This window comes from Eretmochelys imbricata, chromosome 5 (genome assembly GCF_965152235.1).
Source record: "Eretmochelys imbricata isolate rEreImb1 chromosome 5, rEreImb1.hap1, whole genome shotgun sequence".
Lineage (NCBI taxonomy): Eukaryota > Metazoa > Chordata > Testudines > Cheloniidae > Eretmochelys > Eretmochelys imbricata.
This window is the reverse complement of record NC_135576.1, coordinates 40,399,841-40,544,019: the sequence shown is the minus strand read 5'-3', so window position 1 is coordinate 40,544,019 and position 144,179 is coordinate 40,399,841.

Genomic DNA, 144,179 nt, shown 5'->3' with positions numbered 1-144,179 from the left:
TTTCATGGGGCACCTTGGGAGGAAGAAGATGCTAGCTGAAATTCTAGCCCAGTTTTTTGGCCTGAAGTCTATAAAGACTTTCTGAATTTTTGTGCTTCATGACCAGAATGTCAGCTGACAGCCCGTAGGCCAACAGAGAAAGCTCCCTTGGTTCCCCTCTCATGAGTAAGCACACTTTTTGAGCTCAGAAGGCATAGTCAGACCCTCAGACATAGTCAGCCCCTTGGAAAAGAGCACCACAGGATCCCGGTTTATTTTAATAGTGGTGGATTATGCAACCCAGAACCCTGAGGCTATACCACTCCACTCATAGATGTGCTGTTAAGTCACTATACGTTTGAATACTTTGGGTGCACGTGCTTCAGTTTTTTCCCCACGAGCAGCTTGGAATAACGTCTCCCTTGGCCATTTATGTCCTCCTGAACTGATAGAACATGCTTTTGCAGCAAGGCCACTGACCATGTCCACCCACATCCCCAAAAAGTTATGCAATTCTTATAAAACAGAAACAGCATAGAATTTTTAACTCACCATGATCTCTGCACTACTTTAACTGTGATTAATCAGGCTGTGTCCAGGGCAATTCTGTGGACTGAAGTATCCCTTTCACAATATATTGCTGTTCATTTTTTGAAATGTAACATTTTATGCCCTTGAAATTCCACGAGAATTATTTCTGTACTTCTCCACTGAGCTATTTGTTTCTTGTCCTGTTGCATGCCCCTCGACCTCTACCGGTTGCTTTACCTTCACAGCTCAACCTCAGTGCAGTACAAGCTTGTCCCAATGTACCTTCATGGACCATTCCAAGAGGAAGCATTTCCGTGATGAACTTATGATTCAAGTTTTTGAGAGGGCCAACAAGTAGGTCCAGTACCAGAAGCAGAGGGACTTAAGACTGGAGAAGAAGCATCCAAGAGGCAGGAGGAAAGGCTCAGGATCACCGCACAGCTGAGGAGAGGGTTTCAGTGCAGGAGCAGGCTCTTGCTATGCAGTTCCTGGAACAGGAACAGCGGCTGAGGGAGGAGGACAGAGCTCAGCAGAGAGAACTGTTTGAGTGTCTCATCTTAATCATGGCTGTGAGGGTACCAGCTCCTGCTGCCTCTCCCATATCATGGCCTGATGACCCTATGATGTACCCTTAGGTCAGAAACAGCTTAGAAAACTCCATGTCTGGGTGGCCCATGCAATTGGGTCCTATGGACAGCTAGGCAGGGTAACTAAACCCCATGCAGCCCTCCATCTTGACCCCCTCTCCTGTAGATACCTCCAGCCCCTGGCATCAAGTGTGTGGAAAATAGGGAAAGGAGAACATGGGCCATGTGAAAGACAGCAGTAGGGGGGTTCTGTCATGTTTTCACTTTTTGACACACTTTTTGTTTGTTTTGGAAATGTTCTTTTGTAACTGGTGTTTGGGTGTTCTAATGGCAGCTGGCCTGCCTAACAATGGGTGACTACAAATAAAACTTTTTATAAAAAGAAAAGGAGGACTTGTGGCACCTTAGAGACTAACCAATTTATTTGAGCATGAGCTTTCGTGAGCTACAGCTCACTTCATCGGATGCATACCGTGGAAACTGCAGTAGACATTATATACACACAGAGACCATGAAACAATACCCCCTCCCACCCCACTGTCCTGCTGGTAATAGCTTATCTAAAGTGATCATCAAGTTGGGCCATTTCCAGCACAAATCCAGGTTTTCTCACCCTCCGCCCCCACACATACAAACTCACTCTCCTGTTGGTAATAGCCCATCCAAAGTGACCACTCTCTTCACAATGTGTATGATAATCAAAGTGGGCCATTTCCTGCACAAATCCAGGTTCTCTCTCCCCCTCACCCCCCTCCAAAAACCACACACACAAACTCAATCTCCTGCTGGTAATAGCTTATCCAAAGTGACCACTCTCCCTACAATGTGCATGATAATCAAGGTGGGCCATTTCCAGCATAAATCCAGGTTTTCTCACCCCCCCACCCCCATACACACACAAACTCACTCTCCTGCTGGTAATTTCCTGCTGGAAATCCTGGGCGCCCCATCATCTCAGGCATTGGCACCCTGACAGCAGATTGTCTGGCTATGTAGACTCCCTCCTCAGGCCCTACACTAAAAGCACTCCCAGTTACCTTCGAGACACCACTGACTTCCTGAGGAAACTTCAATCCATCGGCGATCTTCCTGATAACACCATCCTGGCCACTATGGATGTAGAAGCCCTCTACACCAACATTCCACACAAAGATGGGCTACAAGCCGTCAAGAACACTATCCCCGATAATGTCACAGCTAACCTGGTAGCTGAACTTTGTGACTTTGTCCTTACCCATAACTATTTTACATTTGGGGACAATTTATACCTTCAGATCAGCAGGACTGCTATGGGTACCCGCATGGCCCCACAGTAGGCCAACATTTTTATGGCTGATTTAGAACAACGCTTTCTCAGCTCTCGTCCCCTAAAGCCCCTACTCTACTTGCGCTATATTGATGACATCTTCATCATCTGAACCCATGGAAAGAAGCCCTTGAGGAATTCCACCATGATTTCAACAATTTCCATCCCACCATCAACCTCAGCCTGGTCCAGTCCACACAAGAGATCCACTTCCTGGACACTACAGTGCTAATAAACAATGGTCACATAAACACCACCCTATGCCGGAAACCTACTGACCGCTATTCCTACCTACATGCCTCCAGCTTTCACCCTGACCACACCACACGATCCATCGTCTACAGCCAAGCTCTGCGATACAACTGCATCTGCTCCAACCCCTCAGACAGAGACAAACACCTACAAGATCTCTGTCAAGCTTTCTTACAACTACAATACCCACCTGCGGAAGTGAAGAAACAGATTGATAGAGCCAGAAGAGTTCCCAGAAGTCACCTACTACAGGGCAGGCCTAACAAAGAAAATAACAGAACACCACTAGCTGTCACCTTCAGCCCCCAACTAAAACCCCTCCAACGCATGATTAAGGATCTACAACCTATCCTGAAGGATGACCCAACACTCTCACAAATCTTGGGAGACAGGCCAGTCCTTGCCTACAGACAGCCCCGCAACCTGAAGCAAATACTCACCAACAACCACATACCACACAACAGAACCACTAACCCAGGAACCTATCCTTGCAACAAAGCCTGTTGCCAACTGTGCCCACATATCTATTCAGGGGACACCATCACAGGGCCTAATAACATCAGCCACACTATCAGAGGCTCGTTCACCTGCACATCCACCAATGTGATATATGCCATCATGTGCCAGCAATGCCCCTCTGCCATTTACATTGGTCAAACTGGACAGTCTCTACGTAAAAGAATAAATGGACACAAATCAGATGTCAAGAATTATAACATTCATAAACCAGACGGAGAACATTTCAATCTCTCTGGTCACGCAATCACCAACATGAAGGTCACTATCTTACAACAAAAAAACTTCAAATCCAGACTCCAGCGAGAAACTGCTGAATTGGAATTCATTTGCAAATTGGATACTATTAATTTAGGCTTAAATAGAGACTGGGAGTGGCTAAGTCATTATGCAAGGTAGCCTATTTCCCCTTGCTTTTTCCTACCCTCCCCCCCCCAAAGACGTTCTGGTTAAACTTGGATTTAAACTTGGAGAGTGGTCAGTTTGGATGAGCTATTGCCAGCAGGAGAGTGAGTTTATGTGTGTGTGTGTGTGTGTGTGTGTGTGTGTGTGTCGGGGGGGGGCGGTGAGAAAGCCTGGATCTGTGCTGGAAATGGCCCACCTTGATTATCATGCACATTGTAGGGAGAGTGGTCACTTTGGATAAGTTATTACCAGCAGGAGATTGAGTTTCTGTGTGTGGTTTTTGGAGGGGGGTGAGGGGGTGAAAGAACCTGGATTTGTGCAGGAAATGGCCCACTTTGATTATCATACACATTGTGAAGAGAGTGGTCACTTTGGATGGGCTATTACCAACAGGAGAGTGAGTTTGTATGTGGAGGGGGCGGAGGGTGAGAAAACCTGGATTTGTGCTGGAAATGGCCCAACTTGATGATCACTTTAGATAAGCTATTACCAGCAGGAGAGTGAGTTTGTGTGTGTGGTTTTTGGAGGGGGGTGAGAGAACCTGGATTTGTGCTGGAAATGACCCACCTTGATTATCATACACACTGTGAAGAGAGTGGTCACTTTGGATGGGCTATTACCAACAGGAGAGTGAGTTTGGGGGGGGGGGGCGGAGGGTGAGAAAACCTGGATTTGTGCTGGAAATGGCCCAACTTGATGATCACTTTAGATAAGCTATTACCAGCAGGACAGTGGGGTGGGAGGGGGTATTGTTTCATGATCTCTGTGTGTATATAATGTCTACTGCAGTTTCCACGATATGCATCCAATGAAGTGAGCTGTAGCTCACAAAAGCTCATGCTCAGATAAATTGGTTAGTCTCTAAGGTGCCACAAGTACTCCTTTTCTTTTTGCAAAGACAGACTAACACGGCTGTTACTCTGAAAACTTTTTATATCATCAAGAAAGCTTATTGCTATTACCGTATCTCATCATACAATCAGTATTTGAAATAATAAAGCTAAACAAATGAGCAGGAATAATTAGGAATTAGTAAGCAAACACTATTCCTCTAGATAGTTAAATATAGCAATCCACACTTCAATCACCTCCTTATATGAATCCACACTGTGAATCATCCCCCACCACGCCCCCATTACATAAGTCATCATGTCATAAGTACATTGCTATGCAATCAAGCACCTACCCCTCCCCAAGCACTGAACTGCCCCCCGCACATCAACTAGCATCATCCCCTCTCCCCCACAAGCATATAAATAGAGGTACTATTCCCCCACTTCTATTGGGCCATGCAAGTCCATTATGTGGGGCCACAAAGCATCCCTTACCAAATCAAAACATAAGAATTCATAGCCGACTTACGATATTTTTCAAAGTGCTTTACAAATATGGGTAAGTATATTATCTCCATTTGACACAGGAAAATGGGACACGAAAACAAGGTCACACAGTAAATCAGTACCTCAGATGGAAATAAAACTGATTCCCCTGTCTCTCACTCCTGTGTGCTGTCCATTAGACAATAGTGCTTCCCTATTATCCACTATTAGGGGGTAACTGAGCCTGATTTCAATTTATTTCAAATCAGTTATACTTAGAAGCAAACAAAAAAAGCAACATACATATTTTATGTGTTTTACATGAGACTCAGTCTATTTGGGCTTGACTCCTCACTCAGGCAAAGTATTTCAAAGACTTTTAAATTAAGGAAGCCAGTGGGAGTTTTGCCCAAGTGAGGAGCATGGGGTAGGCCCAAAGTCTGCAAGCATTTATAGCATGTTAGCATGAGCCGGCATTTCCACCTTTTAAAAAGGCATTAATTTGACAAAATCTTTTTTGATAAACAAAATAATCAAAACAGAAAAGGAAGTCTGCAAGTGCTCCCTTCCGTGCTCGCTCATTTGGGAGAACAAAAAACAACAAAAAACCCCATCCTGTCATCATGAAAAGTACACCAGGGATCCAAGAATGTTTTTTTAATGAATTAGTTACTGTGGCAGCATGGAGCCTGGGATTATGTCCCCAGTACTATCAAACTGTGATGTGTGTATGACCAGTCTGTCTTCTATGACTTTTATCTGTTTTTCATAAATGTTTAAGCTGGTAATGTAAATCATTCTCTCTGCCACCTGGTGTGCACTGAATAGCAAAAAAGGTGTCAACATTTTATACTGATTTGCAGTCTAGTTCAAATGCTTTATATTACATCATGCATTTTTGCCTGACAGTAGTTGACTCTGAGAAATACCTCCTCTAATAGGCTAAACCAGAGCACAATTGGCCTCCCTGACCACTGGCTGTAGTGAAAGAGAATAAGATGAAAGAGAAGGAAACATCAATGAGATTTCCCAGGACCCAAGTTAATTAAAAACATGTTCACCATTTTGTCATATACGACTTGGTGTTTCCACGGAGCAGGAGCTACGTTTGTTTTGTTTGCATCAAGCTCATCAGGGCATCCCTTAACCACAGCACCTGACCTTAGTAGCTGGGTAGGTTTAATCCCTATCCTAGCCACAGAGTGGCTGAACAACCTGTCCATGAAGGGGAATCTGCACAGTAGAAGATCCTCTGTCCCAGGCCCTGCCACTCCCTCCGCCTATCTTTGTCACAGCTCTGCCCAGCTCAGTGCACTACTCAGCAGGGTGTATCAGTGGATATCCCTTTGTTTATAAAGTCTTACAGATAATTTAATAGAAAAGTTACTTTTTCATAGCTCCTTTGAAGCACCCTGTAGAACTGAATAGAGAAATTCTACCAATTCTACCAATTCAATTATAAAATTAGATAGGATGGTTAAAATAATCCTATTGAAGGATATTACTCTATAGTAAGTTCTATAGGGGTTTTTAAAGAGTAATTACGAAAGAACCTTATTATGTTTCTATAGAACCCCATTGACTTCATCCATGTTAAATTCTATAAGACTTTTCCATAAGGGAGTTCTGTACCTGCATGATCTCCTGGAGTCCTGCTTCTGGTTTGAGGATAAAGCTACGTTGGAGTCTTAGTGAGTAATAACATAGTGTTCAAAACACAACCAATTTTTCATCCATAAGGATTAATAATCAGTTTTATGGCTTACTTTTGTGAATCTGTTTCAAATTTCCAACCACAGATTTTTCTCCAACCATTCTAAATTAATATGTAACTAATACTGATTCTTCATTTCCTCTACCTTCAGCCCTAAATCGCTAGAAATTTAGAATGTAAAAAAATACACATTTTTTCCTTAAAGCTTCTTAAGCAAGACTGATCCAGTGTTTTAGCTACTGGGCAATGCATTGGCTGCCATGTGAAATACTGGAGTTCAAGTGCTAACCTTGGTCTCTTGCGCTCAGGCCAGGAGTGCTTTGAATTACTCTTTGGTGACCCTCTCCAGCAAACTCAGGTTATGACATTAACAAAGAAGCAGAGTCCAGCCCTCTTTGGCCAGAGGGAGGAATAAAGCAACCTACTCACTCTTTGACCAAACTGAAAAATCCCTTAAATATATGTATTGATTCTTACATTTTGTTCTACAACTTTCCATAGTATGAGCAGCACACTGTCTTTCAAACAGGCCATGTCATGAGCTAAACAACAATACTTGGGAGCTTATTTTTCTGTATACAGTAAAAGCTGTTTTATCCGGCATGTTGGGGAAATAGGGGGTGCCGGTAAGTGAAAAATGAGAGGGAGGGAGTTTGAGTGTGGGAGGGGGTACGGGGCTGGGGGTTGGGGCATGGGAGGGGATGCGGGGCGTGGACTTTGGGAGGGAGTTTGATGCGGGAGGAGGTGCGGGGCGGGGGACAGGGTGCGGGGTGCTGGATCTGGGAGTCGCTCACCTCGGGTGGCTCCCCGCAATCGGCGTCCTGTCCTGGCTGCTCCGAGGCAGAGGTGCGGTAGAAGGCTTTGAGCGCTGACCCACCCTGCCCTGCCCCGAGCACGGGCGCGCAGACCTGACTGCCACACCCTAAGCCTCCTCCCACACTCCTCCCACCCTCACTCCCAGAGCCTGTGCTCCGCACCCCCTCCCACGCCCCAAACACCTGCCAGCCCCGTGCCAACTGGACTATAAACCAGACTTTCAGTGAAGATCAGAAATGCCGGTTTCTAGAGCTTTCCAGTTGGTGAAGTGCTGGATAACATAGCTTTTCCGTTATTAGCTTTCTATACATAACTCGCACAGAAGTACAAAACAACAGCAATCACCACTGCCAGGCCATTGTTCTCCCCTTCACAGTACTACATTAGTAATGTTCCTACTGTTTTTGAATCATATGCTTGTTCAATCAAATGCAAGATTACATTCCTCCCTCTGGGATTTTCTCCTCCCAGGCCAAGTGCCTGACAGACTCAGATCTAGACATTTTTGACATCACTATATTCTAACTCCTGCTTCTGGCTACAGAGGCTTACGATACCATCTCATTAGCATGCAGATGTATGTCACTAGCTCTGTTTAGATATCTTCTAAACACTGACTAATTACTTTCTAATTTAAAAACATACCTGACCAGAATGTGCATTTGAAGAAAGGTGAAGTGAAAGAATTCCTTGGTTGCAACTTTAAAAGAAAGTACAGAGATGTAGTTTTGCAGCTGCTCGTTTGCCTTCCATTTTGGCTGTAAATTTAAAGAATAATAACTTGCCTACACGGTGTGATTTGTAAAGCCCTCTAAAATGCTGTGCAGTAACTGCCCCATGTAGACCCTGCAGGTGTGTTGGCAACACAAATGAGGTACCTTTTAGAGCAAGTCAGCAGGGTCTACACAGGGCAGTTAGAGTTGTTTACAAATCACACGTTTCTAACGCGACTTGCCACACTTGTACACAAGTACTTGCCACACTTGTACACACTTGGACTTGTACGCAAGACCCATATCTCCAAGGGCCAATCTTCCTCCTCTCCAGGCCAGTGGAAAACTGCACCCTGACTCAGCCAGGCAGGACTGGATTTCAGGAACATATTTTTCTATATAGAGAGTAAAAAAGAAATATTTTGAGTCTTTTTCATTGTAATGCTTTGAATGGGCAGTGGAAGAAGTTGATAGAATGTAACTGTTATAACCTACTCAGAGGTTATATCATGTTTAAGCTGCAATTGTGTCAGACAATGTTAATTAGCATTGAAGAGATATCTCCAAAATGAAGTTTTCTAAGAGGCCCAGCTTAGAGTGTCTACCTGATTTTCTATACCACAGTCACTAATGAGATACTAATGTCAAGCAATTTGACATCCCTAGGACAAGGTGATTACATTGCAGCCAGCCCGTTCCACGGGATGCACTGGAAGTCATTCTGCCTCAAAAAAGCAGAATGCTTGCTTGAACTCCACGGTGAGCAAGGCTAGAGATGCCAATAGGTACCTAGAGGGATTTTCCAAAATGTGCCTAAATACCTTTAAAAATGTGGCCCCGAACTTCTCCCTGCCCATGCCAAGCTCTTGTACCATCCCCACTGCTGTGCAGCTGCAAAAGTTGGTGAATTTTTAGCAAATATTGCAGAATGTTCACAGAGAGTGAATTTTTAATCTCTAATGGTGTCAAAGGGGGTCCCTTCATGCATCCTGTGAGTTCCCTAGCCACAAACACACACAGGCTATTTCCTTTTCACTAGGTGTTTATTTAGTCTTCAGTTTCAGCCACAGGTGTGCAGGAGGAAGAGAAGACTTTCACAGGGTTTTCTCTCCTCTTCCCAGCTCACCCTATGACCTCTTTTTTACTACCCTGTTCCTCCCAAATATATCCTCTCCAATAGCCTCATTAGCCCAAGGGTCAATAATCCCCTACAGAAACTGATTAATTAACTTCAATAAAGTGGCCAGTCTTCCCAGTTCGGCAGCCACTTCAGTGACCAGTGTTACAGATAGCGCTCGTCAACGTGATTAATATACTCACTGGAAACTTACATCCAAGAGTTCAACCGAACAGAAAGAAGAAACATACCATGTAACTTAGGTGTCTTGTCAATCTGATTCTGAATGTCAAATACGGGCAACAAACTGCTCCTAAACTATCTGTGGGACAAGAATCTTTATTAGAGATTATTTATTCAGATATATTTTTCAGTGAATAAACACAATAAAATCACAGCTCTACCCAGATAATTTTGAACAGAACAAGAGAGTGTAAGTTGCTGTTATCACTGGCTATCACACTGGCAGGACTGTCTCAGTGTTTTTCTGCACTCCTCCTGTCTGCCTCCTGTCTGTATCCATTGGTTGCCTGTCTTATATTTATATTGCAGTCTCTTTGAGGTAGAGACTATCTTGTTGTTATGCGTTTGTAAAGGGCCTAGTGAAATAGAGAGCCAGTCCATAACTGGGGTTCCTAAGCACTGCTGCAGGATAAATAAAAGTAATTATGATTAATGATGTTTCTTTTGAATTATTCACTCAGCTACAGGGACTAATATGGAGTCTCTTTTTCCCCACTTTTGTGCAAGGGATTTACAATATCTGGGTGACTCCCATTCATTCATACATTCACTCATTCCTAGAGGAGATCTGCATACAAATCCTCCATGCATGGCTAGAAGAACAGACCGCATTGTAACTTGATGTGGGGGGTTTTATATGGCATAAATTTAATTTTTTTTGTGTGACAGCCCACACTGCTGGAGAGTAAGGGAGCTGTCACAACACTGAATGAGATTTATTCCAATCTTTACTTTTAAATACATTCAAAACCAACATTTCAAATGGGAAAAATATATTCCTTTTTTTTGTTAGAAGAATCTTCCCTGAACTTTCTCCCTCCTCTCCTGATTTCCTCCTCCACATCTCAATTATTTTCAGTTTAAAATTACAAATGGTGAAGCCACCCCAGAAGGTAGGAATTATCCCTCATGTAGAGTGTTTTTTTAAATGTCAAATGCTGACTGTATTACTAGTGTTCACCCAGCTCAACTGTCAATTGCAAGTGTCCAACTCTGGTCTCTTCAACAAGCCTAGTGATGGACAGACTCTGTTCCCTGCTATGGTTCAGCAATCTAAAACATGTGCACCCAATACTGGTCCACTTGATTTAACAGTCAGAAGGGGCAAGGATCCAGTTCATAAATCACTGAATGAAGCTCCTCCAGTAGCTTTCAAACATTTATGAACAAAGCTGGCTCAGACTCAACCAAGTGTATTTACTCCCCCACTCCACCCATGGTTGTGGTACCATAAATGAAGTCAACTCAGTCTAACTCCAATCTGAACGTAGACAGAAATCTCTTCACAGTAAGAAAGACCTGACTGAGCAGAGGCAGACAAAATTTGATAATTTTAATTAGGCACATTAATTTTGTTGACTTGTATATTGTTCATTGGCACCAAAGTTTGAGCTAAATCTTGCTCATGTGAACAGTCTGACTGAAGACAATGGGGCTCCTCACATGAGTAAAATGAGCAGGATTTGGCCCTTTGGGTGGATAAATATCTGGTCATGTGATTTGGTTCCTAAAATGCAAACGGTGCAGTGCAACCATGAACTTGTGAAAAAATCATACATTTTCTAGCAGCAGATTAGCAGCAGGGTTTATTGTAGGCATCACTATATGCAAATCTTGATAAGAGTACTATCCGCTGTATTTTACTGCACATTTTGCTGCCTAATAGTTCATGGCATGCAACACGTTAAGAACCTAACAGCAGCAATTGTTGAATTTAACATATCTTGACTTGAAGAAGTGATAACATGCTACCACACTGCAGTGTGCTGCCGTGCATTTATCAATGAAACAATGTAATAAGCACAATTAGCACACGCACACACAAATCTTGTCCAAATATAATAATGACACTGCAAGCCAGGTTTGCATTTTAAAATTTGAGTAAACACTATCACAAGAAATCTGTACCATCAAAACAAAGAAGAGAATGGCTGGTTCAGGGGTTGGTAATGGGATAAGGAGATTTTCACTTAATCACCTGGTCTGAATTGGGTTCAAGAGCTCTTACATCAGTTTCAGAAATTTTATTAATTTCTTCTGTGTGATAGATATTTAACATATATAATGCAGAGCAAGAGTTCTAGTTATCAGAATTTAAGGTATGTAAAACTATCACATACTGTCCAGTGACGTACACAGGCCTTCATCGTCATGATGAGATATTTACTCTTGGACCATTGAATGTTATACCAGGATGTATTCAATCACTGGTTGATACAAAAATGCTATCAGCAAAATGTTAGTATAAAGATAATGCCCTCATCCCCCTACACTGCAGAGCTAATACAGTACTTCCATGCTGTTGGACAAGTTATTCCTTCCTGTCATAGAAATATCCCCAATGAATGGGTCCATGTGTATAAATAGACTGCACAGCCATTTTAAGACGTCAGTTGCTTTAACCAGACAGAGGTTATAAACAAGGTGTTCCGAAAATGTGAGTCCACATGGAGGCACGCAAAGGGAATTTGGTGTCACAAAGTGCTAGGACATGGCAGGAGTGAGCCTGTGTCCTCACGGTATGGCAGATGTAATTCAGTGTCACAGAATGTATCCACAGAGCAGGGAATTCAAAACAAATTTCATTTTCCTGTAAAATCATAGTCAAGGCTATGTTATTACTCAACTAAGCAACATCTGGAAGTCATATTTTAAATTTCCTAAAACACCTTGGATTTTTCTGGGCAGCATTCACTTGTTTAATATAAGAACTAACAGTCAGTTTCTAAATGATCCCCAGAAAATGTGTTTTAGATAACCAAAGTGTGGCAAGAAGGCATTATATACCAAACCTCAGCTGAGCAACTGTAGATTCTCAATAGTGCTCTGTGCACTCTGAGGTCTTAATAGTCATCCATCTTTTGAAATTATGCTGACAGCTAAGAGAGATGGTGTGATGTCTAAAATTCACTGTACAAATGCTGATAAATTTACAATGTTCTTGAGAGTACTTTTAGAGGAAGGCTTCCAAGGTGAAACAATTCAGAGTTTTCAGAAGGCTTATTCAGTGCTTGTATCTTAAGCATATGCAGCAAAAGAAGAATTTTTACATGGAGAGTATGTAACTCTAGCAGGGCTAATCTAAACTACAGCCTTGCGGGTGTCACTCAGAGATAACCAGTTGCTCAAGTCACTTTCTTGAAGTGTCACCCTCCGATAACAGGCTTGTTCAAGGTGATATTTACAAAAAGGTACTCACTGAGCAAATAGTACAGTGCTGGGCATTACACAACTATTTTCATGCCCTATGGAGATGCCCTCACTATTTTCTTCTTAGTATACGTGCAACATGCCTCAGGTGGCACGTGACCAGGATTCATCACTGAATTTGGTCTGCTCATTGGATCATTAGCTTCCCCTCCTTGGACCAGGCACTATGAAAGAGAGTTTCAAACGTCAGGAGAAGCACATGCGTGAAAGCTCATGGCTGTGATTTTCATACCAGACATAAATCTTTGAGCTAATTTTTTCAAGGTGAGGGAGGGGAATCTCTAGCATCCCCTCTCTTTACTTTTAAACATTATATTCCTCATAGGCCAAGCATTAGGCTGACCCATGACTCAAAGCCCATATATCCCAGACCTGTATTTGCATCAGAAGTTTGAGAGCATCCCAAAGTATTTTCTCCCCTAGACTTCCTGGATTTGATAACAAGGATACAAGTTGCAAAAATAAAACTGGGATTTTATAAGAGGAATTGGAGTCCAAATTAAAATAGTAATAACATTTTTTAATTGAAGATGGAAACCACGTTTGTATGTGATCATACACTGTCTTCTTTCAGGTTTCAGAGTAACAGCCGTGTTAGTCTGTATTCGCAAAAAGAAAAGGAGTACTTGTGGCACCTTAGAGACTAACCAATTTATTTGAGCATGAGCTTTCGTGAGCTACAGCTCACTTCATCGGATGCAGTATGCATCCGATGAAGTGAGCTGTATGCAGTATGCATCCAATGAAGTGAGCTGTAGCTCACGAAAGCTCATGCTCAAATAAATTGGTTAGTCTCTAAGGTGCCACAAGTACTCCTTTTCTTTTTGTCTTCTTTCAGTGTTTTTCTTTTCTGCTAATTATATAAACTGCAAAGAATAGAATGTCCTGCAGTGACTTCTGAACATGGAAACCAATATGGATCCTTCTGCTCAATCATGTTCATGGCTGAAACGAAGGCAACTGCTTATTGCCGTGTTAGTTTGCAATCTTCAAAAGTTCTTTCAGAAGTCTTTACCAGGAAAACATTATTAAAAATTCAGTACACAACTAACTCATCTCATTTGTCCCCAAGTGTGTTGTGCATCTGCTGTTCTGGATAAACGAAAGTGTTTCAGTTCTTCAAAGAACAAACTTTGAAAGGCACAGGTCCATCCTTGAAATATTGCTTTGGTTTAAAGAGATAAGGGGAAAAAAACCCTTCTCCTGTTTTAAGTAGTTCATCTTCAAATGGTGGTTATACACTACAGGGTGTATGCAAATGTAAAAGGACAGTAAAACCTCCATCAGGAAAATGATGTTCCTTTTCATATGCAGATTCCCATCTTTTACTTGGCCTTTTAATTAGTTTGATTATAGCAGTGCCTGCCTCCTAGGGCATCAATGTTATAATTTAAGAGTCTATCAGTGTGTTCATTATAAACTCGTTTGCAAGAGTTTATAAATAAAATTGAACAAAAAGATAAATTTACATGGAAATATGAATGAGAGGAAAAATCCCTTTTTGTTTGGGAATGTTTCCAAACTCTCCAAATGAGATCTAATTTTAGCTTCGCAAAACTGGCAGTTGTGAATGTGAAAGAGGAAAAAGGGCAAATTCCTCCTACTGCAATGTGTAGAGTCTTTTGTAGTATCTGAATTGTCCAGCATATGAAATATCTAAGCAAAGCATAGCACAACAGATACATGGAAATAGTGTTACAGACATAACTGTGGCAGAAAATAAAATCAGTGGTTGTCCAAGATAAAAGTACCGGTAATTTGATATTAACTAGATTTAATTAGAATGCATAAATTAATACATGTTTTGAAATTAAGGCTGATGCTACATAGGAAAATTAAGAGTAGAGCTGATAGATTAATTCTTTCTGAATAATGTATTGGACAAATTTTACTTTTTGCTTGTTTGTTCATGAATTGTCCATGAACAGATCATGATTTTCTGGAATTCATTCTTTAATTAAAGTTATTTGTCATATAATTTCTATGAATAAATTCTTAGGCCATCATCCTGCAAACACCTGAATGCATGTGCAATTTTATTCACATATTTAGTCCAAAGAAAGTAGTCTCACTGAGACTGATGGGAGAATTCATATGAATAATGTTGCACCTGTGTAAGCATTTGGGATTGCAGTCTTGGATTTAACCGTTCTGTGATTAGTTTCCTTCATAGCTTGCTAGAGGCTATGACAAAAACTTTTTGAAAGTTTGAATATCAGCTGGTTCTCCTTTATCCACTAGTTTGTTGACATTCTTAAAGTATTCTAAAGTAGATTGGAAAGCCATGATTTCCCTTTATAGAAACTGAGATGGAGCTACATCTGTACAACTTGTAAATGCTGATTGATATTGTGTAGTTGTATAATGAGAAACTGCTGAACCCCGAATGCCTGTATATATGTGGATCCACCATTGCTGAGGGGATGTACACACTAGACACATATAAAGGGAACTAAGATTAACAGTACTTTAGCCACACAAAAGTTATGCTAAAAAAGAAGCTCAAGTCTTGGAATTCTAGTTTAGCTGATTCTTCTGAATGCAGGCAGGAAGGTAGGAGAAATGGAAACTTGCCAGGAGTGGAACAAAAAAAAAGACTAGGTGACCAGAAGGTTTTAGCTAAAGAAAAACACAGGAACTGGGGGAGCCAGACAGGAAGAGGAAGTGTGGGACAAGAGATGGCAAGAGCAGAAGCTGGGTAAAGGGCTACAGGAGAGACAGGTCATCCATCATGTAGCAGCCTCGTGAGGCGGGGGCCCTACCCACTTTCCTGAGTCCTAATTTTCCCCAAGGACACTGGACAATACAAGGAATTCAGACCTCAGCCTAAAGAATGCCCTGGAGTGGGGAGGAAACTCAGGCAGGGACACGCATGTTAACTGGTTTTTATGATCTGTACTCTCCTGTACTTCACATGAGTAAGTGTAAAAAAGGATAAAGGTGTTAAACTGTGCAAAGTGTGTCTGTGCATGCATGCTGAGTGCTTTACAACTAGTGTGTGCCCCGAGAGAATTAAACCAAAAACCAGAAGCTTCGCACCTTTAGGGTAGAGTTCTGAGAAAGGGCTGTGTTTAAGGAAGTGGGGTATCTCAGGGGCCAGTGCTGGTGGTCGGAGCCTAGGGTAAGTGGGTGGTGGAGCCCCATTTCCATTGGCAGACAGGAGTCTGTGCCCAGGAAGCATGACAGAGAGGCCAAGGCAAGAAACAATGCTGCAGTCTGCTGAGGTGCCAGAAGCTTAACACAACCCAGGGGATCCAGAGCGCAGAGGCTTGGATTCCCCTTATGGGGTGGTGGGGGCTAGAAAGGGGAGCTCACTGGGAGCTGTGACAGAAGTCAGGCTTCTTTGCCTCTGCTGTATTATTTTCATCTAAGGGTTTTATAATCCTTTGTTATTTCAACTAATGAAACTGAAACATACGATTGGGTATTGAGACAGCTGAATCAAACAAGCCTGTTTGCCCAAGAAACGGGAGATTACTCTGCTTCCCATGCTAAGAGCACTTGAGCAAACACTACAGCCCTAGGCAGACACAGTCAATGCTGAAATGAAAGGTAACATTTTTACTTTACTGATACTTCACGCCATACTGGAAGAATTGCTCTGAAAGTGCAGGGGGTCATTGAAGCTCACCTCAGGGTCGGACTGAACTCCAGCTGCTCAGCGAGGGAGTGATGATCAGACGTTTTGACAGACGACAAGCGACTAACACAGAATGCTGAAGCTGTGAAAAAAATTCTTTTTCTATCCTCCCTATGAACACTTACACCTGTACAGTTTTGCTTTACTGACTTAAATTTGAGTCGGCTTTCATTCCGTTTCATGTGCTATGTCTTCTCTGTCTATTTCTAATAAACAGAGCCTTAGTTAAGATCTTAGGGGAGATCTTTTGGGTGTTTCATACAGATCAACCCACGAGAGGGAATTACACAGTCAGCCTCTAAAGAGAGGTATCGCAGTGAATTCTGGAGACATCATGTACTCAAGACTCTCCGTTGAATAGCAAGGACCAGAAGGATCTGTCCCATATGGTTACAGTAACAGCAGGGCTGCATTCGGCATGATGAATGTGCAAGAGAAGTGGCTTTCATCCATAGTTCTTAGGAAAACTATAGTGGCCTGAAGAGAGAACATTGTCCCAGCAGCACATACTGGGCAGGAACCAGTTGGCACAGTACAAAGCCCATTTTGCTTTTGGAAATATTACAGGTTTCAGAGAGATTCCCTATGTTAAGCATTAGCTAGATGCGGCTAGAATCAGATTTTTAAGTACACACCTGCTGTAATCAGCTCCCTCCCAAGTCAAAAAAGGCAACAGATAAGTTGTTACTTAATAGTGATTACAGCTTGAAGGAAAGGGAAGAGGCTTAGTACTCCTTTTATTTTTCTGATGAGAAATCATCAGAAGGAGAGCTTTGTACAGTGTGAAATCCCCCAGTTTGCCCAATGACTTCTTTCCTATTTTCTCTCCTGATATTATCAGTTGCTTGACAAATAAACAAGCTGCTAATAACGTGCTATTCCACTCTCTCTTCCTCCTTCTCCCCTCCCTGTCCTTCAACTATTTTTGTCCGGAGTGTATAATTTCACAGTATCTGATACTTAATATACTCTGTATGCAAGAGGAGTCCCACCTTCTTCCAACCTACTGTAAGGGGTATTTATTTAGCCAGCACATGATGCAAAGCTAAGAAAAACAAACAAATTATATGCTAGAATGTGATTCAATTATCTTTTTACTGATAGGCATTTTAATACAGCTAAATTTAAATGTATACATCTAGGATGAAAAAGTGTAGGCCATACTTACTGGATGGGGGAGACTATCCTGGGAAGCAGTGCCTCTGGAAAAGATTTGGGCATTGTGGCAAATAATCAGTTGGATGTGAAGTCCCAGGGTTGTGGCTAAAAGGGCTAATGCAACCCTTGGATACATAAACAGGGACATTTCAGATAGGAGCAAAACATTCCCTTCCCCTCTGGAGAAGAGACTGTCTTTGGTCTCCAGGTAAGAGCAGGCCTCAACCACCCCAACCCTTGTCAGCAGAGAGTGTTCCAATGCTGCAGAGGAATTAAAGAGATACTCTCCCATTTCCCCAGGAGTTTCTGTGACTACTCTTTCCCTCTGGGGTTTCAGCACAAGATCCCTCCGTGTTGCTGACAGACCCTTGGATAGCCTGAGCCACATTAAAAAAAGTCGGTCCCCAATAAAATTAGTGTTGGGTTATGAGGGATAGCTGCAACTGTTAATTCAGCTTGCAACACCTCAATCTGGGACAGTTCCTCAGATTTGTCACCTAAAAAGAATGGCTCAGGTTTGGGAATCTCCCTCACATCCTCAGCTGTGAAGACCGATGCAAAGAATTCGTTTAGTTTCCCACCTCAATAGCCTTATCGTCCTTGATTACTCCTTTAGCATCTCATCATCCAGTAGCCCCACTGGTTGTTTAGCAGACTTCCTGCTTCTGATGTACTTACTTTGCTATTTTGTTTTGAGTCTTTGGCTAGTTGTTCTTCAAATTCTTTTTTGGCCTTCTTAATTATATTTTTACACTTAATTTGTCAGAGCTTATGCTCCTTTCTATTTTCCTCACTAGAATTTAACTCCCACTTTTTGTCTCTCACTGCTTCTTTTACTTTGCTGGCTAGCCATAGAGGCACTTTTTTGGTTCTCTTACTATGTTTTTTAATTTGGGGTATATGTTTAAGTTAAGCCTCTATTATGGTGTCTTTAAAAAGTTTCCATGCAGCTTGCAGGGATTTCACTTTTGGCACTGTACCTTTTAATTTGTGTATAACTATCTCTCTCATTTTTATGTAGTCCCCGTTTCTGAAACTAAATATTACAGTGTTGGGCTGCTGTGGTGTTTTCCCCGCCACAGGGATGGTAAATTTAATTATAATACAGTCACTATTACCAAATGGTCCAGCTATATTCACCTCTTGGACCAGATCCTGTGCTCCACTTAGGACTAAATCAAGAATTGCCTCTCCTCTTGTGGGTTCCAGGACTAGTTGATCCAAGAAGCAGTCGTTTACAGTGTCAAGAAACTTGATCTCTGCATCCCATCCTGACATGACATGTTCCCAGTCAATATGGGAATAGTTGAAATCCCTCATTGTTATTGAGTTTTTTATTTTTATAGCCTCTCTAATCTCCCTGAGCATTTCACAGTCACTATCACCATCCTGGTGCAGGTAGTCTGTAATAAATCCCTACAGCTATATTCTTTGTTATTAGAGCATGGCATTACTATCCATAGAAATTCTATGGTACAGTTTGGTTCATTTAAGATTTTTACTTCATTTGATTCTACGCTTTCTTTCACATATAGTGCCACTCCCCCACCAGCACGACCTGTTCTGTCCTTCCAATATATTTTGTACCCTGGTATTACTGGGTCCCATTGACTATCCTCTTTCCACCAAGTTTCTGTGATGCCTAGTATATCAATATCCTTATTTAATATGAGGCACTCTAGTTCACTCATTTTATTATTTAGACTTCTAGCATTGGTATATAAGCACTTTAAAAACTTGTCACTTTTTAGTTGTCTGCCATTACATGATGTAACTGAATGGGCCTCTTTCATTTGACTGTTTCGCATCAGATCCTACCCATATTTTACCATCTTCCATGCTCTCCTTCTGACTAGGACAGAGAATCTCCATTAATAGATCCTCCCCCAAGAGATGTCTCCAGCCAAACCACCTGCTCCTTTGCACCTGTTGGCTTTCTCCCACCCCTTAGTTTAAAAACTGCTCTACGACCTTTTTAATTTTAAGTGCCAGCAAACTGGTTCCATTTTGGTTTAGGTAGAACCAGTCCTTCCTGTATAGGCTCCCCTTTTCCCAAAAGTTTCCCCAGTTCCTAATAAATCTATACCCCTCCTCCCTACACCTGTCTCTTCCCAATAACTGGAGTTCCCTCCCCCAGAGAGGTATCCTATGAGAGGATACCATAACATTATCTGGAAGGAGGGTCCCAACTATGGGATTGTTTTCCTCTGCTCCAGTTGGATGTTCTCCTTCCCTGAGAATTTCATCCTCCTCAACAGCACAGAGGCTGTCAGACTGGGGGTGGGACCATTTTAATGTGTCCCGGAAAGTCTCATCTATGTACCTTTATGTCTTCCTTAGCTCCTCCAGTTCAGACACACTGGTCTCCAGAGCCCACACATGGTCTCTGAGGGCCAGGAGCTCCTTGCACCGAATACACACCATATACCGCCTACCCATAGCGTAGGTAATCATACATGCTGCATTGGGTGCAATGAACTGGATAGCCCCCACTCTGTTGCTGGACTTCTACCTGCATTCTTTTTACTCCTGCAGCTTTGTTGATGTTTTATTTTTATCAGGGGGTGTTTCTGGCTTTCCATTTAAAAAATGATGTATAGCTAATGCCCCTTCACACTCTGCCTCTAAACTCCCTCACAAAACTCCCGTTAGCCACTCCTGTTCGCTCAACTGGTGGTCTCCCACGTTCTGGGTAAAGTACCCTTGCCACAGGGCAAAAGGATTTAAAGGAGGTTCTGTCTCCTGCCCCGGCCCCCACCCCAACCATTTTGTTGGAAGTTAGGTAGGCTCTGAGCACGCCTCCAGGATCAAGCCCTGCAGGACAGTTAGGTGAGGTGCACCTACTTCCCAGAGTTAGTGGATCACAAATAGAGATAAGCAGGGAAGTCCAGGCTTCAGGGTGGTGCCTATCTTTGTGAGAGGGGAAGGAGTTCAGGACACTCCTCTCATCAACAAACCCTCATTGGCTAGTGTCTCTCCACCTAGCATGCTGGATTTTGTGGATTGTATTCTAAAGCACCTATCTCGCCCCATTCATCGTAGAGGGGGGCTTGCAACCAGCTCAGGCTTTGTGCATCACACTGTTGTTCCTGTGATTTTACAGGCACCTAAAAGTTGTGTTACAATACTGAGGCTATGTCTACACCCCGCACCTTACAGCAACACAGCTGTACCGCTACAGCAGTGTTGCCAAGAGAGAGCTCTCCTGTTGAGAAAATAAAACCGCCCTCGACCAGAGGCAGTCGCTTTGTCAGCGGTCACAACTCTGATCGACAAAAGTTTTACTGATGAAAGCGCAGTGTGGGCATAGCCGGAGTGTTGCAATGCACAAATCCCTTTGTAGATCCATGCAACAGAGCCTCAGATAGGCATGCTTCTGCAGTTAGCATAAATCAAAAACAAACAGTGTTCAGGAGAAAAGGCTATGAAAGGAAGACATCCTATGCAAGTTGTGTATCACATCATACACAAATAGTGATCTAGTCACTACTCTCCATAAGAATGAGCCAGTAAGAGTTGTTTTCACATAATACCATTCCAATGAAAACAGGATGTGGGGTATCTGTTTAATTGAAAGCAGAGTTTGACGTTAATGGCCTTGCAACAGTATTAAGAAGGAACATTTGTCCCCAAATATTTTCCTTCCTTAGTTGATACATTTCATTCAGAAGAATTACCAGTACTTTATTTAGCAAGCCTCTTGCTATATGCACTCTTGTATCAGAGTTGGATTAAGATCTTCTGGGGCCCTGGGCCAGAGCAAGTGGGGAGGCGTGGCACCAGAATCTTGGCCCCACCCCTCCCTTCTGCATACAGCCCCACCTCCATTCCGCCCCTTCCCCCACGGGCCTGCCCCATTCCAACCACAGCCATGCCTCATTCTGCCCCTCTTGCTCCTTTCTGCCTCCCCCTTGCTATGGCCCCCAAGACCAGAGAAGCTCTGTGGCCATGGGGCCACAGTGAGAAGCGAGAGCTCCTTCAGCCCTGGGGCCGTGGTGGGGAGCGATTTTTCTGGGGGCCCCATGCAGTAATCCACCACTGCTCGAAATTATGATGAGTACAATGGCATTCTGAATGCCTGTATGAAAGTTCCACTGATGAAGGCTTTTAGCTCTTGCTTCTGATATCTCTCCCCAGATTTCTAAACATACCACACTAAAACTGAAGTCTATGAAATGATTTTATATGAATCTACCACCGGCCAGTTCTTTTCTTTACTACATTTCTTATGGGGAGAACCACTTAGTAAGTTTGTTATCTCTACTTCAAAATACATTTTGCCCACTTTAAAAAAAATGAAAGAAAGCATTAATCACCCCAGATATTTTCCCACAGCAGAACAAAACAATCTTGCTTTTGCCTTAAAAAAAAAAAAAAAAGCAGAAGCTAACCCTGTGTAAAAATGCCTATTTTTGCTTTCAGAGTAGCAGCCGTGTTAGTCTGTATTTGCTAAAAGAAAAGGAGGACTTGTGGCACCTTAGAGACTAACAAATGTATTTGAGCATAAGCTTTAGCCTTTAAGGTGCCACAAGTACTCCTTTTCTATTTTGGCTTTGTGAAACATTGGAAGCAAGGTTGAAAATGTCCATGAGAAAATGCCATGATTCAAAGAACATATCAGCAACAAAATCCTTATTAAAAAGCTGTGAAATTGGGCAATCATTTCTGAAACCTAACGGATAAGCAGAGAGGGCTTAGGTAATGGCCTGGATATGATGGCAGTGATTAGACTATTTTTAAATGATCCACCATGTCAAACTCTCAATGTCACCTGTGTTACACTCACTGCCACTCATTTCAGAAGCGAAGTAAACATTACTAGTCCTGTCACAACCATATTCTTTTCCTGTAGGGGTTTCATTACAATGGCCTTATTGTTGGCGGACAAAATCAGAGGCATTTCACCTGCTGTTGGAAAGTGTAGTACAACTTCAACTCTAGTAGCTACTGAGAGCTAAGTGTATCACAGTGCATACACACAAGGGGCCAAATTACAGCATAGGAAAATGAGCGTACAAAAACCTATGGTAAAAGAACATTAAGGTTGCAAAGTCAAGCATTAAAAGTTAGGAATTGCCAGAATTAAGATTGCCCATTCAACCCTAGTTCAGCCCCCATCTGCATATACATTATGCCTCAGCTTTTAAATTACATGATAACATACTATTTTTTCCACAGGACTCCTGTGTCATTCAGTGCATGGAATGGATGGTGCTCACTTAAAGATCAGCTATTCAATAGCGTTTTCTCTCCTCATTGTTTAGTGTGTGGCCCTAGGCCTTACTTTACTGCACACTATACAAACTCTGCTACGAAGGCAGCGTTATTATTTGCCTCATGGGCTTTTCTATAAGTGCTCATCACTATAGTATCTGAGTGCTTCCCAAATATTAATTAATGTCTCTTCACACCACCTGTTAGGTGAGGGGGTGCTATTATCTTCATCTTATAGATGGGGAGCTGAGGCACAGAGAGACTAAGGTCAAAGGTATCCACTATCTTTGGGTGTCCAATACAAGATGCTTAGGGCCTGACTTTTCAGAGATCTTAGCATTATATAGCACTTTATTTGTGCATGTCACAGCTCCTATTGACTTCCGTTACAGTTGTGAATTGCTCAGCACTTCTGCAAATCAGACCCCAGGTCTTCCCTCATTTTTCTGGGTTCTGGATGGAACACACAATTAGTGACCACCTCTGAAAAGTCTGGTTTAAATGACTTGCCCAGCATCTCACAGGAACTCTGTGGCAAAGGCAGGTAGAGAATCCTGTTCTCCAGGGCAACTTTCAACTACCTTAACCACGAGACCATCCTTTCTCTTCCTGCAATCTCCTGCCTCTCTCAGTGCACATCTTCCTAGCTTGTGCAAGAAATGAAGCAAGGATCTAAGAGACAAAAACAGTTACTTTCTCATCCTAACTGTTGGTTCTTTGTGATGTGTTGCGTACATTCACTCCAGTGTAGGTGTGTGCATGTGTCATGCACTGGTGCTGGAGTCTCTCCCTCTCAACATCCATGGGGCAGCTACACATGCACACTGCCTCCCCTTGTCCTTGGTGCAGAGGGGTACAACGGGAGGAGTTGCAGCACCCTGCCTTCAGTTCCTTCTTACAGGAATCTCATAGGGATAAACTGAAGCATTGGGGAAAGAGGATAGGTTGTGGAATGGACCATATGCAACACATCTCAAAGAACAGTTACAAGGAGGTAAGTTGTACCCCTTTCAGGAGTCTGATTTCTCGTGTACCCCCAGGTTTCACCTCACTGAAAAACTACTTGCTTACAAAATCAGACATAAAAATACAAAAAAGGGTCACAGCACACGGTTACTGAAAAATTGCTGACTTTCTCATTTTTACCAAATAATTATAGAATAAATCAATTGGAATATAAACATTGTACTTACATTTCAGTGTATAGCATATAGAGCAGTATAAACAAGTTGTTGTCTGTGTGACATTTTAGTTTGTACTGACTTAGCTTGTGCTTTTTCTGCAGCCTGTTGTAAAACTAGGCAAATATCTAGATAAGTTGATGTACCCCCTGGAAGACCTCTGTGTACCCCAGGGCATGTGAACTCCTGGTTGAGAACCACTGCTCTAGTTGAATCCACTGGCAATTTTTCAGTCGACATCAGACCTTTAACAATGTAAACACATGGATACACAGCTAGTAATCCATTTAGAAAGTCTGTTTTGTCACAGGAGTACCTCTCATTCTCTCCACGTAGGAAGCAAAGAGTTGAGAAGAAACAAAAAAAGGGCTTTGTTCTGTCCAGGGAAAAAGTCAGAGCTCGATGCATATCTAGCATATGCAGCTTTTGTTCAGCTTCATGAGCATGCAGCTTTAGAAAAAGACCGTTAGTATATTGGTTGACTGAGATGGAAGTCAGACACTACTTTGGATAGAAATGAAGCGAAAGGACTAAGCTGCACCGATCCTTGTAGAATACTGTATAAGGAATATCGGTTATCAGAGCATTCAATTGCCCTAGTCTTCTCACAGCAGCGATGGCTACTCTCAAGGCCACCTTAGCCAAAAGATGTAACATTGAGCAAGAGGCTAAGGAAGTGCTATAAGTGCTGACAAAACTAAATTCAAGTCCCAAGGTAGGACTGGATCCCAAATTGGTTGGAAAAGCCTGTCCAATCCATTTAGGAACCTGGTTGCCATGGGATTAGTGAAAACAGTCATTATGAGGGTGAAATGCTGAAATTGCAGCCAGGTGCACCTTAATCAAACTGATTGCCAGACCTGACTCTTTCAGATGCAAAGGATAGTCCAAAATCTCCTGGACTGAAGACTGCATAAGAGACACATCATGGCAAGCTGTCAATTGTGGCAAGAAGCGTTTTCATCTGTATCCGTAGACAGAAGACTGACCTTAGCCATGCCCGCATGAACCAGGAATGGAGCCTGACATATTGCAAGTGCCCATGTGCCACAGGATCCTGAGGCAGTGCCGTTTTCTGGTTGTGGCTACTTCTTCAGAGGTTGCACAAAGGTCTAGAGGTCCAGAAATCTGGCTTCTGGCAGATTACCTTGGCCAAAGTTGAATCTAGGACAGTGTTCATAAACTCTATTCTTTAAAGTAGTGATAGGATGGAGTCTTCTCTGTTTATTATCAGGCCTAAGCAGCTGAACAGATGAAGGATTCCATGGATGTTGACTGGAGCACCCCAGTATCAACCAATGAGGTATATACACATTTTTAAAGACAAAGACTGTACTAAAGTTCAGCAAAGTGCTGCAACTGACCACAGGCAGAAAGAAGCAAATGAAGGAGAGGTGTGTCAGCTCCACCCTTTATATCCCTGGCTCCAGGCACAAGGAGAGGCAGGACAAATGCGTGGCCACCCCTTGAGTACCACTAGAAAAAAATCTCAGTCACTGGAGTACAAGGTGCACATACTTATAACAATCACTCAGAGAAAAATAGCCTCTTTCAATACACAATACTGTTTCATCTCCTGAGCAGGTTTGTCCAGTGCACTGAATGAGGCAGGAGTCCTGTGGTAAAATAGTATGTGATAAAGCAATTAAAGATGGTCTCATAATGGATATGTGCAAGAGGGCCTGTGCACCCTTAATTCTGGCATTTCCCAACTTTTGAGTACTTGACTTTGCAACCTTAACAATGTTCTTTTAACATGGTCTTTTTTGGGTGCTGTTTCCTAGGCTTTTAAAAGATCTGAAAAAAAAATCAGCTGTTCCATCACACGGTATCATATGGATACCAACATGGGTCATCAACAGGATTGGAGCCTTTAGATCCACCACACAGCCTCTGCCTCTTGAGCTAACAGAGCAATTGATAGCACTAGTAGGTCATTATCCTCTATGTGGACCAGCACTAGAGAAGGATGGGGCACTTTGCCAGTGGGTTTCACAGATATTTGCTGACAGCAGAGGAATGGTGAGACACAGGGATCTTGGGTTCCATCCAGCCTTTGGAGGAGAGCATTCTCTAGTGGGCACAAACCCTTCAGCTTGTTTCTCTACCACCACCCAAGTCTGACTCTTTTTGCTCCATCACCTCCAACCTGTTCCAGTAACATTCCTTCTCTTCTCCATGCCCTTGCTCTCTGTCTCAGTTCCATTCTCCTCACCTAACCAAGCCCAGTCTCTACTCCTCAGGTTTCTCATCCCAATCTGAGTTTCCCCCCACATCTAGACTCCCAGGCCCAATCTACATCTCCTTGCCCAGTCCAGTGCTAGATCCACGCTTCCTGGCTCCTTATCTGATCAGTCTTTCTCCCCCATACGCTTCCTTCCTCCAGTTGCCTCTCCACATGCTCCTATCCCAATCTTCCTTCTAGTCTCCTTGTCCAATGTCACCATCCCACCCCCAGCTCCTTGTCCCAGTCCCTTTGCCCAGTGAGTCCCAGTTTCCCATCAGACCTGGCTCCTCAACAGATCTGTCCTTCTTCCCCCCAGGTCCAACTTTTATCCCCGTGTATTCAAATCAGGAACCTTCCTTCTCTTTCCAACTGGGCCCAGCAGGGGCAGCAGCCCAGAACTGAAATTGCAGGGAAGTCCTGCTTAGCCCCAGGATGGACCCTGCTCAGTGCAGCTGAATCTTTGGGGAATTTAGGTGCTAAAATTTAAGAAGTCTATACTGAGTGTGTGTAAACTGAGTCTTCAGAGGCTTTACTTGGACAATTTTGGGAGGATTTTCAAAGGGATGGCAAAAGACATCATCCCTGATGCAAAGTGCAGCTCTGCACCAAATTTCAAGTCCCTGCTCCAAAGTATGTGGGTGTTTGATGTTTTCAAAAAAAGGTGGCCAGAATTTAGCAACTGAAACAGTTTATTTTTCCCTAGCATATTTCTCAGAAATGGCTGGACCATTTTAATTTAAATTTTCAAAAATAATTCAGCCTGGGGCTGACACCCAGCTTGGAAAATTACCGCCCAACAGCTAAAGTTTGGCAAAATTATAAGATGCTTAAAACATAGTCTTATAATGGGAGGTGCTGGGCAATCTTAACAACAGGTGGTGCTACCAGCCCCACCCATAATTACATAAAAAAAACTATGTTCAAATTCCTTTTCAAAGAATCTTCAAGTTCTTTTAACTCACCCTTTGCAGCTGGAAATGGCAGCTCTTCAAGATTTTAAAACATTTTGTTTGGCGAATTCAAACAGAATTATCCAGTGATTCTATAGTTCTATGAACCACAAACTAAAAATTCCCTTTTAGAGGTTAAAGACCCTATACATTGATTAGCCCAAAGAAGGGCAGATAGTAAGTCCACTGCCACTAATAAATCACATACCATTGCCTTTATTTCCCTGAGTTAACCAGAACCAGAGAACATGGCATGCTAGCCAGGGCTGCTTCCCTATCAAAACATATTAAGTCAAAATAGAACTTATTTAAAAATATTTTTGCTAGATCGTTTATTGTTAATAGACAAATTTTCCTGTAGTGCCAGGAATTTAGCTGCAAAGCCACCTTACCAGCTAGATTTATGGTAGGCAGCCACAGTCTCAGCTGGCACCAATCTGAATACCAAAGGCCTTAGAAGAGAGAAAATCCAAATGCTACAAATTCCTCTCATCAGGGAGGACTAGAACTCAGGTACTTCAAATCCTGCTCTGCTACATATATCTTCAAAGATGAGCAAAACCCAAGAGGGTACACACTTGCCTGGTTTGGAAGAACTGAAAGTAGGATGGCTGCTAAATAGAAGGAGTTATTAAATAGTTACAGGTTTCAGAGTAGCGGCCGTGTTAGTCTGTATTCACAAAAAGAAAAGGAGTACTTGTAGCACCTTAGAGACTAACCAATTTATTTGAGCATAAGCTTTCATTAGCTACAGCTCACTTCATCGGATGCATCAGTCACAGTTCTCTTTAAATTGTTTAGTCATATTAGAGTTTAGGAATGTGAGCGCATACACGAGTTTGTTTAAAAAAAAAAAAGTGTGTCTAAGAACCCATGATCACACTGCAATAAGAGGCTATACATTAAACCTTACATTTCACCTTTCTAGATTTTGGAGCATTTAATTCATATCCTTGAATGTAAGTGTTTCTACATCATACATATATAGGAATCAATTCACCCACTACTGAAATGTAGCCACCTATCCTTTGGAAACAATATGCAACAATTTAGTGCAGGAAAAATATAATATAGTGTTCACTGGTAGTTTGAATTTAGTTGGGCAAGACATTATAATCTGAATTGAAAATTTATCGAGACCTAATCTAGTATCCCTTAACCTTGGCAAAATGCCCTAGGATTTATAGTGACAACAGTTTGGGACCTCAGTCTTCATCTCATCCAAAAGATTTAAATGGAACTTTGCAGATTTACACCAGCTGATGATTTGGTCCAGAACCTTTAAAAGCACAGTGCTGGAACATTAGTGTATACTGATTTAAGGGAAGAATGCCAGCTACTGAGTTATACCAAAACTGTTTCTAGAATCAACAGGGTTTTCCATGATGGTTTCCCCCTCAAGCAGTGAACAGGCATTACCCTATTTATCTTGAGATCTAATGAAGACACAACCTGGAATAACGTTTTTGTGACTTGGGTTCCTTGAGAATGCAGCATCTAGCCTTAAACTCTAATGAAGTGAGTTAAAAACTACCTGCACTGAAACACTTAGTTTACAACAGAGGATAATAAGTGGCCATGGATTGGAGATAAAGTTTTACTTCACTCAAGGGACTCTGCAGAACCGCTGCTGAAATGGTTTATGAATGGCAGCAAAGCCCCATATGTGAATTTCACGCCAGAGCCATCCATTATTAAATAAGGCAAACAAAAATATATGAAAGCACATAAATAAGCTATTCTGTATTTTTTTTTTTAATTAAGATACAGGGACATGAGATAAACTAGAAAGAACTATTCATTCTGGCAGCCACAGAGAATCATGAGAGGCGTCATCTTCTTAGTGGCTATAATTATTTCAGTTCTCTCACTTTATCATCAAGGTGCCCCAACAGACTGGAGTTTTCTATAGCATTTTCTTCTGTAGTTTTAGTTTCACCAAGCTGCAATGTTTTGACTTCTGATGTCACCACATGGCTATAAGAGCTTAATGAAGTTAATGAAATTACTACAGATAAATCATTTTCACTTGTAATGTGCTTTCATTGATCTCAGCAAGATACTAGCTGATGCCAGTTAAAAGGAGCTACCAGGGGTGAATTAAGCAAAATAGCGGCTGGAGCCAGTCTAAAGAGAAGGCCTCACACCACAACTCAAAGTGCTACTGAAAGGCGTGGCTCACTGCCAGCGGTACGTACTGCTCCCTAGTCACTGTGGAGGACTCCATGACTCCCTGGCGGCTTCTTCTAGCCCATGAACTCTTGGATCCAAAATTTGTGGTTCCATAGGCCCAATCTAGGCCAGGACCCGGATTCACAAATTCATGGAGTCTACTTTAATCCACTGCTGGAAATGATCCCCCTCCATATTCTCTGTGACTAATTACAAAAGAAATAACCTGCTGCGCAGACATCATATTTAAGGTCACCAAGTGCGAGGAGATTTTCATAACAGAACACTGAACAAGTTTCATGGGGTTTATGTCCAGTATGGGGAAGGTGTCAAATTTCTCTTAAATTTCCCACCTTCAAATATGGGACAAAGTCTCAGCCATTTGCAAAGTGGTCATTACGTGGGTGGGTAAAGAGTGGAATGGTACCAGCTGCATTTGAGTTATCCTGCTGAAACACAGGCAGAAGAGGGAGAGGATCTGTGATGGGGGGCATCTTCCAGCTGATCTGAAAAGGAGCTGTTTGCTCCCTCTCCACACTCTCTCTAGCATATAAATGTGCATAACCGGCCACATGTGGGAGGTTGGGAGCCTGAGAATGCCCATACCAGACACCTGAGCTCATGGTGTTCCAAATGCATTGGCTGGGCTCCCTGTTAAGCATTTTCTAGATTTCTAGGTTGCACTTTCTGCTGATACACTTTGTGTGTGTGTGTGTCTATACAAATGCCATCTCTGCTCTCTCTTTTGCCCTTCCCACCTTGCATCCCCCAACATGCACGTAGGCACTACAAACAGGATTTGGCTCTGGGTTTTACTCCGTGGTTCTGCTTCATTAGAGCTTACAATTATTGCACAGCTAGAGACATGTTAACAAAGCCTCACACAAGCCAACTATTACTCTTAATGGAACCATTATCCATATCAGTGTGTATCTGCACTATGTACTACACATACACAATAGATCAAGGTAATTTTTAACCCAGATACCTACACTTCTTTTTCTGGGATCTTGATGGATATTCCAGGTTAAAACAGGCTTTTAAATTAAGTTCTTACGGTACATACTCAACAACAAGTATTTAAGGTGCCACTTCTGGAGAAAAAATGTATATTTTAATTTCATTTGATGCCTTTAAATAGCTAGGAAACAGCCTGTACTTAATTGGAATTGGAATCAAAAGCAATACTGCTGCATCCAAATCGAAGTGGTTTCTGCATGAAATCTGATTTCCACAGTATAAGAGCTCTATACTCATTTAATTTCAAAGCATTAATAGGAATGCAGAAAATGCTTTTCCTCATCCCATACCAAAAGGACAGGACAATTTAGGCACCTCTCTCTGACCTCAGTTAATGAAAGCAGTAGGACTGCATGTGCACAATTTGGTTTTAAATGTGATGTAAATAATAAAATATCCCACATTCCCTCTCCCCCCCAAAAAAACCCAAACAATTAGAAAGGTTAGTAAAGGATTAGCAATTTAAATAGCCATGTTCAGACAAATTTAGGACTAACTTGCCCTTCTGCTCCCATATTTCATAAATCCATATCTGAGAATTACAGAAACGGCCTTTAGTGCAAACTATGGAAAGTGCAATTATAGAAACAAAATGGCCTTTAGTGCAAAGTGTTACAAGTAACTACTTATGTGAGTAGTCCCACTGAGAGATAATAGTCTCCTTATTTAGGTTGACTGATGCCATTTAATTTACTATTCCTTTTCTACCCTGGATGTTTGTACTTCAGTTGGAGTACTCACACGAGTAGAGTTATTTAGGCACATCAGAATCAGGCTTTATATCTAAACTGAGCCTGCCCTTAACCAACATCCCCCGCACCCTCCAGCACAGCTGCTTCCCAGTTCAAAAACATAAGGACACTTAAGGGTATATAGAATTTTCAGCGCAGTGTGATTTAACTACACAATATCCATTAGCATTAATGAGAGTTACACAGTTAAATCCCCATGCAAGGTGCTACAAAAAATTTGCTCTTGTAGTTTACTATATAAAAGTAATAGATCACACTTTAACATTTAATAGCATAAAACAGGAGAATCTTTTCAAAGTATACATGTATTTTAGGGTGCTAAAACATTTTAGAAGGGGAAAAATGTGTATAATTTAAATCTTGTTAGATTGGATTTTTTTTAAAAGGAGAGTTTACATGAAATGCACCAAGTGCACCGCATCCGCCCTGTAAATCAAATAACTCTGATTTATTTATTTAGATTTAAACAAGATACACAAGAGAATTCCTATTGCAGGCTCTTAGCACCTTGCCGTCAATTAAATATACATTATACAACCTTTAAGAACCAAACAGGTAATTCATCCCCACCTCCTTACATACAACAACAGGCAGCAGAATATAATACAAACCAAATCAAAATTTCCCCTTCCCCAAATTCACAAAGACAAACCCACTCCAAGCCCCTCCTCAAACACTCTTTCAAAAGCAAACGTCCTAGTGTGCCTTGTAGGTTATGCTGTTCTGGATCAGAGTTCAGTTTGAGGGGGTGAATTCCAAAGAGGATGAAAGCTCATTAGGAATGTCTAGCCAGCAGCTCTCTCTCTCTCACTGAAATCAATACCTTAGGCTATGTCTACGCTGCATACCAGGATTGGCAGCAAATAGGGTATGTGTAGCTACATACTGCAGTAAAAAGCAAGCTGCGTCCAGGCTGCAGTGTGTAGCCACATGTGTCTGTGAAAGGATCTAAAGGAGGGGCAAGGCAGCAGAGAAAAACTTTGCCAGAGGGGAGCTGGCAGAACCTTTACCTGCTGCCTTCCCCTCCTGCCTGAGCCCTTCTCACTTGCAGGGAAAGGCTCTAGCGGCAGGAAGGCATCAAGACGCTACACTACTAAAAACAGCAGTGTAGATGGGAAGGCCCTGCTTGGGTGACTAGAGCCATGTAGGGTATATCGGCTTCAGGCATGTCTTTACTCTTCTCACCTAAGCAGTACTTCACCATCTACCTTGCTATGCATACCCGTGCTCGGGGGTCTACTTGTGTATGTACTCTACACACTGCCAAAAGAAGTGTGTGCTGTAGACATATCTTTAAAGACCACAGGAAAGCCAGTGCATAGAATGGAACAGTAGTCATATGAGCTCAAAGTTGGATACTTGACTCCAACAATGAACTGGTAAGTTCTGCACTAACTTTATCGTCTGAATGGATTTAAACTATAAGTAGTGATTATTGATATGGACATATTTAATACAATGCATTGCTATATGTGTAACCCTTCTGCCAGGCCAAGTTGATAGCAGCAAGGGCCGGGTTCAGTACACAGGGGTTCCCTCTCATTAAAGCAAATGCAAAACTGGCTCGAGCCCCCACCCAGTGACCTGGGAAAATCTTACACACCCCTTGGGCGCCTCAAGGAGGCAATACTTCCCCTCTCGCAAGCACGGCGTCTCGGTGTAGTAGAGAATCTTTAATAACATGAGGTAAACAACATCAGCATTAAATTGGGGAAACACCACAACTAGTGTTCGTTAACCAAACCATGAACACCGACCCACCCCAGAAAAATTGGGCCACATCCTTTCCCTCAGGCTCTTGAGTCCCAGAACCCAAACGTCTCTTGAGTCCAGCAATCCACAAATCACCCAAAGTCCAAAAAAGTCCAGCCCCGGAGTTCAAAAGTTCATCCGCAGAGTGTTACTCCCCAGTCTGGCTGAAATGTGCCTGGGTGTGGGGGGAAAGAGGTAAGGGGCACCTTACGTGTCCTGAAGCTGACTGCCCCACAGGGCTCTGCTCCGCTCAGCTCGCCGTCTCACGAACACACCGCCGTCTCACGACCGGCTCCGCTCAGCTCGCCGTCTCACGAACACACCGCCGTCTCACGACCGGCTCCGCTCAGCTCGCCGTCTCACGAACACACCGCCGTCTCACGACCGGCTCCGCTCAGCTCGCCGTCTCACGAACACACCGCCGTCTCACGACCGGCTCCGCTCAGCTCGCCGTCTCACGAACACACCGCCGTCTCACGACCGGCTCCGCTCAGCTCGCCGTCTCACGAACACACCGCCGTCTCACAAACAGCTCTGCTCACCCCGCCGTCTCACAAATAGCTCCGCTGCACACTAGATCTTCCGGCTCCCCACTACTTGACACAGTGCTCAGTGATTTCAGCTCTCAGTGATTTCAGCTCATAGTAGTGGGAGCCTTAGTGCTGGTGCACCATAAGGCTGAAGTGAATTCAGCACAGTACCTGTAACAAAACTCTTAATAGACCCAAAATTAGCTCTGACATTCCACAGTGGAGAGAGACAGAGGTGCAATTGGTGCTTCAGGCCCTCACAAAGGGGCCTACACCACCAGGCACTAATACCTGTCTCAAGTCTCTCTCAATTCACAGAGTTTTGGAACCCATGTCCCTTGCCTAGTGAGTGCTACTCAGTTGATGGTGAGTCCTCCATCATAACAAAAAGGCCAAGTACAGTTCCAAGCACAGTTCCCATAATCAGGGTACTAACAATTTATTCTTCCCGCCCCAATAACAGAGACACTGGGGATCCCACAGCAGCCAAAGTGACCATTTGGGCAGTTATGGCCTCATTCTAGGCGGGGTGGGTGTGCCTATGCAAATGAGATCAGCCCCTGAAGTTCTTTTCCACAACTTGCCACACCTCACCACCAGATGTCAGGGTGGAGCCCACACTGTCTCTGCTTACATATGCAATTATACACAGGGCTCCAGTATCTCAGTCATTGTGTACTAATGATTAATGACATCCTACCACATATATGCTAGGCATACCAGGCATTTAGACTTTAATATACACTCTCAACTTTGCTAAATGTAAAGAGACTTTATCACAGCATTGATTCATCTCTGGGTGCTGTTACATAACTGTAACATGTACAGTCCCAAAGAACAATTCAGAATCCATACAACAGATTGCACCTATTCCTAACGGAACACATTTATTTTTACACATTCTGATCTATTAACTGAAAAAAACTTAAGAAAAAATGTTAACATCTTGATGGTGATAGTATAAAATAGCCACTCATTACTCCATACTAGGTTCCAAAATGTGATATGGCGAATGCGTGGAAACGATCATCTCCTCCTCAAGAGTGCTGATGTGATTGTCACTGGTAACATTTCTGATGAGACAGACAAGCAGAATTAAACAGTCATTTTCCATTTGAGAACGACTGGGGAACAATCTAAAGCTTCTAAGGTTTTAGGAGCACATGACAAAGTGAGTTCCATTTTAAGATGCTATCAAACCTAATCTACATCTTATGATGTAACAAGATCATCCAAATCCTTGCACAGAATGCAGCAGGGCGAGCAAGGCTGTTTGGTTCCAGTGCAAATATAAGCGGTAGATGTATTCCTTTGCATTGAGTAGTATGACTTCTCAAGGCTCTGCTCCTTCCTCTTGGAAGTAGAGATGGATAGAGAGTAGATGAAACTGAGACAACATGGACTAAAATGAGATCCTTGCTATGCAAACAAAGCACGTAGCCGACAATCCCCTCATAGCTGTAACTTCCATTAGTAGGCAAGATTGAGTTCCCTCTATGCTCCCTATCTTACTCATGACCTTTTACCTTGTTCTATGTTCCACAGTTATGCATTCCGGGATCAAGCCCCTTTCAAGTTCGTATAAAAATATTTAACATTTTCATAATGAATGGACTCTGAAGGGCATGCTATTTTACTGATGAATATTAGTAACCCACTTGGTCTATCTGAAAGCCAACAAGTAAAATGTGGATCACTGATGTATGAGATCAGGTGATTTATCCTTCTAGAACCTTAAAGTTTCACCAATCCTAAAGAGGATTTCCAGAGTTCCTTTAAAAAAAAAAGATACTCCATTCCTACAATGTCAGATGGAATTATAATACTCCATGATTGTAAATGAGTTTAAATTAGGCTGAGATCTGACAGAGGGTAGTCCAATACATGCAGTATTATTGTGTTCATGCTGAGCTATGATTTATTTGGACTAGAATTCAGCAAGGAGAGATTGCCAATGTACATTTCATTAAAAATGGCATCAAATGCATATGGCTCAAACTCAGGTGTAAATCGTTATTCTATCACAATGACTCAGAAATCAGGAAATGGCATACAAAAAATGATATGGTGCCATTAAACCCTGCTCCCACACTAGCTATTCTATCCTGGCAAGCTAGAGGAACATTCTGAAATAAGGTCAGCTGAGATCAAGTGACCAAGAAGCAGGCATGAAAAGGAAGCCACAGAAAAATCAAGAGGCATGTACACTTGTGGAAACTTGGAAGAGAACTGAAGACAGGATCAATAGAAGTGATTTTCTCAGAAATTCTGCAGGTGCCAAATGTGAGTCAAAAAAAGGAGAAGAATGATATTGGTTGCTAAAAATGATTTTACTGGTTATGTACAGAGGAGTGTTTTGGATTCACAGGGCACGGAAATTCCATATGTGATGAGGTGACTGGTAAGTTTAACATCTGTAGTAGACAAAGTCTAAACAAGATGAGTGAAAGGGGAGGGGCTTCGGCTTAACTCAAATAATATGCCATATACTTTCAACATATAAAATTAGAATGATTCTGAAACAGAAGAATAAGCAGAGTATTAATGTTCTAAAGTGCCTATTCACAAATGAAAAGGAACTATGGAAAAGATCTGGCAGCGTTATCAAATTGTAGACAGTAGGGACTAGTGGGCATAATTCAAATATATGAGGGTCAGATAAGAGATATTTCAATATAGAAGGTTATGAAGTTTTGGGTGAGAGAGAAAGGAAAGAAAAATAAGGGTGATGATGTTCTGCCAGAAGTATTGGATTTAAATATCCATAAGACAATTCAACAATAAAGACTGAGGGGATGAAATTCTTTGGGTAAAGATGCAAGAAACAAAACCCAAAGGAAAATGATACTAGATATGCTTTAGCCAATGTCTGGAACATGAAGCTAGAATCATTCAATCTGAAAAAAAAGCTCAATGTTTTAAACATGGGGGTAACCATTCATTGGAGCAGCTGACCACTGGTGGATTCTCTATTTTTTGGAATCTTTATATCAGGACTGAATGACTTTCTGAAAGACACACTGTGGTTGAACTAAAGCATATTGGGCTGGATGCAAGAATTAGTGGGTGAAATTTAACCACCAGTGTTTCCTGGCCTAGTTCCAGTACTGGGTTTACAATGACAGCAATGGTGCTGTGGCACCAGGCCCTACACTCAGAAGGGGCCCATAATCCCTCCCCTAACACATAGAGGGCGAGCTCGGTGGGTGCCGGTGCTGGCATTCGGGCTGGGGCAGGAGGGTGCCCCGCAGGGTGCCTGGAGCTGCCTGCTGGTGCCGCACAGTAGTCACGCCCCCAGCATCGCACCCATGGCTCAGGGAAGCGTCTGGAGCTGCCCAGGGGCTGTGGCAGGGTGGTCAGGAGCAGCAGGAGTGGGACCATGGGGAGGAAACCATGCTGGAGCTCCCTGGCCTCAGGCAGCCATGCCCCGACTCATGGTGCCGAGGGCGCTGCTCTGTGGGGCCTGCCTTCTGCTCTCCGGGGTGCAGCTCCCTCACGTACCAGGTTCTGCTCTGTTTCTATGGAATGCAGAGAAACAGCTCCAAGCCGCTCCCTCTGGAGCTGCCATTGGGGCTCAGCCTCCTCCCAGCCCCTGGCGGGGTGGTCACACACACCCCTGCCATCCCAGGTTCCCTCTGCCTCGGGTGGGGGCTGCAACCCCATCCCTGGATTGATCCAGGGTGGTATGGGCTGAGCTCAGGCTGCCAACAGGTTATCAGTTTGAGTTGGATCTAGGCTTTCTGTCGACTGAAACAAAGACCATGAACAAGAATGCAAGGCATGCCAAACTGGAAGTGCCTTACTTTACTGTGTTGGTGGGCTCAGAGTACTTCCGCACAGGGGCTGAGGAAACACGGACAAGTTCTCCTACAGTACACGGCACAAGAATTCAGAGAGTGGTGCATCTCAGTGCAGCACTACGAACCACAGGATGTGCCCCAAGACGTTCTAGGGCCTCACCAGGTTACTGCAGTGCCTGCTGCATCACAGCTACACAGGTATGACATGAGTGTGACTTAATGTGGAAGCTCACACCTGGGCTAGGCTAATCTGAGCTTCCAGATCTGGGTCCAAAACCCAGGCTCACTCAGTAGCTAAGACCTACCATGAGTTGCCCCTTGGGACCTTCAAATCTTTGTTGGCACAGGCACAGAAAGGGCCAGCAGTGATGACCTAACATTCAACTGGTTCTTTAAAGTAAATAATTTAACATATTTTCTCCAAAGCCCATTTACTATTTTCATTTCACCTCTATTCTCTCATGCTCAGGTTATCATGCTGTGGAAATGGCTCCTATGAGGTCAGCAGTCATCCATCAATGATGCATCACTGCACCCATCAGTACGATATTCAAATGCCTTCTAGCTGGTAACTAATCTGTTACAAAACAGTAAAAGTTATCGATTTCCTATAATAACTGGAGCATTCTTAATGATTTTCCGGGAAAATGTTTCCTAATCTCTTATCATATTGTTCTTAGTAAATATTTCTCTGGAAGAAGTTTCTCAGCTATAGAAGGAACATGTCTTATAGAGGTTCTAGGGTTATTTTTCATGGCATTATTTTGTTAGGTGACGGAGTACTGATATTTTAAAGGCTCGCTCTTTACACACCAGCCGGATGCTATGTCATACAGATAACATACACAAACACACAGTCATGAAACAAATAATATAAGCCTGTTTTTTTTGTGATTAACTGTCTCACACTATGCTGCTGCTTCTGCCATTGCTTATTTGATCTCTGGAGTCTCATTTTTTCCCCCCAAAGAGGAAATTTAAAATGAAATATCTTCTTCAAAAAGATGTCTTTTGAAAGCATGTTATGTTGAACCATTGTAGCCTATAGGCACTTCAGCTTGTATACACTGCCATCTTTATTTATATAAGTGTGCAGTGGAATTTTGTATTTTTAAATGAAAAATTGGGTAAGTCTGATGCTTATGAAAGTGACAGACTGATAACACTAGCCAGAGAGAGGCCATTCAGAATCTTAATCTTGACTTCCAATAACCCCATTTATCCTAGCCCTCGGCTTCTCCTAAACAGACATTGGCAATTGTCCTTAATTGTGCCAGACTGCACATGCATGTTAATTACTGGGAGAAATGTACACGGCAGACTAAGGAGGAATCACATTCAGTTTCACTTTAAATTTAGTGAAATTGGCACTAATGGGCTTCCCAGGGAAGAGCGTTCTCCCCCCTTCACCCAGACAACCACTCCCTTCCTCTGAAGCAATTTTATCTGACAACTTGGACACCAAAATAATTTGTAAAACAAACAGTGCACTTATTCAGGGTCACTTTAGATACTGTAAATTTGTTCACTTTTCCCAGACACATAAAATTCTTCATGAGAACTACGCCCTTTCAGGACAAGCTAAATCGTTTACAAAACAATTAAAGTCACAAGCAATAGAGCAAATATTTGACAAACTAAAAGTATAGTTTAAAATAGAAGAAATAAAATATGACAACTTTTCTTTCTTCAAGCTTCAGATAAGTCTGTTGCAGATAATATTAGGGCCTTTCCATTAAAATCAAAGATATTTCTGCCACAGTGGAAATTGCTAAGATTACCATTAATGCTTTATTTGTAGATGGAGCGGCTGAAATAAATGTGTCCAGTGATAACAAGGGTTTATCCCTCACCAAAGGGAATATTTTCTATTAGCAACATTAGTCACTTGTGGAGAGGCCATTACTATGATGAGATAATTTAACAGAACAAGATCTTTTCATTTTATGAACTATAAATAAAATATCTGTGATCTATATTCAGATTACAGCATACTGCAACAAGGCAACTTTCTTTCCAGGAAGGGGGACACTGTCACTCTGATCACGTATCAAGGGCATGCATTTTCAGCTTCCTAGCTTTCAAATTCTCATAAAGTATTCCCTTCCTGACCCATCTGACCACATACTCACCAATTCCTCTCTACTGCACATCCCCTCTTGCCCATGTTTTTGGCCTCATTCCTTTAAGGAGAGGGGGCACAATGGAAATATCCTTTCCTTTGTTCTTCCAGTAGCTACTGTGTACTTAGAATGCTCATCCTTCAACGTCTTTCACACCACTGAATCCCATCCCATCTTTCAGTCACGGCCTAAGATATTTCCTTTTTTCTTTAGATTTTGCCTGCAATTGTAAGGCACGGTATCATAATTCTATATATAACCAAAGCTGCTATCTGAAGATAAATTTTATTGTGTGGGCATATAAGTAAGAATGCATTAAACATACACATGCATACATACATAGTAACGAGATTTGGAGCATATGGTGGAAAGTTATTTATGTGCAAGTGACCATCCATGGGTTACAGCATCAAGAAAAATTCTGTCCTCAGATGCGTATGCTATGTGCAACTCCCATTGATGTCTGGTTAAGGGATCTTAGTGGGAGTTTGGCACAGCAAAAGAATGTTCAAAAAAGAAATTAGATTTTGCCTAGTGTGGAGTACAGGGCTGTATTTGTAAAGCACCATCAACCTGACCTCTAATTCTGCCTTTTCAGTTTTGCAAGCATAATCATTTAGCACATGCAGATCTGCATGTACTATGATATTAGAACAAAAATGATGAATTTGCACACAGAACTGACAGTTAAGAGGGCTAGTAGAGGACAAATTTTAAAAAATGGCCCATTGAGTAGACTTGGCCGAACATGGCTTTTTAATGTAGTCTGATTGACTTTGTGTCTAACCCTGGAATTATTTATATTACGGTAGTGACTAACAGCCCCAGTCGTGAGTGGGTCCCCGCTGTATTAGGTGTTGTACAGACACGTAGTTAGACGTAGATAGAGCTAATCAAAATTTAAAAAAATATACAACTGAGTGTGACAAACCCCTTCTTTGTAAACTATCCCCAAATGACCTTTTAGCTAACAGTATTTTTATATATATATATATAGAGAGAGAGAGAGAGAGAGAGAGAAAGAGAGAGACAGACAGACAGACAGACACACACACAATATTATACACACAGAGCTTGGAACAGAATCCAGGTCTCCTGAGTCCCAATCCAATACTCTATTCACTAGGACACATGACATAGCTCCCCTGCCTTGGAAGGCCTGTCTGACATAAGGGTAGGTGGGGCACCAGGGCCTCAAGATAAAATGAGTGAGTATTTGTGGAAAAGCTATAGATTACAAATAGCACACAATCAAGGCCAAATTCTGCCCTGACTTACACTGAGATTGCATGGGGTGTTGTCATAAATATAAAGGGAAGGGTAACAACCTTCCTGTAAGAAAAGGAGTACTTGTGGCACCTTAGAGACTAACCAATTTATTTGAGCATAAGCTTTCGTGAGCTACAGCTCACTTCATCGGATGCATCCGATGAAGTGAGCTGTAGCTCACGAAAGCTTATGCTCAGATAAATTGGTTAGTCTCTAAGGTGCCACAAGTACTCCTTTTCTTTTTGCGAATACAGACTAACACGGCTCTTACTCTGAAACCTTCCTGTATACAGTACTATAAAACCCCTCGTGGCCAGAGGCACAAAATTTTTTTTTTACCTGTAAAGAGTTAAGCAGCTCCGGTAACCTGTCTGGCACCTGACCAAAAGGACCAATAAGGGGACAAGATACTTTCAAATTGGGTGGGGAGTGGGGGGTGTGAGTTTTTGGTCTGTCTGTTCTGTGTGCTTGCCGGACACAGATCAAGGAAGCAAGCAATCCAACTCCATTAGAATCAGTAAGAACTAGCAAGGGAATGCGTTAGCTTATTTTTGTTTTGGCTTGTGATTTTCTCTGAGCTGAGAGGAAGGTGTATTCTTGGTTTTCTTTTTGTAACTTTAAAGTTTGGTCTAGATGGAGATCCTCTGTGTTTTGAATCTGATTGTCCTGTAAAATTACCTTCCATCCTGATTTTACTTCTTTTACTTTTTTTTTCTTTATAATAAAAAGTTCTGGTTTTTAAGAATCTGATTAGGTTTTTAGTGTCCTACAAACCCAAGGGTCTGGTTTGTGCTCACCTTGTTTATTTTTCAAGCCTTCCCAGGAAAGGGGGTGTAGGCTTGAGGGGATATTTTGTGGGAATAGGGACTCTAAGTGGTCCTTTCCCCGATTCTTTGTCTAAGTCACTTGGTGGTGGCAGCATACTTCAGTCCAGGACAAATAGAGATTTGTGCCTTGGGGAAGTTTTTAACCTAAGCTGATAGAAATAAGCTTAGGGGTCTTTCATGCAGGTCCCCACATCTGTACCCTAGAGTTCAGAGTGGGGAGGGAACCCTGACAGGTGTGAATGGGAAGAGTTTGACCCTAATTTTGCTACATACATTAAGTTTCACAGCTTCTGAAAAGTCATCTTAAATTAGACTATAATTTTTATTTATGTATTTTTCAGACTCATATTAGTCATGTGGCCAGAGCTTGAAGTTAATGATTCTTTTAAAAATACTCCAAGTTGATTCAATGCCATTACTGAAACCCCTCCAATCACCACAAACACGGTTAACACACTCAGCTCATAGCTTAGAGAATATGTGTAAATATAGACTTTGCATTGGGCCCTGAAAGCGAATAAATTTTGATAATGTTGGACTAAGACAATGAATAAATAACAGCATTGAGGGCCCTCCACTGAGGAGCTCTTGCCTTTAACTTCCCAGACACAAGCCATCTAGGGGTTGTAGCCACCCTTATGCATTGCATGAAAAAATATGGAATACACTCACAGTTCTCATGAGATCTGACACTCAGTAGAAGTCATTACTCCTGTGATCACAGATCAGACACAGTGATCAACTTTGGTAACTAATATTACTGCAGAGCAGAATTCACTCAGCTGCACCAGCGAACAGGTTTTAGGCTGATTACCGTACAGAGTAGAAGTAAAGAAAGCTTAGACGGTTCAGAGTTATGTTTCCGATAGCCATGCATGAAGGTTGAACTGAGCCCTTTTGGTTTAGAAGCTGGGCTCAGTTAACAACATAAGAACGGCCATACTGGATTAGACCAATGATCCATCTACCCCAGTATCCTGTTTTTTGACAGTGGCCAATGCCAGGTGATTCAGAGGAAATGAACAGAACAGGTATCATCAAGTGATCCATCCCCTATTGCCCATTCCCCGCTTCTGCGAACAGAGTCTAGGGACACTACAGAGCATGGTTTTGCATCCCTGCCTATCCTGGCTAATAGCCATTGATGGACCTATCTAGTTCTTTTTTGAACCGTTATAGACTTGCCCTTCACAAATGTCCTCTGGCAAAGAGATCCACAGGTTGATTGTGTGTTGTCTGAAGAACTTCTTCCTTTTGTTTGTTTTAAGCTGCTGCCTATTGATTTTGTTGCCGGCACAGAGTGCCCAAGGCAAGCAACAGTAGGGGTTCATTGCCCGGTATGCGTCACCCAATAATCACAACAGGGTGGCGAAGCAGAGAGTTTATTTGCAGCTGCAAACCGGCCCAGGGAGACACAGCTATCTCAAATCCTGCAGCCCCGACTGCAGATTACATCATACAATTTATACCTTTTTTCCCAACTTAGCTACAGAAGCATATACAACCAATTACCTATTGCCCTGTACAATAATACAGCCAAAGCGGCCAATTACATGTTTCCTCATTAGCATTATGTAAGCCCTGCCTTATTTGGTTGTATCCGTTCCTGTGTTGCAGAAAGCTAGTGCAAAACATTCCTTTCTTATCTATACGCTTACCCTGGCCGGAGCTGTCTGAAGGCTGTCTCTGAGAGCAGGCTGTCTGCTCTGAACTGTTTTTGCAGCTTTCTGTCTCTGTTTTTATACTAGCTTCCTCATAGTCTGGCAGGATTACAGAAAGTTCACGGAATGGAGACACTTTGGTTTGTCTGGGCCTACCGTGGAGGGGGCTTCCTCGGCACTTGTGGCCTTCCACCCTCCCGAGTTACCTAGTATGATGCCCAGTGTCACCAACAATTTCATTACATGACCCACAGTTATTGTGTTATGAAAAGGAATAAATAACACTTCCTTATTTACTTTCTCCACACCAGTCATGATTTTATAGATCTCTATCATATCCCCCCTTATTCAGCCTGGAAAAGAGATGACAAGTCCCAGTCTTATTAATCTCTCCTCATATGGAAACTGTTCCATACCGCTAATAATTTTTGTTGCCCTTTCCTGAAGCTTTTCCAATTCCAATGTATCTTTTTTGAGATGGGGCAACCACATATGCACGCAGCGTTCAAGATGTGGGTATATTATGGATTTATATAGAGGCAATATGATATTTTCTGTCTTATCATCTATCCCTTTCTGAATGATTCCCAACATTCTGTTCACTTTTTTGACTGTTGCTGCACATTGAGTGGATGTTTTCAGCGAACTATCCACAATGACTCCAATATCTCTTTCTTGAGTGGTAACAGCTAATTTAGATCCCATCGTTTTATATGTATAGTTGGGGTTATGTTTTCCAACGTGCATTACTTTGCAGTTATCAACATTAAATTTCATCTGCCATTTTGTTGCCCAGTCACCAAGTTTAATGAAATTCCTTTGTAACTCTTCGCAGTCTGCTTTGGACCATTCTCAGGATGTCTTGTACTTTCTGGGTCTGGTTAAGTTGAATCAATGTGCTAGTATGCTTTGTGTTGGGATTTCCGTATTTCTCCATCTGGATCCTGGGAAAAACCAGAAAGAGCAGAGACATTTGAAACAATTGTGAATTGAGAAAGACATTAGCCAAACAGTTTTAAACTTCAGAAAGTTAATATAGGAAAGAATACTTTTCTTCCTGGCTTAATGGTAAAGTTTTGAAAAATTAATCGACTCTGAATAGTCAAGACACTTTACAATGTTTTCTTGTAGATGCTGCAAATCCAGCACTATCTATTTTGGACTTAATATAGAACACTGCTGGAACTTTTATGAGCTAGAGGATTTCACAATTGTTTATAATTTCTTGGCATTGTTGCTGGAGAAAGAATAGATGTTAGCAAACCTGAAGAGTTAATGGGACTCTAGCAGCTTGTCAACAGCAGTGTGTGGTGCTTCCTAGATAGATATCCAAGATGAGAAGTGGAGAGATGGAGAACAACAAGAGTCTGGCAGACAAACAATTAAAAAGAGAGTGAATTTATGTAACTCCCACTTTCCTCCCTTTTTTATGTTTGTCTGTCTTTGTTCCAAAATTAATTGTCCTAATTGCGGTAAATTGTTTTAATAAGAGTCCAGCCTAATTAAATTGTGAAACCAATCTCCCTGAAACAAAAAAAAATCTAGGTGTCACCATCAGAACAAGATGTGTTTAGAATAAATGGAAGTCACTATTGGTCCAAGCTTATTTTATGATGTAAGCAGTGTCAGGATGAGCTCCACCCTGACATCTGGTGGTGAGGTGTGGCAAGTTGTGGAAAAGAACTTCAGGGGCCAATCTCATTTGCACAGGTACACCTACCCCACCTAGAATGAGGCCATAGCTGCTCAAATGATCACTTTGGCTGCTGTGGGATCCCCAGTGTCTGTTATTGGGGCAGGAAGAATAAATTGTTATTACCCTGATTATGGGAACTGTGCTTGGAACTGTACTTGGCCTTTTGTTATGATGGAGGGACTCACCATCAACTAAGTGGCACTCGCTAGGCAAGGATCATGGGTTCCAAAACTTTGTGAATTGAGAGAGGCTGGGGACAAGTATTAATACTTGGTGGCATGGGTCCCTTGGTGAGGGCCTCACATGCTAATTGCACTTCCTCATCTCTCCACTGGGGAATATCAGAGCTAATTTTGATTTCATTAGAAGTCTAGTTACAGGCTGCTGAGCTCACTTTGGGCTAACAGTGCACCAGCACTGAGGCTCCCCTACTACAAGCTGAATTCACCAAAGAGCTAAACTGACTAAGAGCTGAAATCACTGAGCGTTGTGTTAAGTAGTGGGGGAGCCTGAAGATATATTGTGGAGCAGTTCGCGGGACAGCTGGAGTGCCTTGTGGACAGGCTGGTGGAGCAGTTTGTAGGACGGCGGGAGCTGCTGGTGGGACGTGGAGCAGTTTGTGGACCGGCTGGTGGAGCAGTTTGTGGGACGGCGGGAGTTGCTTGTGGACTGCGGAGCGGAGCTGAGCGAAGGAGTTCGTGGGGTGGCTGGCGGAGTGAAGCAGAGTGAAGGCCTATGGAGCTGTGGGGTGGTCAGCTTCAGATCATGTAAGGTGCCTCTTACCCCCGTCCCATCTCCACCCAGGTTGGGAGGTAAAGCTCTGCAGATAAACTTTCGAACTCTGGTGCTGCCCTGACCAGGGACAGAGACTTTTGGGTCATTGGACTTTCGGGACTTTGGGTGATTTGGGGTTGCTGGACTCAAGAACCAAAGGGAAAGGGGCATGCCCCAATTTGCTTGGGGTGGTTTTTTTTTTTGCTCATGGGTTGTGTTATGAATCCTGTTGGTGGTGTTTCCCCAACATAATGCCACATTGTTTCTCTCTGTTATTAAAAGGCTTTTTGCTACACTCAGACTATGTGCTTGCGAGAGGGGAAGTATTGCCTCTTGGAGGCGCCCAGCGGCGGTGGTACATATTTGTCCCAGGTCACTGGGTGGGAGCTCGAGCCGGTTTGCATTGCGTTATTGGAATGGATCCCCTAGATATTGAACCCGGCCCTTGTTGCTGCCAACTCTGATGGGCAGAAGGGTTACAATTAAAATTGACATCATGATAATCCCTCCTGCCCAATCCAAGCAGCATATCACAAATCCAGTATGTCACAGAAGGCTGATATGAAATGGGGGAGGAGCATTACACAAGCCCATTCCTTCCATTCACCTCGTAGAAAGGTTATATGATCAATGAAACTTTGAATGCATCTCTCATTGAGACAGTCATTACAACACTAAAAAGGTCTCAATGGCTCTCTGCATTTTAGCCTGATCTATAGATTATGAGGAAAAATTCCCAGTTATCACTTTAAGGGTTGACAGGTTCTTGTCCCAACATCAGGCCCAGTATTATTAAAATTATTATATAGTTGGGAGCCCCGATGTGTACAAGTGCAACACTCGCATTATAGGAACTCGTTTATATTTACCAATAAATAATTTATTAATACATTTAGCAAAGCAACACACGCTCTAACTCAGTAAGGTAGATAGAGACAATACAGAAGGTACATCTGAACATCCATACTCACACCATCCCTTGCAGAATAACCTGAAATGTTATCCAATATCTTCCTCATCACCGTCACCTTCCTCATCTTCACCAGTGGCCATCATTCTGGCCCCTCCCAAGGGCTACATATCTCCTCTACTGCCCTGGGATGCCACTTTTTTAATATGTTACGCTGACGTTACCATGTCTAATGCATATTCAATAGGGGTTTCTCCCCTCTTCCTTATTTGTATTTCCTCTCCTTACCAATGTTAAGTTGTCCTCCTTCTATGGGATAGTGTATTTATGATTTCACCCCATCATCATATACGGCAATTCATTGCCATGGCACTCTTGTGGTCAGATGTTCCACCGACCTTCCAGAAGCTGGTGTCAGTTCATGTTCTGTGATTGGCTGATGTCATAATGGACAAAATTCCCCCCTACACTCTATTTCCAGTTCCCCAAAATGTATGAGTTACCTAAGTTTATCTATGCCAAAGTTTGTAGGCCTCAAGCCTCATGCTAACTGCTGAAGTCAATCTCTTACAGGATACAAGCCTGTAGGTTCCTTGCATTTCTGCTGAATGTAATAAAGCAGAATATAATGCAAAGCAGTGAATATAATAGAGGTAGGCTGGCCCACTGGGCTACAGCATCCCTCCTCAGAAACTTTGAAGTAACACTGCAGCCACACAGTTGGCTAAAGACCAGAGGGTCAAGATCTCCAACAGCCTTGAGTGCTTGGATACAGAAACAAAAAGTATCAGCAGGATGTCATCACTGAGTTCGGGAAACCCTTTTCCAGGGACCTCCCTGTCCAGACAAAATGCTGATTAACTATGGAACCTGAGGAGGAGTCAGCAAGCAAGTGATTCAGCCTTCTCACTTTCTAACACGTGGTTGCAGACGAAGAAACACATCCCTAAAAACAACCACCAAAACCCACCCACCACGAAACAAAAAAAACCTGTTAGCATGGCAGGCATGCCAAAATGGAATTCCTTCAACATACTGTATATGGAAGAGGAATTTGTCGATTTCTACTGTCCAAGACCGTAAATCCTCAAGGTAAAGAGAAAGAATACAACAAAGAAGAAAGTTCTATGAACTGTAGCAGTCTTGTGGATGTGAATTCAAGTATACACCTAGGTACAGTGTTAATGCTCTTATTATCAGAGCACCAGTAGTTCACGCCACTCTGCGCCAGCTCATTCACTAGGCTAATTTCCAGCAGTCCTGTGGTTCTTAGGCTACAATACAGTGGCTTCATTACAATGCTTCCCTGATGCTAAAGCCTACCACAGGCTAACATAGATATTATTCTATAGCCAGTGTTTTCATATCAAGCAATGCTTCTCTTGCCTTCCTACTGACCTCCTTCACCAGTCTTACTGCAGTCACTTTCAAAAGACTACAAATACAAGTAAAGAAGCAACAGTATTAAGAGGTCTAATGGACTATTATGATTTGGAGTCATTCACCAACAATCTTCATGATTGTGTGCAGTGTTTTCTTATTGCTTGCTTGTTGTCTTCTCTGGTGTCTGACTCAAAATGGAAGGTAGGACATATTTGTCTGCCCAGTTAACTTCTTTTTTATACTTCAGTACACATCCAGAGTTCTTCCAAAAATATTTACTACCAGATTTTCACTTAAACATGGTGAGTCAGTGTAACACCTTTTACTCGTCTCTTTCATAAATCCATTAATTTGTTTTTGTGCCTTCTTGAATCCTTTTTCAAACACTTTTTTTTCAGTCTGCACTGCTCAAAGGTTAGGTTCGGCTTTGCTGCAGCATCTTCCAGCTACTTCACTTTGGCTTCCAATTTTCTCTTTGTTGAATCATTTTTTGTGCAAGCCATAACAGAAAAAGCAGTCTTTGTTTCTCTCAGTCACATTTCCTGTTCAAGACGACCTAATTCCTGCTAAAATCAGACGGTCATTTCCTGCCTCACCCCTAATGTATCACAGCACGAAGTTTATTTGGTATATTATTAGGCAATGTGGTCCCGTGTTTACCAGATCTGAGTTTGGAGAACATGACCTCAAGGACAAGTCACTTACCTGTTCCTCCATTTCCCCATTTGTAAATTAGAGATAATATTAAACTACCTTTCTAAAGAGCTTTGAAACCTATACACTAAATAAGGCCTTTTCTACATCTCAAAAGTGGTACCATTAAACTATAGCAGTATAGTTAAAGTGGTATAACTGCCTAGTGGGGGTGCACTTATATCAGTCTAAAGATACTTTATACTGGTATGGCTGTTCCCGTATGTCAGAAGTGGGCAAACTTTGTGGCCCGAGGGCCACATCGGGGTTCCGAACCTGTATGGAGGGCCGGGTAGGGAAGGCAGTGCCTCCCCAAACAGCCTGGCCCCCGCCCCCTCTCTGAGTGCCTCCCTCAGAATCCCCGACCCATCCAACCCCCCCTGCTCCTTGTCCCAGGACCCCCAGTGGATCCCACCCCCTGCTCCCTATCCCCTGACTGCCCTGTCCCCTATCCACACCCCCTACCGCCTGACAGGCCCCCTGGGACTCCCACGCCTATCCAACCGCCCCCTGTTCCCGGTCCCCTGACTGCCCCCCGGGACCCTCTGCCCCTTATCCAACCCTCCGCCCCACCCTCCCCGCCCCCTACCATGCTGCTCAGAGCACCAGGACTGGCAGCTGTGCCACCCAGCCGGAGCAAGCCATGCCATGTACTGCCCAGCAGGAGCTCGCAGCCCCACCGCCAAGAGTGCTGGCAGCATGGTAAGCTGAGGCTGCAGGGGAAGGAGGACAGCAGGGGAGGGGCCAGGGGCTAGCCTCCCTGGCCAGGAGCTCAAGGTCCCGCAGGCCATAGTTAGCCTACCTCTGCCATGTGTAAAGGGGAAGAAGATATAATGGTATACACACATTTATACTAGTATAACTGTGGCCACAGCAGAGGTTGGGCTGATATAACTATATTAGTAAAAATCCACAACGCCAACCAACAGTTATACAGGGACAAGTTGTGTGTAGACCAGATCTGAGTGGGGATTGTTTTTTTATTTGATTTATATAATGCCATAGGTATACTCAGTGCTTTACTTGAAGATGACAAGATTAATGCCCTAAAAAGCTTATAATAGGAAACAGAGGGATACAAAGGAGATGGTAGAGTGACATCTGAATGCCAGATCTGGGGCCAGGATAGTTTGTATTTTTTGAAGGCCAGAAAACCACAAGAATATTACAATAAAAGATTCAACCAGCCATTTAAAATTGAAATGATTTTGATATTTACCTGCACAGTTCATTCCCCCTCCTCCCCCCCTTCCCCGCACACTTTACAGAAGTCACATTAAAAGAGAACAAGCACAATTGAATGGAAATTGACTTGTGTATTCAGACACCTACATTTTCTCTCTTTTAAAAAAAACAACAAACCACTATCTTGGGGATTAGATGATTTTCAAATACAGCTAACTTGCAAATTTGCAACATCAGTGAATTTCTAAAAGCAGAGGTGTTTTGATCTTGTGTATCTGGGTCTAATCCACATGCTTAGAGAGGATAGTGATGTCAAGGGAGGATTGAAGGCTCCCAGAAGCTGCAAAACCACTGGAATAGATTTGTTTCCCTTTAAAGCTAATGTTCTGGATTTGGACAATCTTCTCTCTGTTAAGGCATATTTACTGGTGTAGGATTGAGATATTTATACCTAGTGCACTGGCTTTATAGTGTATTGGGAATGATTGCCTTGAAGTCAGGCATATAATCAATTTTATTTTCCATATGCAAAGCTTTTTCCTTTGCTCCACATAAAAACATATGCCGAGTGCTGCCCTTTTAAGTTATGCCCCTTCTGCCCACTAATACTGGAATTATACAAACAGTTTTCTTTTGCGGACTATTTTCAGTACAATACTTTGTTTTCATCTATCCTGGTTCCACTCTGCCTGCACAGTGGAGGGAAATATTAGATACTAATACTTGCCACATTTAAAGCTATTTTCATCCATAAACAAAATACATCACAGGATTTGATGGGTGTCACGGAAGGAGAAAATGCTTACTGGGATGGCTACAAAGGGATTTGAACCCACTCAGTCTTGTGCCAAAAAGGGGGTAATCCAACAGTCCAGCTAGACTTCTGTGAATGGTTTTATTACTATAAGTAAAATGTGCTTAGTTTTTTTCCCCGCTCAGACAAAAAGATCTGCTTGTATTATTGAAATTCTGTGCTTATCTCCATTTGTTGCTCTTAAACTGTTGCTATTTATCCTTTAAGGGTAATTAGTATTACCACAGTACAGGAGGCATTCCCTAACTCAGGGGTTCTCAGACTTCATTGCACCACGATCCCCTTCCGACAACAAAAATTACTACACGACCCCAGGAAGGGGGACTGAAATCTGAGCCTGCCTGAGTCCCACCGCCTCTGGCAGGGAGGCCAAAGCCGAAGCCCAAGGGTTTCGGCCCCAGGCAGGGGGCCTGTAACCTGAGTTACCAGAGGTGCTAGCAAACAGGAGTGGATAACATGGGAGTTATGGGAGGGAGTTTAGAAGGGAAGAGGGGGCGGGGGGGGGGTGAGTGGGCGCTAGATAAACGTAACATTCTTTAAACTTAAAGTCAATAACACCTCCTGATTAAAACAAAACATCAATCAAGGAATGAGCTTCAGGAGTAAAAAGATAATGCAGGCAGAAGTCCAGTAACAGAGTGGGGGCTACCCAGTTTATTGTGCACAATGCAGCATATATGATTATCTGCCCTTTGGGTAGGTGGTATATGTGTGCATTCGGTGCAAAGAGCTCCTGGCCCTCAGAGACCATGTATGGGCTTTGGAGACCAGAGTGGCTGAACTGCTGGAGCTGAGGGAGACAGAGAGGTACATAGAGGAGACTTTCCGGGACACAGTAGAACAATCCCACTCCCAGTCTGACAGCCTCTGTGCTGTTAAGGAGGATGAAAGTCTCAGGTAAGGAGAACATCCAACTGGAGTAGAGGGAAATGATCCCATAGTTTGGACCTTCCTTCCAGATGACGTCATGGTATCATCTTGCACTGAGGATACCTCTCTAGGGAAGGAAACTCTAGTTTTTAGGAAGAGACAGGTATTAGTAATGGGGGATTTGATCATTAGAAACATAGGTAGCTGGATTTGTGATGACTGGGAGAATCACATGGTGACTTGCCTGCCTGGTGCGAAGGTTGCGGATCTCTCGAGACATCTGGATAGACTTATGTGTAGTGCTGAGGAGAAGCCAGTGGTCGTAGTACATGTAGGTACTAATGAGATAGGGAAGGATAGGAGAGAGGTCCTGGAGACCAAATTTGGGCTGCTAGGTAAGAGATTGAAGTCTAGGACCTCCACGGTCTAGGGCGGATATTAGGAAAAACTATTTCACTAGGAGGGTGGTTAGGCACTGGAATGGGTTACCTAGGGAGGTGGTAGAATCTCCATCTTTAGAGGTGTTTAAAGCCTGTCTTGACAAAGCCCTGGCTAGGATGATTTAGTTGGTTTTGGTCCTGCTTTGAGCAGGGGGTTGGACTAGATGACTTCCTGAGGTCTCTTCCAACCCTAATCTTCTATGATGGCATTCTCTGAAATGCTTCCACTTCCACATGCAGGGCCAGTTAAGACAGGCAGAACTCCATGGTCTCAATGCGTGGATGAGACAATGGTGTAGGGAGGAGGGGTCTAGATTTATTAGAAACCTAGGGAAACGTTCGGAAAAGGGGGAGCCTATACAGGAAGGAAGGGCTCCCCCTAAACCAAAATGGAACCAGACTGCTGGCACTTAAAATTAAAAAGGTCATTGAGAAGTTTGTAAACTAAGGGCTGGGAGAAAGATGACAGGTGCAGAGGAGCATGTGGTTTGGACAGGGACGTGCCTTAGGGGAGGATCTATTAATGGAGATTCTCTATGTCGTAGTAAGAAGGAGAGAATGGAAGATAAGATACAGGTTGGATCTGATGAGAAAAGGTCAAATGAAAAAAAGTCCCATTCAATTACACAATGTAATGGCAGACAGCTAAAAAGTGCTTATATACTAATGCTATATACCAAGTCTAAACAATAAGATGGGTGAACTAGAGTGCCTTGTATTAAATGGGGATAGTGATATAATAAGCATCACAGAAATTTGGAATGAGGATAGTCAATGGGACACAGTAATACCAGAAGGACAGAACAGGTCATGCTGGTGGAAGAGTGGTACTATATGTGAAAGAAAGTGTAGAATCCATTGAAGTAAAAATCTTAAATGAACCGAACCTACCATAGAATCTCTATAGATAGTAATTCCATGCTCTATTAATGAAAATATAGCAGTAGGGATATATTACCAACCACCTGACTAGGATGGTGAGAGTGACTGTGAAATGCTCGGAGAGATTAGAGAGGCTATTAAAATAAAAAACTCAATAATAATGGGGGATTTCAACTATCCCCATATTGACTGGGTACATGTCACCTCAGGACGGGATACAGAGATATAGATACTTGATACCTTAAATGACTGTTTCTTGGATCAACTAGTCCTGGAACCCACAAGAGGAGAGGCAATTCTTGATTCAGTCCTAAAGTGGAGCACAGGATCTGGTCCAAGAGGTGAATATAGCTGGACCACTTGGAAATAGTAACCATAATATAATTAAATTTAACAGTGTTGGGCTGCTGTGGCGGGGGAAACACCACAGCAGCCCAACACTGTAGCATTTAACTTCAGAAAGGGGGACTACATAAAAATGAGGATGTTAGTTAAACAGAAATTAAAAGTTACAGTGCCAAAAGTGAAATGCCTGCAAGTTGCATGGAAACTTTTTGAAGACACCATAATCGAGGCTCAACTTAAATGTATACCCCAAATTAAAAACACATAGTAAGAGAACCAAAAAAGTGCCTAAACAAAGAAGTAAAAGAAGCAGTTAGAGGCAAAAAGATATCCTTTAAAAAGTGGAAAATAAATCCTAGTGAGGAAAATAGCAAGGAGCAAATTAAGTGTAAAAATATAATTAGGAAGGCCAAAAAAGAATTTGAAGAACAACTAGACAAAGACTCAAAAAATAATAGCAAAAACAATTTAAGTACACCAGAAGCAGGAAGCCTGCTAAACAACCAGTGAGGCCACTGGATGATCAAGATTCTAAAGGAGCACTCAAGGATAAGGCCATTGCAGAGAAACTAAATGAATTCTTTGCATCAGTCTTCATGGCTGAGGATTTGAGGGAGATTTCCAAACTTGAGCCATTCTTTTTAGGTAACAAATCTGAGCAACTGTCCCAGATTGAGGTGTCATTAGAAGAGATTTAGGAACAAATTGATAAACTAAACACTAATAAGTCACCAGGACCAGATGGTATTCACCCAAGAGTTCTGAAGGAACTTAAAATGTGAAATTGCAGAACTACTAACTGTGGTTTGTAACCTATCATTTAAATCAGCTTCTGTACCAAAATGGCTGGAGGATACCTAGTGTGATGCCAATTTTTAAAAAGGGCTCCAGAGATGATCCCGGCAACTACAGGCCGGTAAGCCTGACTTCAGTACCGGGCAAACTGGTTGTAACTATGGTAAAGAACAAAACTGTCAGATGCATCAATGAACATAATTTGTTGGGGAAGAGTCAACATGGTTTTTGTAAAGGGAAATCATGCCTCATCAATCTACTAGAATTCTTTGGGGGAGAGGGGAGGGTGTCAACAAGTATGTGGATAAGAGGGATCCAATGGATATAGTGTACTTAGATTTTCAGAAAGCCTTTGACAAGGTCCCTCACCAAAGGCTCTTAAGGAAAGTAAGCTGTCATGGGATAAGAGGGAAGGTCCTCTCATGGATTGGTAACTGGTTAAAAGATGGGAAACAAAGGATAGGAATAAATAGTCAGCTTTCAGAATGGAGAGAGGTAAATGGTGTTGTCCCCAGGGGTCTGGACTGGGACCAGTCCTATTCAACATGTTCATAAGTGATCTGGGAAAAGGGGTAACAGTGAGGTGGCAAAATTTGCAGATGATACAAAACTATTCAAGATAGTTAAGTCCCAGGCAGACTGCCAAGAGCTACAAAAGGATCTCTCAAAACTAGGTGACTGGGCAACAAAATGGCAGAAGAAATTCAATGTATACATATAAAATGATGGGTCTAAATTAGCTGCTACCACTGAAGACAGATCTTGGAGTCATTGTGGATAGTTCTCTGAAAACATCCACTCAATGTGCAGCAGCAGTCAAAAAAGCTAACACTGTTAGGCATCACTAAGAAAGGGATAACTAATAAGACAGAAAATATCATATTGCCTCTATATAAATCCATGGTATGCCCACATCTTGAATACTGCCTGCAGATGTGGTTGTCTCATCTCAAAAAAAGATATATTGGAATTAGAAAAGGTTCAGAAAAGAACAAACGAAATTATTAGGGGTATGGAATGGCTTCTGTATAAAAAGAGATTAATAAGACTCGGACTTTTCATCTTGGAAAAGGGGTGACTAATGGGGGATACGATTGTGGAAGTGTTATTTACTTCTTCTCATAACAATGGGAACAATGTTCCCACAGCTCCCATTGGCCGGGAACGGCAAACCGCAGCCAGTGGGAGCTGCGAGCGGCTGTACCTGCCGACACTCAGGTAAACAAAGCGTCTTGTGGCCCACCAGGGGCTTACCCTGAACAAGCTGCGAACCAAGTTTGGGAACCCCTACACCAATGGCTAATAGCCAGAATGGGCAGGGATGGTGTCCCTAGCCTCTGTTTGCCAGAAGCTGGGAATGGGAGACAGGGAATGGATCACTTGATGATTACCTGTTCTGTACATTCCCTCTGGGGCACCTGGCATTGGCCACTGTCGGAAGGCAGGATACTGGGCTAGATGGACCTTTGGTCTGACCCAGAATGGCTGCTCTTATGTTCTTATGAGTCCTACCACCGAGGGCTGAGGCCCACAGGTTTCAGCTTTGGCCTCGGCGGTGGGCTCAGGCTTCAGCTCTGACCCCAGGTCCCAGCAAGTCTAAACCAGCCCTGGCGACTCCATTAAAATGGGGTCGTGACCCACTTTGGGGTCCTGACTATAAGATAAGATATATTCTGTAAATGAAATATATTTTTGTCATATGCAATTGTAAATTACAGGAATCTTTAGCAGGATGTACAGAAAATTCCCTGCAGCAAAGCTCCCTCTGAAGAGTACCACTGAAACACACATCCCGTACAGCCCTGGGCAAAATGGTAATCTGTAAAATATAAGCACTTACTGAGGACAAAGAAATAAACTTGAGTGACAATGGCATGCTCAAATTTTGCTCCAAGTTATACTTGCAATACACTTGAAGCCAATGTGCACCTTGTCAGAAAAATTGCTGAAACTAACATTCAGAAACCAGAAATTCAGAAAGTCTGCATAAACAAGAGTCATTACTGGATCTGTTACTTTAAGCAGATACAGCTTTAGATATACTATGGCCATTAATTAGTTTAGCCCTTTATTCACTTCCTGCAGCTTTTCAGTCACTGTAGAACTTGTGCATCAAAGACCAGTGTTTCCATGTTCCTCATACCCTGAATATGAGTATCTTGCTTCCTTTCTTTTTTTCTGCAGCCTTAGTTAATGTAATAAAATACTGCAGAGATGCACTTTGTGGTTCTACTTGTTCTCTGCCGAAGGCACAACGCTAACACCTTCTGTTTTATCACTTGGTATACCATGTTCCACACACCTCAGTAAATGTATTTGCTCTTGACAGGCACAGAGACACTATTATGCCTCAGAAAACTATTCTGTGTTTTACTTGTAATGTCTGCACAGATTCCACAGGTGCTTCTCCCTGATTTCCTGCCTAGGGGCAGCATCATTTTGAACAGCGGGTACTGAAGGCTTCCCACTGGTGTTGCTGCTTGCACTGATGAATAGGGTGACCAGATGTCCCGATTTTATAGGGACATCCTGATTTTTTGGGGCTTTGTCTTATATAGGTGCCTATTATCCCCCTCGCCCCGTTCCGATTTTTTACACTTGCTCTCTGGTCCCCCTACTGATGAAGCTGGTTCTTGGCTAACTTTGGTTGACAGATGGTTATCCTGATGCATTTGGTAAGCAAAAAAAATGCTTGCCAAATAGATGTGAGTGTTCAACTTTGTGCTTTCTCAAGGAAAGTAGCTTTTATGGGTTTTATACCACTACATTAAGTGAGCATACGTTTAAGAGCTCCACTCAGCATGTTTCTATTTGAATTGTATCCATTCAAGCCTGTCACTTGTAAAAAACGTGAGGGCAAAAACTACTGTTAGATTTGCAGAGTTTATTTCTTACTCAGCACTATATGTCTTTGCAGTGCTATTGAAATAAAAGTTGCAAAATAATGAAGATATTAAGAATTTATATTAAAAAAATATGTGAAAGCTTCTGCCATTTACTTGGTAGCCAAAGTCTGCTTATGCCAAGAAGAAAGTCCTTGACTAGCAGGTTCAATATTAAATGAAAAACAAAGGGCCAAATTCTGCTTTCAGTTATACACACAACACCTCTGGCCTATTTTAGTCACTATGTCAAAGATTACTGTGTTCTGGCCCACTTTCATAGGCAAACTGAAGCTGTATTTTTTGTGTGGGAATTAATGTAAAATAAAGCTCAGGACCTAAAGAGCTACTGCCAGGGTTCCTGATTTAAATAACTGAGCCTCTGCCCTTATCAATAATACACAATGTTTTTGTTTAAAAGAAAAATAGAATAGTTTGTTTTCCCAACTCTCATGAATCTTACACTAGATGGTGTTTTTCTTAAAGCTCCACCTCCTGTGATCATGTGTGAATCTCTCAGCTTTCCTTAAAAATAAACCCCAACTTTCTCGGAGTTGTGGTGGAAGCCTTGAAAACGTGACGCCTAAGGGGTAAAACCTTTGGGCAAAAGTTATGCTTGCCGCTCCACAGCATGGATTGCTATGACATTTTCCTCAGAGCACTGCACTTGCTGAATTCCCACCAGTGGAGCTTTTACACAATACAAGGACTAAATATGGCAATTCACACTGTGGATCAGAAACTTCACACCCCAACCCTCGTGCTCAGCTACAGTAAAATTAAGATGGAAGCACACGGTATTTTTCTCATTTTAGAAAATAATTTCTCACCATTTAAAATAATTTATTGGAAACTTAACAGTGAAATATAATTCCTCTTTAGTAAGCATGCCCTGGATTTGTTTTTGTCTGGTTTCCCCATGAGATGTGCTGGTGTTGACTACACCTTAGAAAAACAAACAGAAAATAAGCGTTTTGGCCAAAAATACCTAGATTCCTAAAGGTCCAAATTCATATTAGGGTGTCAAACACTTGCACAGATGCTCATACTACGTTGTGGTCAATGAACCTACTCACGCACATAAACTTAAGAACATGTGAGGGTTTGCAGGATCAGGGCCTTAGACACTGAGGGCAGTGTTTTTCAAAGTTCGGGTCATGACCCAGTACTGGGTCACGGCATGTAAGGCACTGGGTCACCTTGCTCAGCACTCGGGGACCCTAGCGGCTCTGCTCAGCACCGCCAACCAGGATGTTAAAAGTCCCGTTGGTGGTGCTGCCCAGCTAAGGCAGGCTAGCGTCTACCTATTCCGACACTGTGCTGCACCCCAGAAGTGGTCAGGAGCAGGTCCGGTTCCTAGACAGGGGGGCCATGGGGCTCTGCACACTGCTCCCACTCCGAGCACTGGTTCCACACTCCTGGCCAATGGGACTGGGGGTGGGGGGCAGTGACTGCGGGCGAGAGCCACGCGGAGCAGCTTGTGTACCTCCGCCTAGGAGTCGGACCTGCTGCTGGCCACTTCCAGGGCGCAGCGTGATCTGCAGTGCCACGACAGTCAGGAAGCCTGCCTCTGCACCCTGGCTACACCACTGACCGGGGGCTGTTGGAGGTAAGCCTGCACCCCAAGCCCACGCCCCATGTATCTGACTGAGGGGATCTCTGTAAAACTCTATATACCCCCTGTTCTCTCTGCCAATTAGCACCAAGGGGTCACACAAATCCCCAGCCTTCTCCAAAAATTCTCTCAAACATATCTTCAGCAGCATGCCTAGAAAGTCACCAAATTCAGACTAAGTTATACAGTCCTGGAGCCCTCACAGGAAGCTAAGAATCTCCTGCCTTTTACACTGACGGGATCCAGCTTGAGTACCCTCTCTGTCCACAGCTATGGCAGTAGGGCATGGGGGGCAAGGGGGAGAAGGGGCAGAAGAGATGATCCCTCAGGTAGACTGGTCACACAAAAATTATTTGTCTGTAAGGTCATATAAACATCCCTGTTCTGCACAAAGATATATCTAGAGTGCAAGAGATTATGTCTGCATTCAAACAAATCTTTGTGGAAAAGACATAACAGTCCAAGAGCATGGTCAAATTGAATTAAACTTAGAATCCCATTAAATGTTTGGGGAGAAGTTTTCTTCATTACTTACCCTGATTTAAGTTTAAGTAGACTCAAAAAAGGCCCACAATGAAGATGGACTACAATGATGGGGCAATGAAGATAAGAAAACAAAGTTGGCTTGAGCCTACAGAGCTGTGGTTGCACTGGGCATTGCAAGCCAGTGCTATTTGATATTTACTTTTGTGAGCATATTCAATCACAAAAGAAAAACACTAACTAGGACATTAAACTAAAGCATCCAATCTACCAAGAGAGATAGAGATGTTTTTTCTAACTTTGTACTTGATTTTTTTTTTTCCTCCAAGGAAGTGGCTGCAAACAGTTTTCAGTAACCTTGAGAAAAGGAAAATATTTTCACACAGTGTAAACAGACCAATATGACTGAGTGGATGAACTAGGCTTTCACTGAACACTGACACAAGTTGTAATATCTTCAAGATCAAGTCAAAATGCATTGCTTATATGTACTCCAAATCATAGTCATAGTTAATGAACCAAGATTAGGGGGTTTAAGAGAGACATAGTAAATTAGACTCTTTATTGAAGTGCAGGTCTGTGTTTTAGAACCACTAGAGGCTACATTTAAACGAGACATAAGGGAATTCTGGATGTACTATTTGACATTTTAATAAACTATTATGCACCATTATTCTGAATAGACATTAACAATTTCACCACCAGCACAAATCATGAAGTTAACAGTCAAAACTGGCAGTTTTAAAGAATAAACAAGGTGAGTGAGGTAATATCTTTTATTGGACCTATTTCTGTTGGTGGAAGGTACAAGCCTGTGAGCTTACACAGAGTTCTTCTTCAGGTCTGGGGAAAGAAGCAGAGATTAAAAGAGTTTTAAAGAACTCCACTAAGATCATCAGGCTTGCCTGTCTAGGTCAGAGGTTCTCACAACAAATTTTTGGTGGCCCCAGAATGTAGCCACCATCTCTTGCTGGTGGCCATTCTCACTATTTTTCCTAAAATACTGAATTGACTTTAGGAAAAACAAATAAATATCCACATATACATGTCCAAATCATTGTAATTTATGTAGGTTTTTTTTTTGCAGATTCAATAATAAAAATAATGTACAGTTGTCTCTATTCTTTACTGGACCTAAACAGAATAGAAATACAAGGTGCTTTGGATGTTCTTGTCTTTTTTTGGTTGCTTTTTATTTTAGACTTGCTAGGTAGTAAGTCTGCTGCTGTGAAAAGTTATACTTGTATGTTAATATCACTTTTCACATCCTCCCCGCTAGCTACTAAGTCTGCTAGGAAAAGTGCTATTTGTATGTTTGTTAATGTCACTTTTCACAGCAGATTTAATTTATCGCCAGGCTTGCTGGGGCTGAGTAAGCCCTTAATGGGGAGGTAGGTAAGGAGGTGCGGGGACCTGCGGGGATCGATAGGGGTCCAGGATAGACAGTGGGGGTCAGGGGTGATGGGGGGGGCACGGACGGACGAGCCCTGGGCTGGCACCTGCTGCTGCATGGTCAGGGCTGGATCCCAAGGCCCAAGTCCTGCACCAGATCCCAGCACTCAAGCCCCAAGTCCCACAGCCAGTGGATGAACCCCGCCACTGCATGTCTGAAGCCTGGGGCCGGAGAAGGTGGCGGGAGCTGGGGCAATGGAAGATGGTGAGTGAACCCAGGGCCAGAGACTGCTGCCATGCAGCCAGGGCCCAAAGCCCTTTGGCCAGAGCCCCGCAGCCGGAGCCCAACTCCACTGCCCACAGAAATATGGGGAACTCACTGGCTGCCTACTCCTCTACCCGTCTTTGCACACCCTTCCCCTAAAATCACCACCCAGGTGGCTGTGACCACAAGAAAAGCCGATGGTGTCGAGAAGCACTGGTTGTGCTAACTAAAATGTTTAAGAAAGAAATCATGCACCTAGAGACAGCTAGTTTGGTATTCACAACACTCAGCTGAAATAAAACCTGTTCAAAAGGTTGTAGTTATTTGGCTTGCTTCTATTTTATTGTTCTTTACCAACACAGAGTCAGAATTCTGAACTCTCCTATATCATTATAAATCCAAAGTAATTCCACTGAAGTCATTGGAATTGCTCCAGAACTACAGCAGTGTAACAGATCAGGGGACTTAATTCTGATCACACCAGTGTAAACATGGCACAAGTGGACAATCTGATCCTAGGGTTTGCCCTTTACGCACTGTTTTATTGGGTTATTAAAGCACGCCAATCTTCCCCCCACCCATCTCTCTCAAAGAGATCCTCATCTTCTGGAAACAAAAGAGTACCATTAAGAGTCAGTTTCCTGTGAAAGAGTCACATGTTCCTATGCTGGACATTCTTTGTGCTATACAACTTGCTTACAAGACATAGGGCTCAATGCAAATCACACATCTCTGCATCTATGAGGCTCACAGTGCCCCAGATCAGAATCACTCCAAGGGGCACTGTTGCCACCACCACCCCAGTAAAAGATCCACAGGAGTTCTACCAAAGGAAGCTATGCTAAATCAGCACATCTTCCAGCTCCCCTGACCACAACCCCATCTCAGCCATTAATGTACTAGAATGCTACAGGCCCCTCGGCAGTGTGGAGGTAGCAGCTACTTTCCATGGCCGCAACTTCTCTCTCGGAAGTCTTTGTGCAACTAGGTTCACAGCTCCTCCTGGAGGCCTTGTACCATGGTTTGTAGTGGCAGAAGGCAGTATGGTTACAATAAGTGATCCTGGTATATTCACTACAGTATAGTTACATTGTATAATTCAAGTATCAAATACAGTTTCCAGTTTATGAATTAGTAGTAATGACGTGCAACAAAAGTTACATCTGAACTGTAATTACAGTTTAACTACAAGATAGTTAATACACCTGTATTACACAGTATATAAGACAGTAGCAGTCACGATGCTTGATTTGTTAAAACCTAAAGTTTGCAATATTGGAGCAGAAACTGCAGATGTTCTACCTTGTGAGATGTGAGTAATCCTGAGGGGGTATATATATTTCTACTTATAAAATCAAAGGAAATGAAGTCCTTCTTGGATGACAACTATCATCCAGCTGAGAGCTAAAACAAACAGTAGTGGCAAAACTGACCTAGGCTGTTTGTTAAAAACCCCACCTTCCTGAATTTTCATACTCAGTGTGGCTCTCTCAGCGGGATTGCCAGGGTTCAAACAGTGAGGTACACCATCCTTGTGCACCGCTAACCAAGGCTTTTTTCCCAAACTCTCTATAAAGATTAACTCCCGAGAAGTATCGCTGGTTCTCCAGTGAACACTCCAGCTACAGTTCTGTGAATCCAGTCTCTAGGGTGACCAGAGGGCAAGCGTGAAAAATTGGGACACCGGGGGGGGGGAGGGGCGGTATAATAGCTGCCTATATAAGAAAAAGCCCCCAAAATCAGGACTGTCCCTATAAAATCAGGACATCTGGTCACCCTACCAGTCTCTCACCCATTATGCTGTTCAGCTCCAGAACCCCTCAGTCTAGGGTCCAAAAGAAACACATGCACTAAAGCACATGTACTAATTTTGATTTTTTTTTGTCTCGGTCTCCACGATATTGTGTATTTGTTCATGTGAATGCAGTTGTTAGAAACTTTGGATCTCATTCTGCTCTCATTTACACCAATGTAAATTGCTGAAGTCAGAGGAGTTCCAATAACATCAGCCTGATGTAAGAGTAGAATCAGGCCTAAAAGTCTATAAATGAGAAATAGTTGTTTGACTATTTTACAACCTGAAGCTTTCTACTTGGTGTTTTCCTTCCTCCTCCTTCCCCCGCTCTTGCATCTTCATGCAGGATATTTGTCTCACCTTTGAGAGAAGTCTTCCTCTATCAATCTCTATGGCAAAACTATTTTCAGTCATGGTCAACTCAACACGCATATGCCCCTTTACAAAATAAGTAACTCAAAAATGAGATGCAAAAAGAAAAGGAGTACTTGTGGCACCTTAGAGACTAACCAATTTATTTGAGCATAAGCTTGAGCATCCGATGAAGTGAGCTGTAGCTCATGAAAGCTTATGCTCAAATAAATTGGTTAGTCTCTAAGGTGCCACAAGTACTCCTTTTCTTTTTGCGAATACAGACTAATACGGCTGTTACTCTGAAACCTGTCAAAAATGAGATGACGACACTATGATCCAATTTAAAATTGTTACATTTTGAGACTCATTTTCACGCAGGTCTTTGCTGATCCATGTATTTTGAGCTCTCATTAGCACACATCCAAAGGGCATGATCTAGTAAAGAGAGTTATCATATTATTCAAATAGCAGTAAGTTTCCATTCTAAAAACTCATAAGCCTGTTCATCAAAATTCTCAAGGGAGGCCAATATATTGCTGCAACTAGTGTGAAACAATAAGGGTTTCTGTGCTGTATGATGGGAATTAGCCATACCACTCCTTATAATGTCAATAAAGTTTGGAGTAACCAATTATTTCCCATGCACTGCACTGACAACAAGCCTCTCGGTCTTACATGAGGTTTAAAGCTAGATGAGTTCAACAAATACTGAGGACAGAGAGGGATATTGTTAAAAGCAGTCAATGTTTGGGTCTCAACACCTTATAAAACAGGGTATCACTTTCAGAAGAGATGCCACTGGGCAGAAGAAATAAACAGAGGATAGTGTGTGAAGGTCTTTCTGTTGTGCATTTAAGCCCATCAGTTTGCCAGTTCATGAAATACAGTACATTTTTGCTGCAGTGCTGTCATTGATAATCACTGCCAATGGCTTTCGCTGTCAGCATTGAAAGGATAGAAATGTGCATATAAAAGGGAATAAAAATTAATGGAATCTACCAGTTTAAAACCCTCAAAAAATTAGTTTCATCAGCAGTAAATTATATTTATCCATCAAGGTTTTATTTTTGGCAAACTAGGTATTTCCGTGTTGGTATGGGTCAGTTACATATCTTCTGTGAGATTTTTCAAACTATTGCCATTTTAACATGCAATACACCTGTGGCGAGATTTCATGAGGAGAACAACATTATTGAGAGTTTGAGGTTTATTTCCAGGTCAATGTGGAGTCTGTAAAAAGGTGCCAAGATTGACAGGCATAAAACGTACAGTGAGAGGCAGTAAGAGTGTCCTGTTCACATTCATGAATCAGTTGCATCATCTTAACTAATTATTGTCACACAATTAATGGACTAGGTTCGCAAGTAGATCCTGGTTGCTCTGTGCAGCTCTACAATGCAAATTAGTAATAGCCATTACTTAACTGGTCAGTTAAGCTGGGTATCCAACTACTTGCATCACTGGAGCAGCATAAAGCAGTCAGAATGTACTGGTGGATGATTGTGTGTGAAAATCAGCTTTTATTTAAAACAAAACCACCCCTAACTTTCCAGCCCGCATGGTGGTAGAGAAAAGCCCAACAGTCTGACCTGAGTGCACCCTGAAGGCTCAAAAATCTGAAGGCAAAGGAAATTAACCCCAAATTTTGGCTCAAAATCATGAGATTTAAAGAATCTCATGATTTTTGGACATGGCAGTATGGGACTTTGGAGGCACTACAGATTGGCTGATCAGCCTCCTGTTGAAAGGGTATAGCATGTTCTCTTCCAACACTGAACCATCTCTATTGGCTGGTGACAACTGGGGGAAGGGCCACATCTCTCCCCCTTCCTGCCATCTTTAGGAAGGTCAGCTCTTCTAGCAGCCCTACCCAGCACTCCCCATCGAGACTGTGGCTGGCCATGAGCAGGAACACATGATGAGGGAAAAGGCTATTTCACTCACTCTTTCCCAATCAATGCAGATCTGAGCAGGGCCAGTTAGTACTGGGCTTTTTAGGGTTTCTCCCTCATACAACCTTTTCATCCTTGTGGCTCGCTCATAGACAAAATGGGTCACTGTTGAGCAGCAAAGGTATGTCTACTGCAATTAAAAACCTGCAACTGGCCCTTGCCAAATGACTTGGGCTTATGGGCACAGGCTAAGGTATAGACATTCGGGCTTGGGCTGCAGCCTGAGCTCTGGGACCTTCCCACAGCCCAGGCTCGAGCCCAAGCTCAAACATCTACACCTCAATTAAACCATCCTTTAGCCTGAGCCCGTGAGCCCGCACGGGCCAGCTGTGGGTTTCTAATTGCAGTGTAGACATACCCTGAGAGACTGCCTCTCCCCCTCAATGAGCTTGCAGCATTATCTCCTATCACTGCATACCTTAGAAACTTTGCTGGCATGTATAAGGAGACTAGCTGAACTTTCAATACACAAAGAAACGCACAATTACATAGTGGAGGTTAAAACCAAGTCTTTGGTTTAAAAGCTCTGCTTGGCAAAAAGGAGTTAATAGTTTATCATTATGACAGTCTCAATAAGCATTCCTTTTGTGATACCCAGATTCTGAGGCTTAAGTATTTTTCTGCCTTGTAATTTTCAGAAGATTAAAAGTCTTAGTACTGCAGCTGTTTCCCCCCCACCACCACCACCACGAAAATGTATGGCTGCACAGTTATAATACATATGGTAATGCTATATCAGGGTAGCATTATTCATACCACTATATTTAAACTTGGGTCAGCATTTCCTTTGTAAACTCCTACACTTTAGAGTCCATCCATACACATTTCCTTTTAGCTGATTTGGAATATAAAATCTTAGCCCAGAAGCTTTTTTCTTTTTTTTTTTTTAAAATCAGGTTTGAAAAAAGTTCTACCCCCAAACCTTGTAATCTGATGTTTAAATGTCTTATATTTGAAAAATGTATGGTGTGTTTAATTGGAACTGAAATACTTTCCTGGTCTGAAGCAATAGAATCAATACTTTTACTGGAAATAAAACTGCAGTGTAAGCATTTCTTCACTTTTAAATAAGTTGGCTTAAATAACTTATGGAAGTGTATTGTGTGTTAAAATTAAAACAAGTGCCAGATTGAGTTGTATTCTGTGTTCCCCTTTAATCGTTGGTATTTAATAGATCTCAGATTTTAACCCCTTTGAATTTAGGCACAGGAATGAATCCCTGGATCCAAACCTACCTCTTGTAGTTTAGCAAGTCCCATGATATTTCTGGCCTGACCAGAAGCATGAAGTACCAGATACCTGTCTGTCCTCCCGAGACTTCCACCCTAATCTAGTAGATTCAAGAAGTTCAGCTAGTTTGGATAACACTTCTTAGACCTTGAACTTGTTTGTCACACAATGAGTTGCAAAGCAAAGACAAAATCATGGTAGATGCTTCATTCTTTGTCACATATCATAGCCTCTTAGCCTCTTTTGGGTGACCGTTTTATATAAATGCTTCTTTTATAGTTTCCTTAACAATACTTTGGACCTCATGGAAGGGCCTCGAACCATATTTCCTCCTCAGTGTGTAAGGTACAGCAGATAAGCAGCACTATCCCCATTTATAGATGGGCAAACACAGAAAGTGAGGCATTAGCTGATTGACCCAGGTCACAAATGAAGAAGTGGCAGAGTCAGCAAGAGAATCCGGAGGACAGATCACTGGTGCAGGAACACAAAAGGAGGCAGCTTGCACCCTCCATAATCGGTTTGGTCCCCAGTGCAGGCATTTCTCATGGCTGCCCTAAATTCTGCCCCCATTTCAATGGGCCCTATAAGGGAACACACAAGGCCTGCCTTAGAAAGGCCTCCTTCCACCTCCAGCCCATCCTTGCTCTGTCCTTGGCTTGCCCCAGAATGCTTCCTATGCCTGGGGCTGCTGTGGACGCAGCTCTGAGCCAGGCACAAGGGCTCTCAGCAATACGGGTGTTCTCCAGAAATGGGTACTTAGGTCTGCCCTACATGGAATAAAGGAGCCAAAGAGCAATAATGAATTGGGCACCTTATGGCCTGACCTCCACGATGGTGCTCTAACCACTCCTTCCTATTCTTTATAGGATGGTAACTGAAATCTGAGGGCTTCTCTAAAAACATCCCACCCACAGTTATATTTATATATAATAGACAGGGTTTTGTACGCAGGATTTTTCTGGTGAACATTATTTTAAGATCCTATTTTACATACATTGGAAAATGTACCCATTTCAGACAAATTAATTTTTTTCTCCTTTTTAGTTATAAATGAGCTGTTCTTCCCCCATTTTTCTTCATAGCACTAACAGCCTCGGTGGCATTTTCACTGGTTAACAGAAGCTCCTTGGGAGAAATCCTATTGTTTCTAAGGTCTGGCTATGTCTGGGGATTTGTGTAACTAATATAAATCTGGTGACTGGAATCAGAGTAAACAGCACACCTCCTGCAGGGTGGTTATGCATTTAGCAAAGCTGAGAGAGCTTGGCAAAAGTCACCTGCTGAGCAAACCTCCTTTGATTGTATTATTTTGGGAGCAAAGAGATCCTGCAGGATCTCTTTAGCACTGGGCTTAGAGGGTCCACATTACTGTAATGCTTCCTTTGAGACACAGCTGGATGCAACTCTCACCTGAGCCATCAACACATTCTAGACATCAGCCACAGTGGCACTTCAATGCAACATGAGGGGATTTTGACATCTGAGTGTTTTGCCTTCACAGTGCCAAAATTAAATGTTTCAGGATTTTGATTCAAATAGAGCTTCATTAAGGCCGATGGAATTATTGAGTGGAAGGCAGCAGAACGATGGGGGAGGGGAGGAATCTATTCAGAACAATGGAAGTGAGCAAATAAAAGGAGGCCTGAAAGAAGAAAGATTATCCCTTTTTTGCACTTTAGACTCTCTTGCTAACACAAAGAGTCATTTCCCAACTCACTCCAGTCAAGCAGTTAGGGCTTGATTCTCCAATGCCTTGCACCTTATGTAGTCATTAATGCAGGTGCAAACAGGGCAGGAAATGCTCCTAAATTAGAATTCTCTGCTAGTTTCACACACTGGTTGCATTTTACACCCACTTTGCACAGGTGCAAATGACTACACAAGGTGCAAGGAAGAGGTGAATGAGGCTCTTTGAATCTGTAGTTCCACCCTTACATCTCTGTAAATTTAAAACCCATAATTTTGCCCCTGCAGTCTGACTATTTTCTATTGCCATAGAGCACACAGTGCATTCAAGCAAATGGGTGAAAAAACCCATCCACATACTCCCTGGCCTTCACCGCAAGCTCATTTCCACTTGCTAGTGTCTGGTTTCAAGTCACTAACATTTTCTGCCCATTTTTATAACAACGTGTTTACTAGGAATGCATCCGATGAAGTGAGCTGTAGCTCACGAAAGCTTATGCTCAAATAAATTGGTTAGTCTCTAAGGTGCCACAAGTACTCCTTTTCTTTTTGCGAATACAGACTAACACAGCTGCTACTCTGAAACCTGTTACTATAAATAGACAAGCTTTGACCATCCCATCTGAGAAAGCAGGCTCTATGAAGATGAAATTTCCCAAAGCTCAATAAAAAGGATGTAGGAGGAGGAGAGGGAGGCATCTCCCTAGCACAGTTCCTCTTCTAGGACTTTATGGTTGCCTCTCTGTAGGGTCTTCCCTTCACAGATTTTGAAGTAAGGGCAAGGTGTAAGAACATGGAGCCACAGGCCACCCTCTGAAATTCCATGCAGACACCAGGACACCAAAGGGCTGGATGAAGCTCTGTAACAGGGCAGCTACCACCCAAGCCCACCCTCACCCGGGGTGACTCTGCAGAACCCTGTTTGACTTTCACTTCTTCAGTGCTCCTTAAATAAACTCCACCAGACCAGAGTTCTCACAGCATACCCCTTCTGGATCTAAGCTATTTCTGAACAATTGGAAACAAGTCACAGTCCTGGGGCCCAGCACTTCTCCCAGAAGAGAATCGTCCTCTCCCACTGGCCACTCCCAGGCATTCCTTCCACAATCTTCCCTGGCTTGTAGAAGCCACTCCTACCTGGCTAGGATCCTTTATTCCCTGAAGACTTTCCTGCAGGAACCTTCTAATTCTCTACAGCTTCCCTTTGCCCCAGCTTCCTCTTCCCTGCTGGCTCTTTATAGGGACCAGCTGCCCTCTACCAGGTGCCAGGACAAGCTGTTAATGAGGCACAGGTGGGCTGGACCAGGTCCCTGAGGCTCATAAAAATGCTTTCTGAAAAGCAATTTTTTTTTTTTTACCTTTGTAAGAGACCAAAGTGGCACCAAATGGATGGTGTATTTAAAAACAATTCTTGGCAGATGATATCCTCAGGTTCCCCTAAAAGTGCCTGAGTTCCCCTCTACTGTTCCAAATGACATCCGCTGACCACTGCAGTGTGTTATCAGAATACTTAGTTGTTTTTCAGGAGCAGAGTATAAATATTTCCTGCAAAATTCAGCCTAAACTACTTTGTTTGCCAAGTGGCCAGGAGAATGCATTTTTGTTCAAATATGAAAAATGAACAGATTTCCCAGTCCCTCACCACTGGCGCACAGGGATTGTCACAAGCAAAGATGGAATTTTTTTTGAAGGAACCCATTTTTTAAAACGCTAGAAACATTATATTCTGTATGCAGTCTCCTTTGTGGTTGCCACTAAGCAGACATAAAGGTGACCTAGCCAATGGCAGCAAGATTCCTCCTGACCCTGCTGGTGGGGGGTGGAAAGGGAGAGAAGCCTGCTCTGTACATGAAGGAGCAGTTGTCTTTTGTTTCAAGGTGGGGGTGGGCCTGTTTCTGCCCAGATACAGCGCGATGGAAAGCCTTGACTCCTGCCTAACTCCACCTGATGGGAGTTATTTCAGTCCTCCCCCACAGGTTTTGCTGCTGAAGGGGCCAATCTAATTATAGGTTACTAATGAAAAATAGCAAAATACTCAATTTTCCCTTTTGACTAGTGAAAAACAAATGCTTGGAGGGAAGATGGGGCCTTATCCTGTAGAACTAACATAGGTAACATCCCATTGTCTGTGGGATTTTTGCAGGCAAACAACTAAGGGGATTGGGACCTTTCCCCCCCAAATAAGCAGTCTGCTTATTTGAACTAAAAGAAAAATAGAGACTTTATTAAGGACAGCTTCCCGCTTTGTTGAATACAGACCTCAAGTATTATTCCTACTCATCTAGCTTTCAGGACCTTAAAGATACCTATATATTTTTTTAAAAACACAATAATATCCTGATCTACAAGCACGTGGACCAGTGGTTCCCAAACTTGTTCCGCTGCTTGTGCAGGGAAAGCCCCTGGTGGGCCGGGCTAGTTTGCTTACCTGCCGCATCCGCAGGTTTGGCCGATTGTGGCTCCCAGTGGCTGTGGGTCGCTGCTCCAGGTCAATGGGAGCTGCTGGAAGCGGTGCGGGCCGAGGGATGTACTGGCCGCTGCTTCCAGCAGCTTGCATGTGGCCTGGAGCAGCGAACCGTGGCCAGTGGGAGCTGCGATCGGCCGAACCTGAGGACACGGCAGGTAAACAAACCAGCCCGGCCCCCTAGGGGATTTCCCTGCACAAGCGGAGGAACAAGTTTGGGAACCACTGGTGTGAACAAATCCCTGTGCTGAGAGTTCTTTGCAGGCCGTACATTTCTTCCTAGAAACGTTTCAAATACAATACACTTGTTTCTAGTCTGTTTCACGATAGCTTAACTACAATAGATATTAAAGATATGATATCTGTTTAAAGTCATTTAGAATAAAAATGAAAACAGTACTGATTTCTTTAAGCACGTTTGATAAAGGATAACAACAGTAGCTCCCAGGTGATATAGGTTGTATGCTGCCACCATTGACGCAAGGAAATTCCAGCAATTATTGTAAATTACTATTAATTACTGAGAAAGATAAGAAGAAAAGCCTTTGAGCTGAGTCTGGGATTGATTTCTCCCCAATAATCCCAAAGGGAGACCTGCTTCACTTTACTATAAAGGACAGGTCATTTTTTCAAAAGGAATAGAACATTATTCTCCTGTAATGAGCCCTCAAAGATGACAACAGAACATTTTTCTGCATTAGTAATTATTTTCTTGGGGCCTAATCCATATCCCACTGAAGTCATAGGAAAGACACCCATTGATTTCAATGAGTTTTGGATTAGGCTCTTGGTTATTTTCCTTTTTAGTAGAAATTTGAGAGTTTTCAAAATAATTGGCCAGGCTCTCCACTACTTTGCATCCTATGCACTCATTTACACCTGTGCAAATCTAGCATACATCATCATCACATATTTTGGGCCCTACTAAATTTACGGCCATGAAAAATGAGTCACAGACTGTGAAATCTGGTCTCCCCCCCGTGAAATCTGGTCTTCTGTGTGCTTTTACTCTATACTATACAGATTTCATGCAGGGGAGACCAGCGTTTCTCTAATTGGGAGATCCAAAAGGAAGTTAAGGGGGGGTGGCAAAGTTATTTTAGGGGGTCGTGGTATCGCCACCCTTACTTCTGTGCTGCCTTCAGAGTTGGGCAGCCAGAGAGTGGCAGCTGCTGACTGAGGGCCCAGCTCTGCAGGCAGCAGTGCAGAAGTAAGGGTGGCAATACCATACTAGGCCATCCTTACTTCTGGGCTGCTGCTCATGCTCCCGGCCAGCAGGCACCACTGTCCAGCAGCGCAGAAGTAAAGGTAATAGTATCACAATCCCCCTTACAATAACCTTGTGATCTCCCCTCCCACACACACACATACACACACACACACTCCTTTTTGGGTCAGGAGCCCTACAAATACACCACCGTGAAATTTCAGATTTAAATAGCGGACATAATGAAATTTATGATTTTTAAAATCCTATGACCCTGACATTGACCAAAATGGACTGTGAATTTGATAGGGCCCTAATCATATTACAGTTCTGCACTTACACTGGGAGTAGCATTTTATTTCCACTTTGCACTGGTGTAAATTGCATTGAATGAGGACCTGTGGTAAAAATAGTATATGATTTTGGAATTAAAGACTGTATCATAATGCATATGCACAATGGGGCCAAATTAAGGCCAAAGTCAAGCAAGCAAAGTACCGGGTGTTTATTTGTTTTTTTTAACATAGTGGGTTTTTCAAAGAAATTTTACTTGTGGTTGATATGCTTATCAGACTCGGAGTGGATTGCTGGTCCATAGGCCTCTGTGCATTAAGGTTTAGTGCTTGCTCTCCAGAGCTCCACTCAACCCCCACTCCCATCTACTGATTGCCTCAGATAGCTCACCCAGAGAAACAACGTTGGCACCATATATCATTCCTGCTCTGTGATTCACCACAAAGGGATTTCCAGGGGTGAAGTAGCCACAACTGCAGACGTAGTCTGCTTTAGTCCTCTGATTGCCTAGACTCCTGCTGCCATTGCCATGGAGATCCACAGGCCTGGAGCTCAAATGGGGCTGCAGAGGAAATCAGTCATGGTGAGGAGATTCGGGGGTGGGAGGGGAGGGAAATGAAGCATGTGGATTTTTTGTGGAGTGGCTGGAAGTAACCGGGTTTGAAGCCGGGGCATCATTTGCTATGGAGTGGGGGTGCAGTTGTGCTCGCCCCCATTTTTTTCATAGGTCTATATGTTCCATTATGTCTTCCACTTTTTGCACCCCCATGACTTTGCAGGCTACAATATAATCACATATAATATTTTATATGGTGACAACTTCCCCTGCTGCAGCCCCAATTTTTTCTGACATGACATCCCTGCTATGGAGCTAGCTGAAAGCAGACTGATTTCCGTGTGGCTCAGAGTAATGTGTGGGGAAATACCAATCAGCTTAAATGTGCATATGAAACATCTTTCCAATGGTTCATTTAAGAAAAAAAAATCTGAGGACTGACTGCACAAAAGATTTTCCTGGCCTGCTGATATGGCCCTGATACCCATAGAGAAGAACAACAGAGATATACAGTACTTGAGTTTATTACCTGAGTTCTGAAATAAAAAGGTTAACATTTAAAAAGAAAACTCTTTACCTCTTGATTGATTCTTACATATATTAAGCTAATTACTTCATTTTAATGAGACGAACTAAGCTCTCACTCTTTTCAGGTTAAAGCCCTAATGTACCCAGTAAGGAGGCCTAGAACTTTAATATGCTTTAATGTGAGATTCTTTGTAGTGGAAAGTTTACAGTTGGTCCATCGCTCTAATGTGAAACATTTAGAAAACTCCATGGGAAGAGGGGGAAAGAAATATGGTGGTTAAAGTGCAGCTATTTTCTTGCTCAAGCTGGGCGAAAACTCTAGTGACTGATAGGCAGCACATGGTGCTTTCAGTCTTTGAGCGCTGCATCAAGTCACAGGAGGGACTAGAGTGAAAATTATTATCCATCCTTGATACAGTGTTTAATCCCTTTTCTGTGACCTCAGTTAATAGCCAATTTAACCTTTTCAGGAAAGACGCTAAATTATAATTCCATGAGCAGGTTGGCCTAAATACAGTTTCTTCTTGTACAATTAAAAGAGAAAGTAATGTAACTTGACTGACATACGCTAGGTCAATACTTACTATGTTAACATCTCAGAAACAGTATTTAACTCCTATTAAAAAAGTGTGACTGATTTACCCACATAGGCTTCTTTTCATTAGTGTTGTGCTCCCATTGCGAAGAGGAGTCTTGCCCTACAGCAAACCATCTGAAATTCCATCTGGACTCCGAGGGGTTCAAGTACAGCAAACAGAAATGTAAAGACAGAGCACACTTTCCTGAGTTGTTGAGAGCTTCACTCACATATCCTGTAATGACTATATTTCACTGAAGGATATGGATAGTGTGAATATCAGCCCATAAAGTTCTGAGAAACACGCATGGTGATACAAAAATGATACCCCTTTTTGAATTATGCAGTTAGTCAAAGTTCAGGTCCCTGTGGGTGTATCCCTGGTGCAATCCTGTTTATTTACAGAAAATGTACAGAGCAAGATATTCCTGAACACAGAAGGAATCAAACAACAAGAGACACTTTCTTTGCTCACAGCTCCAAGCCTCTGTCAGTCAGTTCTCACCCCAAAGCCCTCCCAGGGTTTTTGTCAGGCCTTGCTCCTATTGTTTGTTCAGGCAGTGTCTGTTGTGTCCTTGCTGCTTCCCTCTCACTATCTCTGGTCTTTCTGATATTTCTCTCACAGACACCGAGGATATGTTTACACTGCAATACAAAGCTCCTGGCTGGCCCCTGTCAGCTGGCTCAGGCTCCCAGGGCTCAGGCTGTGGGGCTATAATATTGCAGTGTGGACGTTCAGGCTCAGGCTGGAGCTCAGACTCTGGGATCCTCTGGGACAAGACCGAACATCTGCACTGCAATTTCATAGCCCCACAACACAAGCCCCGTGAGCACGATTCATCTGACATGTGGGTTTTATTGCAGTGTAGACATACTCCCAGACAAACATAACACCTGCCCTTGTTTTGGGTGGTGACATGGCCTGTGTTGGGGGTGGTGACTGCTATTTTTGCAGCTACTTGGTAACTTAAAGGAGCGTAGTGGCTTCTTACAACTATCTGAAATGAAAGGGGGTAGTTACACCCCCACCCAGTTTCAAAGAGGTTTAACCCAGCCCAAAACAACTGAATTCCATTGTATCAGCAATCATCATAGCTCTCCTCCCCATCCCTGTTAGGAGGCTGTTTTCGGGGAAGCAAGAAGAAGATTCCCTCAGAGGATGCTTTTCCTCCCCTTGTCACAGCGGGGAGAAGGGAGAGAAGGCCCCTTTGCCCTGGAAGGACAGTGACTTGTCTTCACTTTCGAGGCCCTTCATGACCTAACCCAACCCTACCTAACATTTTTCATTCAGTATCAAAAAATCCACTCCTGCCTCTGTTCTGTCCATGATGCCAGTGTCCACTATCCGGCATTTTAAACAATGTTACTTTTTCAAACAAGCACCTCTTTGAGCTGCCCCTCCTGCTTGGGAGCAGCTCCCCATAAACATCCACCAAAGTATCTCATGAGCCTCCTTCAAATCTCTTCTTAAAACTCTCCTCTCTTGTAATGCCTGCAAAAACTCAACAGTGGTTAGGTTGCTGGTGTGCTGAGACCACTGCCTAGCATGCTTGACAATATTGTGTAATTGTTTCTTTGAACTCCTCCATCTGTCTGTCTGTATCCATCTGTCTCATGCTTAGATTGTCAGCTGTTTGGGGCAGAGACTGTATTTTTGTTCTGTGTTTGTACAGCACCTAGCACAATGGAGTCACAGTCCATGACTGGGACTCCTAGATGCTATGATCAACACAAATAATAAATAAGATAGAAAAAGAAGATATCAGCTTGCCCAGCTCCTTCCAAAAGGTCAACAGAGGGAGGCTGTGAAAGAGAGAAGTGACATCTGAAAGTGTCTGACAGTTCCCTCTTCTGCCTTCCCTGTGTACTGGGCTGATATAAATACTGACTGAATATCCTGAATAGATTTGACCCAGCATTCAATCTACGCTAAATTACTGGAGGCTGGGGATTTTGCATCTCTTCTGTGATGCACCAGAGTCACCTGACTCCCATGATGCACCACAGCAGTTCAACTATAGGTCAGACTACAATGCATTGTGAGAAATGTAGTCCTGCCTGGACGCCTGACCCATAGGAGAGAATGGGGTCACGAGGCACCCAAATGAAACTGCTATCTAAGATACTGATGGCCCCCATCATTGTGGTATCTAAAGTCTCACAATCTTTACTGTATTTTTCATCACAACACCCCTGTGAGATAGGGAAGTGCTATTATCCCTATTTTACAGATGGGAACTCCAGGACAGAAGCCCAGATCCACAAAAGTATTCAGGCATCTAACTTCTATTGAAATCAAGGAACAGTAGGAGCCTAAATACCTTGTAGATTTGGGCTCAGGAGATTAAGACACACAAAAATTTAGACACCTAAAGATGCAGCGAGGCACCAAGTATGATTTTCAAAAGTGCTGGGGTTGCGAGAGAGGGTTACTATAGATATTGTTACAGTAGGAAATGCACAAGTCCTTCATATACATACAGATGCAATGAATTCGGCTAAACAATATGCATGTATCGGGGGAACAGAACTTAAGATTTTCTTCTCCAAAAGTGCAGGCTTCTAGCACTTGAATTCAAGTCCTGATTTTTCAGAAACCCCATTGGCCACAGAAAAAATCATTTTGATGAAAAATTTTCAACTGCCGAAACAGGACTTATCATGTTAAGCAGGCAGAAGGACTAGTGATATGTATAGAAATTTGATTACATATTGCATGCCTGACCACCATTAGGGAAGTATGAGTTGTTTGCTTTGGGTGTGTAAATGACTATAAATGCAGTAGGTTTTCAGCTGGTGTGCAATTCCCCTTTTCCCCTGGATACAATCCCTTGGGAACTACAAGCACTAGAAACCTGAAAATGTGCTGAAAAGTCATGAATGATGTCAAATGACAAATGTTATTTCAGCAACCCAACAGGTTTTTTTGCACCGTTGCGATTTTGGTATTAGTCATTTCAATTTTTGCTCTTGGAGTTAGGCAATTTTTTCCAAAGTGGCTTTTTTAAACAAATGTCTTCTCCATGGTTTTACTTGATGCATTATCTTAATGATGAACTCCCCTAGTTTTGTTAGTCAAGGTGCTCCATCAAAGGCATAGTTTTCTAAAGTCCAAAGTTAAAAGCTGTTCCAAGTAAATTTTACAAAAAACCCACAAGTATTTCCTGTTTAAAAACTTACAGGTGTTCATCTGCAAAATCAACAAGGAGATTGCAAACCAATAAAGGAACATCAAGAAGTCAGTTCAAAATATAACACTTGAAACAGAAGAGCTGCATAGGGCCTGGAGAGAAACTAAACCGATGGCAATATTTTTTACAAAGGAACAAGAAAATATGTTGAGATTCTGTCATCATTTTACAAAAAGACAGGGCAGCCATAACTCTGAGACAGATACTAGAATACAGGAGATTGATCAAAGACAAACTGCATGGATTAGGTGTGGAGGATGGAGGTATTATTGTGGAGCTCCAGGAAGAAACACTTCCACATCAGTTGCAAAATACAAGGCACCTTTGATAGTTTCATAAGCTAGTGCACCACTCCTACGACTGGATCCATGTGGGCTAACCCATGCACAGCACTGCATTGACTTCTAGAGGGATCCACCCATGTGCATCCAATTGCAGGACCAGGTTTCTGTAGCTTCACAAATTTAGTTAGTCTTGTAGGGAACGTCCATTGAAAACGAGACACTAGGTTATCATCCTTGTTCTTTTGGAGGCTCTGAACAGGCTCTGTCTTACAGGGTACGTCTACACTGCAATGTAAGCTCAGGGTTCGAACTAAGGCTCAAGCGTAACCACCCTTCTGTCTACATACAAATTGCTCTGACCCAGGGCTCAGACTCAGGGGCCTTGTACCCAATGGGGGCAAAGGGTCTGAGCCCGAGTCAAGCCAGGGTTCAAGCCCTTTTACTTTGCAATGTAGGCACAGCCTCACTGGGCTCATGCTCTGGGAGTCTGCCAAAAGTATCCCACAATCTCATGGGCCTATTTTCTTTGTCCTCTGGACAGTCAAGTTTTCCCACATGGCACCATGAACAAAGGGCTAAAAAGCCACATTTTGGGAGGGTGCCAGGAAATCTGGGAGATAGGTGCATAATGCAGTGTAGATGCTGGAGCCACGCGTTGGGACCCAGGCTTCAACAATTCCTAACCTGGGGTTACAAATGAGTGTATATGCTCACACCCTAGCTTAACAAACCCAAGGCCTGCTAACTTGAGTTCTATTAACCCAAAGGATATGTCTGTGATGGGTTCCCCCCTTTGGGATGCCACTTGGAACTGGGGTACCACTGAGCCTGCCTGACCCACCAGCCTAGGCTCCCTTCATACTGTGGCCTTGTGTACACTGCCACTTACAGCGCTGAAACTTTCTTCACTCTGGGGTGTGAAAAAACACGCAGAGCGATGCAAGTTTGAGCACTGTAAAGTGGCAGTGTGGCACTGGGAGCTATTCCCCTCGCGGAGGTGGTTTTATTACAGCGCTGGGAGAGCTCTCGCCAGCACTGGAGCGGAGATCACACAGCCACGTGAAAGGGCTGCTGCAGCAGTGCTTTCTCACTGAGTATGTAGACATACCATGTATTGCTGAGGCAAGCCAGCCAAGCCCTCTCTCAGGCTTCAGACTGCACTTTACCAACACACAAAGAGGTAGGGACACACCCAGCTGCAGCTTTACACACAGAGGCTGAGAACAGCTCTGTATGGGAAAATTCAGCTAAAGAATTGCCCAGTACTCAAGTGCATGCCCCTCTCTACAGGGTAGACCCAAAATTGTACTGTCTTGAGCTGCCCAGAGAATTGTACAGTGTAAGCTCATGATATTCTCTCCCTCCCTCAATGTGGAGAGATGCAACAGCTTTTTGCCCCCCAGTTATGAATTCCACACACTGGGTTTTAGACAAAAGAAAAACAAGTTTAACAACCATAAAAGATAGATTTTAAGTGATGATAAGGGATAGCAAACATATCAAAGCAGATTACCCAACAAATTAAACAAAAATGCAATCAAAGCTTAAGATACTAAAGAAACTGGTTCCAACTAGTAATTTCTTACCCTAAATGTTGTTTTAGGCAGACTGCAAAGATTCTTGAAGGCCAACTGCAGTTGCCTGCAATTTAAAACTTCAGATATTTCATTCACAGGCTAGATGACCTTCCAGCCTGGGTTCAGTCCTTCTCCCCTCGTTCAGTCTTTGTTTCTTAGATGTTTACAGCAGTCATCTTGGGAGGGATGCAATGAAGAACAAACCTTGATTATGTCACTTCCCTGCCTCAAATAGGTTTTACATATCGTGGGAATCCTTTGTCTTCCAGTGTGATTCCCATCCCCCATCCCCCCCCCCCCGGTCAGTGGAAAATACTAGTATTATCATGGTGTCCAGATCACATGACCCTGCAGCCATAACTCAAAAGTTGTTTGCAGCATCCCCAGAAAGACTCCCTGGTGAGAGATTAGCATCTTCTAAGACCTATCGTTCTTCCTAATGGCCCTTTCCAGCCAGCAGTCTAGACTGATAGCATTCTGTCTTGTGGGCGCTCCCCAGGTGTAAACACGTTCGTAATAGATGCATAGGCAATATTCCTAACTTCAGATACAAAAAATGATACATGCATACAAATAGGATAATCATATTCAGTAAATCATAACCTCTCCAATGATATCTCACATGACCCATCTTGCATAAAATACATCTTAGTTATGCCATAATCACATCATAACAATATCTATATGAAGAATATAGGGCATAATGCCACAATGTCTACACCGCAATAAAACACCCATGGCTGGCCTGGGTCAGCTGACTCAGTCTTGCAGGACTCGGGCTGCAGGGCTGTAAAATTATAGTGTAGACATTCAGACTCAGGGTGGAGCCCAAGCTCTGGGACCCTCCCCCCTTGCAAGGTCTCAGAGCCCAGGCTCCAGCTTGAATCCAAACATCTACACTGCAATTTTCCAGCCCCACGAGCCCGAATCAGCTGACCTGTGCCAGCTGTGGGTGTTTTATTGCAGTGTAGATGTAGTTTACTCTAGAGTCAGTGCCACTACAACTAAGAGCAGGTACTTCAGCCTCAACATGCTGCATGTTAGAAAGTTCATTGAGGGTGGAGAGGTAGTCCAAGTCTATTGGCTTCAAGTGGGACCTTTTCATTCCGATCCTTTTGAAAATATCATATATTGACTTCAGTTGTTCTTACACATGTGGCTAAAGTCAAGCATGTGCTTAAGTGCTTTGCTGAATCAGGACTTTAATTCAAGTCCTAGAGACCTGACTTTTTGGAAAAGGAAATCTTGAGTTCTGTTCCTCCCGCTACATACGTATGATTTAGCTGAATTCAGTATATCTGAACGTATGAGAAGAAGGTTTTGTTATAGTAGGAGGTATACAATAAGTATAGCAACCTCCATGCCCCTAGGCGGCAGGATCTAAGGTTCAATTTCTGTTCCACCAGAAACATTCTGCGGGACCCTGGGCAAGTCACTAATGGCCAGAATTGTAAAGGTATTTAAGCACTTTAGGTGCCTATCTGCAGCCTTGTGGGATGTTGAAAAGCCCAATTTTGAAAAAAGCAACTAGGCACCTTTCTGCAGGCTTACCCTACCTCTGCCTGAGAGCTAGGGAGAGTCACTCTGCATAGAACAACTCTTACAGCCCTCCTGCTACTTTGAGTCTCTCCCTGCTCTCTATCAAACAGCAATTCCCAGGGATTCTTAGCTGGAGTCATTCCTTCACTCTCTAAAGATGTCTTATCTCCATCCCAGAGAGCCTGATTTAGCCACATGACCTCATCTGCCTGTCGTGACTTTGCTCATTTTCTCCAAATGAAGGTTGGACCCTTCTCCCCTTAAAGGACTAGTCACCCTCTGACAGATCCATATAAGTACATAAGATAGAAGATTCTATTTTATTTTTTAACATATTTTATTTGGGTGCAAACTAAAAGGTCTAATGGAATGAAGGACAGACCTGGGGAGGATGAAGCAAGAGGTTTCAGAGGCCATTAAAGAAGAGGGGGCATTTCTTTATTTTTTTAATTTGATAGGTGACAAGAAATTAATTTTTTCACACACCAATTTGTTCATTTTTTTGTTGATGGTGTTGCGGCAGATAACCTATTTTTCAATGAACTTTGCATAAATATTTGATGCATTTTCCAATAAATGTTTAAGACAGGACTGAGGAATTGAAGCTACTTCTTAATTAACAAGAATTGTCTTTTACAGACATCAAGCCAGGAACCGTAGCAGGTTCATATAATTTGATTGCTTCATCCAAAGAGGTAATTAGCAAAATTACTATAGCACATTTCAGTTTTTTTCATAACTGGCAAGAGAAGGTGGCTAACACATATGATTCAAGTGATTCTTTTCCACTTTTGCAGAGAAAGATTTATTACACTACTTGAACACACACATTGGTAACACACTTACGGGTCCTGGTTCTCCACTCACTGATGCTGGTATAAATCAGGAATAACTAGACTATAGTCAATGGAGTTACAGCAGTTTTACATCAGTGTAAAGTAAGAGGATAAGGCAATCTTTGTCATATAGATGCTAAAACCCTGATCTTGCATTGTGGTTCGTACAAGTGGAATACTGTGTCCATTAAAGTCAGTAATGCTCCCAAAAGCCACATCAGTCCTGCTGTGCAGGTAATGCAGAATCAGGGTTATATATTATTTTAGTCCAATCATGTGATGTCAGAGGTATTTTTCCAATCTGTGGGGATTTTAAAAAATATTTTGTCTTGTTCAAGTAAGGAGATACTATATTTATCAAGAAATGTATTTCAATGAAAAATTAAATTAGATATAGATGCTAGTAAATTAAATTGTGCTTCACCTTATTTATTAATTCATTTCAATTTCTGTATAGAGCAATAAAAGAGCACCCAGCCCTAGCTCCAGGAGGACTTGACAATGTATGTTCTATGCTTTTCAAAGGAAATGGTCACATTATTTATTAAAATATAAACTAGAATTTAATTTACTCCACTATCCATTTTAGTTAGGCAGTTATAGTTCAGCATGACAACCTACAGTTCTTTTAGGCACTTGATCAGCACTTGCAATTATCAGCATGTCATTTTCATTTATCTCTTACAATGAGATGCTAGATTGATTAACAGATGCATAGATTCCAAGGCCAGAAGGGACCATTGTGATCATCTAGTCTGATCTCCTGTATAACACAGCCATGGAACACTTCCCCAAAATAATTCCTAGAACATAGCTTTTAGAAAAACATCCAATCTTGATTTAAAAATTGTCAGTGATACAGACTCCACCATGACCCTTGGTAAATTGTTCCAATGGTCAATTACTCTCATCATTAAAAATTTATGCCTTATTTCCAGTCTGAATTTGTATAGAGACAACTTCCAGCTATTGGATTGTGTTATATCTTTCTCTGCTAGATTGAAGAGCTCATTATTAAATATTTATTCCACAGGTAAGTACTTACAGACTGTAATCAAGTCACCACTTAATCATCTCTTTGTTAAACTAAATAGATTGAGCTCATTGGGTTTATCTACATGGCATGTTTTTTAATCCTTTAAGCATTCTCATGGCTCTTCTCTGAACCCTCTTCAATTTATCAACATCCTTCCTAAATAGTGGGCACCAGAACTGAACACTGTGTTCCAGCAGTGGTTACACCAGTGCAAAATATTAAGGTAAAATAACCTCTTTACTCGTACTCGAGATTCCCCTGTTTATGCACTCAAGGATCACATTAACCTTGGCCACAGTGTCACACTGGGCATCATTTCAGCGAATTATCCACCATGACTCCACAGTCTTTTTCAGAGTCACTGCTTCCCAGGACACAGTCCCCTCATTCTGTAAGTATGACCGATAAACTTAGTTCCTTGATGTACGCATTTAGCCATAGTCAAGCATATTTCATTTGCTTGCAGCCAGCCTTCCAAGCAATCAAGATCACTCTGTATCAGTGATCTGTCCCCTTCATTATTTAACCTCTCCTCCAATTTCTGTATCATCTGCAAACTATCAATTATGAATTTGTGTTTTCTTCCAGGTCATTAATAAAAATGTTAAATAGCATGTGGTCAAGAACTGATCCTTGTGTGAGCCCACCAGAACATACCCTTTAGATGAGGAGTCCCTGTTTACAGTAACATTTTGAGACTTATCATATAGCCAGCTTTTAATCCATTTAGTGTGTTAATTGTATATCTTTTTAGTTTTTTAATCAAAATGTCATGTGGTACCAAGTCATGAATGTACCATTGCCTTACAGAAGTCTCAGTATATACATCAACACTAACAACTTTATCAAACTTTTAGGCTCATCCAAAAAAAAAAAAATACCAAGTTAGTTTGATGGGATCTATGTTCCATAAACCCACATTGATTGGCATTAATTATATTATTCTCCTTTGATTCTTTGTTAATCAAGTCCCATATCAGCCACACTATTATATTTCCCAGGATCCAAGTCAGATTGACAGACCTATAATTACCCAGGTCATCTCATTAATCCTTCTTAAATACTGGCACAAACTGAATGTTTTTTCTCTCTTCTGGAACTTCCCTGGTGTTCCAAGACACATTGGAAAATCAGCATTAGTGGTCCAGCAAGCTCCCCAGCCAGATCTTTTAAAAATCATTGGTGCAAATTATCCAGACCTGCTGATTTTAAAATGTGTAAATTTAGTAACTGCTGTTTAACATTGTCCTGATACTAAGGGAATGGAAAGAGTGTTATATGATATGACTACATCATCTGTTTTTTTCTCAAATACAGAACAGAACTATTTATTGAACACTTCTGCCTTATTATTGGAAATATCATTTCCATCTAGCAATAAACCATATAATTGTTATGATTATTTTTGTTTATAATATTTTTTAAAAACTCTTTCTTACTGGCCTTAAATCCTCTGACCACAGTTTTCACCTTGTGTCCCTCTGCTTCCCTTATCTATTTTCTACAATTCCTAGCTTCTGATTTATATTCATTACTATCAACTTCTCTTTCTACCATTTGTTTTATATATAACTGCCTTCACTTCACCTCTACACCAAGTCAGTTTTTTAACCAATGAATGTAATTATTAAACAATTAACCAACTGATACAATGAAGAAGCTGAAATGTGCTGAAATATCAATATGGCATGATTGCTCAATTAAACTAATAAATTTGCTAAAATATAACATGAAAAAAAACCTTGTTAAAATATGTATAAGGGTAGAAATGCAAGTTTTGTTGGATTAACAGATATGGGGACTGATTCAATGCACAATGATGTCAATGGGAGTCTTTTCAGTGACTTCAGTTGACTCATATAGAGCTGTTTGCATATTATTTTAAATCAGAAAAAAATGAAATGTCAAGTTTTTGTAATTTCACATGGTTCAAAAATCAATTTTTCATTTTTGTGCAATTTAAAAAAAAAAAATCAAAACTGTTACCTAAACCTTTTGTTTACCAAAAGCCCAGAATTCAGGAGCACTCCTAAACTAAGGACTGAATGACCAATTGTGAGTGTGTACCTTCAACCAAAGGAGGCTGTAAACTCATAAAAGTGCTTTCCTCCACCTGCCAGCATAACTTCTGTCATGCTTGGATTCAGCTTCAATCACCTGTTCTTCATCCATGGGCTGATCTTGTCCAAGCACTGGCCTGTCTTAATAGCAGTAGTATGACTGTATGTGATAACGGATGAGTAAAGCTATGTGTCACCAGCATATTGCTGGCATTGAGTCCAGGTCATCTGATCATTTCTTCTAGTGACTGCATGTAGGTTTTGAATAGGACCATAGAGAGAATTTATCAGTGTCAGCCTATGTAAGTGAGGGGTCTGGTGATGGAGGTGCAATTTCCCATGGTTTTTGGGTTCATCCCTCCAAGAAAAACTTAAATCATTTTAGCACATTCCTCTAGGCCCCTGCCCTCTCAACTGAGACAGTGTGGACCTACTGGCTAGGGCTCTGGATGGGGACTTAGAAGAACTAGGTTCTTGATGTCTACTTAGTAGCCGGTATCAAGCGGAGTGCCCCAGGGTCAGTTTTGTTCAACATCTTCATTAATGATCTGGATGATGGGACGGATTGCACCCTCAGCAAGTTTGTGGATGACACTAAGCTGGGGGAAGTGGTAGATAGAGGGTAGGGATAGGGTCCAGAGTGACCTAGACAAATTGGAGGATTGGGCCAAAAGAAATCTGATGAGGTTCAACAAGGACAAGTTCAGACTACTGCACTTAGGAAGGAAGAATCCCATACACAGCTACAGACTGGGGACAGACTGGCTAAGCGGCAGTTCTGCAGAAAAGGACCTGGGGATTACAGTGGACGAGAAGCTGGATATTAGTCAACAGTGTGCTCTTGTTGCCAAGAAGGCTAATGGCATATTGGGCTGTATTAGTAGGAGCATTGCCAGCAGATCGAGGGAAGTGATTATTCCCCTCTATTCAGCACTGGTGAGGCCACATCTGGAGTACTGCATCCAGTTTTGGACCCCCCACTACAGAAAGGATGTGGATAAATTGGAGAGAGTCCAGTAGAGGGCAACAAAAATGATTAGGGGTCTGGGGCACATGACTTAAGAGGAGAGGCTGAGGGAACTTGGCTTATTTAGTCTGCAGAAGAGAAGAGTGAGGGGGGAATTGATAGCAGCCTTCAACTATATGAAGTGGGGGTCCAAAGAGGATGGAGCTATGCTGTTCTCAGTGGTGGCAGATGACAGAACAAGAGCAATGGTCTCAAGTTGCAGCGGGGAAAGTCTAAGTTGGATATTAGGAAAAACTATTTCACTAAGAGGGTGGTGAAGCACTGGAATGGGTTACCTTGGGAAGTGGTGGAATCTCCATCCTTAGAGGTTTTTAAGGCCCAGTTCAACAAAGCCCTGGCTGGGATGATTTAGTTGTGGTTGGTCCTGCTTTGAGCAGGGGGTTGGACTAGATGACCTCCTGAGGTCTCTTCCAACCCTAATCTTCTATGATTCTATTCCTGGCTCTGCCCTTAGTACACTGAGTGATCTTGGGCATCTTGGGATCTTTTGTCTCTCTGTACCTCACTTTCCCCATCTGTAAAGGGAGTTAATGACAATGACCATCTTTTCAATCTGATGGAGGAAAAAGTGCTATTTAAGAGGTAAGTATTACTATTATCTCATGGTTGACAGTGTCAAATGCTGCAGAGAAGGCCAGGATGATGAAAAATGGATGATGTCTGCCCACCATCTACTGCCAGCAGGAAATCATCTATCAGTGTCACTGAAGCTGTTTCCACCCCACATCATGGCCTGAATCCAGATTGTGCCAGATCTAGCACATTATCTTTAATTAGATGAGTTTGTAACTGCTTCTCAAGCCTGCTCTTAATTGGTCTCTCCCTCCCTCATTCCTGAGTTCTATAATGAGATGTGCATTGATGTCAGAGGCTAGGGCTTGCTTGTGGAGTCTGTCAAGCACTTCCTCTGCGAAGGCTCCTGTATTTCCTATGTGCAACTTCTGCAAAGTTAAACATTGAAAAAAAACCAGTAAATGCAAATATGGAATGCATGGTCAATGAAAGAACTGCTTGACTTGCTCAAATCAACTGAGCCCTGTCAACCAGGCTTATTTCAATCCAGCGACAGTTGCTACTGCTGTTGCAATCAGATCTACTTCTGATAGCACTGGGCAAACATCAAACAAATAAGAGGTTTGATTCAGATAACTCCTGAGTAGTGCACAAGTCTGGTGTCCTGCCAGCCATACCTATAAGGTGTTATTTTAACATTTGTACCATAATTTTATATTTGTTGCTTCTATTACATCCAGAAAACAACAAAAATACTGATTAAATGAGTCTGAACCTTTTTACCTTCCGAAATTTCATTTACTTTCAAACCTTCAACGTGAGCTGGAATTTTGAGCAGCAGGTTTAAACCAGTAGCAATGTAAGTTTCAAATTGATTTAGAAAGGCTTGAAAAGTCTGACAACAAGGGTTAGTGCTTGTGATCATGCATGTGCACATGTAATACATTCTGCTTGATGGGTTCCGGGACGTTCAAGGAGACTTTTATATTTCAGTCATGATACAGATAGAGTAATATAAATAATAATGTTATGCTGAGAGGTACTAGTGACTGCTTTGATCACAAATCTCTTTGAGACTGGGTGTGAACACACCCTTCAGTTAATATAACTGTCCAGATGTGTTAATCAGAACACCCCACACAGGATTTTGGATTGAATGGGCAGAGGGGTTTTGCTGAGTATTTTGGGTATGGAAATGTGAGAGAAAGAGATAGAGGAAGGCAGAACAGACAAAACAGACAGACAGAAGCAGCAGCTGAAAGCATGGTATCTTACCCTGGAAGAACCTGGGGAGAAGTTTTTGGATCAGGAGTGCAGGCAGAAAAGAATTTTCTTGGTGCTGGGAGCAAAAGAAGCTGTTTCCTACTCTTTTATTCCTTCTGCATTCAGAGACACAGGCCTCTGTACTTTCTTTGTTCATAAACAAAACTGTGGACTGCATGACAAAACTACATCAAAGAAATGCCTGACTGTCACAAATTTCTATTCCCAACTTCAAGAGCTCCAGGGTCTCCACACTGAATAGCCTCTGGGGTCAAAAAGGTGCAACAATAATAGTAAATGTGACCCAGGTGGTAACAAACAGTCAGGTAAAATTGTTGAAGGGAAAAAGGATTTTTATCTGGAAAAAAACCCAACCTGGCTTTTCTAAAAGAAAAAAGTTTGGGCAACATACACAATTTGTACTCTTTGTGAACCTGGCAGAATTTTTCCCCAGATTTTTAGGCAAAACATCCTAAAATGGAAGACAGCCATCTTGGTAACTGCATACATTATTAATGAAGAGTTCACATGTGGTTTGTTGAGGGCTGCTTGGAGCAGGAAGTCACATTTGTAAGGCATTAATTTACTTTACTTGCCACTATTGATAGGTTTAACCTTTATCAGTAAATTCAAACATGTCTATTATGCCTCTCTGTAATACTGGAATGGCTGATGAGGTTGCTTGTGTCCACGGTCAGCAATGATTTGCTTTTCAGTGAAATTATGTCTTTAGTTGGATTAACATAAAAATAATCAATTCAGGCAAGCTTTCGACTTTCTGAGAAATGTCTCTCAGTCAGCTTGGTATATGATTATTCAGATGAATGTATGACTGGAAACTAGAGCCACTGAAGCATTTACAAGTATCAGGGGGTAGCCGTGTTAGTCTGTATCCAGAAAAACAACAAGGAGTCCAGTGGCACCTTAAAGACTAACAGACTTATATGAGCATAAGTTTCCTTGGGTAAAAATCCCACTTCTTCAGATGCATGGAGTGAAAATTACATTGTCTGCATCCATGAAAAAAAATTAGTGCGTACTAAGCATCCACCAGCAGACAACTCTCCCTGACCACCTCCCATCTGCTGGCAGCCCCCTCCCTCCCAGTGCCTCCCGCCTGCCATGATCAGCTGTTTTGTGGCATCAGGAGGCACTGAGGGATGGGGGAGGAGTGGGGATGGAACACGCTTGGAGGAGGGGGCAGAACTGGGTGGAAAGAGGCGGGGAGGGGGCAGGAGTTGAGGTGGGGTCTGAGGTGGAGCAGGGGTTTGAGCACCCCCGGGGCCCGGAGGCAGCCAGCGCCTGTGGCCTGAGACCTAGGTGGGGTGCCCTCAAGGAGGCCAAGAAGGAGTCAGAGGTGCAGTTACCTCGGGAACTGGGACAGAGGGCTACTTATTCTAGCAGACAAATATATAAACATGATTCAGTGGCTGGAAGTTTAAGATAGGCAAAGTCAGAGTAGAATTAAGGCACTTTTTTTTTTAAACAACTGTGAGGGTAATTAACCATTAGAGAAATGTATTATGGATTGTGATGGATTCCCTATCACTGGATATCTTTAAATCAAGAATGGATATTTTTCTTGCTCTAGTTCAACCCCCACAATGATTAGACTTGAAGCTGACGTTAATCCAGGTAAGATTTATTTCATGATGCAGGAGGTCAGACTAGATGATCCCAGCGTGGTCCCTTCTGGCCTCAAAATATAAGAGCACTCTGATTTCAGTGATTAAACTCTGAATTAAGTTTAGTAAAGCACCAGGCTTTACCGAAACTGTTTGTAATTGATTACAGTGTGATTAGTGAGTGTTTGTAATCATTTGCATAGCAAATGGTTTTTTAGAACTCTGGGATACACAGTCCTCAGCCACACTGGGTATAAACATAGGCAATTATTTTTGGGGTAAATTCTGAGTCACATTTTTCTAGGTCTCAGTAGGTCTGCTAACCTGACTGCGTGCGATACTTTTGGTAGCAGCTGGTTACCAAGTAAGTAGGTTATTTCATTGTCAGTCAGTATTCATAGATAAAACCTGGTTCAATGGAGAATCAGTCATGAGATCCATGCCTTTTTCAGAGTACTCTTAAATTCAAGAGTGAAGGAGAATGAAAGAATGACTTGGAAAGTGTTTCTAAAATGAGCTAACTACTTATGCTTTTGGACTAATTAGGAAGACGTTTTAATGACTCAGAGGACAGCTGGGTTATCCCATCTGTTTGGTAAGAGTCCTATTCAAACATCTGAAAAGGAGGTGTAGCTTCTTGAGCTTACAGGTGATAACATGCCTGAATATCTAGTGACTATTACAGCCTCATTTCACAGTGTCTTTGATGTTATATTCATCATTTGCTACGTGATATTGCCTTCTTTTGTTCTGTGCTTCTGTAGCAATTTCACCTTTGCTTTGACAAAGACAATTTATGTTTTGGAATTTTATCTCACTAAACAACTCTGCTTTTCCTTTTTATGAATCACTTCAATTTGGTGTTCTTCAAATATAGCAGTTTACAGGATTTACACCAGTTATCTCTTGTGATGAGAGGTGAAGGGTGGGATTTCAACAGCACTCAGTAACAGCCTTACTTTGATCCCGTTGAAGTTCTTAGGTCCCAATCCGCTAAACCCTTACACACATGCTTAAGTTTACTATCTTGAGTCCCACAAAATCAATAGGACAACAAATACTGTTCTCATCATACCTGTCACCTGATATTTACTGTAACAGAAGCTGAAGGATGCAGAATCTCAGAATCCATATCACTCACCTATGCACAATCCCCAACTGTTTTACCTTCTTGGCCATTATACATATGTGGCCATCAAAGGGAGGCAGCTGCCAGATCTGAAAGCTCAATTAGTGACCCTCAGTAAAGTGGAAAGGCCATTGGACAGCCATGATTCCCACATTGTGGAGAAATTGGTGAGTTCCATAGTGTTACACAGAGGGGAAGGGAAAATTAGAAGCAGACCAAAAGACGGTGTGATCAACTCCATTGCAAACAGGAGAGTAGATGGTCTACAAGACACTCTCAGTAACATGAGGTCTATACAATGAAAGCATGAGAACACTCCTCTCCAAAATCCCATTCTTTCATGAATGGAGTGGCTGACAGAAGTCCCAGTCAGGTGGAGAAGGCCCATCAGTTGCTGTCACTGCCTCGGTTACCCATGTCAACAATATTTGGGATGCTGCTGGCGTGAAGAGGCAGCAGTCAAGGTAGATTGCAGTGGTACCAGCTACACCGAGGATTGCTTTTCAGATCTGTCATGTTTGTTAGCTATTTTCTTTTTATATACACAAAGGAAAGTTAATGCTGTTTATAAAATATATTGAAGTTCAGGTTTGACACCTGTGATAAGATCAGGTATAAGCTTGTGGAAGCTCAATATCTTTTATTGAATTGCCCCTTCTGAACTTCCTATGTCTTTGAAGAACCATTTTCTTTTTCAGTTTGCTGGCACAGGCTACCACAAACATCAAATTAGTTTCCAGATTACTCCTGTGTAACTCCCCTGTGTAATAAAAATGACTGAACAAAATGTCATACAAGTCAGTATTAGGAATGGAGATTGTAAAATGGTATGTTTACTGTATCAGAATATCTTCAGTTGTTCACTTGAAATTGTCACTGTTGTAACAAAGCAGATGTAATAGTTAGAAAATGAGCAGATTTTCAAATGGATAAATATGCAAGGACTTTAAATTAAATCAATTTATGAATCCATTGTTTGATTAGCAGAAATTAAAATTTAAATTGGTCCCTCTCCCATACAAGTCACTTACATTTTACCATTTTCCTTTCAAAATGCAGATGATAAATTATACAGTAACTGAACACAAATAAAAACATGTGTGTATTACTTCTAAATGTTTAGAAACCCTCGGGTCTTATTTTTGCAGAACTTTCTTCAGAATTTCTGAACAATCATTTTAGAACACGAGTTCGGGAACCCTTTGTTAACACAGTAGCCAATGTCTGCTCCTTTGCTCATGTGCATTGTTTCTAAATCTTTCATGGGATTGCATGTGTGTCTTTAATCAGTGTTGAAGTGGCAGCAATTTGAACGTTAAGTGCCAGTTTTGCAAAGAATTTAACCAGCAGGTTCACATAAGCTATGTGCAATCGGGGAGAAAAAAGCTTTTCATCAGCTGCATGCACTCAATGGGCTAGACCTCGCTCAGGATCATTCACTGCTTTGCATACTAGGTCGGTAATATTGTAATAATGTACTGTCTCATTTTTAGGGGAGTAAAAGGACATAAATACCAATAATTCAGGCACTTTGTGCCGATTCTTTTCCTTTTTGAATGGCTGACAACAGGTATGAAAGTCATTTTGCTTTTTAGCTACATAATGACTACTTTTGATTGTACAGTCACAGATTGTCATGACTTCCAAACAAGTTTTAATCAATTTCATATAAATTCTCTATAGCACTCTGTCTATGCTGAGCACTCAGCTGTATCTTAATCCATTTCCATGCCCTTTTTGTGTTAAAGGCGTATCTTCATTTTTATGCAGACTTAGTCCTTGTTTTAACAAAAATGCAAATCAGTTGTTTAGCCTTCCATTCCTTCTCTCTGATGGCACTAGCATTTCTATTAGGCTGAAGAGTGAACACTAGGTTTCTCCCTTCATCTGAGGCCTGACACTTGACATTTTTGCACTGGAGAGGAAGCCATGTACTGTGTCACTGATACTCTTATCTATGAAAGGGAGGCTTGAGGGAATGCTGGGTCATAACTGTATTATACCAGAGATGCCTGCAACATTATGGATTTTATTGTTCTCCTCCCCATGGTAATCAGAAGGTTGTCTATGTTGAATTCCAGCTGCCATCCTATTGCTCTCATTAAGCTCCTATTTTTGGACTACAACAATTTGCTACAACTCCAGCTAGAGAAGAGGTTTTGAAGATCAATATTTGCATTATAATTAATGTTTTAAAAATATTATTTATCCTCTAAACAGAGAAAACTAGCAGTTAATTACATATCAAGGAAAGCTAGTACACTGAACCACATCCTTGTGTGCGGTTTAACCAATATAGAAGGGGGGATCCAGTTGTAACTTGTACACTTAACATCGCTGATTTAGGCACAAATATAAAATTGTTAGATTTGCATATGAAAAATAACGTAATTGCTCCAGCTGCTGAAAAGCTGCAGATTAAAATGGCAAACTTGCATGATCCTGCTCCTGTGTACTATATATACCACACAGATATACACACACATATACACACTATTTTGACAATGAGCAGTGTTGCATTGTACCTTAAATTATTTCAAATTTGCCATGTAAATCTGGGCATATCATTTAGCTAATCCTGGTCTCAGTTTCCCCTTCTCTAAAATGTGGGTTATTTTACTAACCTATCTTACAAGGATATTGTCAGGCTTAGTTAGTTAACAACTGCAAACTGCAAGTCCTCAAGATGAAAAATGTTTTAGAAGTGCCAAGAATCTGTCTGCCAATTCAAAGTAGTGACAAGTCACAATGCTACTATGACACTGATAGAAAAATATTGTTGTAACGTTCATACTCTTTATCAGTCCTCTAATTAATAAAATAAAATAATAATTAATATGCACCAGTGCCTCTTTTCTATGGTCCAGATTTTTGCCCCCTTTAATTACACTGAGTTTTGCCGTACTCCTGTTGGTTTCAGTGGGACCACTAACAGAGTGGGGTACTCTCTAACTTGAGAAAAGGTGGCAGAATATGTTTTTTATTTTTTTTAAAAGCACTGTATTGTTAAAAGAAATTACTAAATGGCTTTTACTCTTGAACTAAAATAAGTTTATACGAATGATCATGTGTTTAGCCTATAGAACAGTAATTACACTCTTGATCAATTTACTTAATGAGGATTGATTTCTTTATCAGTGTTCTGAATTGTCATTGTTAAAACTAATTATTATTCTTTAAGGGACAGGGGATACAATTTCCTTTTCTAATTAACAGCATATGGAAATAAATCCTGATAAGAAAAGCACCCTTGACCATATATATGTATTGTGACAAAAGACTTATGAAGTAGGTTTGGTTACTTATGCCAAAGACTAAATATAGAAATTCAATCAGTAAAAGTAAAATAAGGTAGTTATTGAAGTGTTTCATGTATAATTTACATGGAATTCCAAGTAGTATTAGGAGGTGGAAAACAAAACAAAGAAAAAATGGAATCTGCTCTAATGAGGCACTGTATATTCTAAAACTATGTTCAGACCAATCTTTACACTTATTTCTTATAAAATGTGAATCAAGTCCCAGGTCTCAGCCTTTATCTTTAAAGTGCTCCACAGCCTGGGCCCAGGATATCTCAGCGATCACCTAAAGCTCCAGGATGAAGACTATGATCAACAACTTCACTCCTCTGGCACAACAAAACTCGTAACAACAAAAGTAAAGTGGGAGACTACTTCCAGAGGGACCAGTCCAAGACTGTAGAATGGACTCTCCCAGGAACTAAAGACCACCACAAACCTCACCTCTATCCACTACAAGTGCAAGGCACATTTCTTTGACCTTGCCTTCTCTAACAAACACACAGCAACAGGTACTTTAATTTAAAAACAAAAACAAACCCAACACTACCAATTCAGCACACTCCACTGCACGTGCTCCTGCCCCTGAAGAGGAGGAAATAAACACCACATGACAGATGTGTACTCACGTTTCTTAATTCACTACTGGAAGGTGCTCAAGATATTACAATGATGACCATGGTATAAAAACCAATACACAGAAGAGATAAAAGAAAAGGAGTACTTGTGGCACCTTAGAGACTAACCAATTTATTCGAGCATGAGCTTTCGTGAGCTACAGCTCACTTCATCAGATACATGCTCGAATAAATTGGTTAGTCTCTAAGGTGCCACAAGTACTCCTTTTCTTTTTGCGAATACAGACTAACACGGCTGTTACACAGAAGAGATAGTGACCACAACCCAAGCTCTGTATGTCCATTTATATTCTTTGTACCTACCAAAATATACAAAAATGGATACAATAAAAGGAAATAAGGCATCTGAGGGGTAGAGGAGGAGACAGATTTGTCCTCTTCAACCCATTATCTGCTTATGTTTATGTTCCTTTTTCTCAGTAGATTGCGTGCTTATAGTCTATTAAATGTAAGATATTGCTTGAAAGAATGGATTTTAATGAAGGGATTTGAAAAAAGGAGAGAGTGTGCTTTGTGGAAGACAGGATGACATTTCTGGGTGCAGGAGGTCACATGACAGAACCGATAAAGCCAAGAGCAGGGAAAAAGCAAAGGAGTAAGGTGAAAGCTGGGAAAGAGGATACAAAGCAAGAGGTGGATTCATGGGAAATGAGATCAGGGATGTAAATTGGGGCAAGATTAAGTAAACTTAATGATGAACTTGCATATGATTCAGTAAGGGACAGGAAGTCAACTGAAAGATTCAAAGAGGAGTGTGATGTAGTCAGATAGCTGCCTCCTCCTACATTCCCAGCATTGTTTTGTAGAGGCCATATCCCGTGGGATGTGCTTTAGCTCTCTCTTGCCAGATGCTGTCCAGGAAGCATCCATCATGTCACTTTCCCTCACCACGCTGATCTTTCAGCATCATAACTTCCACTTCAAATTACTCTTATTATCTATTACCGATTGATTCCTTTCCACAGACTGTACCAATGAATAAAATGCTCTTCATATTCCAATGTTTCTTTGATGTTTCCAGTGCACAAAAGTGAGTCCTCACTGTAGCAGGAGCTACTCATAATAACTAAAAACAAGATCATATTCAATCCAAAATTAGTACCGTTAAAAAATAATCAGTATTCTATACCTGCAGAAATTAAACCATCACATAAAACTTCAAGTTTCAGAGTAACAGCCGTGTTAGTCTGTATTCGCAAAAAGAAAAGGAGTACTTGTGGCACCTTAGAGACTAACCAATTTATTTGAGCATGAGCTTTCGTGAGCTACAGCTCACTTCATCGGATGCATACCGTGGAAACTGCAGCAGACTTTATATATACACAGAGAATATGAAACAATACCTCCTCCCACCCCACTGTCCTGCTGGTAATAGCTTATCTAAACTTCAAGTAATGCTTGTATTTAGTTGAAATTTTAATCTTATTATAAGCAGCACAGATAGTGATGCTTATGGTTAAACACTTACCATTATAAGACCTTGTTTCCAGTTGCTTATAATATTTGCCAAACAAACCATCCAATCTGCAATTTTCCATGCTGGATGTTTGCCTCAGAGTGAATGGATTGGGAAAGTTCCTGAGAACAAGATTAGGGAAATGTACTTTGTTTTGCCCATGCAAAAAAAAAATTCTCACAAAAAAAAAATTCTCACAAGCATTTTATTGGGATCTAGCTTCTCAATGCTTTGGAGCAGAGGCTTAAAATTTGGCAAGCTGGTCACCCTGATGTCAGGGATGTGTCTTGTCCAGCCTGTGAAAATTCTTCCAAAAATTGGTCAAGTGATAAGCCTTTGAAAAACTTCAGTTTGCACACATTCAATGGAGACTTGTTCGAATTTGGCAGCTAAATTCTCCGACAAGTCCATCTCACGCTCCATCCCCTCACAGCTCCTATGTGCTGCCTGGACAGCACATGCACAAGCCCCACTATGTGACTGAGCATGCTCCATCTCAGGATTCAGGGGCTGAGTAGGATTTTCCCTGCAATTGCTCCTCCTGGTTCTCAGGATCCACTGTGGTGCTGGGCACAGGCATGAAAGTAGTGAGACTGTCAGTCCCGTGATCTCAGTGCAGGACTGGGGACAAGAGCTTGGAGGAATGAAAGAGGCTAGGAGCAGAGAACAAGCACCAGAGTAGGAGGGAACAAGAAGAAGCTGGGGGGGGGGGGAGCAGAAAAGTGTGTAACTAGTAGAGCACACACCCTACAGAACCTGGAATTGAACACATTATTCCTGGGTCACTACAGTCCTTTGCTGTCATGTGGTGTTGGGGGAGGTTGCGGGGAGAGAGGGAGAAAAAACCACCCCAAGCAGCTATCTCCAATTAATCACTCTTCTCAGAGACTGCTGGGAGTGGAAGGGGTCTATATTAGCCCCCATTTCCAGAAAAAGAAGAGCAATGGGACACCTAAGACGACTGTAGGCTGAAGGAATGCCAAGTTACAGAACAGCTCCAGAAAGGAGCAGGAAGAGAGCCAAGCACTTTGGGGGGAAAAAGGCACTGAGTTTGGGGAGAATAGGGCACAGGCTGCAGCCTGCTTCCCTAAGAAACTTTGGACTTGTCTGAGCTGTAAAAGCACTTTGGGGAAATGGGGCTAAAGATATTGGGTACAGATGATGATAAATTGAATACTGATACTCCCCTTTTACAAGTACTACTGCATTCTCTCTTTTTCCTCCCTGCCCACCCCTTTCTGTGATGGTCAGGTCATTCTGGTTGCCAAGCAATACCTTGGTGATACTTGGTTTAGAGCTGTGGGATCTGGGACTTAGCCACTGTTGCTGAACTCTCTGGCAGTGGTGAGAATCCACTGGTAAACAGAAACCCACTAGTAAGGTGAGTGTGTCTCTACCTATCTCTAGTGGCAGATCCATATAGAAGGTAACAACCTTTTACTACCACTTGTTGCTCAGTTAGCTCTTGTGCTGTAGTGTATGGGGAGATCTTGGTGGACCAGCAAAATGCCTGGAGCACTATCAATAATTGGAATATCAATTATCATACTTATGGCCAAAAGCAGCCAAAGTCAGTAAGCCTTTAGTGGGCCATTACAACAGCCTTAGCAAGAAGCTAGGAGGAGAAGGAGTTCAAGGGGGAACCAACCCTGTGTCCTTCCTGATAAGATCCCTGCTGAAATTGCTGAGGTATGTGTTTTAGAAAAAACAGGATGCTTATCTACATCTCCCCTTTCGGATGTGTTTGTCCAGGCCCTCAAGACATTCAGACTCTGCAAAAACACATCTGTCTAATTAATGGTTTAAAGAATCTTCTTGCTTAAACTTTGAAATTGTTTGCTTAATAAGCTTTCTAGTCACACGTTTTTGTTACACTAACCCAAATAAATAAGGAGAGAAAGTATGGGGTAGGTGGACTCTTCAGGAACATTTTGTGGACACATGTTAGAGACCCGTATGACAACTGAAAGACTGGCCAGTCGGAGAGCTGTCGTCGTACCACTCGAAAACCACTCCAGACTTCGGTAATTGATTTTTGGGGTACTTTACTAATCTGTTGCAGACATGTGTAAGTGCTTGAGATTAAAATAAAGTACAGCTTTAAGTGAAAGCACTCTTATAGTGTACTGTTTTGTGCCAGCCACCTATTGGTCGGATGGCCATGTCTCCACTGATTTATTTCCTGCCGTTGCCTCGCCAAAAGTAATAGTTACCAAGACCTTTGGGTTTTTACAAGCACGGTAACAGCAGCGCTGTGCAGTCGGTCTAAAGAACAAAACCCTGCTCATGACCAATGTGAGGGGCCAATATGGGGCCTGTCAAGGTTCCTTCCCCACTCTGAACTCTAGGGTGCAGATGTGGGGACTTGCATGAAAGACCCCCTAAGCTTTTTCTTACCAGCTTAGGTTAAAAACTTCCTCAAGGTACAAACTTTGCCTTGTCCTTGAACCCTATAATGCCACCACCAAGCGTGTTAAACGATGAACAGGGAAAAAGCCCACTTGGAGATGTCTTCCCCCAAAAATATCCCCCCAAGCCCTACATCTCCTTTCCTGGGGAAGGCTTGATAAAAATCCTCAGCAATTTGCATAGGTGAACACAGACCCAAACCCTTGGATCTTAAGAACAATGAAAAATCAATCAGGTTCTTAAAAGAAGGATTTTAATGAAAGAAAAGGTAAAAAAATCACCTCTGTAAAATCAGGATGGTGAATACCTTACAGGGTAATCAGATTCAAAACAGAGAATCCTTCTAGGCAAAACCTTAAGTTACAAAAAGACACAAAAACAGGAATATACATTCCCTCCAGCACAGCTATTTTACCAGCCATTAAACAAAAGAAAATCTAATGCATTTCTAGCTAGGTTACTTACTAACTTAACAGAAGTTCTGAAGAGCATTCCTTATCTGTTCCCAGCAAAAGCATCACCCAGACAGACAGACCTTTGTTTCCCACCCCACCTTCCAGCTTTGAAAGTAACTTGTCTCCTCATTGGTCATTTTGGTCAGGTGCCAGCGAGGTTATCTTAGCTTCTTAACCCTTTACAGGTGAAAGGGTTTTGCCTCTGGCCAGGAAGGATTTTATAGTTCTGTATACAGACAGGTGGTTACCCGTCCCTTTATATTTATGACAGAGCCACAGGATTATTTTTTTTCCATTTTTGCCCTCAAAATATTGTGTATCCTATGCACTGAATACGGTAGGGGTCCTGTGGAAAAGACCGTATGGGATCAGATAATTAAAGACAGTATCATAATGCACACACACAAGGGGGATGAATTAAGGCTGATATTTCCTAACAGTGTTCAGGATGTAATAGCACATAGAATGGCAGAATACTCACCCATTTTGTGCTTCAACTTAAAATACACAAGCATTCGTTATTTTATATTCTTGGACATTAGGCAAAATAATAGTAAAGGCAAAAGAATTATTTGCATTTTCTTCATGTTTTAATAGGATCTGTGTAATAATAATTTATGTCTGCCAGTGCAGTACAGTGCATACAGATTGTCGAAGTATAGCTCACACCATCTGGTAGCAATGAAGGTTTGTAGTGAGAAGCCCAGCAGCTGTAAACAGCAGAATCCTAATTTACAAGTAATTAATAGCACCAGAAAAAAGTGGAGTGATACAGAATTTCCATCACACACACACCTTTTGTAACTTCAGCCAAGTATTTTTTGTTGTTAAATTATCTAGAGTATTTTGTTTTGATTTAACAAAAGGAAATATTCTGCATCACTCAACATAGCCCCGGGAGTTTGTTTATACACGGGGCTTAATCTTAATCTGCATTGAGTTGACATGTTAGTTGATACGCAACATGCAAGTTATACTAATAGCAGGTACATGGGACAGCTGTGTCCTCTTTCAATTCACATCACTGTATACACGTGGCGGGGGGCTTGCTGTGTACTAAACACATAGCGTTCTCACAGGGTATCCCTCTGTCCTTTGCTTTGCTGATGAGCATTGTGTGTTCAGGGATTCTTCTAACTGTGCATTATGGGATTGAGATGGGGTGTCCACCAACACAAGACTTGAAAGGGTTAAGGTGGCCAAGAAGAGCCATAGAGCAGGGATTAATTAGATGAAATTCAGCTGGACAGGGCCTGTATAAAACCCAGTAGCTGAGAGCAGCTGGAGGCTGCAGGGAAGTAGTCTGCAGTCACTCCCTGGGAGATATTCAGCTAGCAAACCCAGAGAGCAGGGAGAGCCAGAAAGGTAGGAAAGGCTCCGGGGAAAAGCAGCAAGGAACATTAGTGCAGACCTTGGCTGCTGAAGAGAGAGCCCCTGAGCTGGAACCTGGAATAGTGGGCAGGCCTGGGTTCCCCTAGCAATCACTGGGGATGTGGCACAGTGGAGAACAGACTGCCTGGGACAGTTTGCTGCCAAAAGGAGAGGAGCACAGTGACCTGGCTGGAGGTCTAAGTCATGAAAAGGAAGCTGCAGCTCCTGGAGTGAGAGGGACCACAGGTGGCGAGACTGCTAGAGGAGGCACAGCACCTGGAAGGAACAAATCCCCAGAGCTGGCAAGAGGAGGCACCCTAAAACTGAGTGCACCCCATGACAGGAATGCATAACAGAAGCCAGGTGGATTCAATAACTTTTTTAAAAAAAAATCCCATGATTCTTCTCTCTCCCTCCCATGCTTCCTTTCTGGACAGGCCAGAACCATTTTCAAATTGTGATTAGCCAGCATGGACCCAGTGCTTTGCTTACTATGCCGGCAACCGCAAATACGCAGAGGCTGCTTGGGCTGTGTTTTAGCTCTTGAAGCTAGCTGGCTTTGGCTTGGGCCTTCACCATTTGCACCAAGTACATGATGTGGCTGCAGCAGTAAAGGAGGAAGATGAAGATGATACAAAGCAACTTCTACCACAAGAGCTGTTCCTGGAGCTGCTTCACATAGTGAAGTATAGCACAATAAATTGTAAAGATAGATAGGTACATGCGGAGGTTCCCTCCAAAGAATTTGCCTTCTCCCTCACAGCCTGGGTTTCTGGCTGCCAATCAGGCTCAGTTCCTACTCAGCAGAGATCGGGCTTGCTTCCTGGCTGGCATTAGGGTGCTGAGTCCTGCAGAGAGCCTGCTCTTCACTGACCTCCTTATGTTCCTCCTCTGACTTTGGCTGCTTGTCCTTGGGAGGTGGACAGGGAGGGCACAGGAGCTGGGGCAGCAGGTTCCACAACCTCCTCAGGTTCAGTAATGGTGTATTTGCTCAAAATCCTGTCCAGCTCCTCCTAAAAATAATTATACTGCTGGACCTTTTCCTGGTATCCTTGGTTTTAAAGTAAGTTCCCCAGAGTTTCTCTATCCAGCACTGTATGGCATTCCAGTTTTGACACCTTGTGGACATCTGCTTAGCAGTGTCCACAAAAAGATCTTTATTACACAAGAGCTTGCTGCACTGACAGCTATCCACAGATGGCTAGGAGATCTAGGGACTCAGCGTGGCTTCAAGCAGCTGCTTGAGGCATATTGTAAGGCATCTGGAATAACATTGCAGCAATGATGATACACTCAAAGCTAGGAGCAAATGGGCAAATTCTGATCCCTCACCCATTTTTAAAGAGGAGAGAGGAAATGTGGTCAACTTGACACCAGAGCAGTGGAGGGCACACAGATAAACAGGTCAGTAATGGCACCATTGGATAGCAGTTGGAGGGCTGCCAAAGTAGTTCACAGCTGCATTGTATGAACAAGAGGCCAAACTAACTCAATTTGCACCAAACTTAGCACACATTGAAAGAGGATTCCAGAGTTGGTGATAAATGCACTGTTAATGCACTATAATGAATTGTGCCAGGTGTAGGCAAGAATTTTCAAACTGGATTAACTAAAGTGAATCTGATTTAAACCCGTCCATGTTGACAAGCCCCGGATCTCTATCTGCTATAAAGATAGCAGGATTTACAATTATACCCATATACAAAATGTTATGTTAATGTACAGATAATGTTGCTCAAATTCCTTTCCCTATCAGCTCCATGATTAAAACCTACATTCTTCTTTTATCTTTAGCCCAAAGTAAAGGGTGTCATTGCTGCATTGCCTCAGGAGCAGCCCAGGGCACAGCAACTATGACCACTTGCTCCCACAGGGTACTAACTAGTGGCCCGTTCCACATTGACTCAGTTGTGTTGGCCAGCACACCAAGGGGTGGAGCCAAATCTCCACTCATTCCTCAACTACCTGGCACTCACTCTCCTATTTGCGTATCCTCTGCTTTCTTCCTCCTGAATGCCCCACCATGCCCATACAGAAGATACAGGGAGACTCAACCAGGGCCATTGGAGGGAGATGGTGTATAACTCCATTATGCTCGGACATGGCCACTTAGGTCAGCTGGCGATCTGTCCCTAGGAAATGACCTCGACACAGGAATCAAGTGATTAAATTCTATTGTCTGTGTTATACGGGAAGAAAGATTAGATTATCACAGAACCTTCTGGACTTAAAAATTTATGAAAACAAATTAAGGAAACCTGGCATCCAAACTACCCACATACTGTACAACTTTCATAATGATACATAACAGCATGCAGCTGCATTCTAGAGCTGACTAGAAAATGAAAATCTCTTCCCATGAAAAAAAAAGCCTGACAGAAGCCTATTGGAAAGGCAGAGATCAGCCACTCAACCGCCTCACTAGCTCCATGAGCTTGAGAGGGGAGACAGGGAGGCTGAGCTCCTGAGATCTCTATCTTTCTGGTTCCCAGAGATGACCAGGAGGCAGAGTCAGGGCACTCCACTTCAGCAGTCCCCTGGGAAAACTTATATCAATTTCACTGGTAGAAAGCGAAACTGGCAAGACCTTGCAGGCAGGCAGGCAGTGAGAAGTTATTTCAGTCTTCTTGATGTAAAAATAATAATAAAAAAAAATTTTGCAAGGAAAACTTCAGTTTTGTGAAAAGAGTATTTTTATTGGAAAACCATTCGAACATGAATTTTTCTACCAGCTCTACCACATTCCCATTCTGTACCCCGTCACAACATGATCGCTTCCCATTAAAGCCTCCATGTTCCTTTAAGACCTATATTTCTCTAGGCCTTTCATACCAGCACTTTTTCCATAGTCCCCACATCAACTTGCCTATCCACAACCCATAATGCAGCTTTGTGCACCAGATTTCATTAGCAGTTCAGATCCTGGCAATTGATATATTAGTGCAATACAACTATATTTGCTCACGAAACATTTGTTGCACCAAATATTGCTCCCAAAGCAGATGGAAAGATACAAAAAAGTTAATAACAGGGAAAACAAATGACCAAAGCAAATTTTGTCAGAATTTTGATGCCTTTCTTGCTTTGAATTTTTCATGGTAACTTTAAATAAACAAACACACTTGTACAATTTTTTTTTACCTGTACGTAGATCAGAATCCTCCATATGGTAAATGTGAATTAATTTCCTAATTTAAATACATTTTATTTGGTTTTAAATACAACACAAAAACATTTGTTTGAAGCTCTGGGCACTCAATGGTCTTTTTATATTATGTTATGAATTAATTACAAAGTCAAAGCAGTATCGTATTTCTCCCACTTCTTAACACATACTCAAATGTCAGCACACACTGTACGACTTAAACCTTCCACCCCTCACATTCAAGCAAAATCAAAAATCTTACTCTCACCACATGGCAACTAAAATGGGGTCTGTGGCATTTGTGGAAGGTCACACTCATATTGTTTTGGACCAGGTTGTGAATTCTACAGAGCAAGGGTCCTCAGAGAATAATTTGCTGGCAGCTCCCTCTCTCATATAACAAGAGGGCACCAACTTGAGCACATCATCCAAACTCAACTGTGGCAGGATAGCCTAAGAGGCAGTTTCCCAGGTCAACAGGTCCCAGATCATTTAAGCCTCTATAGGTTAAGAATGATACCTTGAGCTCCACTCAGAAGCCACTGGACATGGGAAAACCCACCTCCTTTTTTTGCCTTTTCTATTTAGAATGCAAGATCTTTGAAGTCTCTGAGGCAGAAAGTGCTTTTTCCCCCAATGGGAGCAGAATTAGGCCACTGCAGAATGCTTTGGGAAAAGCTCACCCATAAATAACACTGCAGTTCCTAAAACATGCTCAAAGCAAGATGCTCTATTTAACAGGTGAGTCATTGCATTCTTCATTAGCTTCATCCTCTGCTTGGATTTAATGCTTAGACCCAGGAAGAGTACACTGCAGTTATCCTTAGTTTTATGTAAGCGATTTCATTGTAACACTGTACAGCCCTGTCCACTTATAATTCCTCCTTTGCCTGGCTTGTAGAGTAAACTCCATTGAATAGTACTGCAGAGTAAACTCCATTGAATAGTACTGCACTCCTGTGAACATGACAAAATTACAAAAATCCCTTTCTGCCCTCCCAGCTGGTATTGTACATTGTGTGATTGATGGATGTTTCTCTCTTACTGTGTTTCATCTACAATTGTAAAGGGCCTGATTCTGTTAATTAATCCAGGTGTAAATCAGGAGTGCATTCACTGAGTTTAATGGCATTACACCAGTGTAAGTAAGAGGATTATCTGCCTCGTTGACTTCACTAGGCATATACTTGATTTACACAGCTGGGGTAAGAAAATGAGCTAACAGGAATGTGCTGTTCCCGCTGCTGCCTTGTAAGATTTCTATTCTCAGCTTGTCTACTAAACTCTTGTCAAATTAATAATTTTGCTGATCTCTAATATTTGGTCTATGTACTGTAGGCTGGAATTTACATGGATATGCTTAATGCTTTCATGACAGTGTTCTGTAGGATTTGATTTTCTGAAAACAAAGTAATTTGTTGTATATTTTGCAGAACCTACTATAAATGCTGATGAGCTGCAGCTATGAAATGTGTTTGCTGGTTCGAAGCTGCATCTGCAATTTTGTTGTACTTCTGTAGCTCTCAAAAATCCTCAAAACGAACTGAAAACTCTTCAAAGTTTTGCATGTACTTTATTTTTTCTCACTTTGCACACACAAACCCCTTTCCAGTAAGCACTTGACCACATGCTTAATTTCAGTATGAGAAGTCCCCCTTGAAATCAAAGGGGCTAATCACATGCTTAAGTGCTTTGTTGCATTAGTTGTTGATTTAATGAGTTATTTAAAAAAGACCTACATTTTTCTACGTAAGTTTTTCGCTGTCACTATCAAACAAATCACTTTTTAAAAGTGTAACTCATTTGACACAAATCATTCCTAGCCTCTTCCTTAGGAAATCCATTATTTAACTAATCAATAAAAATATTGTTAACAATATTCTGAGGCCTGATCTGGCACCGACGATTGTCAATATGAGCGTCGCCTTTGTCATCAATGGGTGCCAGGTAAGGCCCAGAGCGATCATTCAGACATCGTCAAGAAGGGGAAGTTGCCAAAACATATTTGGAAAACCCAGTCCTATTGTAATCCAACGATTGAATGGTAAAGAATTTCCTTGAGCTTTAACTAAGAATGACAGGTTTCAGAGTAACAGCCGTGTTAGTCTGTATTCGCAAAAAGAAAAGGAATACTTGTGGCACCTTAGAGACTAACCAATTTATTTGAGCATGAGCTTTCGTGAGCTACAGCTCACTTCATCGGATGCATACCGTGGAAACTGCAGAAGACATTATATACACACATAGACCATGAAACAATACCTCTCCTACCCCACTGTCCTGCTGGTAATAGCTTATCTAAAGTGATCATCAAGTTGGGCCATTTCCAGCACAAATCCAGGTTTTCTCACCCTCCGCGCCCCCCCCACAAACTCACTCTCCTGCTGGTAATAGCCCATCCAAAGTGACCACTCTCTTCACAATGTGTATGATAATCAAGGTGGGCCATTTCCTGCACAAATCCAGGTTCTCTCACTCCCTCACCCCTCTCCAAAAACCACACACACAAACTCACTCTCCTGCTGGTAATAGCTTATCCAAAGTGACCACTCTCCCTACAATGTGCATGATAATCAAGGTGGGCCATTTCCAGCACAAATCCAGGTTTTCTCACCCCCCCACCCCCATACACACACAAACTCACTCTCCTGCTGGTAATAGCTTATCTAAAGTGATCATCAAGTTGGGCCATTTCCAGCACAAATCCAGGTTTTCTCACCCTCTGCCGCCCCACACACAAACTCACTCTCCTGCTGGTAATAGCTCACGAAAGCTCATGCTCAAATAAATTGGTTAGTCTCTAAGGTGCCACAAGTACTCCTTTTCTTTTAACTAAGAATGAATCTTTGGATACTCCATTGTAAGTACTGAAAGGTGAACAACAATTTTAAAAAAAACAACACACAATGATATTAAACTATTAAAAGAACAATATTCGGCCCCTCCACTATGAGGGGAGAGAAACCCTCCCTCCGCAGTAAAACTTGCACCAGGACTGACTTTCATTGGATGCAGAGCCTTGGAGCCTAGCTCTGCAGAGACCTGCTGCTGTCCAGGGGATTGTGCGCGGGGCTGGTAGATACACTGCTATTTCCCTTTACAGACTGAGGGAGCAGGCTAATGAAACCACAGGATGACTGTAGTATCAATGAAGCTGAATCATTCACTGTTTGGTGTTGGAGTGTTCCTCCAAAGCTTTTACATGACCAACCATTTACTTTGATTCACAATGAGAACAAGATTGGGTCACAACAGAATTTGTGTGTAGGCTTAACATGGGCTGTAGGAGTAGTAATTATTAATCCATTAATAGGAAAAACACAGGTGATAAGAATTCAGATTAAGAATTACTCTTAATTACTCTAGGGTATCAACCCAGGGACCTGGGGAAGTGAATGGAGAAGCAGGCTATAAATTCAAACTTCACAGTTAAATTCAGAAATACAAACACCAAAGTTTAACTCTGTAGAAAGATGTAAAAAGAAGAACGTAGTAGAAGCCTGTATTGGCGGTTTTCTACTTAAAAAGCAGACATGTTTGATGAGTACTTCCCATGGTCACTGTGCCAGTTTATGAAACTGATTGAAAGTATTTCCTATTGACTGTCATTGGGTTTTTTAACTCTTTAAAATATTGCTGGAGCTGCTCCTTTTGCAGAGGAGAATATATGTGCCATTTTCTGATGGCATATAAGGAACCTGAAACAGAGGCATTCAAGAATAGTCAAGAGTAGATGCCCTCAGGACACATCTATCATATGGGAAAGAACATGTATTATGAAGACTATTCCACCATTGGAATATTACTTACCAATGATATGTCCCCAAGCATCACTGTTCACTGTGCCATAGAGCTGCTGCTGCTGGTCCCTCGGATGTTATTAGACAGTGACTTAGGTGTTTTCTTCTGCAGAGGGAAATGAACAGTAGGCTGTGTCACAGTTCTAGTGACATCGTAAAAGGTTACAAAAAGTCTTTACACTTTCAATACACAGAGAAACTGGGACAGCATGTTTGGGGAATGCACTCTCTTGTCTCTTATGGGGTTTTTTCCGACTGTCAGTGGGAAATAAATAGTCTAGTGTTACTGAGAAAATGCAGAGCTATCAGAATTACCATTATTTACTGAACACCACAAATGTGCATACCATTTATGGAATGACAATACAGAAAGGAAAAGTCCCTGCCCCAGGAGAGTTTAATCTAACTCAGCCAAATAGAATACATGGAACACTGACCCACGCCCAAGAAGGTGCAGCAACATCGGGGTGAGGAGATTAATGGAGGAAGGCTTGCAAAGCAAAGGATTTTAAAGAGGGGATCGGCAAGAAGAGAGGAAGAGTGGGTTAGCGCATGGAAAGTGAAAGGCTGTTCCAAGCAGTGGGATAGTTTAACACCACACTTCTGCACACACTTCCATTAATTAGACCCAGCAGGATACTTTTTCCCTTTGCAATTGTGCTGTAACTTCGATGTGTTAGAAAATCAAAGTCAGAGATAAAATAGCTGTTGTTCCTGGATTTAAGACAGGTTTTTAAATAAAAAACACACAAGTAAGAGGTGGAGCAGTATGAGTATGTCCTTACTGCAACAGCCCTAATGCAGAAGCCAGTACCTCGCCTGCAAGGCCAACCTGAACACAGGGTAGATCCATGATGGGGGGCAATCGTCTATAGGGCTGCAATGAGGCAATAGAACCACTTTGTAGCCCAATGACTTAAGGGGAAGGAAAGGAAAAACTGGGTAGCAGCACATTGCTAGCCTGGGCCTCACTTTCTCTTGCAGAATTGAGTGATCTAACATGCAGGCAGTGAACCTTTGCCCATCCATGCTTTGGGCTGTAGAACCAGGGTAGATATAGATCATGGATTTGAGGGGAGGGTCAGGAGGTTACTTTTAAGATTTTTATTATTTAAATCAGATTTTATTTACACATTGTTAGCTCTTTACTCTCTTCCCATTTATAGTGCTAAATTGCTGAAATGAACTGTTTTGTATCTGCCTCCCTGATTAGTTACCTAACTGTTGTTAGCATTTCAGATTTTAGATTGATATTATTCTATTAAGAAGTTTTACACTCCACATTCATCTACACTGATAGAGACAAGTCCAGGACTTATTATTATGCTGACTGTGAGCACTACAAGCTCAAACATGACATTGATAAGCATACAGCCCATACCTATATTTGCAACCAGAACCACCTTCTACTACAGTGAACTTCCAGAAGCCAAGAAAGCTGAAATATTTCAACTAGGCTACATTCCCTTTTTCAGGGTTTGAGGTATGAAGTCAATGGGACTTGTCTTCCTAAGGGAGGAAGGGTCTAGATTAGCCATACAGTGAATCTATATTGAAATTAATTCTAGTTCTCAATTTCTGTCCAGTTTCACTGAAATAATATATTGTAGGTCACTCTCCCTCTCCCCACATTCACACAGCCATGTAAACCATGTAATGGGAGAAAGACAGCTTTTGGCTGACAGCAAAAAAAGTTGGTTTGTTCATCAACAAAGGGAAGACAAAATACTGTATAGGGCTATCAGTGTTCCTAAAGCAGTCATCAGAATAGACAGAGAATCACTAGAAGAAGTCAGTCATTTTACTTATCTGGGGAGCGAGGCGTGCCATGATGGTGACACCATGCTACACATCAAGCAATGAATATCAACAGCAGCAAACAATTTTCATAAACTTGAAAAGATTTGGAAAAATAGCACGACCAGCACTGATACAAAACTATGAACTTTTAACACCAGAATTATGTCTGTCCTCTATGGATCAGAGTCATTGAAATGCATAACAGTATTTGATAACTCATTGCAATCCAGTTCTAAGTATGTCCATCATCCTCATCCTCATGCCTTTTTCATGACTATGAACATCCCAAAGCTTTACACATACAGTATTTCATTACTTTTCCTGCAAACCAAAAATTTTGCTGGTGACAAAACTGCATGCCATAATTTGCTTATGCAATTATTAAAATTACGTATGCAAGTCACAAGACTAGTTACTTAAGTAGCAATTTGCTTGTATGATCATAATTGCTTATGCAAATGTAGCTATACAACTCCACATGCTTTTGCTGCACACTGACCTCAAGTGTATTGAAGAAAAAATATCAGTCCTTCTGCTTGCTGGTGAATTTAGCACTTAAAATAGTACTAGATGTTCGGTTTCAGAGTAGCAGCCATGTTAGTCTGTATCTGCAAAAAGAAAAGGAGTACTTGTGGCACCTTAGAGGCTAACAAATTTATTTGAGCATAAGCTTTCGAGAGCTACTGCTCACTTCATCGGATGCATTCAGTGGAAAATACAGTGGGGAGATTTATATACACAGAGAACATGAAACAATGGGTGTTACCATACACACTGTAATGAGAGTGATCAGGTAAGGTGAGCTATTACCAGCAGGAGAGTGGGGGGTGGGGGGAAAACCTTTTGTAGTGATAATCAAGGTGGGCCATTTCCAGCAGTTGACAAGAACCTCTGAGGAACAGCCGGTGGGTGGGCGGAAATAAACATTGGGAAATAGTTTTACTTTGTGTAATGACCCATCCACTCACAGTCTTTATTCAAGCCTAAGTTAATTGTATCCAATTTGCAAATTAATTCCAATTCAGCAGTCTCTCGTTGGAGTCTGTTTTTGAAGTTTTTTTGTTGAAGAATTGCCACTTTAAGGTCTGTAATCAAGTGACCAAAGAGATTGAAGCGTTCTCCAAATGGTTTTTGAATGTTATAATTCTTGACGTCTGATTTGTGTCCATTGATTCTTTTACGGAGAGACTGTCCGGTTTGGCCAATGTACATGGCAGAGGGGCATTGCTGGCACATGATGGCATATATCATATTAGTAGATGTGCAGGTGAACCAGCCTCTGATAGTGTGGCTGATGTGATTAGGCCCTATGATGGTGTCCCCGGAGTAGATATGTGGGCACAGTTGGCAACGGGCTTTGTTGCAAGGATAGGTTCCTGGGTTAGTGGTTCTGTTGTGTGGTTGCTGGTGAGTATTTGCTTCAGGTTGGGGGGCTGTCTGTAAGCAAGGACTGGCCTGTCTCCCAAGATCTGTGAGAGTGATGGGTCGTCCTTCAGGATAGGTTGTAGATCCTTGATGATGCGTTGGAGAGGTTTTAGTTGGGGGCTGAAGGTGATGGCTAGTGGCATTCTGTTATTTTCATTGTTACTACTGTAGTAGGTAACTTCTGGGTACTCTTCTGGCTCTGTTCATCTGTTTCTTCACTATTAGCACCGTAGTGTCCAGGAAGTGGATCTCTTGTGTGGACTGGACCAGGCTGAGGTTGATGGTGGGATGGAAATTGTTGAAATCATGGTGGAATTCCTCAAGGGCTTCTTTTCCATGGGTCCAGATGATGAAGATGTCATCAAGGTAGCGCAAGTAGAGTAGGGGCATTAGGGGATGAGAGCTGAGGAAGCGTTGTTCTAAGTCAGCCATAAAAACATTGAAATACTGTGGGGCCACGCGGGTACCCATAGCAGTGCCGCTGATTTGAAGGTATACGTTGTCCCCAAATGTGAAATAGTTATGGGTGAGGACAAAGTCACAAAGTTCAGCCACCAGGTTTGCCATGACATTATCGGGGATACTGTTCCTGATGGCTTGTAGTCCATCTTTGTGTGGAATGTTGGTGTAGAGGGCTTCTACATCCATAGTGGCTAGGATGGTGTTTTCAGGAAGATCACCGATGGTCTGTAGTTTCCTCAGGAAGTCAGTGGTGTCATAGCTACATAGCCAGACAATCCTGCTGTCAGGGTGCTATTGCCTGAGATGATGGGGAGTCCAGGATTTATGCAAACTGGATACAATTAAGTTAGGCTTGAATAAAGACTGTGAGTGGATGGGTCATTACACAAATTAAAATTATTTCCCAATGTTTATTCCTCCCCTTCCCCTCCCCGGGGCTGTTCCTCAGAGGTTCTTGTCAACTGCTGGAAATGGCCCACCTTGATTATCACTACAAAAGGTCCCCCCCGCCCCGGCTCTCCTGCTGGTAATAGCTCACCTTAAGTGATCACGCTCATTACGGTGTGAATGGTAACACCCATTGTTTCATGTTCTCTATGTATATAAATCTCCCCACTGTATTTTCCACTGAATGCATCTGATGAAGTGAGCTATAGCTCATGAAAGCTTATGCTCAAATAAATTTGTTAGTCGCTAAGGTGCCACAAGCACTCCTTTTCTTTTTATTAGATGTTAAACATTACATAGAGCAAGCCAGTCACCTGGTATTTCCAGCATGGAAAGTAGTCCTGTTACCATTTTTTTTCTTTTTTGTGAACCGGCGAATCCTGTGCAAGTTCAGGTGCACTTAGACAAGTTGGTTTGCCAGTTCACAATAAAATTTAAGATAGTTCATTTAAATTCTAAGGTTTTTTTTAACTTCAAGTCTTGGGGAAGTAGATGAAATTAAAAATTCACTAACCCATTTAAACTGAACTTGGAAGGTCTGAAAAAACTCTTGATCAGTTGGCTGTATAAAGAACATAAGTGGTGTTGAAAAATTCTGCATTAATATTCTTCAGTAGTGTGTCATGAGCTTCACTCCCATTGGGCAGCTCTTCCTGGCTCCTCTGGGGATTAGTTTTTTACAGGAGCAGCAGAAGGGGATGTAGGACGTTTGCAAGATCTCCCACCTCTTTCTCTCTGTGCCACTGCGGGTACTGTCCCCTTGTGACTTGACCCACCAGCCAGGTTACTGTTTGTTTTCCCCTCTCCAGAGACCAAAGTCCCATTGAAGGACTATCCTGGGCAGTCTTCTCCTTCACTGTCTGGGCTGTGCCACTTCCCCAGGAGCTGGTAAGGGAACCTGGGCCCACCCACTACTCTAGATTTCAGCCCTGGGACACTACAGCCAAGGTGTGCACAGTCCCAAACCCCGCTACTATTTTCCTGGGCTGCTCCTACTTTGCCTTTATCAGGCCCTTTCTCCACCATCTTCTGGGTACATTCTTTTCTCGGGGCCAGGGCCCCATCGCTTCTATTCTTCCCCTGGTTTCCTCCTTTTCCTCACTATAGTCAGAGAGTAACTGCAGGCCTCCACACCACAGCCCCACTTTCTGCTGCCAACTTCCTGGTTTTATCATAGCCCTGCCTGTTCCTTCTAAACTGGGCTCTATTCCCAATCAGTGGTCGCTTATCCAGGCTAGTTCCCCTCAGGTGTGGCCTATCAAGTTAATTGGTCCCATTCTCAGCCTCATTAATCCTTTCAAGGCTGGAGAAGGGATGAACACGCTGTCAGACAGTGGTTGCAGGTCCTTGCAGCCATACTACCTTTACCTGTGATTACTTTAAATCTCTAAGTGGTGCCAGGCTTGATCAGCACTTAGTGTTATATAAGACCGCCAAGAAAAATGTACGTGCTGCAAGAAATGGCATTTTTTAGAACTGGACTGCTTTTTAAAACAAAGGGGTTTTTTTTCTTTAAAAAATTGCCTCTTTTATAAAAAAAAATACAAAACTTAATACTTTTGCATTTCCTGTGAAATTTTGAATCAATCTTTACTGAAATCTTATTTACTAAAAGTTTTCCAGTAACCAAAAAGTTTTTTTTTTAAAAAAGTCCATTTCAAACCCTATAAAATTTCAAAACGCTTCCACAGGAAGTTTTTTACCTATTTCCAATTATGGTGATTAAATAAACAACAGTATTCCTTTAGCAGGGTCGCCCAGAGGATTCAGCGGGCCTGGGGCAAAGCAATTTCGGGGGCCCCCCCTTCCCTGTCTCAGACCTCAGACTTCAGACATTCTTGTCGGGGCCCCCTCGCAGGGCCCGGGGCAAATTGCCCCACTTGCCCCCCCTCTAGGCGGCTTTGTCCTTTAGACACCACAGAACCAGTGGTGTTAAGTCCTACTGTGGTGCTAAAGTTACAATGTTTCGGACGAGACCTAAAGAGAAGTGACTTCTGAGTGAACACTTGAGAGTTAAGAGACAATGCCAGGACAGGGAAAGACCTGGGAACACAAGAAATCAGAAGAACTGTGGGAGGTTTAAAAAGGAACATTCTCTTAAGTGACGAGGGGTAGTTATCTGGGGGATCCAGACTGAGACAGTGGGGTATCTGAAGAAGTTGGGCCTGCCTCGATAACCGTCAGGAGATGGCAAGCCTTTAAGATGTGTGTAGGCTGTTTTAAAATCCTCTTCCCTCCTCCCTTCCCCCCATGTTTTGTTCCTACTGCTAAAATAAGGAATGCTTTGGTTTTCAGAAGGCTGTTTGATCGCCAAAGGGAAGAACCACAGGTGTTTGAACTTGGCTGGACCAGCAGAGTAAGAACAAATGATTCACAGTCCTGTGACCCAGGGCCAAATCTAAGAGTGAGAGAACTGCAGAATTCCATCCTGGGATAGGTAAGAGCATGAGCCCTAAGATCTGAGGGGGTGCACTCAGAGTACGTCTATACTGGAATAAAAGACTTGTGGCATGGCTGTGCTGGCCTGGGTTAGCTCACTTGGGCAAGTGGGGCTAAAAATTGCTGTGTAGACGTATGGGCTCAGACTGGAGCCCAGGCTCTGGGACCCTCCCTCCTCATGGTGTCCCAGCCCCGTCACCCAAGCCCCATAAGCCTGAATCATCTGACACAGGCCAGTCGCAGGTATTTAATTGAAGTGTAGACATACTCTCAGAGACCAGAAAAGGGACAACTGCAGAGGTGCAGCTAGGTCTGTAACCATGACAGTGATAGCAATTGAGGCAGGAGAAATACAGAAACCTGAACTCGCATCTTGGTAGGTAAATAGAGAAAACACATTTTCAAATTACATTGTTTTCATGTGTTTGTTAATTTTAAGACTGCACATGTGTTCTAATAAGGTGAAATGTATCCCTATGTAGATGGCCAGTTCAAAGACTGTGCATCAATTAACTCCCCGTTAACTGTATTTTGTGGCCTTAGGTGGTACACAAGCCTGGCCCTCTGCACAGGGATTAATTTCATCTTTACAGATGTGGGTTCATAAACTAAGCATATATAGGAAAAAAAGTTTAACCAATCACAGACTGACTGTTATAGTAGGTAATCTCTCTCTTCAGTGCAAATAAAAGAATAGACACATGGGAGAAAACTAAAGTTTCTCCTCCTTGTTTCCATGGAAACCAGTCTAAATGAGCCTCTGGTTACAAAACTTCTTATTCAAGACATAATATTTCATATCTAAGATATGGAATTACAATTACAAATAACCAGTCTAAATGAGTGTCTGGTTACAAAGCTTTTTATTCAAGACATAATATTTCATATCTAAGATATGGAATTACAATTACAAATAACCAGTCTAAATGAGTGTCTGGTTACAAAGCTTTTTATTCAAGACATAATATTTCATATCTAAGATATGCAATTACAATTACAAATTATTAAGTGTATGTAGTTCTGAAGTTAAAAGAAAAATTATATTTCAGAGTCACTATCTGAGGGTTGAGTTAAATAAATGCACACTCACAGTGCATGGTTTAGAAAAGCGAAAGTATGACTGTTTAACAATTGTTAACAGTTGAAAAGAGTGTGATTATTTATTTGTTGTTGCACTGAATTAAAATGTGTTTATTCAGCATACTAGCTGTTGGATACAGATACATCCAAAACAACAAATTGAAATTAATTGGTTTAAAATAAAGCAGATGCTATTTAGTGTTACAGAAAACAAGGCATGCAAAGCATGGAAGAGAGAAGAAAAATTTCTCTTTAAATCTTTTCATTCCTTCGTTGAAAATGCCTTTTGTTTGCAGGTTACAGCCATTGGTATGGTATACCGTATGCAAGGCCCAGGTACACAATGGCAAACTGGATCTAGAGTCTGTAGTAAGGTCCCTGGATTCTGCAGCACTCTGGTGGAAAATCTGTGAGACAACTGCAGATACACAATTTTTTTCATGTAATTAAATAGCAAAACGTAAAATAACTTCAGTCCAGTAGCCCTGTTATTTATACTGATAGTCATCCAATTCATTTCATGCTGCCCCCATCATTTCAGCTTTCAGCAAAGCTGCAGATTTGTAGACAGTGGCTAACTGCAACGTAAAAGCTGTTGGGAGGTGCCTGTCAACTCTGACAGCCGGGGAGATGGTAGCAGAGGATGTCTGGGGAGAAAAGGGAACCAGTCTGGGGTTAGCATATTAGCTTGATGTTTCTGCTAAAAGCATCAGCTGAATAGTCAACAATGTCGCCTTTAAAACCATTTTATTTCAGTTTTGCTTAACACTCCGATGAATGCAGGCAGTTTACACTTCTGCTGGCTGGCTGCAAAAATACAGCAATACATCAGTTTAAACTTCATTTGTATTTTTTAAAGTTTTCTTTGCAGCCCTAAGACTTAGAAAAATCAGCTGGACTTTTTGCCATTTACTTCCCTGGCACCAGGACATCATTTTTCTTTCTTTTTTTTTAAATGGAAGTATTAATTTCTGCATCAAGGAGTGAATCCCGAGGCAAATTCTGCAGTCAGAGAATTGCAGAATTCACTGGGCCCAGACAGCATGTTGCTCAAATCAAACTCTTTTAAATTTGGGTGTGTCAGACCACCTGAATTTGATTCCACATCAATAGAAACATATGCAGTAGACAACTATATACCACACCGGTAATCTTGGACAGATTTCAGAGAAATCAAAACTATTTTCAAAATGAGGGCTCGTAGAAACTAAAGCTAAATCAAATAGTTTTAGCTGGATACATTTTGCAAATTTGGTGATGGTTTGGCTTTGCAAAATCACTGACGATCTGGTTCTAGCTTTTGCAATAAACTTAGTAGCCAAATGCTTCCAATGACTATCACAAGTGAATTGACAATTCTAATCCTTTCTGATGTGTCAGATGGTGATTTCATATTTGAGCTTAGAATTTTGACCCCATACACAATAGTCTGTCTAACTCTCCTACTGCCACAATGCTCTGTGACAAAGTCCCAGTATACGTACAGTCTTGGGCTGGAGCTTCAGGAGTACTGGGCTAAATACAGGTCTAATATATTCATTGTGACAGGTTTCAGAGTAACAGCCGTGTTAGTCTGTATTCGCAAAAAGAAAAGGAGTACTTGTGGCACCTTAGAGACTAACCAATTTATTTGAGCATAAGCTTTCGTGAGCTACAGCTCACTTCATCGGATGCATACTGTGGAAAGTGTAGAAGATCTTTTTATACACACAAAGCATGAAAAAATACCTCCTCCCACCCCACTCTCCTGCTGGTAATAGCTTATCTAAAGTGATCACTCTCCTTACAATGTGTATGATAATCAAGTTGGGCCATTTCCAGCACAAATCCAGGTTTTCTCACCCCCCCCCCACACACAAACCCACTCTCCTGCTGGTAATAGCTTATCTAAAGTTACCACTCTCCTTACAATGTGTATTATAATCAAGGTGGGCCATTTCCAGCACATTTCCAGTCCTTGCCTACAGACACCCCCCCAATCTGAAGCAAATACTCACCAGCAACCACATACCACACAACAGAACCACTAACCCAGGAACCTATCTTTGCAACAAAGCCCGTTGCCAACTGTGCCCACATATCTATTCAGGGGCACCATCACAGGGCCTAATAACATCAGCCACACTATCAGAGGCTCGTTCACCTGCACATCCACCAATGTGATATATGCCATCATGTGCCAGCAATGCCCCTCTGCCGTGTACATTGGTCAAACTGGACAGTCTCTCCGTAAAAGAATAAATGGACACAAATCAGATGTCAAGAATTATAACATTCATAAACCAGTCGGAGAACACTTTAATCTCTCTGGTCACGCGATTACAGACATGAAAGTTGCTATATTACAACAAAAAAACTTCAAATCCAGACTCCAGCGAGAAACTGTTGAATTGGAATTCATTTGCAAATTTGATACAATTAACTTAGGCTTGAATAGAGACTGGGAGTGGCTAAGTCATTATGCAAGGTAACCTATTTCCCCTTGTTTTTTCCTACAACCCCCTCTCCCCCACAGACGTTCTTGTTAAACCCTGGATTTGTGCTGGAAATGGCCCACCTTGATTATCATACACATTGTAAGGAGAGTGGTCACTTTAGATAAGCTATTACCAGCAGGAGAGTGGGGTGGGAGGAGGTATTTTTTCATGCTTTGTGTGTATAAAAAGATCTTCTACACTTTCCACAGTATGCATCCGATGAAGTGAGCTGTAGCTCACGAAAGCTTATGCTCAAATAAATTGGTTAGTCTCTAAGGTGCCACAAGTACTCCTTTTCTTTATATTCATTGTGTGACTGAAAAAGCCACAGCTGTTCTCAAAGTTTGCAAATTCACAAAAACTAGTGGGCTTGAATTCAGTCAAGTTGAGCCATATTTTCTGAATGAAATATTTACAGTTGTCTTTCCAGGCCCATCCCCCAGGAATTCAACCTCTTGTAGTAAAAACAAAGGTCAGTTTTTATGTGAGTTGATGAAATGGGGCCAAATACAAGTTTAAAATGGAACATGGAGATTTGGAATCCAAGGGGGAAAATAATCAGTTTACAAGGAAGTATAGTTTTGTTCAAGGAGTGAAATGGTAAATTCATGGCTTCAAAGCATGAAGTGAATTAGAAAATTCACTTGGTTTTATTTACATTAATCACTTATTATTTCCATGTTATAGCTTTAATCCTAAAAACCTGCTCTCTTTATAGCAGGTAATGATATCTGGAGGCAAGTTTAGATCCAAAGCTGGAAGAGGTCTCAACCATCAACATTTGCACTCAGTTATTTGTGGGCACAAATTATTGTTTTGACATCTGTCTCTGTGATCAGCAGGCACAATCAAATAGTTAGCTGTTTCAAATACTGGCACTTTTGTCCACCCTGTTATAAGAACAAGACTACTCCCACAACAAGTTGTCTAGCTTCATACCACACCCCATTAAAGACTGACGATTTGGCTTTTATTTTGTAAATGCCTGGCACATAGCCACAGAAAAACTGACCATCCTCCTAAAGGATACACGTTATGCACACTTAAATATTTAGTTACCATCTGTAAATATACCGATTGTTAGGGGGCTTATTCCTTCACTCACTTACTTCCCTGGTCCTTCTCGCATGAACAGAGAGCAACAATACCCGAAGTCCAAAGGTGCAAACAATTCGATGTTTATTGGGGTGAACTTCCAGCAAGCATTATTCCAGTTTCCTTCCTTAGTGTCCCCCTTCCCAGCTCTGACACCACAGAGCCTTACACCTGTGTCCCTGTTCCCATTCCTGCCCTTATCCAAACATGATTCCAATTTCCCCACCCCCATTCCCTGTTCCCATTTCCCCCTTTAGCAAAACATGATTCCAATTTCCTTACCCCATTCCCTGTTCCCATTTCCCTCACCCGCATGCCCACCCCCCCTACTTCCTGATTGACTGCAGACTATATAGTAAAACTTGAGTTCTGCTTTGCTATACCTTAACCAATCATGTTCCTGAAATTTAACTAACCAATCCTAACATATTGTAACATGATTATGTACCCAATTATATCCCACCACTTAAATTAGTTTACACCCAGCAAAATTAATTATACAGCAGACAGAAACAATCACAGAACCAGACAGAGATTATACAGACAAACAACAGCAAAGTGGGAACTATAATGACAAAACAATACAGAAGTGAGGATTTCACATCCCAGCTATTGATAAGTGAGTTCTTGCCAGACAGGATGCAATCAAACTAAGTTTTCTTTTACATTTTCTAGGCACTTCCCTTTCTCTGGAGGTGATAGGCACTATCAGGACAGGATTGTATTCCTAACAGCCGAATAGCACCTTATTTCAGTGTGACTAGTTTAGAATGTGAGGATGTGACCTTTCGCTTCCCAGCTTATGGCTGCCTCTGCTGCTTAGCCAAAGGCCTTAGCCTAAGCACAGGGCCACAAACTATCACAGTAAGAGAAGGCCCTTACATCGGCAGACAGTGATTTTGATTCTTTCTTTTGTACCTCTATAACTAGCCAAGTGATAAGAATACACCTAAATTCTTAAAATACAGGCCTTTGCAGACAGGCCTGAATATCTATATCCTAACACCGATCATTCTGTATACGCTTGTTTAGGTAATAATTCCTCAATTGAATATAATTTTATTCTTAAGTCTTCATCATTTCTGTATGGTTAAGTCTATGGCTATCAATCCCATATTTTTGTAATCACAGACTATTTTCGCTGTTATACACTATTATTAAAAAAAAATCTGGGGAAAGGATAGGAGACTAGACTTGGACTGGATGTTCTGGTTCTTTGTATTATTAATTTGTTTTAACTCTACTTTAAATCCAGTAAATTTCAAAATTGAGTCTTGCCTTTGATTCCATTTACTGTAAATAATAAGTGTTTCTATATATATATATATATATGTCAATGAAAAAAGAAATCTCCAGGTCAAAAGAAGGAAGAAATTTAGCTGTTTATGCCAGAGAAAATTCATTAAGTGGAATTTAGCTGCTGGCAATTCAACTGTCACCAATTGAGGTCTTCAAGGTTTTCTCCTAAATTTAAAGAGAGATTATTCTGACAGGGATAATTGTTTCTACCCTATTTAACTGAAGCGGTTTAGCTGTTTAGCTAAGAAATGAATAGATATGGAAATTAGGGATGAGACAATTGATTAAAAAAAAAGAATGTCCGTAACATTTTGTCCATTTCCAGAATCAAAATACAACCAAATTTAAGGTTCAGATGTACTCTTTTGCTTGAAATATTTTTAAATACCTTTGTACCTCAGATTCCAAATGGGTCTCTAATCAAAAGTGCTGAAATGCTATGGGAAAGGAGGTATTCATCATATTTCTGGGTGGGGGGTGTTAAAGTAAAAGGGGAACAGCGGTGGTCTTGTGGTCAAGAGATTGCAGTGGGACTGTGAACAGGTGTGTTCAGTTCCTAGATCTGTCACAAACATCGTGTTTAGCATTGGACAAGTCACAATCTCTTTGTCCTTCAGTTTCTCAAAGGTAGATGGAGATAACACCTTCCTATCTCATATGGATATTGTGCGTGGGAGTAATCCTGATATTGCAGAGTTAGGGGCCATATGAACAGATATAGGCTAGAGAGTGCAGGGTTATACAAAAGTTTGTTCCCATGAGCTCTCCAGTCCACTTTTGCAGGGTCTAGAATTTGGTGATGTTTGAATAATGCATCAGAAATGTTGGCTGATTTTTAAACCAGACTCAAATTTTTGAGGTTCACCTCAGGACTTGAAATTCTGTAACAGACATCTCGGTTAACCTTTTGTATTTTGTATACCTAATTTTTGACACGGTATCATTAATCTGTAAATGTAGGTATGCCTTGGATGAAATCCTGGCCTCACAAAGGCAATCGGAGCTTTGGCACTGACTCCCGTAGGGCCAGGATTTCAGCCTTTGTGTATTGCATATTTCTGACTTCATAAAACTCACAGCTTAAACAGAGTATTTGCTGGATACATATCGAGTTCTATATAACTCCTTTGTATATCTATAATATCCCACATATAAAACTTAATAGACACTCTTAGAACTCCAAAGGCAAAATTTCCCAAGTTCGGTTATTTCCACAGAGATAAGCTGGGTCTGTACTGAAACTGACACACTGAAGGAATTAAGAAAAACACAGTTATTCCTTTTGGTTGAGCCTACAAATACTGACAATGTTTTGGGCAACTGGATGGGTGAAATACTTGGTAATGGGACAAAAGACTTATCAACCTGAAATCTAGTACAGCCTGAGCAGCAGTCTAACAGCTGTGCAGTGGTCTAAATGGGATATATTGGTGGCTTAATTACTACCCACCATCACACTTGGCACTAACAGGCATATTTATTGGTATTCTCAGCAGAGATGCCAAGAAGTGTATGGGCATGGAGCCTAAACTTTTCTCGGATCCCTAGAGCTGGCTATTCCAGTCAAGTTTAACTTAAGACAAATAGTGGAGAAGTATAGGGAATTCATTCTGGCACTGACTGTGTCTGTACTTGCTCTGTAGATAAATAAAGAATTTTTGCTATTAATTTGACACCATAAAGGAATAATAATAAAATAAACCAGGAGAACAATGGCACATTGGCTGGTTTGACATATGAATATTTTGGAGAGTGTATATTCATCTTCCAGAAGTTACTTATTTATACCACAAGTATTTAAGAAAACAGTGCACACTTTAGGTAGTCACATTACATGTCTGCTTTATTTTTCTTATATTTTACCAGAGAATATGGTCTGTCATAAACCTTGGAATTTTTTTCAGAATCATGCACAATTTCACAGTAGTCCAAATTAGCAGTTATTTACTATTAAGTCTGAAGAGACAGTCTTAATTATTTAACCATAATTTAAGCCTTTATCTGAGTCCTTTTGGACAGCATGGGTTTTTTTTATATTCCCATATTCACATGGTTGACTGTGGTTCGCTTCTTGTGATTGGGCCAGTTGAAAGCAACTCTTCAAAACCTGCAATACAGATATAGTTCAAGGAGATATCTCCAGATCTGCATTGTTCAAACATGGGAAGCATGAATAAGGCCACAAAGTAGCTGCGTTCCCATGTACTTAAGTACATATCTAAGTATTTTGAAGTACTCTGCGTGCTTGTATTAAATGCCTTAAATATTTTGTACTTAGCAGGTGTATTTAAGTACATTTTAAAGGTACTCAAAGCTTAAGTAACTTTTACCTGCAAGTACTTTTTCAAAATGGTTTTATTAAACAATCACATCCCTCCCAACAGTCCTGGATTCTGGCTGGCCCCCAGAGCCCACTCTCCCAGCCTGGGAGTTTCAGGCCCTGAGTTCTGACCGCCATGGGTTTTTTTCGGTTGGCCCTGCTGTTGGATCAACCAAGAAGGTCCTGCCCCCTTCATTTCTGAATGGTCACTACAAATGGTAGAGGGGAAACTCACTCCCTGGCCGAGCCCTGCGGAGGGATGAGTGAATGGGGGAGAGGGGTTTGAGGAGAGCAGAGCAAGCAGATACATACTTCAGTCCCCGGAAAAATCATGGAGCAGGTCCTCAAAGAATCAATCCTGAAGCACTTACATGAGAGGAAAGTGATCAGGAACAGTCAGCATGGATTCACCAAGGGAAGGTCATGCCTGACTAATCTAATCGCCTTCTATGATGAGATTACTGGTTCTGTGGATGAAGGGAAAGCAGTGGATGTATTGTTTCTTGACTTTAGCAAAGCTTTTGACACGGTCTCCCACAGTATTCTTGTCAGCAAGTTAAAGAAGTATGGGCTGGATGAATGCACTATAAGGTGGGCAGAAAGTTGGCTAGATTGTCGGGCTCAACGGGTAGTGATCAATGGCTCCATGTCTAGTTGGCAGACGGTGTCAAGTGGAGTGCCCCAGGGGTCGGTCCTGGGGCCGGTTTTGTTCAATATCTTCATAAATGATCTGGAGGATGGTGTGGATTGCACTCTCAGCAAATTTGCGGATGATAGTAAACTGGGAGGAGTGGTAGATACGCTGGAGGGCAGGGATAGGATACAGAGGGACCTAGACAAATTGGAGGATTGGGCCAAAAGAAATCTGATGAGGTTCAATAAGGATAAGTGCAGGGTCCTGCACTTAGGAAGGAAGAACCCAATGCACAGCTACAGACTAGGGACCGAATGGCTAGGCAGCAGTTCTGCGGAAAAGGACCTAGGGGTGACAGTGGACGAGAAGCTGGATATGAGCCAGCAGTGTGCCCTTGTTGCCAAGAAGGCCAATGGCATTTTGGGATGTATAAGTAGGGGCATAGCGAGCAGATCGAGGGACGTGATCGTCCCCCTCTATTCGACATTGGTGAGGCCTCATATGGAGTACTGTGTCCAGTTTTGGGCCCCACACTACAAGAAGGATGTGGATAAATTGGAAAGAGTCCAGCAAAGGGCAACAAAAATTATTAGGGGTCTGGAACACATGACTTATGAGGAGAGGCTTGAGGGAACTGGGATTGTTTAGTCTGCAGAAGAGAAGAATGAGGGGGGATTTGATAGCTGCTTTCAACTACCTGAGAGGTGGTTCCAGAGAGGATGGTTCTAGACTATTCTCAGTGGTAGAAGATGACAGGACAAGGAGTAATGGTCTCAAGTTGCAGTGGGGGAGGTTTAGGTTGGATATTAGGAAAAACTTTTTCACTAGGAGGGTGGTGAAACACTGGAATGCGTTACCTAAGGAGGTGGTAGAATCTCCTTCCTTAGAAGTTTTTAAGGTCAGGCTTGACAAAGCCCTGGCTGGGATGATTTAATTGGAGATTGGTCCTGCTTTTGAGCAGAGGGTTGGACTAGATGACCTCCTGAGGTCCCTTCCAACCCTGATATTCTATGATTCTATGATACCTCTCAGTGTCCTGAATTGAGAGAATGAACCCAGTAGTGCATCCTCTGCAGGACGGGATAGGAAATACCTACCAGCCACTGGGCATGTGCCAATGCTGAAGGGGCTGTTGGGAAATAGGAGCCTAAACAATTGCTTAGGCTACGTCAGCCTACTGCCACCACTGCAGTCCTTATATCATTGATTGTACTTCCTGTTTCATTTCCAGTTGACTTGTAAATAGTTTATTGGTCATCTTTAATCCTTCAATATCTCTTTAGTCAGCAATGGAGTATGAAAATAAAGTGTTGCCACTTGTACTGAGAACTTACTTCTCAGATGTTGTTGAAACGGATGGGAATTTTACTGAAAAAGTTTGTAGCTTGTGCAAACCAAAAAGGAAGACAATTCGCAGCCAACCTAAAGTGCCATCAAATTTCACCAAACATGTGATGGTAAATAATTATGTGTTATTAATTAAAGATGGTTCATTCAGTTTTTTGCTAGCTATATTTTCCCCTCAGTTGGACATATTTATTATTTCTTCAAAAGCTGTTTTGATATGCTTGCTGAAATTATGGTCAATTAGGCCAGAAAAGGCAAAAAATGCCATATTTATTCGAATTCAGTTTGTAAAACGCTGACAAAACTAGTATTAAGTTATCTTTAGGGTGACCAGATGTCCAGTTTTCGACCAGAACACCCAGTCGACCAGAACACCCAGTCGAACCCTGGTGGCTCCGGCCAGCACCGCCAACGTGGCCATTAAAAGTACGGTCGGTGGTGCTGCGGAGCTAAGGCAGGCTAGTCCCTACCTGTCCTGACTGGCACCTCGCTGTGCCCCAGAAGTGGTCAGCGGGTCCAGCTCCTTGGGGGGTGGGGCCCAGGGCTCCGCATGCTGCCACCACCCCGAACACCGGCTCCTCATTCCCATTGGCTGGGGACTGGCCAATGAGAGCGGGGTGGTGGTGGTGCCTGCGGGCAAGAGTGGCGTGTGGAGCCTCCTGGCCCCCCAACCTAGAAGTCGGACCTGCTGCTTGTTGCTTCTGGGGCACGCACAGTGGGATACTAGGACAGGCAGGCAGCCTGCTTTCGCTCCCCCACTGCGCTGCTGAGCAGGAGTAGCTGGAGGTTAGCCTGCACCCCGAGCACCGAGCCCCAACCTCCTGCCCCAGCCCTGACCCCTCCAAATCCCAAACCCCTCATCCCCGGCCCAACCCCAGAGACCACATCCCCACCCCAGAGCCCTGTCCCCCTCTGGCACCCCAAACCCCTGCCTCAACTCACAGCCCCCTCCTGCACTCGAAATCCCTTGGCCCCATCCCCCAGCCTGGAGCCCCCTCCTGCACCCCAAACCCCTCATCCCCAGTCCCACCCCAGAGCATGAACCCCCAGCCAGAGCCCTCACCCACTTCTGCACCTCACCTCCCTGCCCCATCCCGGAGCTCCCTCCTACACCCTGAACCTCTCATTTCTGTCCCCACCCCGGAGTCCGCATCCCCAGTTAGAGCTCTCATCCCCTCCTGCATCCCAACCCCCTGCCCCATCCCAGTGAAAGTGAGGGAGGGAGGGGGAGAGCGAGTCACTAAAGGAGGGCGAATGTAGTGAGCGGGGGCGGAGCCTCGGGAAGGGGGCAGGGCTAGGGTGTTTTGTTTCGTGCGACTAGAAAGTTGGCAACTCTAGGTATGTTTGATACATGATTTTTGCATTTGTTTTTTTCTTTTGGATTTTATCAGAACAAGAATTAAATATTAATATATACACACAGTTCTGAATAAAATAGTTTTTACTTGTTTTTTAGAGAAGCAATGGAGAAAAATATTTGAAGATTATGCATGAAAGGAAGGATTTGGGGTGCAAGTAAGCTGGTGATGACTTGTTCACAGCGTCTGGGGTTACCCAAAGTATAAGGCCCCCTGCTTGGATACTTTTCTGCAGCAATGACTCTGATGAACCAGTGTCCATATTAAAAATAGATAAACTAATGCTCGGTTTTTGCTGTTAGTGACATGCTGCCCCTGTGGATTATTGAAGGGAGTAGCTTTCACACTTTACCTCATGGAATTATTCCCAATGCCACTGTTATGTGAACAGAAATTCTCCAACCCAGAGCTGGAATTTCTAGGTGAGTGGTTGGAACTGATGATTCCAATTGCCACTGCACTTGACAGACTTCAGGAGGAGGAGAAAATAGAGTGTTTCTGTGGTGTGATTCTACCTACTGTGCTTGTGCTAAAGTTCAGACTTGACTCATTTTCTCCAAAATACAATTCTTGCTTGGTAGATAATTGGAAGGAGGGACTTAGAAAATGTTTGAGGCATATTTTGACATTTGAGGCAGCTCTGAGTAACAAAAATGTAAAGTCATTTGTTGTTACTTCGGTGTCAAACCCTTTTAAGTTGCACTGGCTGCAGAATCAGGATCAGAGAAAAATTGAAGAGGAACTTTTTTTTTTTAAAGATCTGGTTTGTTGTGATACCCTACCAAAACCTATAGATCAATCTACAATATCCAAAGCTACCACTAATTTCTATGACTTTTTATGTTTGGGGGCATCTGCATCTGACTCTGGGATGCAATTCCTCAATGAACCAGCACATGAACTGGATCAGCTGAAAAGTTATCCACCTGTTGCTAAACTTCCTATCAAATGTAATACCACACTGCCAAACCCCACTCCAGTGGAAAGACTGTTCAGTACTGCTGGACAAATCCTACTGCCAAGAAGGAACCATCTTTAATAACAGCATAACCTTGAAAATATCCTAAAGAAAAATGCCCATTGCATGGAATGATATTCTGCCTGTATGTAATCAAAGAATTGTAGAACTGGAAGGGACCTTGAGAAGTCATCTAGTCCAGTCCCCTGCACTCATGGCAGGACTAAGTATTATCTAGATCAGTGCTTCTCAAACTGGGGGTCAGGACCCCTCAGGGGTTACAAGGTTATTAAATGGGGTGTCATGAGCTCTCAGCCTCCACCCCAAACCCAGCTTTGTCTCCAGCATTTATAATGGTGTTAAATATATTTAAAAGTGTTTTTAATTTATAAGGGGGGTTGCACTCAGAGGCTTGCTATGTGAAAGGGGTCGCCAGTACAGAAGCTTGAGAACCACTGATCTAGATCATCTAGATTATCTAATATCATCACACACACTCATATACATATTATATATATATATATATATATATAATGGAAAGAAAAAATATAAATCTATTTACATTTATAGACGATATTTTCATGGCTATTGCATGCTAATTTGTGTATATGACTAAAATTTCATTGTTGCTCTTTTTCTTTCTCTTCCACCATGTGCTTATATTATTTAGGTAGGTGTCCATGTGTTGATCAGGAAATAAGGGAGATGAAAGTACTTGCACTGGTGCTTATAAATACATAAATTCTATTTCCATGGCATACTTACAGTTGTATTTATAAGTGCTTGTGTAATGGTGTACTTATTCTTAAATCCTTTTTGTCAGTACTTACTGCAACACTACGAAGTAGAGGGGAGGAAAAGACAATGAAAGGAAAAGTAGAGGTAGACAGAGTGAGAAAGCAAGAGATGCAGGTGGGTGCAAGATTATATGAAGCCCCATTTATCCACTTATTTTTGATGATACTAACACATTTTGGACAAGTTGGATTTTGGTGTATCTAATAGCCCTAAATGGATAATATTTCTATTAGAATTCAGGATTTCTACTTTCACACATATTGGGCCTAATCCTGCCTTTCAGAGGTTAGTAGGAGTAATGCCACTGCCTTAAATGGGACCAGGATAGGCTCTGAATTCAATCATCAATTGCTGTTACATTACCCTTGGCCTGATCCAAAGCCCATGGAAGTCAGACAGATTCCCATTGACTTCCACAAGCTTTGAATCAGGCCCTGTGTGAATCCTTGATCGCTTCCACTAATCACATTCTAGCCTCAAAATGGCTGCATTACATTGAAGAAAACATTTGATTTTGAGCTCTTTAATAGTTAGCAATATATCTTCAAAGTAGTGGAGGGAGATTTAACTGCACAACTCCCACTAAGGCTAACTGGAGTTCACATTTAGCAAAATCCTAAAATATCACTTTAAAGGACTCCCAAGCCTCCCGTTGTATGTTTTATTAATGATGCAATAAGTGCTACCTTTCAAAACATTGTTTACATGTTGTGCCTCAAATCATTATGACCATAAGAACTGATAAACCTTTCTGCATTAAAAATAAAAGGCAATAGATATTTCAGCTTTGAGTCCTTCAGGATGGAGTGAATATATTAACTACTACTGTAATATTGAATTATTTCCACACAATTCCATTACCTTTCAGATGTGCATCAAAAGCCAAATAAAGCAGAGTATCAATAGAGACAGGCTTCCTTCCCACACAGAATATCTATTACTTATACCAGGGAGATACTTGATCATCAAAGAATTCTTTTAAACCAAAATACTTTAACTGAAGGCAAACACTGGGGTTATTAAATGACTTTCCAAACAGACTGACTCCCTGTAGTTTTAATTTCAAAGCATGCTAGTGATGGATTCAGACAGAAATTAAGAATTCAAGAATAAAACGTTTTCCCAATATTATATTAGAAGCCAACAAGGCTTTATTTAAATAAGCTTTTTGGTGCCAGTTTTGCACCAGCATTTGAAAAGACTAAAAATGATGTGTATCTAATTCCACTACCTTGAATTTATAAACTGAAAGTGTATTGTTGGTCAAATCCTTCACTTCTCTTTAGGGAAGGCTCCCATTCAAGTCAATAGGAGTTTTGCTTGAATAAAAATTTCAGGATTTGGTCCAGTATTTAAAACTAAGTGTTTTGTTACTTATAATGGTAGAATACTGTTTACAAAGAGCTTCAGAATGTTAATAATGGATGAACCTCAAACTGGTCAGAATTGTTCAGTTAATACTCAGAAGGCTTGATACTTATTTGGATTGTATCCAATTATTAGAACACTTTTTGGACCTACAAAAACTGGACAGTTTCATCTGAAAAGAGTGAAGCTGAATGCACAAGTGGGATTTTATTAAACCTTCTGCACTGCTCTGTCCATGTGGCTGAGTTGCTTCCAGCCTAAGTACCTGTGTTCCCTGTTCCCCTTGTTTCCAGTCCATAACAGTTCCTCCAGGGACCATAGGCTCTCTGACTTCAGTTCCACTGATTATGATACAGGCTGGAAATCATACAAGAATCAAACCACACAGAAAGAGCCTCCTCTGAGATTTCTGGTACTTCCTGATTCTATATGCACCAGAACGAGCTCAAAGTTGGCAGTTTCACTTCACATATCCTGCCATTTCTGCTTCCATAATGTGTGTTCCTCATGCAGATATAGCATAATAAAATGAATAAGAGCTATACGTGTATTGACTTTTTGTTCTGACTTAGAGTGCAACTGCATAGTTAATTACACTGTCTTAAATGACTGAAAGCTAAATTAATTTAAACAGTGACAGCTAGGAAAGGCATAGAAAGGAATAAAGTAAGATTTTGCGTTCAGAGCAAGCCAATAAATGGAAGGAAACAAAGCATAACCTTAAAAGAACCAAAGTTCATAATGAAAAACTTGATATTAATCCCATGAAATCCCAGTCTGTCACATTTCAGGCTGCAGTCCAGACCAGTGAGGAGTGTGTCAGCACCTGCCCTGCAAACTTGGGTGCCTCACAATGCTTTGCTGTTGGAGGTCCCATCCTGGGCTGCTCACAAACAGCCAAACAACATGCAAGTCACACTGTGAGTGTCGGTGTATAGCCACAGCCCTGGTCCAGCAAGTCTGACCCCAGCAGTCTGACAACAACACACCAGCCACACTCTGGCTTGGATACTACCTGTAGGGTGACCCCAACTCACTCCCATTCCCAAATTTTCCCAAAAACTTGAGTTCTGCACTGTCCAGCCCTCTCTGGGGCAGTTCGGATATTAGAAGTCCACTGCCCCTCTAAGGGATCATTATTCAATAGTTTGCTACTTTTACTGGAGTTACCCAACAGTTCAGTTTAAACTGAACACTGGATTAGTTTAGATTAAAATAAAACAAGTTTATTTAACTACAGAGATAGATTTTACGTGAGTACAAGTATACATGGGAGACTTCAATCACCCTGATATCTGCTGGGAGAGTAATACAGCAGTGCACAGACAATCCAGAAAGTTTTTGGAAAGTGTAGGGGACAATTTCCTGGTGCAAGTGCTGGAGGAACCAACTAGGGCAGAGCTCTTCTTGACCTGCTGCTCACAAACCGGGAAGAATTAGTAGGGGAAGCAAAAGTGGATGGGTACCTGGGAGGCAGTGACCATGAGATGGTCGAGTTCAGGATCCTGACACAGGGAAGAAAGGAGAGCAGCAGAAAACAGATCCTGGACTTCAGAAAAGCAGACTTTGACAACCTCAGGGGTCTGATGGGCAGGATCCCCTGGGAGAATAACATGAGGGGGAAAGGAGTCCAGGAGAGCTGGCTGTATTTTAAAGAATCCTTATTGAGGTTACAGGGACAAACCATCCCGATGTGTAGAAAGAATAGTAAATATGGCAGGCGACCAGCTTGGTTTAACAGTGAAATCCTTGCTGATCTTAAACACAAAAAAGCAGCTTACAAGAAGTGGAAGATTGGACAAATAACCAGGGAAGAGTATAAAAATATTGCCTCTGATTACCTCTGATGAGGTTCAATAAGGATAAGTGCAGGGTCCTGCACTTAGGACGGAAGAATCCCATGCACCGCTACAGACTAGAGACCGAATGGCTAGGCAGCAGTTCTGCGGAAAAGGACCTAGGGGTGACAGTGGACGAGAAGCTGGATATGAGTCAGCAGTGTGCCCTTGTTGCCAAGAAGGCCAATGGCATTTTGGGATGTATAAGTAGGGGCATAGCGAGCAGATCGAGGGACGTGATCGTCCCCCTCTATTCGACATTGGTGAGGCCTCATCTGGAGTACTGTGTCCAGTTTTGGGCCCCACACTGCAAGAAGGATGTGGATAAATTGGAGAGAGTCCAGCGAAGGGCAACAAAAATGATTAGGGGTCTAGAACACATGACTTATGAGGAGAGGCTGAGGGAGCTGGGATTGTTTAGCCTGCAGAAGAGAAGAATGAGGGGGGATTTGATAGCTGCTTTCAACTACCTGAAAGGGGGTTCCAAAGAGGATGGCTCTAGACTGTTCTCAGTGGTAGCAGATGACAGAACGAGGAGTAATGGTCTCAAGTTACAGTGGGGGAGGTTTAGATTGGATATTAGGAAAAACTTTTTCACTAAGAGGGTGGTGAAACACTGGAATGCGTTGCCTAGGGAGGTGGTGGAATCTCCTACCTTGGAAGTTTTTAAGGTCAGGCTTGACAAAGCCCTGGCTGGGATGATTTAATTGGAGATTGGTCCTGCTTCGAGCAGGGGGTTGGACTAGATGACCTTCAGGGGTCCCTTCCAACCCTGATATTCTATGATTCTATGATTCTATGCTCGGGGATGCAGGAGTGAAATCAGGAAGGCCAAATCACACCTGTAGTTGCAGCTAGCAAGAGATGTTAAGAGTAACAAGAAGGGTTTCTTCAGGTATGTTAGCAACAAGAAGAAAGTCAAGGAAAGTGTGGGCCCCTTACTGGATGAGGGAGGCAACCTAGTGACAAAGGACGTGGAAAAAGCAAATGTACTCAATGCTTTTTTTCCCTCTGTCTTCACGAACAAGGTCAGCTCCCAGACTGCTGCACTGGGTAGCACAGCATGCGGAGGAGGTGACCAGCCCTCTGTGGAGAAAGAAGTGGTTTGGGACTATTTAGAAAAGCTGGACAAGCACAAGTCCATGGGCCCGGATGCGCTGCATCCAAGAGTGCTAAAGGAGTTGGCGGATGTGATTGCAGAGCCATTGGCCATTATCTTTGAAAACTCATGGCAATCGGGGGAGGTCCCGGACAACTGGAAAAAGGCTAATGTAGTGCTCATCTTTAAAAAAGGGAAGAAGGAGGATCCTGGGAACTACAGGCCAGCCAGCCTCACTTCAGTCCCTGGAAAAATCATGGAGCAGGTCCTCAAGGAATCAATTCTGAAGCACTTAGAGGAGAGGAAAGTGATCAGGAACAGTCAGCATGGATTCACCAAGGACAAGTCATGCCTGACTAATCTAATTGCCTTCTATGATGAGATAACTGGCTCTGTGGATGCGGGGAAAGCAGCGGACGTGTTGTTCCTTGACTTTAGCAAAGCTTTTGACATGGTCTCCCACAGTATTCTTGCCAGCAAGTTAAAGAAGTATGGGCTGGATGAATGGACTCTAAGGTGGATAGAAAGCTGGCTAGATTGTCGGGCTGAACGGGTAGTGATCAATGGCTCCATGTCCATTTGGCAGCCGGTATCAAGTGGAGTGCCCCAAGGGTCGGTCCTCGGGCCGGTTTTCTTCAATATCTTCATTAATGATCTGGAGGATGGTGTGGATTGCACCCCCAGCAGGTTTGCAGATGACACTAAACTGGGAGAAGTGGTAGATACGCTGGAGGGTAGGGGTAGGATACAGAGGGCCCCAGACAAATTAGAGGATTGGGCCAAAAGAAATCTGATGAGGTTCAACAAGGACAAGGGCAGAGTCCTGCACTTAGGACGGAAGAATCCCATGCACCGCTACAGACTAGGGACCGAATGGCTAGGCAGTAGTTCTGCAGAAAAGGACCTGGGGTTACAGTGGACGAGAAGTTGGATATGAGTCAATCGTGTGCCCTTGTTGCCAAGAAGGCCAATGGCATTTTGGGATGTATAAGTAGGGGCATTGCCAGCAGATCGAGGGACGTGATCGTTCCCCTCTATTCAACACTGGTGAGGCCTCATCTGGAGTACTGTGTCCAGTTTTGGGCCCCACACTACAAGAAGGATGTGGAAAAATTGGAAAACATCCAGTGGAGGGCAACAAAAATGATTAGGGGACTGGAACACATGACTTATTAGGAGAGGCTGAGGGAACTGGGATTGTTTAGTTTGCAGAAGAGAAGAATGAGGGGGAATTTGATAGCTGCTTTCAACTACCTGAACGGGGGTTCCAAAGAGGATGGCTCTAGACTGTTCTCAGTGGTAGCAGATGACAGAACAAGGAGTAATGGTCTCAAGTTGCAGTGGGGGAGGTTTAGGTTGGATATTAGGAAAAACTTTTTCACTAGGAGGGTGGTGAAACATTGGAATGCATTACCTCGGGAGGTGGTGGAATCTCCTTCCTTAGAAGTTTTTAAGGTCAGGCTTGACAAAGCCCTGGCGGGGATTGGTCCTGCTTTGAGCAGTGGGTTGGACTAGATAACCTCCTGAGGTCCCTTCCAACCCTGATATTCTATGATTCTATGATAAGGCGTTAACATCAGAAATAGTTACAAGAAAAATAAAGATAAAACACTTTCAAGCTAAAACTTAAGGTAGACTTTGTTCAAGGTAAAATCCTTACCACAGGTTCCCAGCAACATTGCTGACCAAATTCTCAGGTCATGATCTTCCCCGAAGTCAAAGGGCTGGTTCCTTTGTCTTTTGAGAGAAAAGAGAAGAGAAAGAGATTGGAAGAGAGATAGCTTGAGGTTTTTTGCCCCTCACTTTTATAGTCTGTGAAGTGGATTCTTCTGAGGATTACCCCTCAAAACAAAGTTTATTCAAACAGTCAAGGTGGCAACATGGAGTCTGGTGGTGAAGGTGGCTCCATGTTCTCTCATCTCCCCATGTATGCTGAAATGCAGATTTGCCTTGTCTCCTGCCATTTCCCCCTCTTGCTGTCTCAAGGACCCTGTTTACTACTTATATGTAAATTGAGGGAAACATACATTTCTTTGTTTAGGATAGATCTGTTTAACAACTTTTGTCTTGGCAGGGCTGGGTGGGTTTGAACATGTACTAACATCATCCTACTGGGGGAACTAATAACTTTACATATAATGTTGCTACATGCATTTCACCATGCTATTATTGACCAGCAAGTAATTAGTTTTGAAATGTTTCCTCATAAGGCATATTTTGTACAAAGATTATTACAAGAGTGTGTGTTTACAGGGTTGCTTTCAGTCACACACTCCCATCAAAAATCAGATACACTTTAAAGAGCAAATACTTCCCAAGGGATGGTAAATATGTTGAACCCGAGGGATAAAATCCAAATCCTGGCACATGTGATTATCTATTCATTTAGCTACATATTTCTGGTCCTGAAACAAGAAGTTAATAGTCTGTGAAAAAGAAAGAATGACTGAGATAAGACAGCTGATCCATCTGGAATCCAAAGCTATCAAGGTTAGCAGACAGAGCCTGATATTACCATCTTCATTTCCTAGCAATACAGGAGTCTAAAAATAAGTTAAAAAAAGAATCAAGAAGATATACGTTTCACAAGCAGTTCTAGTAACCCTGATTACATGGGTGGAGTGTAAAATGTTTATTACCAAGATGATTACATGAGTAGAGTGTAAAATTAATATATGCAGGAGGATCACTACTTTTGTCTACTTTTTGTCTACAGAGTTATGGGGTGAAGGTTACCGTTTATAAAAGTGAGTGACGGATAGTACCAGCTAAAGCTAAGTACTCTATGGTCTAGCGATGTACTGCACAAATTCTTCCATGAAGTTCTGTCTATGAATCTCTGTGCTGATCTGCAAAACTGCTAATATTCCAGACTTGGAGCTTTCGTGAGTTGAAACCACAAATCATGGCGAAATAGGGTTAGTGATGGAGTAAGAACTCATCTGAGACAGATGAGTTTGAATTAGGTCATAAATAAAATATTCAAACACAGGCTTCCAGAGTTAAGACACTCATACTCTCACAGTATAACTTTGTCTCTATCTATATATTTTCAGTTTTGGATTGAAAATGCTCCAAGGCTCAGGTTTTAAAAGAATATAAATCCATAGTTGGCATGTGAGTCTTTCGTTTGGGGAGGCTATGCAAGCGCCGGAAGTTCCCTAAAAGTGAAGGGGGCACCGGCACTTGGACTGTGGTCCCACCTGTGCTCCGCCCCCGCTTGGCCTCTTCTCCCCAAAGCCCCACCCTGACTCCACCTCTTTCTGCCCCCACCCTGCCTATTTCCCCGAGCCTCCTCCCACCTGCTGTTTGCTCCTCTCTGCCCCCTCCCCCTCATCACTCGCTCTTAAGGCAGAAAAAAAGTGATGGGGCCATGGCCCATTGGCCCCCCCTGTTCCAGTACCCCTTAGCTGAGTTGCTCTGGCATCAGCATAGCAGGAGGAGTCGTCCCACATCTGAGCCAGCCAGTGAGAGACAGAATCTGTAGCATCCACCACCACTGGAGAAAGAGTCCTCTCTAGCCCTGTCAAAGCAGGGACTGGGGAACACTCAGTCACTCATTCCCTAGCCCACACTCTCCACATGTTCACATACTGCCCCTGTGTGTTTCCACAGTTCCCGCAGCAGAGAGGTGGAAACCTCGCCTTCTTACCCCCTCCCCAATGAAACAGACAGCAAACTCAGAATCATTGTGATCAGTGGCCTGAATCATCTAAGCACATCCAGCTGCTTTAGCACAAATGTGTCATCAGTATAAAGAAAGACAGTCTGGTATATTTGTCTTCATGTTTTTATTTAAAAATAAAACCCTCTGGGGTTTGTTCTCCTGAGCATGTGTGTAGGTCAGAAAGCGGGATTTCCCACAGTCTGCCCCATTCATGTTCTGATCTGTCCTCTCTCACCAGCCTGACTCTGAGGGCATGTCTACACTTAGTGGTAGATTGGCACTGATGCAATCGATGCAGCAAGTGTCGATTTAGCAGGTCTGGTGAAGAAGCGTAAGGGAAGTCAACAGGAGACACTCTCCCATCAACAAAGCACAGTGTAGCCACCACGGTAAGTGGATCTAACTACGTCGACTTCAGTTACATTATTCACATAACTAAAGTTGCAGAAATTAGATTGATTTACCGCAGTAGTGTAGACCAGCCCTGAGTCTCCCTCGCTGTTCTGTTGAATGTTACTGGAAGGGACAGGTACAGAAGCCAGACATGAACCAAAAGAGCAGAGGCATGCAAATTCCATGGGTGATTAAGTGGCAGAAAGTCAAAAGAAGGACAAAGGGAACTAGGGATGGTAGAATAAGCAAAGTTTCCTCTTGGTCTTCCTTAATAAGTTTATTTCTCACTTACCCAGATAGGTGATGTTACATTTTAACAAATACTAAACAGCAAGTGACAAGTCCCTATTCAGATATAAATCTATTACTTTTCTTACATGTGTTTATTCTCCTAACCCTCCCCCACCCTTCCCACACACGTTGTTTCTTTCTCTGAGTGTCCATTTTTCCAAGAAACACACAGTTGCCCTTTGAAATGTACATTCAAATCATTAAATGAAGTGGTGTCAGATGTGGGATGTGGTGAGTGAGTAAGGCTCTGTGGTAAGGGTAAATGACAAAAAAAAAAAAAGGACGATATAGTGAAGGCGTTGGTACAGGCCACTGCGGCCCAACAAGAGGCTACCAGCATGCAGATGGCTGCCCAGCAAGAGTCAGTACGCGTCCAACAGGAGACGAACTAATTACTGATGAACGAGGAGGCCCAAGATCGAGCCACCCTGAATGAAGTAGTGAAAAGCCCTGACCACGCTGATGCATGGGCCCCAGAGGATCCGGCCGCTGCGGGCAAGCAACTATTTACAGAAAATGACTACGGATGACGATACAGAGGCATATCTCCTCACCTTCGAGAGGACGGCACTGCAGGAGGCCAGGCCCCAAGACCAGTGGGCAGGTATTCTGGCTCCATTTCTGTGTGGGGAGCCCCAGAAGACCTATTTTGACATGACCACAGAGACAGCTATGGATTACCCCCAGCTGAAGGCGGAAATCCTGGCAAGGTCAGGTGTGACGTCAGCTATATGGGCCCAGCGCTTCCATAAGTGGAAATACCGGGACAGCAAACCGCTGAGGTCCCAGCTATTTGATTTAATCCACCTCGCCCGGAAGTGGCTCCACCCCGACACCCATGGGCTGGAGAAGACAGTGGAAATCCTCGTGTTGGACAGGTACATGAGGGGGTTGCTGCCGGACATACGGGGGTGGGTCCGCCAAAATGATCCCTTCTCCTATGATGAACTAGTTGCCCTTGTAGAGAGACACCTAGCAGCCCAAGAACTTTCACGGACCACCGGGGAAGGAAGGCACCAGAATCGGAGACAAGTCTCTGCGCCGAGGCCCCCGTTTGCCCTGGCACCAGGCCGGATTATGGAGGGGAGGAAGGAGGCTGAAGAGCAGCCAGAGGTCCTGGAGAGACTTGAGGACTGGGGGAGAAAGACTTAGGGGATAACACCCAGTAGCCCCAAAAATCGGGGGCTGCCCCGAGCAGGGTACCGATGTTATGCATGTGGCGAATTGGGGCATATCGCTGCCCAATGCCCAAATCTAGAAGAGCCCATGCAATGCGAACTGGGAGATATAGGGGGACCATGTGATCTAATAAGTCTAATAGGGGTTGCGATGGTCCCGCATAGATACACTAGACCCGTTAAGATGAATGGTATAGAGACCGCCGCATTAATAGACTTGGGAAGTGCAATCACGCTGGTCTCGGGAAAGCTGGTCTGGCAGGTCCAACTATCCCGGGCCAAATGCTCAGGAATATCCTCTGTGGATGGGGATGTCAGTTACTACCCGACCATCCCCGTAAAAATAGAGGTTCTCGGAAACCCCACTAAGGTGATGGTGGGAGTAGTTCTGAAACTCCCCTACCAGTTCTTATCGGACGAGACTTCCCGGGGTTTGATACCTACTCCCTGGGGAGAAGGTGGAAGAAAATAATGAACCCGGGACCCAGGGGGTGGCCCAGATAGATAACGCCCCCCTGGCCTTCCACGAATTTGGCCAGGATTTGTTCTCCCCACCAGGAAAGCCCTGGAAGACTCGGAGGGAACGGAGGGTGGATAAAAGGAGGGGAATGAGGATCTTGACCCAGTACCATAAATCTACGCTTGTAGGGGAAAGAGGTGGCTCAATGGACAGCGGGGCGGGGCAGAAGATCAACGACCCAATAGCCGGACCTTGTTCCCCAGGGGTTTTCCTGAGGAAGGGAAGGAGACAGAGGTAGATCCCCCTGAGTTTGGACAAATGGGGACCTCACTTGGGAATTTTGGTCAGGATCAGGCCAAGGATCCAATATACAGCAACATTCATAAAGAAGTAGTCGAGGTAAATGGGGTCCCCGTGGAGGGGAGAGTCAAGGGCCCAAGGCCATATTATGTGATTAAGGGTGATCTGCTATACAGAGTAGTCCAGGGCCAAGAGCAAGTCGTAGAACAACTCTTGGTCCCACAGAAGCATCAGAGGGGCGTGATGGATCTGGCCCACAGCCATCTGTTTGGGGGCCATCTATGGGTAGATAAGACCCTTGATCGGATTCTGCAGAGGTTTTTTTGGCCCAGCATTTATGCGGTTGTCCAGCGATATTGTACCTCCTGTCCAGAATGTCAGTTACACAGGCCCCAACCACACCCAAGGGCCCCTTTGGTACCTCTACCAATTACTGAAATCACATTTCAGCGAATAGCTATGGATCTAGTAGGGCCACTGGAGAAGTCAGCCCGGGGTCATCAGTACATTCTGGTAGTACTAGATTATGCCACCCGATATCCTGAGGCCGTACCCCTACGGAACACCATGTCCAAGACCATAGCCAAAGAATTAGTCTGGATTTTTTCCAGAGTAGGGATACCTAAAGAGATCCTGACAGACCAAGGGACCCCCTTTGTGTCTAAGTTAATGAAGGACCTATGTACAATGCTCCATATACAGACCCTTAGGATGTCAGTCTATCATCCCCAGACTGATGGTCTTGTTGAACGCTTCAATAGAACATTGAAGAACATGCTACGGAAAGTGGTTAGTAGCAACGGGAAAGACTGGTATGCCCTGCTGCCTTACTTGCTGTTTGCTGTATGAGAGGTTCCCCAAGCTTCCATTGGATTCTCCCCATTCAAGCTGTTATATGGTCGCCACCCCAGGGGCAGGGACATGGCCAAAGAGGGCTGGGAAGAACAGCTGAACACTGGAAGAAACACTGTTGAACATGTATTGCAAATGAAAGACAGGATAGCCCAAGTCGCCCCCCTTGCGCGCAAACACCTGGAGAAGGCCCAAGGGGTCCAACGGACATACTACAATCGCCAAGCAATGACCTGGAAGTTCCAGGTGGGAGACCGGGTAATGGTGCTCATACCCACAGCAGAGAGCAAGCTCCTGGCCAGGTGGCAGGGGCCATATGAGATAATAGAAGCCATAGGAGAAGTCGACTATAAGGTCCGACAGCCGGGTCGCCAGAAGCTGGACCAGATCTACCATATAAATCTGCTGAAACCATGGCAGGATAGAGAAGCGCATGTGGTTGTGCTAGGGGCACCATCCCCTAAAAGCAACCAGCCCGACCAAGTGGGAATATCCCCGGAGTTGACTCTGGAGCAACAATCTGAAGTGATCAGCCTGATTAAACGCAACCAGGATGTGTTCTCAGAAAAGCCAGGCAGGACTACTGAGGTTCACCATCACATCCTCACAGAGCCTGGAGTGAAGGTGAACGTCAAGCCATACCGGATCCCGGAGGCCAAAAGAGGAGATCAGGACAGAGGTCAGGAAAATGCTGGCCTTAGGAGTCATTGAAGAATCTCATAGCCAATGATCAAGTCCAGTGGTTTTAGTGCCTAAGCCGGATGGCAGCGTGAGGTTCTGCAATGACTTCCGAAAGCTGAATGAGGTGTCCCAGTTTGATGCGTATCCTATGCCCCGGATAGATGAGCTAATTGACAGATTGGGAAAAGCACAGTTTATGTCTACCCTTGACCTGACCAAGGGCTATTGGCAGATCCCCCTGGCCAAGGCCGACAAAGAGAAGATGGCCTTTGCAACTCCAGAGGGATTATATCAGAACACCGTCCTCCCCTTTGGGTTACATGGGGCACCCACTACTTTCCAAAGGCTCATGGACAAACTGTTGCGACCACATGGCAAATACGCGGCAGCCTATCTCGACGACGTTATCATATATAGCCCTGACTGGGAGACACACTTGGTGAAGGTGGAGGCAGTGCTGGATACCCTGAGGAAAGCGGGGCTGTCGGCAAACCCCTCCAAGTGTTCGCTCGGGCTAGCTGAAGCCAAATACCTCAGGTATATAGTGGGGAGGGGCGTGGGGAGGCCCCAACTCAACAAGTTAGAAGCTATACAGAAGTGGCCCCGACCACTCCGAAAAAAACAGGTCAGGGCATTCCTGGGACTAGCAGGGTACTACAGATGGTTCATTTCCCACTTTGCCACCAGGGCTTGCCCATTAACGGACCTAATGAAAGCTCGGGGCCCAGACATAGTAAGATGGACGACCGCGGCTAAAGATGCTTTTTCAGATCTAAAGACGGTCCTCTGCACTGACCCCATACTTGTGGCCCCAGACTGGGGGAAGGAGTTTATCCTACAAACCGACGCCTCTGATGTAGGGTTGGGGACGGTACTTTCACAAATGGTCAGGGATGACAAACACCCCATCCTCTTCCTCAGTAGGAAGCTCCTGCCTAGGGAATGGAAATACACCGTTGTCGAAAAAGAATGCCTGGCGGTAAAATGGGCCATAGAAAGCTTCCGCTACAATCTACTGGGACGGACATTTACCCTTGTCACGGACCATGCCCCGCTGCAGTGGATGCACCAAAATAAAGACAAAAATGCCAGAGTGACGAGATGGTTCCTGTCGCTTCAACCCTTCCACTTCAGAGTACAACATAGGTCTGGAATCCAACATGGCAATGCAGAGGGCCTGTCGAGAGTGCACTGTTTGCTGACCCAAGTAGCCCAAACCCGTAGTGTTGAGCGGGGGAGTGGGGGATGATATGTGGTAAACCCAGGACAAACAGCTACAAAAGGGGGGTAGTAATTAGTCCCAGGGGATTAAAAGCCCCCTCCCTATCCACAGAGGAGAAAGAAGCACTCGGGGCAATAAGGTTCAGCTGGAAAAGAGGTTGCTAGGGAACCAATTTGGTTCAGCTGACTCCAACTACTTGGGACCTTTTTAAACCCTCCCCTGGGTGGTAGGAGGGGAAGGGTGAGGGAGTGAGAGGAGCAGGGAAGTTGCCAGTAGGCTGTTTGCAGCAAGACACCAGACCTTCCCAGTAGGGAGGCTGCACTCGCTCCCCAGAAGGGAAGGAAAACAAGCACAAAGGACTGACTGAGGAGAGGAGTAACAGGACCCTGTGCCACCTATAAGGATTCGCCGTGCCCCAAACCTGAGTCTCCAAGGCTAAAAAGGACTGAGCCTACTGAGGCGAACAAGGTATTTTGCCACATAACATACAAGTAGAATAAAGTCCAGATCAGTAACTTGCTGTTTTAATAGGACTAGTTTCACAAAGCTGAAAACAATTATGAGCTAAATCAGCTGGGATGAAGAATTTAATCAGAAAAATTTGAATGATAATTGGGAATCATGGAAGAACAACTTACTAGATGCCCAAAAAGCCACAATCAAGGAAGAGGCCATACTGTTAAAATACTGACCTGGTTTAGAGGGGAAGTAAAGGTAGTTATAAAATTTTAAAAAATAATATATAAGAAAGGGGAAATAGATAGTAATGAATATAAATGAGAAGTTAGGAACTGTAGAAAATTGATAATGGAAGCAAAGGACACAAGGAGAAATCTATGACCAACAGAATTAAGGACGATAATAGCTTTTAAAATATATTAGGAACAAAAAGAATCCTGACAACCGTACTGGCCCATTACTAGATGGAAATCACAGACTTATCAATAATAATGGGGAAAAGACAGAAGTGTTCAATACATACTTCTGTTCGATAGTTGGGGAAAAAACAGATTATGAAGTCATGTTGATGATAACACTCTTTCCATTCCATTGGTAACTCTGGGGGATGTTAAACAGAAGCTATTAAAGTTAGACTTTTTAAATCAGCAGGTCCACATAATTTGCATCTTAGAGTTTTATAGGGGCTGGCTGGTTAGCTAGTTGGACTATTAATGTTAATTTTCAATAAATCTTGGAGAAAAGTGGAATTTCCAGAAGGCTAACTGCTTGCCAATTTTTCAAAAGGATAAACAGATCAACCAGGACGATCATTGGCCTGTCAGCCTGACATCGATCCTGGTCAAGAAAATGGAGTGGCTGATACAGGACTTGATTAATAAAGAATTAAAGGAAGGTAATATAATTAATGCCAATCAATGTGGGTTTGTGAAAAATAGATCCTGCCAAATTAATGACATCCTTTTTGATGAGATTACAAATTTGGTTGATAAAGTTAATAGCGTTGATCTAATATACTGAGGCTTTTCTATGGTACCAAGGGTCATGGTCAATTCTCCATCACTGACAATTTTTAAATCAAGATTGGATTTTTCCCAAAGCTCTACTCTAGGAATGATTGTGGGGAAGTTCTATGGCCTGTGTTATATAGGAGGTCAGACTAGATGATCACAGTGGTTCTCTCTGCCCTTGGAATCTATACATCCACAGGATTTTGTTTTTAAAAGCTATGCAGTCAAGATAGAGAGGGTGGATGATTCTGTGGTAAAGAAACAACCAGGACTCCAAAAATCATTACCAATACGACCACGAATTCCCCTTCCTCCAACCTACACAAGAGGTGGCCCATCTCCCCTTGTTACTGAGTTTGGGGGGAAGTAGAGAAAGACACCTGCCAGAGAGAGAAGACTGCAAGAAGAGCAAGGTGGGCCAAACCTTAATTAATTTATCTAAAGCTTCTCCCCAAAGCCTATAGCAGATCAGATAAAATGAAACCTGGATCCAAAGACACTGCAGAGATGTATCTTCAATTCCAGCACAGCAGTTAAGCCCTGGCAGGAGTGCAAGGGAACAGCTTGTTTTCTGGACGAAAGACTGACAGTTCTTGGCAGGCAGCAGCTGCAGGAGTCTAAATTAATCAGGTTACCAATAAATAATCCTAGGAGTAAATATTACAAGACACAGCAACTCAACTGGTGAGAGACTATGCACTCTAACAAAGATTCAGAGGAAGCTCCTGAGAAGGAATCATTTCTAAAGAATTTGGAGGTAACTGCATACTTGACTGAATTTCAAAAATGGAGAAAGTGGAGTTAAGCCTGTACCCTATTTAGAGTTGGTCAATATATTTGTTACAAATTAAGGGCCTGATCCAAAGCCTACTAAAGTGAATGGGTGTCTTTCCATCAGTTTCACTGAGCTTTGGATCAGGCACAATACTCCACAGAAGTAGAGCTACTCAATATAAGACACATTTGAGAATTTAGCCATCATTTTAGCTGGCAAATAGTTTGCAAGCTGAGTCAAAGAAAATCTGAATATATTCATCATAAGTACTTGCTAAATAATCCAGAAAAACAATTTTCGGACTCTGAGTTGTTTGAGAACCTTATTTCAACAAATCACTTTTCATTATTTGTGTTTGGTCACTTGAGTCATGTGGTGTAGTTGCTGCTCCCTGAATAGATACAGATACCCAGAAGTTATTCAAATTCTTGGAAGCAACAAAGATGACCCCTTGAAAAACAATGAACAAAACTGCTTTTGTGCAAAAAAAAAAAAAAAAAAAGTTGGTTTTTATTTTACATATTCACCCTGCTTTAATCCTCAAAATTATTGTAATTTTGTTTTTTCTACTATTATTGGTAGTAGGTATATGCAAATGTGGGTGAAGAAGAGTGAATACTAGAAGTGTAGATAATAGATAGCAATGACCACTTTAGATGCAAAATACATCAGTGGAGTTAAACTATGGATTAATTTGGCCCTGGGTGTTTTATTTGAGTGAGAATGTAATTATGTTAATTAAAGATGAGATGTGGTGTCTGGAACCCTGTGGTCCATAGGTATATATGCGCCACAAATTCATCAGAATCAAGAATCTAATTGGCAGTGCTACTACAACTTTTCTACACGTTTCTCTCTTGAAACCAACACCTCTTATTCTTCAAACACAGGATTATCCAGGGTCATGTCCAAATATTATGCTAGTGGCAAATGATAGCCATTTTGCTGATATTTGCCAACCATGTGTATGTTACTACTACACCATGACTTACTTTGTATACATCTTTGAACAAATAACCTTGTCTGCAATGAGCAGACAGTTTCTCCTTGAAGCTTATTGGAACAGCTCCACTGAAACATAGGCTATGTCTACACAGACCTGAAGTTTGGACTAAAAGGGTGTGAACTTCAGAGCGCAATAGTGCACTGTGCTGTAACTCCCCCATGTGGAAGCTCAGAGCACAAACTGTACATAAAGTCTACCTAGTTCACCTTTGCGTAGTCCTCTTTAAACAGGACAGCATTAATGCTAACTAGATACCTTTTAGTTCACGTCTGCAATGTCCACAAAGGGAAGTTACAGCACAGCATGCTAGCACATGCTGCAATTTACACCCCTATAGTCTGAACTGCTGGCCTACACTGACAAGCCCTAAGTCTTAATTGCAACAAAAACAGCTGGTTCACTTGATATGCTCCAGCCACACTGATGTCCTCATTTGCCTGGGACCTGCAGTACAGATCTATTTTTTATGTCCAATTTTATGTTACAATATGTCCTGGCAGCTTGAAAGTTTTCATTAAGACACTCTTTTGCCATGGTTTGTTTCCTGTCACAGTGTTCAAACAGTGCAGGAAATTGTTAAAATGTACTTCCTGAAATCTTAGACTGTGATGTATCTGCATCATCTCCAACTTACTGCTTTTTTGTTAGCATTCATATAGTATCAAAATAGTATCTACTCTATTTCCTGCAGGACTCCTTGTATACTTGCATGCTGTGGCCACTGTAAACTGGCCTAAGTAGATGGTTAAAATGAGTTTATGGCTGCTTTGCATCACTGGAACTGCACAAAGCAGCCAGATCGAAACTGTCATTGTCAATTGCCCTATATATAGTATAGGAAGGCCTGGTAGCACTGCTTATTATTAAGGTTGCCCAATTAAAGACTCTTTTTCAGCTAACAGGGGGGCATGGATCAGCATTCTCATTGCACTTCCAAGCCTGGGAAGCTAATGATCCAACCAGCAGACCAAATTTGGTGATGAATCCTGGTCACGTGCCACCTGAGGCACATTGTGCATATGCTAAGAAAGTTGTCTTTCTCAGGCTGACTGTTTCTGGAAAGTTTCAGCCAAAACAACCGAGCTATTTCCAAGGAGGCTGGGGGGGGGAAAAATCATTTAAAAGGTCTTGAAAAGCATTAGCATTCCCCAAGCATTGGAGCAAGGACTTGAAATTTGACAGGCGGACAGCTGTGATGAATAGTAGTTTTCCCCTTGGCAACGGGTCTCCCTGTTCTTTGCAAATGGCTCTCGTCTCAGACCTGACAAACTCACTACATCAAATAGATTGCTTACAGGGCATTTGTCTATAAAGGGTAACATGCAAGGTCTCTGTTGAAAGCTTGCAGTTTACTGATGTTTATAATTATAGCATGATGTGTGCACAGGTAATATTGAAGGAATAATGTAACTATTCTTGAGTTTGTGCCCATATGGTCTTAAAGTTCAAAGGAGTCACCACATGTAACGATGCTGCCTTCGGTGGAACACTTCTGAGAGTATCAGTTCAGGGCAAATTGCTTAGAGCAAGGCAGTCACAGCCCAAGCCTCGGGCTTCTCCACTTCTCAGGCACACCAAACCAGCCAGACAGAGAGGACTTTGGTTTCACCCCACTGGCTAACCACAAGTCATACAAGCAATTCCCTTAGACACTCCAGTTTCCCAGTATCACCACCAGTGCCACTTGTTATGGGGATGAATGGTTATGAAAACCAATACCCCTGTAAAAGGGAAAAAAAAGTTTCTCCTGATCCCAAAGGACCATGCCCCAGACCCAGGTGAATATACAAATCAGATCTTACTCACAGATCACACTGTTGCCAATCCTTGAGAATCTAAAATCTAAAGGTTTATTCACAAAAGAAAGAAATACAGATGAGAGCTAGAATTGGTTAAATGAAATCAATTACATACAGTAATGGCAAAGTTCTTGG